Raw genomic sequence first — 144,179 nt, 5'->3', positions numbered from 1 at the left:
CTGACCGAAGGGTCCTGAGAAGAACTGTAGATTAAAGCGACATTGTCTCGGGAGCAAACCTGCGGATGGTTGTGGGTTTCCAAGGCACTCTGTCCGGTTTCACACGTGTTTAGGTTCTATGTTGTTTTGTACTACATATGTTTAGGTTCTATGTTGCCATGTGCCACACCACAACAGTCTAGTGGTTGGATGAATTGTCTTGCCTTCACCAGAAGCTTTATTTCTCACCAATCTTCCTGTGTGCTGTGAAAATTCTCTCACTTTACAAGAAATCCGAGATTTGGAGTTAATCAGGCTGCAGTAGATAACACGTGAAACAGACAGGACTTACATCAAGTGAGATTTGTCGTTTATGTAATTATGGACAATGTAAGTGGCCATACGTTACTGTATCGGCTTGGCTTTTCTCAGCTGATGGATTATTTCCTGTACCATAACTGAACGGTGGAATTCTGTTGATGGTTACCCTGACATCAGTGAGCGTTATGGCGTGACATCGTGATGAGAGGATTTCATGTCACGCACCAATTTTTCCAGAAACGTCCTGGTAACACTATTCTTTTTGCAAAGAAATCTAATGTGTACTTTAGATCAACTGCAATTTGGATGTTGGTTAAGTTTTTGTAACTACTAATTAGAAAATGATTATGACAAAGGAACATTGTCCCTGTGGTTTCTGCAATGGTTAAGATACAGCACTTCTTTTCCAATATATACTCCTTCTAACCTTTAATGTTGCAGTTCTTTGTAGACACTCACCAAACGCCATTTCCTTTGTGCTGTGATATTCCCTTACTTTACAAGAAACCAATCCTGCAGTAGATAGTGCAAACTGACAGGGCTTACATCGTGTGAGATTTATGGGATATCTAGAAATGACCAATGTAAATGACCGTACGTTTTTTCCGAAGATGAACTGTTTCCTGTTTTCTTAATGGACGCCGGAAATCTGTTTGATACTTACGCCGACGTCAATGAGCATTATAGCTTGACCTCGCGATGAGGTGATTTCATGTCACGCATCAATTTTCACAGACATGTCTCTTTAACGTCAGACACTTTAACAACAATGCTAATCCGTTGTAATTCAGGTTCTGGAGTTTTTGGACGTATTCTGTTAAGCATCCCGTCCGGTTTGCTGACTTGTGGTTCTGTCTTTGTCTTCATACATATTGATTGTATTGCTTACCCCTCCATGTTAAATACAAACACTAACGGACTTACTAATGGATTTGGTATAGTAAGATTAAGCGTCTACAATCGGACAAGACAATTTTGTTGATGACTGCACTTTGTGCTTGTACAACTAAAAATCTTTTTGTATTTTTTTTTATTGTTTAACACTGTTATTATGTGTAAGTATGTGCATGTAGACACTTGTAGTTCACCCCAGGTTGCTTGGAAACCTTCCAACGTACGACCAAAGAGGAAACCAGTATGAGTTGATTTAACTCTTTATGGACCGCATTGGAGACACTCCTGAGTTACTGTGCTTCACTGGCACGCTACTCATTGGCCACGGATACCCCCTAAACAAAATTGTTAAAACTCAACACGCACCTATTGTTATCAACCAAAAGCCCAATTTGTCAGCGAGTGCTGTTTACCTGCTCACCCCTAAATAATACCTCCCGAGAATTCCATAGACTACCTGCCCCAGACTAAGGTTAATCCCTAAGATATTAACCTGCACAGAACTGACTTTGCCCGAGCAAACATGAGATACACAATGTAAGAACGCCTTCATTGTCTATTCTCCTACTGTTATTAACCTCAATGTTCTGCTACAGAGAACACTTCAGGGACGTCACACGTTTAAATCTTTCTCCATCACATGCGTTGTCATCAGGGGACGATGCTTTACACTGGCACGGTGTTTATTCCTGTTTACGCACTTTTCGTCGTTATGTGGCATTAGTGTACATCAAAAATAATAAGTCTACCATCTCCTCCAACATTTCGTGTGCAAAGAGAAAACAATAAATTGAAATTTAGCAATATTATTTTTTCATATAGTTTTGTGGCGTTACACTCAAGTTGATCACTGGTTACAAGATTGGATAAATGCTCAATGACGCCATGTCATTTTTGGGGTAAAATGAAGCAGAACTGCTTATTGATAAGATAAAACTTTGAATTATTTTTATTATATAGTATATTGCAATGAAGCTGTTCTGTATCGTTTTCATCTTTGGACATGATCGTTTCGGAGAGTTTTTGGAAACCTAAAGACGGACAATAGTGGCAGGATGTAGAGATTTGAGAAAAAATGATTGGATGAACTGGAAACAAATTGATGTCACTGGTATCCCTTTTGTGAGGGCAATGTGATTTGGTTCATATGATGTGAGGACACCGCGATTTTGTTCATCCGATATTACGGCAATGTGATTTGGTTCAACTGATATGAAGACAAAGGTGTCTTGTTCGCCTGATGTGAGGACAAAGTGATTTGGTTTATGTGATGTAAGGAAAAAGTCACAGATAGATCTGCTATCCAGATAAAGCGAAAAAATGACATGTACTGTGTTAACGGGTACACAGTTCATTAATGAGTGCTGTTTTCTGAAGACATTCCTGCTATCAACGTTCTTAATGAGTCGCCAGGCATTCTCTTTTGGTAGTTAACGTTACATCTTCCAAACACACAAAATAACGATAATAAAGTAATCTGTAACACTAAGAACCATCAAGTGTACATTTAATAGGTGATTATTGCCAGGCAATACCAGGTAATGTGTACTGGCTGTTTGAATTTTACAGGAGAAATCTCCTTGCTAAAACAATTTTGGAGACGTTTTCAGCAGTTTGATCACACCGCCTTTCATATGCATGGTATTATTACAGAATAAATGGGCAGATTTATGTGTGTTCATCGATCACATCTGACGGTCCCATTTGAAACCCTTTTGAGAGCCTTACCACAGACAGATGTAGAATAGTGCATTTGTGACAGATATTTTTGTAAGAACAGCAAAAACAACAAGTCTCATCACGGCATCTATTGTAGTATTTAGTATTTCAATACACAAATAGTATTTTCGACCCACTTTCTATTCCTGGACATCGACGACATCAAGTGGACCAGTCTCACCCTTACGCTCTACTGCTGACAAACTTCTTGAAAAGCGAATGTAAACAGATTTTCTGTTTCATGATGGTAAGTTGGCTGGTTGGCTGTCTAGATGACGTGCTAACTGTCTGGTTTGCTTGGTGGGTGGCGGATGGTAAGCTGACTGGTTGTCTACATTGCTTGGTGGATGATGTATGGCAGGCTGATTGGTTGGCTGTCTGTCTAGCTGTCGGGCTGACTGTCTGCTTGTTTGGTGAGTGGTGAATGGTAGGTTGTTTCGTTTTACTGTCTAGCTGTCAGGCTGACTGGCTGGTTGGTTGGTGGGTGATGGATGGTACGCTCATTGGCTGTCTAGCTGTCGGGCTGACTGTCTGCTTGCTTAGTGGGTGAAGGATGGTAGGTTGTTTCGTTTTGCTGTCTAGTTGTCAGGCTGACTGGTTCCTTGTTTGGCGGATGGTGGATGGTAGGTTGTTTCGTGCTGTCAGGCTGACTGGCTGCTTGCTTGGTGGGTGGTGGATGGTAGGGTGTTTCGTTTTGCTGTCTAGCTGTCAGGCTGACTGGGTGCTTGCTTGGTGGGTGATCGATGGTAGGTTGTTTCGTTTTACTGTCTAACTGTTAGGTTGACTGTCTGGTTGTTTAGTGGGTGGTGGACGGTAGGTTGTTTCGTTTTGCTGTCTAGCTGTCAGGCTGACTGTCTGCTTGCTTGGTGGGTGGTGAATGGTACGTTGTTTCGTTTTGCTGTCTAGCTGTCAGGCTGACTGGCTACTTGCTTGGTGGGTGGTGAATGGTAGGTTGTTTCGTTTTGCTGCCTAGCTGTCAGGCTGACTGTCTGCTTGCTTGGTGGGTGATGGATGGTAGGTTGTTACGTTTTGCTGTCTAGCTGTCTGGCTGACTGGCTGCTTGCTTGGTGGGTGGTGGATGGTAGGTTGTTTCGTTTTGCTGTCTAGTTCTCAGGCTGACTGGTTCCTTGTTTGGTGGATGGTGGATGGTAGGTTGTTTCGTGCTGTCAGGCTGACTGGCTGCTTGCTTGGTGGGTGGTGGATGGTAGGGTGTTTCGTTTTGCTGTCTAGCTGTCAGGCTGACTGGGTGCTTGCTTAGTGGGTGGTCGATGGTAGGTTGTTTCGTTTTACTGTCTAACTGTTAGGCTGACTGTCTGGTTGTTTAGTGGGTGGTGGAGGGTAGGTTGTTTCGTTTTGCTGTCTAGCTATCAGGCTGACTGTCTGCTTGCTTGGTGGGTGGTGGATGGTACGTTGTTTCGTTTTGCTGTCTAGCTGTCAGGCTGACTGGCTGCTTGCTTGGTGGGTGGTGAATGGTAGGTTGTTACGTTTTGCTGTCTAGCTGTCAGGCTGACTGGCTGCTTGCTTGGTGGGTGGTGGATGGTAGGTTGTTTCGTTTTGCTGTCTAGCTGTCAGGCTGACTGGCTTGGTGCTTGGTGCTTGGTGGATGATTTGTGAACGATTGGCAGATTAATCACATTATTAAAAATATTACACAAAACATTCATTAAGGCCCATTTATTCTACAATTTGCATGTTCCATGTGACTATATATCAAATTTGCTCTTTACAAAACATTCATTAAGGCCCACTTACTTTACAATTTACATGTTCCATGTAACTATATATCAAATTTGCTCTTTACAAAACATTCATTAAGGCCCGTTTACTCTACAATTTACATGTTCCATGTAACTATATATCAAGTTTGCTCTTTTGTCACGTGATTCAAGCGACCAACATTTTAATTTCGACATTCTATGCGTTCCGAGTCGATAACAGGAAGACTCAAGAAACAAATATAGCACCAAAGATAACCTTTCACCAAGTCCGTAAATACAAGGAACTTCCAAGTCAGATCAGAAGCTTCAGTTACACTTCACTCTACCCTCTTTCCAAAAAAGTGACATTTTCTGTTCCGTCTCGGGAGTATTCAACGCAGGTCGGAAACTGTCATAATCTAAGTGGTAATTAGAACTGAGCCTTCAGGGGTATTACTAATACTCTATTTTCATTTATTTCCTCGTTTCGTGTTTTTATTAATTTTTTCCATGAGAGATAAAATATGTGATAAGGCATGGGCTGTTAGAATATGAACACGTGAATGTGATTTGCAGCCGTCATCATGTCCTGCCCTAACAAAATGGCTGTGTTGTATTTTTTACATCTCACCACCATTAGCCACTTCTGAGCTGTCAATATTTGTCTTTTAGCATACAAATATCGGGGGAATTGCACACTTGTATCTAGCCGCCTACTCAATCGGATACTCAACAGTGAATGGGCTGGATCATTTTCCACTGATTCTTAACATTCAATCGAAGATACCAGTGATGCGTTGAAAGCCACTACCCTTCTATGTCATATTTTCTGAAGGGACGTGTAAAAACTTGTGCCATATTCCGACATCTTAGTTATGGTCTGAGTTAATATATAATAGGTTTTTAGCAAAGAGTAAAGGTTCTGTGAAATAAGCAACAAACTCAGAACTAACGTCGTTTTAATTTTCTCAAGCGAAAATCATATGTTTAATCATCTGAATTGTGCGGTGAAGATAAATATGGCTTAAACAAAATCGCTTTTCACTTGGTAGCGTAAGGGGTCTGTTATTTGGTCAGTAGCACAGACTAAATCAGCGGTGTTTATGAAAGCTGAGACTGGAAACTGGTCAACTGCCCATCCTAGCTTTCATTACTTCACAGTCGATATCGAGTATTGTGGTGAAATATCAGACAATTCACAAGAATTCCAACTCCCTTGAGCCCCACCGATAAAACTTTCGGGTTTATACGATTTCAGTTTGTCCTTGGGCTCTTGTCTGCCATTCCCACACGAGACATACCTGGCTTATCAGCCTGGGGTTGCACCTCCGTCAATGCCGGTATCGATGATGTAGGATCGCTGTGTGGAATGCTACTTCGCGTGTTAGACAAGACGTACAGACTCCTAGACAAAGCTTTCCATTGTCTCTGCAATATCACACCTGACCTGACCACAACGAAAAGGGACTGCCTTAGTAAGCAGTAAGCACTAACTAAGATTACAATACCAGAGGTTGCAGATGTTACTTTCAATTGCCGGAAGGTTTGTATGCCAGCGTTGTGATCACGTGACCCTAGGATAAAATTTTACAGTTTCTATGCTAAGAAAAATATGGGCAGCTGAAGATTTTCAAATTTTCAGCCATAATGGTATTTTTTTTTCCGAAAATGAAATGAAATATAAAGATAATTGTAGTTGCGTAGCCTTTAAAACGTACAGAATTATGTCATTGGTCGATATGAAGTTGACGAGGTGGTTAGCGTGCCAGCAGGGTGTATGAGTTGTGAATGGTAGATAGGTTGGTTAGATGTCTAGCTGTCTTCCTGACTGGCTGGTTGTTTGTGGATGGTATTATTATGTAGAAAATTTGAAAATATCAAGGGCCTGATTCACCTATCGGTCCTTCAACAATGATTTACAACTGTATCTATTTCACTGATTTAACACTGTACTAAAAAATATACGATGACAATCTGTTTTGTGGCTAGAGGACAGAGTGCCCGGACGTACAAGCCATTGGTAGTATGTACAACGTATTCGTGTGCTGTAGCCCAAGTTAGTCAAGTTATGTCGTTTACTTGATATTATATTCATCATCAACCAAGACCTACCCACATTCGAATAATAATTTATGTGGTCAAATTCTCTGTTCAAAAACATGAGGCTGCTCTTATCATACAAAAACCAAGCACTATTAATAATCCCAAATTCTGATACTCTATTGCGTACACAACACCTTTATGATCAGTTCTAATCAAGATAACACAGAAAAACAATAGCGATTACAACAATACCGTACAATACAGCCAAATACACATTTGTGAGTCAGGATGATTAAAACTGTCGTCTTTAATGACTTTCCAGGCCTTGTCAGGCCTTTATTTGGCCTTCCAAGCGTGCTAAAAGGCGCAACCTGTACGGCGCTTCTATATCGAGGAAACACATAGCATACATGATCTACGTGCCTAATCCGTCTAGCTGGCTCGAAATTTTGATTACCTTGTGCCTGCAATATAAATAACTCGTGTCTAAAAATCCCAAAAGTATATTTGTGTATTTGTATAGAAAAGAAAAGTTTGGATCTGTCAGTGAGGCTATATCATTTTCTAGCAAGGTCAAATCGTTGTTTTTGTACGCGTGTTTTTGATAAACGATAATAGAGTTAGTAAGCCCTAGCGTTAATAAACGATTATCGATTTTGAATATTACTTAAGGTTTAAGAATGATACAGCGTACACTATGTATGGATATATCGCTTGTGTGTTTAATTTGCACACAGACGAGGCGTTGTGTTTCTGAAAAACTTTTAACCTTTGGTTTTACTTAACAGGGAGTCGATTCCAAGCTGCTCGGAACGATAATAGTGTCGTTAGAGCTGTGGTAAACTTGGAGAGAAAAAAACCTGTTTCATTCTTGCTGTTTGGCGTTGTAAAGATGTTATACAGTGGTGGGCGATCAGTCATGTCAGAGACCAACACTAAAAGTGTCGTTTCCACGTAACGTAAGACATTCCGGCGTCAATTCCAGTATATCCCGAATTCTGGAGTATTATATAGTCTGGACCTTCCATACTCATCGAACAGACCTTAACTCTCGCGTTTATTGACAGATCTCAAAATCTATCGCTCAGAGCTAAAAGCTTTTTGAAATACTGCGACGATTTTTTTCCGCAAATGTCTTTTTTACGTCCACCTTAGGATTAAATATCGCCATTAAAGGAGCTATATTCACAGTATTGTGACAGGATTATATGCCACATTTCACTATCTTAAAGCCAATGCTAAGCCATGGGTTTATTTCCGCTATGCTAAATTCTCTATTTCAAATTTCTGCATAATGCTTGTTATTCTGTTGTGGAGGAATCTGTTCATACAATTCCGACCACATTGAACACATTCAAGCCTTGAAAGGGAAAACATGCCTTAATGTATAACAGTTCCATCGCGCCTACTATAAGATTCTGAATGTTCCAAGCTTCTGAACTGAGTTGGCTGAACAGATACTTATTACCATTGTCCGCACCATGGCCGGTTTAATACTCAAGCATTATTACCGGTCTTCCTAATGAATTCGTAAGGGATGCACAAAAAATGTACTATGGAACGGAGAGTATTGTTTCAAGGAAAATGAATGAAGATATGGCCCAATGAAAATGAGAATTTTCACTTTTTATTTTTGGGACATATTTTATGTTTCTCAATAACCCGCTCTAGTTTACGCATAATTTCCGCTAGTGGTCGGGAATATTACGAATTGACGTCATCGATGAACATGCTGATCAGCTTAGCGCATCCATACGCTCCCCCCCCCCACCCTCCCGGCAACCACAAAGCCGTTTTGACAGCTATCATTGTTGACATCAGAACAGCAGAGTAGTACATTTCCATACTGACGGAAGGGTCCTGAGAAGAACTGTAGATTAAAGCGACATTGTCTCGGGAGCAAACCTGCGGATGGTTGTGGGTTTCCAAGGGACTCTGTCCGGTTTCACACGTGTTTAGGTTCTATGTTGTCTTGTACTACATATGTTTAGGTTCTATGTTGCCACGTGCCACACCGCAACAGTCTAGTGGTTGGATGAATTGTCTTGCCTCCACCAGAAGCTTTATTTCTCACCAATCTTCCTGTGTGCTGTGAAAATTCTCTCACTTTACAAGAAATCTGAGATTTGGAGTTAACCATGCTGCAGTAGATAACACGTCAAACAGACAGGACTTACATTAGGCGAGATTTGTGGCTTATGTAGTTATGGACAATGTACAAGGCCATACTGTATCGGCTTGGCCTTTCTCAGCTGGTGGGTTATTTCCTGTTGCAGTTGTTTGTAGACACTCACCAAACGCCATTTCTTTTATGCTGTGATATTTACTATCACAGCATAACCTTACTTTAAAAGAAACCAATGCTGCAGTAGATAGTGCAAACTGACAGGGCTTACATCGTGTGAGATTTATAGGATATGTAAATGACCGTACGTTTTTTTCCGATGAAGAACTCTTTCCTGTTTTCCTAATGGACGCCGGAAATCTGTTTGATACTTACGCCGATCTCCAATGAGCATTATAGCGTGACCTCGTGATGAGTTGATTTCATGTCACGCATCAATTTTCACAGAAATGTCTCTTTAACGTAAGACACTTTAACAACAATGCTAATCCGTTGTAATCCAAGCTTTGGAGTTTTTGGACATATTCTGTTAAGCCTCCCGTCCGGTTTGCTGACTTCTGGTTCTGTTTTTGTCTTCATACATATTGATTGTATCGCTTACCCCTCCATGTTAAACACAAACACTTACGGACTTACTAATGGATTTAGTATAGTAGGATTAAGGGTCTACAATCGGACAAGACAATTTTGTTGATGACTGCACTTTGTGCTTGTACCAACAAAAATCTTTTTGTATTTTTTTTTATTGTTTAACGCTGTTATTATGTGTAAGTATGTGCATGTAGACACTTGTAGTTCAACCCAGGATGCTTGTAAACCTTCCAATTTACGACAAAAGAAGAAACCAGAATCAATTGATTTCACTCTATCTGGACCGCATTGGAGACACTCCTGAGTTACTGTGCTTCACTGGCACGCTACTCATTGGCCACCGATACCCCCTAAACAAAATTGTTAAAACTCAACACGCACCTATTGTTATCAACCAAAAGCCCAATTTTTCAGCGAGTGCTGTTTACCTGCTCACCCCTAAATAATACCTCCCGAGAATTCCCCAGACTACCTGCCCCAGACTAAGGTTAATCCCTAAGATATTAACCTGCACAGAAATGACTTTGCCCGAGCAAACATGAGATACACAATGTAAGAACGCCTTCATTGTCTATTCTCTTACTGTTATTAACCTCAATGTTCTGCTACAGAGAATACTTCAGGGACGTCACACGTTTAAATCTTTCTCCATCACATGCGTTGTCATCAGGGGACGATGCTTTACATTGGCACGGTGTTTGTTCCTGTTTACTCACTTCTCGTCGTTATGTGGCATTAGTGTACATCAATAATAATAAGTCTACCATCTCCTCCAACATTTCGTGTGCAAAGAGAAAACAATAAATTGAAATTTAGCAATATTATTTTTTCATGTTTTCTTGTGGCGTTACATTCAAGTTGATCACTGGTTACAAGATTGGATAAATGCTCAATGACGCCATGTCAGTTTTGGGGTAAATTGAAGCAGAACTGCTTACTGATAAGATAAAACTTTGAATTATTTTTATTATATAGTATATTGCAATGAAGCTGTTCTGTATCGTTTTCTTCTTTGGACATGATCGTTTCGGAAGGCTTTTGGAAACCTAAAAACGGACAATAGTGGCAGGATGTAGAGGTCTAAGAAAAAAATGATTGGATGAACTGGAAACAAATTGATGTCACTGGTGTCCCTTTTGTGAGGGCAATGTGATTTGGTTCATATGATGTGAGGACACCGCGATTTTGTTCATCCGATATTACGGCAATGTGATTTGGTTCAACTGATATGAAGACAAAGGTGTCTTGTTGGCCTGATGTGAGGACAAAGTGATTTGGTTTATGTGATGTAAGGAAAAAGTCACAGATAGATCTGCTATCTAGATAAGGCGAAAAAATGACATGTACTGTGTCAACGGGTACACAGTTCATTAATAAGTGCTGTTTTCTGAAGACATTCCTGCTATCAACGTTCTTAATAAGTCGCCAGGCATTCTCTTTTGGTAGTTAACGTTACATCTTCCAAACACACAAAATAACGATAATAAAGTAATCTGTAACACTAAGAACCATCAAGTGTACATTTAATAGGTGATTATTGCCAGGCAATACCAGGTAATGTGTCCTGGCTGTTTGAATTTTACAGGAGAAAACTCCTTGCTAAAACAATTTTGGAGACGTTATCAGCAGTTTGATCACACCGCCTTTCATATGCATGGTATTATTACAGAATAAATGGGCAGATTTATGTGTGTTCATCGATCACATCTGACGGGCCCATTTGAAACCCTTTTGAGAGCCTTACCACAGACAGATGTAGAATAGTGCATTTGTGACAGATATTTTTGTAAGAACAGCAAAAACAACAAGTCTCATCACGGCATCTATAGCAGTATTTAGTATTTCAATACTCAAATGGTATTTCAGACCCACTTTCTATTGCTGGACATCGACGACATCAAGTGGACCGGTGTTACCCTTACGCTCTACTGCTGACAAACTTCTTGAAAAGCGAATGTAAACAGATTTTCTGTTTCATGATGGTAGGTTGGCTGGTTGGCTACCTAGATGACGTGCTAACTGTCTGGTTTGCTTGTTGGGTGGCGGATGGTAAGCTGACTGGTTGTCTACATTGCTTGGTGGATGATGTATGGCAGGCTGATTGGTTGACTGTCTAGCTGTCGGGCTGACTGTCTGCTTGTTTGGTGAGTGATGGATGGTAAGTTGTTTCCTTTTGCTGTCTAGATGTCAGGCTGACTGGCTGCTTGCTTGGTGGCTGGAGGATGGTAGGTTGTTTCGTTTTGCTGTCTAGCTGTCAGGCTGACTGGCTCTTTGTTTGGTGGGTGATCGATGGTAGGTTGTTTCGTTTTCCTGTCTAGCTGTCAGGCTGACTGGCTGCTTGCTTGGTGGGTGGAGGATGGTAGGTTGTTTCGTTTTGCTGTCTAGCTGTCAGGCTGACTGGCTGCTTGTTTGGTGGGTGGTGGATGGTAGGTTGTTTCGTTTTGCTGTCTAGCTGTCCGGCTGACTGGCTGCTTGCTTGGTGGGTGGTGAGTGGTACGTTGTTTCGTTTTGCTGTCTAGCTGTCAGGCTGACTGTCTGCTTGCTTGGTGGGTGATGGATTGTAGATTGTTACGTTTTGCTGTCTAGCTGTCAGGCTGACTGGCTGCTTGCTTAGTGGGTGGTGGATGGTAGATTGTTACGTTTTGCTGTCTAGCTGTCAACCTGACTGGCTGCTTGCTTGGTGGGTGATCGATGGTAGGTTGTTTCGTTTTGCTGTCTAGCTCTCTTGCTGACTGTCTGGTTGTTTGGTGGGTGGTGGATGGTAGGTTGTTTCGTTTTGCTTTCTAACTGTCATGCTAACTCCCTGCTTGCTCAGTGGGTGGCGGATGGTAGGTTGTTTCGTTTTGCTGTCTAGCTGTCAGGCTGACTGCCTTCTTGCTTGGTGCTTGGTCGATGATTTGTGAACGACTGGCAGATTAATTACATTATTAAAAATATTACACAAAACATTCATTAATGCCCATTTACTCTACAATTTACATGTTCCATGTAACTATATATTAAATTTGCTCTTTACAAAACATTCATTAAGGCCCATTTACTCTACTATTTACATGTTCCATGTAACTATATATCAAGTTTGCTCTTTACAAAACATTCATTAAGGCCCGTTTACTCTACAATTTACATGTTCCATGTAACTATATATCAAGTTTGCTCTTTTGTCACGTGATTCCAGCGACCAACATTTTAATTTCGACATTCTATGCGTTCCGAGTCGATAACAGGAAGACTCAAGAAACAAATATAGCACCAAAGAGAACCTTTCGCCAAGTCCGTAAATACAAGGAACTTCCAGGTCAGATCAGAAGCTTCAGTTACACATCACTCTACCCTCTTTCCAAAAAAGTGACATTTTCTGTTCCGTCTCGGGAGTATTCAACGCAGGTCGGAAACTGTCATAATCTAAGTGGTAATTAGAACTGAGCCTTCAGGGGTATTACTAATACTCTATTTTCATTTATTTCCTCGTTTCGTGTTTTTATTAATTTTTTTTCGTGAGAGAGGAAATATGTGATAAGGCATGAGCTATTAGGATATGAAGAATGTGATTTGCAGCCGTCACCATGTCCTGCCCTATCAAAATCGCTGTGTTATATTTTTTTAAATCTCACCACCATTAGCCACTTCTGAGCTGTCAATATTTGTGTGTTAGCATACAAATATCGGGGGACTTAGCACACTTGTATCTAGCCGCCTACTCCATCGGATACTCAACAGTTAATGGGCTGGGTCATTTTCCACTGATTCTTAACATTCAATCGAAGATACCAGTGATGCGTTGAAAGCCACTTCGCTTCTATGTCATATTTCCTGAAGGGACGTGTAAAAACTTGTGCCATATTTCGACATTTTAGTTATGGTCTGAGTTAATACATAATAGGTTTTCAGCACAGAGTAAGGGTTCTGTGAAATAAGCAACAAACTCAGAACTAACGTCGTTTTAATTTTCTCAAGCGAAAATCATATGTTTAATCATTTCAATTGTGCTGTGAAGATAAATATGGCTTAAACAAAATCGCTTTTCACCTGGTAGCGTAAGGCGCCTGATATTTGGTCAGTAGCACAGACCATATCACCGGTGTTTATGAAGGCTGAGACTGTAAACTGGCCGTTTTAGCTTCCATTACTTCACAGTCGATATCGAGTATCATGGTGAAATATCAGACAATTCACAAGAATTCCAACTCCCTTGAGCCCCACTCTAAAAGCCAATCCGAGTTTATACGATTCCAGTTTGTCCTTGGACTCTGGTCTGCCATTCCCACACGAGACAAACCTGGCTTATCAGCCTGGGTTGCACCTCCGTCAATGCCGGTATCGATGATGTAGGATCGCTGTGTGGAATGCTACTTCGCGTGTTAGACAAGACGTACAGACTCCTAGACAAAGCTTTCCATGGTCTCTGCAATATCACACCTGACCTGACCACAACGAGAAGTGACTGCCTAATAAAGCACTAAGCACTAACTATGATTACAATACCAGATCTCTGACCCACAAGTAGGCAATTCAAGAGGCTTCGAGAGTTTCTTTCAATTGCCGGAAGGTTTGTATGCCAGCGTTGTGATCAAGTGACCCCAGTAGAGCCAACCAATCTCAACCGTCGGTGCTAAACTGTGTTAACATTTTGCAGTTTCTATGCTAACCTATATGGGCAGCTGAACATTTCTAAATTTTTAACCATTTTGGTAATTTTTTCGAAAATGAAATGAAATATAAAGAGAATTGGAGTCGCCTAAACTTTAAAAGGTATAAAATTATCTCTTTTGTCGATATGAAGTGGAAAATGTTGTCATTTCATTAAGCATTATTTACATATATTACTAGACCTCAGAAAGAGACCAAGATTTCTTTATAATGTTAATCGAGTTACTAATTAGATTGCTAATTCATGATTAATTTGTAATGAAATTTCCTGAATCAGTAAGAAATGATGCAACATATAATCGGGTATACAAGCTTCTCGCGGTGTCATTATTTAAACTGACCAAACATAAATAGTTGCTGGTTTTATAGAATTATATTAAAGTCACATTTATCACATGTACAATAAAATACATAGACATGTTTTATTTGCATTAATTACAGTCACAAAAGCTACTTCATTCAACACAGAATGCTAAAATGTCTGTAAAACCTGGGGAGCTGGCATGTACGCTGTACGAAGTACGGCTGCATGAAAAAGAAAGGAATGAAACCATTTGGACTGAATTCTTGATTTCAGCCATGAAAAAATACACTTTATATAATGTGCCAAGACCTTGTCCACATCTAAGTTGACAGATCAAACAGATCATTGGGGGGCCTTCGTGGTGGTTAGCGTGCCAGCAGGGTGTGCATTGACCCAGAAGACTCTCAATAATGGGGTCGCTGTGCGCTCAAGTCCAGATCATGCTGGCCTTCCCTCCGTCCGCACGTGGGAGGGTCTCTCAGCAACTTGTGGGTGGTCGTATATTTTCCTCGGGCTGTGCCCGGTTTCCTCCCACCGTTTTCCTGGTCGCTGTCGTACAAGTGAAGTATTCTTGAGTACGACGTAAAACACCTATCAAATAAGTATTTAAAAAAAATTAGAGACGACACAATTCCGTATTGTCGAGAAGTCTATTGAAACAGTCATTGTGAAGCATTATTATGTAGAAAATGTGAAATTATTAAGGGCCTGATTCACCTATCGGTCCTTCACCAATGATTTATCTATTTGACTGAATTAACACTGTACTAAAAAATACGATGACGATCTGCTTTGTGGGTAGAGGACAGAGTGCCCGGACGTACGAGCCATCGGTAGTATGTACAACGTGTTTGTGTGCTATAGCCCAAGTTACTCAACCCGATTGCCGTGTTGTACTTCCTTAATGAGTTGTGTCGTTTACTTGATATCATATTGATCATCAACCAAGACCTACCCACATTCGAATAATAATTTATCTGGTCAAATTCTCTGGTCAAGAACATGAGGCTGCTCTTATCATACAAAAAGCAAGCACCATTAATAATCCCATATTCTGATACTCCATTGTGTACACAACACCTTTATGATCAGTTCTAATCAAAATAACACAGAAAAACAATAGCAATTACAACCATACCGTACAATACAGCTAAATACAAATTTGTGAGTCAGGATGCTTAACACTGTCGTCTTCAATGACTTTTCAGGCCTTTATTTGGCCTTCCAAGCATGCAAAAAAGGCGCTACTTGTACGGCGCTTCTATATCGAGGAAACACATAGCATACGTGATCTACGTGCCTAATCCAAGACTAGCTGGCTCGAAATTTTGATTACCTTGTGTCTAAAAATCACAAAAGTATATTTGAGTATTTGTGTAAAAAAAAGGGAACCTTAGATCTGTCAGTGAGGCTATATCATTTTCTAGCAAGGTCTTGTCGTTTAGCGGGTGTTTTTGATAAACGGTAATAGAGTTAGTAAGCCCTAGCGTTAATAAACGATTATCGATTTTGAATATTACTTAGCGTTTAAGAATTATACAGCGTACGCTATGTATGGATGTATCGCTTGTATGTTTAATTTGCACACAGACAAGGCGTTGTGTTTCTGAAAAACTTTTAACCTTTGGTTTTACTTAACAGGGAGTCGATTCCAAGCTGCTCGGAACGATAATAGTGTCGTTAGAGTTGTGGTAAACTTGGAGAGAAAAAAACCTGTTTCATTCTTGCTGTTTGGCGTTATAAAGATGTTATAAAGCGGTGGGCGATCAGTCATGTCAGAGACTAATAGTAAAAGTATCGTTTCCACGTAACGTAAGACATTCCGGCGTCACACCAGAATTCCTGTGTGCTGTGAAAATTCTCTCACTTTACAAGAAATCTGAGATTTGGAGTTAATCATGCTGCAGTAGATAGCACGGCAAACAGACAGGACTTAGAATAGGCGAGATTTATGGCTTATGTAGTTATGGACAATGTAAGTGGCCATACGTTACTGTATCGGCTTGGCCTTTCTCAACTGATGGATTATTTCATGTGCCATAACTGCACGGTGAAATTCTGTTGATGGTTACCCCAACATCAATTGGCATAATCAACTGGCAAATGATCACGACAAAGAAACGTTGCCTCTGGGCTTTCTGCAATGGTTAAGATATAGCACTTCTTTTTCAAGTTCCCAGTATACACTCCTTCTGGATTTAACGTTGCAGTTGTGTGTAGATATTAGTAAATGTTTTAAAATGGACATACGTAAAACATCATGTGGTTAGTAGACAATTTGCTCGCATGACAGTACATAAACTTTTTTTGATCGGGTTTTAAAACTGTTGGTCCTTAATTTGGGACAGGATGGTAACGATAGCAAACGAAACTAAATACATGTACAAACAATTGATGGCGATTCAAGAGAGTTTTATGGCTAGACGAGAGATTTATGGACCCTACCCACCGAGAATTTGACACTCACCAAACGTCATTTCCTTTATACTGTGATATTCCCTTACTTTACAAGAAACCAATGCTGCAGTAGATAGTGCAAACTGACAGGGCTTGCATCGTGTGAGATTTATGGGATATGTACAAATGACCAATGTAATTGACCGTACGTTTTTTCCGATGATGAAGTGTTTCCTGTTTTCTTAATGGACGCCGGAAATCTGTTTGATACTTACGCTGACGTCAATGAGAATTATAGCGTGACCTCGCGATGAGGTGATTTCATGTCACGCATTAATTTTCACAGAGATGTCTCTTTAACGTAAGACACTTTAACAACAATGCTAATCCGTTGTAATTCAGGTTCTGGAGTTTTTGGACATATTCTGTTAAGCATCCCGTCCGGTTTGCTGACTTCTGGTTCTGTCTTTGTCTTTATACATATTGATTGTATTGCTTACCCCTCCATGTTAAATACAAACACTTACGGACTTACTAATGGATTTGGTATAGTAAGATTAAGCGTCTACAATCGGCCAAGACAATTTTGTTGATGACTGCACTTTGTGCTTGTACCAACAAAAATCTTTTTGTGTTTTTTTTTATTGTTTGACAGTGTTATTATGTGTAAGCATGTGTATGTAGACACTTGTAGTTCACCCCAGGTTGCTTCCAGACCTTCCAACGTACGACCAAAGAGGAAACCAAATTGAGTTGGATCTAACTCTTTCTGGACCGCACTGAAGACGCTTCTGAGTCGCTGTGCTTCACTGGCACGCTACTCATTGGCCACGGATACCCCCTAAATAAAATTATTAAAACTCAATACGCACGTATTGTAATCAACCAAAAGCCCAATTTGTCAGAGAGAGCTATTACCCGCTCACCCCTAAATAATACCTCCCGAGAATTCCCCAGTCCACCTGCCCCAGACTAAGGTTAATCCCTAAGATATAAAACTGCACAGAACTGACGTTACCAGAGCAAACATGAGATACACAAGGTAGGAACGCCTTCATTGTCTATTCTCTTACTGTTATTAATCTCAATGTTCTGCTACAGAGAACACATCAGGGACGTCACACGTTTAAATTTTTCTCCGTCACATGCGTTGTCATCAGGGGACGATTCTTTACACTGGCACGGTGTTTGTTCCTGTTTACTCACTTCTCGTCGTTATGTGGCATTAGTGTACATCAATAATAATAAGTCTACCATCTCCTCCAACATTTCGTGTGCAAAGAGAAAACAATAAATTGAAATTTAGCAATATTATTTTTTCATATTGTTTTGTGACGTTACATTCAAGTTGATCACTGGTTACAAGATTGGATAAATGCTCAATGACGCCATGTCAGTCTCGGGTAAATTGAAGCAGAACTGCTTATTGATAAGACAAAACTTTGAATTATTTTTATTATATAGTATATTGCAATGAAGCTGTTCTGTATCGTTTTCTTCTTTGGACATGATCGTTTCGGAGAGTTTTTGAAAACCTAAAGACGGACAATAGTGGCAGGGTGTAGAGATCTAAGAAAAAAATGATTGGATGAACTGGAAACAAATTGATATCACTGGTGTCCCTTTTGTGAGGGCAATGTGATTTGGTTCATATGATGTGAGGACACCGCGATTTTGTTCATCCGATATTACGGCAATGTGATTTGGTTCACCTGACATAAAGACAAAGGTGTCTTGTTCGCCTGATGTGAGGACAAAGTGATTTGGTTTATGTGATGTTATAAAAAAAAGTTGCAGATAGATCTGCTATCTAGATAAGGCGAAAAAATGACATGTACTGTGTCAACGGGTACACAGTTCATTAATGAGTGCTGTTTTCCGAAGACATTCCTGCAATTAAAGTCGTTAGTCGCCAGGCATTCTCTTCTGGTGGTTAACGTTACATCTTCCAAACACACAAAATAACAAAAATAAAAAAATCTGTAACACTAAGAGCCATCAAGTGTACATTTAATAGGTGATTATTGCCAGGCAATACCAGGTAATGTGTCCTGGCTGTTTGAATTTTACAGGAGAAATCTTCGTGCTAAAACAATTTTGGAGACGTTTTCAGCAGTTTGATCATACCGCCTTTCATATGCATGGTATTATTACAGAATAAATGGGCAGATTTATGTGTGTTCATCGATCACATCTGACGGTCCCATTTGAAACCCTTTTGAGAGCCTTACCACAGCCAGATGTAGAATAGTGCATTTGTGACAGATATTTTTGTAAGAACAGCAAAAACAACAAGTCTCATCACGGCATCTATTGTAGTATTTAGTATTTCAATACACAAATAGTATTTTCGACCCACTTTCTATTCCTGGACATCGACGACATCAAGTGGACCAGTCTCACCCTTACGCTCTACTGCTGACAAACTTCTTGAAAAGCGAATGTAAACAGATTTTCTGTTTCATGATGGTAAGTTGGCTGGTTGGCTGTCTAGATGACGTGCTAACTGTCTGGTTTGCTTGGTGGGTGGCGGATGGTAAGCTGACTGGTTGTCTACATTGCTTGGTGGATGATGTATGGCAGGCTGATTGGTTGGCTGTCTGTCTAGCTGTCGGGCTGACTGTCTGCTTGTTTGGTGAGTGGTGAATGGTAGGTTGTTTCGTTTTACTGTCTAGCTCTTTTGCTGACTGGCTGATTGGTTGGTGGGTGATGGATGGTACGCTCATTGGTTGGCTGTCTAGCTGTCAGGCTGACTGTCTGCTTGCTTAGTGGGTGACGGATGGTAGGTTGTTTCGTTTTGCTGTCTAGCTGTCAGGCTGACTGGCTGACTGGCTGCTTGCTTGGTGGGTGGTGGATGGTAGGTTGTTTCGTTTTGCTGTCTAGCTGTCAGGCTGACTGGCTGCTTGCTTTTTGGGTGGTGAATGGTACGTTGTTTCGTTTTGCTGCCTAGCTGTCAGTCTGACTGCTTGCTTGGTGGGTGATGGATGGTAGATTGTTACGTTTTGCTGTCTAGCTGTCAGGCTGACTGGCTGCTTGCTTGGTAGGTGGTGGATGGTAGATTGTTTCGTTTTCCTGTCTAGCTGTCAGGCTGACTGGCTGCTTGCTTGGTGGGCGATCGATGGTAGGTTGTTACGTTTTGCTGTCTAACTCTCTTCCTGACTGTCTGGTCGTTTGGTGGGTGGTGGATGGTAGGTTGTTTCGTTTTGCTTTCTAACTGTCATGCTGACTGCCTGCTTGCTTGGTGGGTGGTGGATGGTAGGTTGTTTCGTTTTGCTGTCTAGCTGTCAGGCTGACTGTCTGCTTGCTTGGTGCTTGGTGGATGATTTGTCAACGACTGGCAGATTAATTACATTATTAAAAATATTACACAAAACATTCATTAAGGCCCATTTACTCTACAATTTACATGTTCCATGTAACTATATATTAAATTTGCTCTTTACAAAACATTCATTAAGGCCCATTTACTTTACAATTTACATGTTCCATGTAACTATATATCAAGTTTGCTCTTTTGTCACGTGATTCCAGCGACCAACATTTTAATTTCGACATTCTATGCGTTCCGAGTCAATAACAGGAAGACTCAAGAAACAAATATAGCACCAAAGATAACCTTTCACCAAGTCCGTAAATATAAGGAACTTCCAGGTCAGATCAGAAGCTTCAGTTACACTTCACTCTACCCTCTTTCCAAAAAAGTGACATTTTCTGTTCCGTCTCGGGAGTATTCAACGCAGGTCGGAAACTGTCATAATCTAAATGGTAATTAGAACTGAGCCTTCAGGGGTATTACTAATACTCTATTTTCATTTATTTCCTCTTTTCGTGTTTTTATTAATTTTTTCCATGAGAGAGAAAATATGTGATAAGGCATGAGCTATTAGAATATGAACACGTGAATGTGATTTGCAGCCATCACCATGTCCTGCCCTAACAAAATGGCTGTGATGTATTTTTTACATCTCACCACCATTAGCCACTTCTGAGCTGTCAATATTTGTCTGTTAGCATACAAATATCGGGGGACTTAGCACACTTGTATCTAGCCGCCTGCTCCATCGGATACTCAACAGTTAATGGGCTGGGTCATTTTCCACTGATTTTTGACATTCAATCGAAGATACCAGTGATGCGTTGAAAGCCACTACGCTTCTATGTCATATTTCCTGAAGGGACGTGTAAAAACTTGTGCCATAATCCGACATCTTAGTTATGGTCTGAATTAATACGTAATAGGTTTTCAGCAAAGAGTAAGGGTTCTGTAAAATAAGCAACAAACTCAGAACTAACGTCGTTTTAATATTCTCAAGCGAAAATCATATGTTTAATCATCTGAATTGTGCGGTGAAGATAAATATGGCTTAAACAAAATCGCTTTTCACTTGGTAGCGTAAGGCGTCTGATATTTGCTCAATAGCACAGACCAAATCACCGGTGTTTACGAAAATGAAGTGAAATATAATGAGAATTACAGTCGCGTAGCCTTTAAAAGGTATAAAATTATGTCTTTTGTCGATATAAAGTGGATTTTAATTAAGCATTATTTACATAAAAAAGCAGACCTCAGAAAGGGACCAAGAGTTCTTAATAATGCTGATCAAGTTACTAATTAGAACGCCGATTCATGATTAATTTATAATGAAATTTCCTGAATCAGTAAGAAATGATGCAACATATAAACGGGTATACAAGCTTCTCGCGGTGTCATTATTTAAACTGACCAAACATAAATAGTTGCTGGTTTTATAGAATGATATTAAAGTCACATTTATCAAATGTACAATAAAATACATAGACATGTTTTATTTGCATTAATTACAGTCACAAAAGCTACACAGTATGCTAAAATGTCTGTAAAACCTGGGGAGCTGACATGTACGTTGTACGAAGTACGGCTGCATGAAAAAGGAAAGAATGAAACCATTTAGACTGGATTCTTGATTTCAGCCATGAACAAATACACTTTATATAATGTGCCAAGACCTTGTCCACATCTAAGTTTACGTTTATGGCCATTAAAAATAATTTCATTATTTCCTTTAAAACCAATCAAATACATTTGTTCCCTGACAGAAACAATGTTTGTACATGGCCGTTTTGAGGGTTATGCAAGGATACGGGCATAAAGGATTTCCGAAAAAGGAACACTTCAAACCAAAGGCAAAACATCTATCTCATAGATCAGAAAGGCTATAACGAGGCCACCTCAGACAGACCATTGGGCCGAGGTGGTTAGCGTGCCAGCAGGGTGTGCATTGACCCAGAAGATTCTCAACAATGGGGTCGCTCTGCGCTCAAGTCCAGACCATGCTGGCTTTCCCTCCGTCCGCACGTGGGAGGGTCTCTCAGCAACTTGTGGGTGGTCGTATATTTTCCTCGGGCTGTGCCCGGTTTCCTCCCACCGTTTTCCTGGTCGCTGTCGTACAAGTGAAGTATTCTTGAGTACGACGTAAAACACCTATCAAATAAGTATTTTAAAAAATTGAGAGACGATACAATTCCGTACTGTCGAGAAGTCTGTTGAAAACGACTGTGCTGTAGCCCGAGTTACTCAACCCGATTGTCATGTTGTACTTCCGTAATAATCACATATTCTGATACTCCATTGTGTACACAACACCTTTATGATCACTTCTCATCAAGATAATACAGAAAAACCATAACGATTACAACCATACCGTACAATACAGCCAAATATAAATTTCCTAGTCAAGATGCGTAAAACTGTCGTCTTCAATGACTTTTCAGGCCTTATCAGGCCTTTATTTGGCCTTCCAAGCGTGCTAAAAGGCGTTCCCTGTACGGATATTGAGGAAACACATATCATCTACGTGCCTAATCCGTCTAGGTGGCTAGAAATTTTGATTACCTTGTGCCTGCAATATAAATAGCTCATGTCTAAAAATCACAAAAGTATATTTGTGTAAAAAAAAGGGAACTTTTGATCTGTCAGTGGGTTTAGCGGGTGTTTTTGATAAACGATAATAGAGTTAGAGGGGTCGATTTTGAATATTACTTAGCACTGACGAGTTATACAGTGTACACTATGTATGGATGTATCGCTTGTGTGTTTAATTTGCACACAGACGAGACGTTGTGTTTCTGAAAACTTTTAACCTGCGTTTTTACTAAACAGGGAGTCCATTCCAAGCTGCTCGGAACGATAATAGTGTCGTTAGAGCTGTGGTAAACTTGGAGAGAAAAAAACCTGTTTCATTCTTGCTGTTTGGCGTTATAAAGATGTTATACAGCGGTGGGCGATCAGTCATGTCAGAGCCTAATACTAAAAGTATCGTTTCCACTTTATGTAAGACATTCCAGCGTCAATTCCAGTATTTCCAGGAGTCTGGGCCTTCCATAATAACCGAACAGGCCTTAACTCTCGCGTTCATTGACAGATCTCAAAATCTATCGCTCAGAGCTAAAAGCGTTTTGAAATATTGCGACGATTTTTTTCCGCAAATGTCTTTTTTACGTCCACCTTGGGATTAAATATCGCTATTAAAGGAGATCTACTCACAGGATTGTGACTGGATTATGTACTACACTTCACTGCCTTAAAGCCAATGCTAAGCGATAGGTTTATTTCCGCTATGCTATTTTCTCTATTTCGATTTTCTATGTATTTCTTGTTATTCTGTTGTGAGGGAATCTGTTCATACAATTCCGACCACATTGAACACATTCAAGCCTTGAAAGGGAAAACATGCCTTAACTTATAACGGTCCCATCGCGCCTACTATAAGATTCTGAATTTTCCAAGCTTCTGAGCTGAGTTGGCTGAACAGATATTTATTACCGTTGTGCGCACCATGGCCGGTTTAATACGCAAGCATTATTCTGTCTTTCTATTAAACGCTGCATTCGTAAAGGATGCATGAAAATGTACTATGGAACGGAGAGTATTGTTGTAAGGGGAATGAAGGAAGATATAGTCCAATAATCATGAGAATTTGTACTTTTTTTGGGGGGGGGGGCATATTTTATACTTTCTCAATAACCCATTCTACTTTACGCATATTTTCCGCTAGTGGTCGGGATTATTAGGAAATGACGTCATTGATGAACCTGCCGATCAGTTTAGCGCATCCACTTCAGGCAACCTCCTCCCACCCCCACCCACCACAAAGCTGTTTTGACAGCTATCATGGTCGACATCAGTACAACGGAGAAGTTAATTTCCAGACTGACCGATGGGTCCTAAGGAGAACAGTAGATTAAAGCGACATTGTCTGGGCAGCAAACCTGCGGATGGTTATGGGTTTCCCCGGCACTCTGTCCGGTTTCTTCCTTCGTATAAATGAAATATTTTGGGGTAAGACGTAAAGCATCATTTAAATAAACAAATAAATAAATAAAGCCAGCTTTACGCCCCAAAAAGAAAAAAGCTTTTTAGTGCTTATACATGTTAGGCCACATCCCAAACTCCACATGTGTTTAGAACACACGTGTTCAGGCTTTATATTGTCACGTGCCACATGTGTTTAGGTTCTATGTTGTCATGTGTCACACATGTTTAGGTTCTATAGTGCCATGTGGTACACCGCAACAGTCTAATGATTGGATGGTTTGTCTTGCCTTCAGAATTAAAACCAAAGTACAGTTTGGCATTATGGTGAGAGTGGCCGTCATGGGGAAAGGTTGAGTACTGGTAGTCTACATGTAGGTGTGGCCCTCACGCTTATTGTTTTCAACATGCCGTGTGAGTGAGATAAGTTCAGTACTTTAATGCCACCTGTCAAACACACACTGCCATACCTACTGAGCTTGACAGTTTACCATATAAACAGTTAGCGATTTACTAAATGCTACACTTGAAACCTGCAACATTAAACAGATTGCACTGGTCCGTTACAACTTCCATACGCAACGCTAGACAGTTAAAACACCAATATACTGCGTAGTTACAACTAATAATAATGCTTTGCACTGATTAATTACAACATTAATGTGCTACGTTGGTTAGTTGTAACATAGTTACAACATTAACGGTTTGTATTAACTGGTTTCAATCATCTAAGTCTGTAATATGAATTATCCATGCAAGCTATAATAGTCTGGAATCTCAACTACTTTTCTGAAACCATCATAACGATTTGACACTTAAAGTTCGATTAATTTGAAAACTTAAACACGTGCTTTAACTTATTTATTTGACTGTTGTTTTTACGACGTATTCAAGAATATTTCATTTATTCGACGTCGGCCAGCATTATGGTGGGAGGAAACAAGGCATACGACGGGAGAGGAAGCCAGCATGAGCTGGACTTGAACTCACAGCGATCGCATTGGTGAGAGGCTCCTAAATCATTCTGCGGCATTAGTACGGTAATCACCAGGCCACGGAGACCCACATTTGTTTTGAGTCAACAAATCAGTTAAAAATAATGAAACGATAGCCCCGAGCACAATGCTTAAACCACACGATAAGCCAAACCATCAAGTCACAAGAAACATCGTCCTTTCGATGTACATAACTATCTGGCGAGGCAAACAATGTGTCTAGGTCGGCGGCTGTGTTGTGTTAGATGCGATGTAGTGATGTATGTATCTGACTGTGATTGACAGGTAATTGTGTTTGGATCAGTGTTTGGGATAACCTCGTCAAGCTAGCCTTTAGTCAGGCGTGAGCAGCAGATAACAACGAGGTGAACAGCTCCTCTGCGGCCTCTGTCGTAGTAACGTCCCAAAATGCCTCACTACAGATCTAAGTGATCCCTTTTGCTGCGAGTAGAGGCTCTGGTGTAAATATCGTCCATTTTTTTTCCATCACGAACGTGTATATATGCTGGAATCGGGAGCAATACCCTATTTGATGAGTCTGTTAATGAAAATATTTTATAAAGCTCAGCATTTTTATCAAAAAATGGATGGTAAACCCGATCTAAATTTTTGCTCCATATTCGTAATCAATGATCAATGGACTTACTGTTCCCGGATCTTTCTTTTTCTTCCGCGTAAATGGGAATATGTAATGCTATACAGCACAGGGGCTACAGAAAAGTTTTTACATGATCAACTGGTGCTACTGATAATTAACCTGTATTGCAGAAGATTGTTGTGCCCAAAGAGCATTTATCTGTTGCTGATGTCAAACCCCTATCTACTTTTCATCTTCACTGGGGTAAAACAAATTGGGGTCAAAGTATAACGGAAATGTATTTTTTTATTTCGGAATGTTAATGGTAGATTAAATGATAATTTTTCCTCTATTCAAGATGTCTACCATTTACACCAGAGACGTGTGGACGTTTCTTGATGCGGCATCTGGGTGAAGGATACCATTTAGCCTTGCTGTATGTAGAGAAACAGCAATTGCGCTGGTCACATCTATAAAGACATCAAAGCAGAAGGTCTGGTCCAGGGTCAGCCACCACATGAATAACTTGATAGGAGGCCATCGCTATAAATCTAGGACATTATTCAGAGGTTTATTCTACCTAGTCATTCGCCAACCATTCGACGCACCCACTAATGTCTATTTAAGTCGGTTTCCGATCAGATAATTACGCTTGACTCCACGCCAGCACTTCACCAACACATAATGGTTTTGTAAACACCGTCGGCAAATATTTCACCAACCCATCTTTGAAAAAGATATGTGGCCATGACAGTGTGTTTAATGTTTGAAGATTTGGTTATGAACTATGCACACATGCTATTGTCTTCAAGAATAGTCTGCTATGACTGTATTTTGTCGAAAATGTAACAGACTCATCAGTTCTTATGGACGAATATATTTATTTGACAAGTAAAGTGCTTTAATTTTGTTATGTGTTAAATGTGATGACAACACATCATTTTGAGTAAATCTAGTGACGTCCAGTGAATTGCAATTTTACATGACTGCTTTTTTTTCACCAGATTCGGCTTGTTCCATGATACTTTGTGGGTTGTAATGTGAATTTACTTAAAAATTTACATGGAAAGTTAGAATAAACCTCTAACTGAGTTAAATTGATAGCAGACTGTATTTCACAAATTAACTGCGACCATTTGCCAACTATCACACAGTCGTCGCTGCTCTTATTTTGCCCGCTATACTGTACGACTTTTGTAATACTCCAAAACAGTCCTACAAAGATATATGTGGGAGTAGAATTGTATGATGGGGTGTTCACGGTATGCTTCAGTGGCGTTGTGAGTTGAAGTGTGTGCGGCTATATAATGGGGAAGGGTTTTATATGGTGGGGTTAGGTTGTAAGGTTAAGCCGTTGGCTTATTTGACGGTGTTGGGGTTATGTACAGAACTATGATGGGGTGACAGTTGCAGTTAAGATTTTCAAATGTCAGTCTGAATGACTGAATTTTGAATGACTTTCTCTCCTTGTCATAGCCTTGTGAAAAACTTCCAACGCCTTTTTGTGTCTTCAAATATTATAGTTCTCAGATCATTACGCGAGCGGACTTTATATCTATGGCCGCTATACGTAGGTTACATGCATAGACAGTGTTTCTTCCGGTAGTTTCTACCTAATGAAATGGCCTGCAGGTATCTTTTTTCTTGTTGTGCTTTATATAATAAGCGAAACTGCTTTCATAGGAAATCCGCTAAAGATATCGTCAGCGAAAAAAAGCCATTTACGTTGTACATCCAAATGGAGGATTACCGGACGAACTGTGAGGCTCAACATTTTTGCACGATGAATATAAACGAGGTTTGGATTGCAAGAAAATCCAGGAATTTAATGCATAGCATTATCACTGAGGCCGGTAGAAATCGAGTTAAGGCAGACAAATCTAATCTCAGTCCGTGTGTCGACAAGAGGCTGCTATAGTGCAAGCAAGCAGTCAACAACTACATCTCCATAGCGGAAGTCAATAGGTCAAGGTCGTTACTTTTTTTACAATCCTTAACAAATCTAGTATAAATGGTTTCATTAACGAGCATCACTTTGTGAAATAAAAAACGAAAACGACCTTAAGCTTATCACTGGGTTTGTGCAAAGATTGGGTCCCATGATATGTTTGTACATGCACTTTGATTATAGCAATTTATCATTTTTCCAATTTGGCTCCACTAACATATTGTCTTTTCCGACGAGCGGCCATCGCGTTTTTCACGTGGTGATTGATCGCACAAAACGATTCCGACAAAACTAAACCCCCAAATATTCGCTAAGTGCTTTTCCGATCTGATAGATTGAATGGATGTGCTCCCCTGTCTCACTGTAATCTAGCTGTTTGAATTTTGCCTATGAATAAGCCCGTCAGTATTAAAAGCTATGTATGTTTTACGCGGTGTCATTAGTTCATACTTCCCGGTAAAACCAAACTTATCTTTTCTTTAGATAAAAAATGTTATGCTATATATCTAATAATTGTTTCTAGATGTAATTTTGGTTAAAAAATGAGAAATAATTTTATCTGGACGTGGTTTATCCGCGGAATCTGGACACATTCAAAGTTCCATACATCTGTGATTAAGCATATTAGAACCCCAATACTTTTAATACTTATCTTACATTTTCCTCATGTAGTAATCATTTTAACACTTTCAAAAATTTCAAAAGTTTTGAAAACTTTGATGTTCTTTTATGAACATCTTTAAAAGTAGAAAAAATGTCCAAAATTTGTGAGCCTAAGCCTTTTTAGCCTATTAAGCTAAGTGAACATCTTTAAAAGTAGAAAAAATGTCCAAAATTTGTGGGAACGTTTCAGCCTAAGTATTTGGCTATAAATGTGATCAATTCCAAAGCTTTTTGTTAAAATGTAAACGATAAGTAAAAGTATTCCCATCACGACTTTCTCAAAAACAGAATGGGAGAAAATGGCCATAATGTCTTCAGGAACCTTAGGTGTGACACAAAAACATGCTACTATTTATGAATTTACATGAACAATTAGAAACCCTGACTAAGGTACACTGACAAGAGGACGTATTTCAACGGTTACGTGTGACCATTTGCCAACTATCATACTGTCGTCGCTGCTCTGGTTGTACCCTCATTCTGTACGTCTTTATATTATATGCAAGGATTTGGAGAAGTCAATATGCGTAGTGTTTACATCCTTTCTCAACTAGACTGCCAACATCCATGAGTAAGTTCTCAGATCATGCAGTTTATACTTAAGAGTTTAACACCGCCGTAGCGGTGTTTGTTGTGTAACCCGATGCCTCTGAACTTTGTTTCGTGCCTCGTTAAATCCCTCAAATGTTGCGAGGTACGAAACAAGGTTCAGCAGTATCGGGTTACACAACAAACACCAAGGCGAAGGTGTTAAAAACCTACCCCAAAAATGAAGAAAATGAGGCAAAAACTACATTTTTCATGCAGCCATTCTGCTTTACCCCCTCCACAGAGGTCCTGCATTTTAGACCAATCAACAGCAAGATTAGGCCATTGCAGTTGACCTATATACTCCAAAGATGCGTATGTATGACGTCGTATCTTATTGCTGCGTGACATAGAAATGTAAAAGTTTACTGTACATGTATTATTACGTCATACCGCTGATACTAGAAAACCGCTGATACTGGAAAAGACTGGGACAGATTCAGATTGGAACGTCTTGAAACAAATTCAACGTCATGGTGTCTGGGTGTAAAATATTTTTAAAAAATGTAAAAACAAAAGCGAAATCAATAAGCTGTGCGAAATGGCACTTTAATCACTGAAGGAAATTCCAACAGTTCACCCTTACATAAATCACGAAGCAAATCTAACAAGTAAACAAATTCAAATTCTTTTATTTGTAGACATGAGCAGCATGGAATGATATTACTCGGGGAGGTAAACGTACCAGCCGGTGTGTTGCGCGACACACTCGATGTTGTTTGAAAGGTAATCTCTACTTAACATGTATATTTGCCCACGGCCCGCAATTAACAGCCTGGTAGAGTAGTAGGCATTACAAAGCGGGCGGTATTCGATTGGTTTCCCTTTCATCGTTACGATAAATGAGGTTCAATGACAGCTTTAGTCAGGGAATTGGTGCATTCCCTAGCTCTCATCGTTCGTAAGGCCGTTTGCGTAGTCGTTCATTACCATCTGTCTTCCAGCTATGTCGTGAGCATATGTCAGTCACACCTGGAAAAGTTTGTCAGTACAAACTTGCCAAAGCTGATCGTCATCATCGTGTACGATATAACAGCCAGATAATCAGAGGTTATTGTAATGGGGAGTACGATTACAAATCAGTACTACCATCAACCACAACCGTCTCTGTTCAGGCCTTGTCATTTTTCATAACAAGCAAATCTTTTTTAAGCAGGCTAAAGGGTTCGCTGCTTTTTGAAGTCTCAAGGAATCGTTTTCACTTATTATGTGGCCTCCTTTTCTTGTTTTAGGGATAACACCCATCAAGTTTTCTCTGGTGATCATATCACCAATATTACTCCCCTTTCACTTTCAGAAACGATGTGTGTTTTGAAAACTGTCTTTGTCAACTTATGGCAGAATGACTGGGATGGAGACAGTAAAGGCCGTTTCTTTTATTCTTTTCCCCTCTAGTGACGTCTCAGGTGGCACGGTTACAATCTAGACGTGCTGAGGTTTTAGTACATCGTTTGTTAACAGGTCATATTCCCGTTAACTCATACTTGTATGGATTTAATCTTCATCCCACTGGTCTATGTGATTATTGTTTAGTGGATGATGATATTAAGCATCTGTTATTTAACTGCAGACTGCACACGCGCGCTAGGGCACTATTATTTGCTGACCTCATTAAAGCTGGTGTCCTTAATCCCTCCATGGAGACAATCTTTAGGCCACAGAATGCTAAGGTCCTTCAGGCTATTACCTCCTTCCTGATGCGCTGTAATAGGCTTTGACACCTCTGTAAGCATTTTATGTTAACCTTTGTTCATCCATGACAGGTGTGTATGGTGTGACTCCGTGTCCTCTGTGAATATCCCTCCTCAAGAGGTATGTTGTTTAGTAATTCATATTTGACTGTTTGGGGGTGTGTATTTACTGAGACAAACCCAGAAAACCCAGACATGGAAAAATTGTGTGTAGTATACATATGTGTGTGTATGCATATGCTTATTATAGTGCATATATATATATATATATATATATATATATATATATGATCATCAGAAAATGCATCTGGTGATCATAAGCAAATGCATCAAACGTAAAATGCTCTTTGTTAAGAGTCTGTTGAACCAGTTCGCATTAAAACTCCTTACACGATTTCCCAAAGGCCGACTGCTTATTCAAAATATTCATCTACTGCCTCCCCAATGTGCTGAACTGGTCTGGTACTTATTCAGCAGGTGAGGGGTTCAGTTCCAGACGTTATCAATATTTTCCCCCTGTTTTTGCCTGCTTCATAATTCGATGAAATAATTAACTCGATAAAGTTAGCTGAACAGTTTTTTTATTTCGACAAGGGAAACTTGAATGTTTGAAAGACATTCATTCATTCATTTATTCATTCATTCACTTATTCATTCATTGATTAACTCACTTATCGATTGACTGACTGACCAGTCTTTGCTTTATCAGTTAAGATCGTTCTAAGGTACACAGCGATCTTTATCCCAGCCAGTCACTTGATGGTTGTTTAAACCCGCTTTCTGATCGCACCTCAGACGGACGACTTCCTGTCGTTATGGGAACATTTGCTGGTCGGGTTCATCCTTGACCTATTGGTTGACTGTATTCCTAACCCATAATGTTATATCCCTGACATGTTAGCCGTTACACTGTCAAGAGAAGCGATAGTCTATCAAACGGGATCGTTAATCACATATTGTCCCGTCGCTAAATTGTCTGTCTGGTCAGAAATACATTCCAGGTGGATGTAAAATCAATGTTATAAACGTAAAATGACGATTTAACTGTCCTTTCTGGTCTTCCGTCGCGCCTTGTAACGTAGAGGGTCATACCACCACGAAAATCACTTCATAGTTTCCACTTCGAAAAGTTGTCAGCAAGTTCAAACACAAAGTAAATGTAGATGCTTTTAGTTTTATATTTAACGGTGAGCCAAGTAATAGTCAGACAATTCCACAGTGAGTAACTCAAGTGAGATGTCAAGTCATTTATTTTCATCTGATTATGACCATGTGGTCTCTCGACGTGCCCATCTGGGAGGATGAGGATGAAGTTGGATTCTCCCACCTCAGAGGGTCTCACATCATTGACACTTACCCTGCTCATTTCCAGGAATCGACCACTTCTCCATCTGTCAAACGGTTTAGCACAGAATTATATACAGTTAAAATAGCCACCATTGTAATTGTTCATGCGTCACAGACTTAGATCTCTTTTAAGGCAATATTCAAATGTGCAAAAACGAGACTCTAGTTATTTGAAGACGATTATATTAACAACCAATGGGACAACGACTCAAGAGATAAAGGTGGTGAAGAGGACTTTAGTGCAAGTAAAATCGAATTTTAAACTGAAAATGAGACGCGGTGAAATCCGAATAACCGTCCTCCGGCAAAGAATATCCAAGGGTAGTAAAACAAATTACTCAGAGCGTAAATTCACCGGCTATAGCAGTCAGAGGCAAAGAGGTGATCAATAATGGTGCTCAGATGCAACTTCAACATTTAATCAAAGTCACTCCCAGCAGCTAACTTTTAACATAAGTTGACATTAAAATTCTTCCAAATCGTTTTCAAATCCAAATTAGATGCTTATCCATTAACTGTCGGCGGAGAAAATTGTGGCAAATTGAGACAATTTTTTAACATTTATTCTTTAATTTCCATAAAATCCATAATTTTATACCAACTGATCAATGATGGTGTACCAATACATTGATCAAGAGATACCTGAAGATGGTTGGAGTGGGCACTGATTGGTTCGTGGTCTTTAGATGTATGTTTAGTATTATTACCAAAAATGTTGTCATGTGACAGGTATCATGATTGACTAGAAAATAAGCCTTCTTCTTGTTTAAAGAGATGAAAATCGATAGGATCCAAACATATGCCAAAAAATAAGTAAAATCTGTAACTATGTTGGCCGTCTTGTCAACCAGTAATGAGATCTATGGTCCGTTAACCAATAAAAAGGTGGATTTCTGACAATCCTTAAAGCCACTGATCTGGCTGTGCACACGTTGTCATAACAACATGGCTAATGTGTGTGTTTATATGTATATATATATATATTTGATATATTTGTATTTATACTGGGTTTAGGTAAACGATATTCTCTCTTCCAGAAAATCGGATAAAAACACGCATGCGATAAACCATTTAAAAATTCCAGTTCGTTTGAGAGCTAACATCGCTTAAGGGTTTTCTTTTAACACTCATTAATTAGAACTAGTTGAGACAGATATATATATATATATATATATATATATATATATATATATATATATATATATATATATATATATATATATAACTAGTTGAGACAGAGAATTACCTGGATGAAACGTGAAACGTATATATATATATATATATATATATATATATATATATCAAACTTCTTTATTCACATTATCATTCTACAATGCTAGTAAATAAGACCTATATATGATTTTGTGCTTTAAGCAGATTTAATTCAAATTTATCAATATGTCAATAAATAAGTTGTAAGTGAAGACACAGCTAGGTACGTGTAATGTGCACATATTTGTCTTTCGTCCGACTACCAGCAGAATTTGGGCATACACAGGGTTGTTCATCTAACATTGATTATACCACTATATAGACGTCAAGAGTGTCTTTTGTTCCCATTCATCACCCAGTAAACAGCGTTTTATTGAAAACACTCCCATTTCCATCTCATCCATTACAAAGAATCTCTGTACTGAAGAAAACGTTTAAAATACGTCCATAGCCACATGTATTAAAACATTTAATATTTAAGGCACGGCATGCTATATGCAGGTTTCGATCCTAAAGGTCAAAAATACTAGACAGTTTAAACAGAAAATATAATTATCTTAATCACACTTTAATTTGTCGCAAATCCGTAATAAACGGTGCGAAAAGCGTCCTTGAACAGGTGATGGATCGGAAGCTCTCATTGGTCCATCAGTATCTATCACCTTAACTGAGAGTAACAATGGGTGTAAACACAAGACACCTAAGGGTATTATGTGTACTTCATTTTCAGGTATTACTTCATGCATCCTGATTAGTTATGATGCCTGCACCGGGAGGGTTATCTTTAGCTGCGCCTGTTAAACGATTTTCAGGAGAATTTCGCAGAATTATTTTAGCATCATTTGTAGCCCTGTAACATCCACTCAACAAGACACAAATTGGACAATTTTGTCAACTACAGGATTGCCATCGTCCTTATCCCACTCCTTAAACCTACTTCGTGGTAGGTATATCCTAAACCAGCAATTCTGTGACTTATAGCAGCAAATCTGGTGTATTCGCACCACAGAATAAGTTATTCCATCGTTTTGTATACAACCGTCTAATTCAAGGAATAACATTATATCACAGTTTTGCTTTCAAAAGCTTTAGGCATACCAGCTGTGGTGTAAGAGAAAAGTTGTACTACACTGCAGTACGTTATACCGCCCGCCACCTTTCTTAATATACGTTAACCAGAGCTGACGGAATATTTTACCAATCACTAAGACAACAGAAGCTTTCATAATTTTACTTGGGTATAACTTTGCTTCATTACCTTAAAGGGTTACTTTAGTCAGTTTCCGTAAAATTTTCCTGCTGTGACGTGATAATGTTCATTACGTGACAATGAGTCACATCAGTATGATTCCATCAGTATGATTTCTAGACTTCTGGACAAGAGCTCCCCTCTGTCTTGTTTGAGTGTGCTTTGTTCGCTGATCTAGGCCAACAAGGTGTCTCCATTCTACCCTATACACACTTCCGTTGGCGGGGGGGGGGGGATGGGGGGGGGCTGACATGCCAAGATGTCTCGGCATATAAGATGGTTTCGTTGAAATGTGAAATACAAATTCTGATCTGTCAAAACCTTTGTGGGTATCTTAAAATAACGAAAAGTTACGCTGTTGCGGAGAACAACAACAGTCAGAAAGTATTTGTGCTGACGAGCGATAAGACACTTAAATTTCCCGCAGGGTATAAACTACTTCATTTGCGGACATCACTGTGTTGAGAAACACTATACATAAAAGACAAATCGTTGTCTGAAGATGCTGAGCTGTATTCTGATTTGATTTATTTCATTGGTGTTTAACGCCGTACTCAAGAATAATTCATTTATACGACGACGGTCGGCATTAGTGTGCGAGGAAACCGGGGACAGCCCAGGGGAAACCCAAGACCATCCAAAGAGTGTCGCCAAACCTTCTCACGTACGACCGGAGAGGAAGCCAGCATGAGCTGGACTTGAACTCACCGAGACTGCATTGATGAGAGGTCTCTTGGTCATTACGCTGCATTAGCGCGCTAACCAACTAAGCGACTCCTACTGAGACTTATAGTAATCATTACTATTAGTAAGACTTAATTTTTTACATATTGATAAATTCCATTTCATAATTAATAGGTGAACAAACAGGTTTTAAAAATATATCTGTGTTGATTAGAACTGAGACAGCGGATTGTATAAAAAAGTCCTTGAAGGCGTAAAGAGTATAAGACAATGATATAACTGATCTAATAGAGTTTCTCTTCCTTTAACCGGCAGGAAGACGGCTTTTTCGCCAATCAGTTATAATTCCAGTAAGCTGACTTCAATTTTGTTCTGAAAAGCTGTCCATAAAGTTATACCACTGCTCCACCTTGAAGACTAGAACGCAATCAGGGGGCACTCCATCCACCTTCAGATTTCTCTTGATCAGTTTGTTGATGCATCATCAGCGATCACTTGGTCTGATATAAAATTCGGATTTTACGCAAACAAATCAAAAATAACTGGCTCAATTTGCTACCACCTTCTCCTCAAACAGTTAATGACTAAGCACCCTATTTGGATTTGAAGGCAATTTTAGAATTTTGACATCAGTTTCATAACGCCGTACCTTGGAATTTGGCTCCCGAAAGGGACATTGATTAAATAGCGGATTTGCGTCTGGGCGGCATTATCGATCATCTCTTTGCCTCTGACTGCTGTAGTCTACGCTGTGAGTAAACATATTTTATTGCCCTAGGATGTTTTTTTGCTGAAGGACGGTTATTCGGATTTCACCGTCTGTCTTTTGCAGCCTGGAATTTGACGTCCAGACACTCGACCCCGATTCTGATCTATGGTTAAGCCCCCTTCACCACCATTGTTGCTCAAGTCCTAATAGCTATTAATAAATCCCTCTTTAAATTATGAGCGTCTCGTTTTTGCACACATCTGCTATTAATGACGTCTAACATCTGACCTTAAATCAAAATGAATCTGTAGTAAATAACTAAAAGCCCTTTAATCAGACAGAAGGGAAGTACAGTCTTCTGGCATAGGCATTGTAATGCTTCTGAAAGGAGGATAAACAAGCGATTTCGCTTCCCTTGCAGTTCACACAAGTCCAATTAAGGAAATCGAATGAAAAAAGCTTCGGTCAGTGAAAAGCGACAACAGAGCAATGGAGATTAACGTTACTGGATACCACATTCTAGACCAGGTGAAGTAATAAGAAATCATGTGATCGAGGCATTTTACGCCGCCTACGAGTGATAGATTCTTCAACAAAGGAATATCTGTAATATAACAGCGGTATATACCGGCAAATTGCTTCGTTCCCGACATCGCCTGCTATCGTAATATGCACGTTGCACAAGATTACGTTGATTCCACTCGATTACATGATGTTACACTATCTCTTGTATGTACGTTCACTTATTCGCAACTGTAATGGACACCTTACAAATATGTCCATTTTCACAGTATATAATTCTGTGCTAAACGGTTCCATTACAGATGGATGAAGAAGTCGCATAGCGAACCTACAGGAAGGTCTATTTCTGGAAATGAGAATGGTAAGTGACGATTATGTGAAGCCCGCTGAGAAGATGAGAAAATCGCTCTCATAGAAATAGATGTTGTCTATACTCAACATTCTTCCCCATCATAGTTGGCCGCGTCGTGAGACAACATCGTCATGAACAGATTAAGATAACTAAACTGATACCAAATCTACTCTCAGTGGAACCGTTCAAATGTATTATATGGCAGAACGTTAAATAAAACAACCCCATCCGTTACCAAGTAAGTTGTGTCTACTTTGTTCACGGCTAGCCCTTTCAGTTGTTGGGGTGTAGAAACTTGTAGAAACTGTGATGTCATTTTCGAGGTTGGTATTCATCAACATTTTAGAACCGACAGCAAACATTAGAGAACTGTTAAATGGTCATTGTAAGTTTATAACATGGATTTTACATCCACCTGGAATGTATTTCTGCCACACAGTCAATTTTAGGGAGCACCCAATAATCTTGACAATGGAATGGCGGACACTTTAGGGAAATAACGATATGGGTGAGCAACACAGTTAACCATTAGGTTAGAGGTGGAGCCGATAAACAAATGTTCCTACAACGACCGGAAGGCGTTTGTCTGATATGCGATCAAAAACAAATAATATAATTTAAATTTAATAATTTTTTTAATTTAATATAATTTTATTATTTAATAATTTAAATAGCTGTCATGTGAATAACTGGGCTATAGACTGAGAGCTTCTAAAGTTAAACTGACACAGAAATATTAGTGACTTCCTCAAACAGTCAAACAATCAACCAATTAAAGGGTCATTCAAATAATGAATGAATGAATCAATCAATCAATCAATCAATCAATCAATCAATTTATCATTTAATTCATTCATTTTTGCGTATGTCCAAATGAAGTACCATTTAGCTAAAAAAATTTGGGGGGGGGCGCTTTCATTGTTTCATTTGGGAGGAAAAGTCAGCAGCAACTAATTGATAATGACTGGAGATGAAACCAGGCGATGTCAGGTCAAAATCAGACCAGCTCACCACGACAGAGAGCAGAAGATGAATATTCATATTAAGGATACGACTTTTAGGGAATCGCGTAAAAAGTTTTACAGCGAGATTATTCAACAAACTTAACGAAGGGCATTTTATGTTTTATGTATTTTCTTATGATCAGCGAACCTAAGACTTGCTAATGTGTTATGTGTAAAGCAAGAAAAGAGTTCACGTGACAAGAGAAAACGAAGATATCTGCTAAAATCCTTAATACGTAAAAACGCTGAAAACGCAATTTTGACGGCTGGCTATAAATAATAGTTTGACATGAACAGATATTCCTCATGGTTGGTTGTAGTAGTACCTTTTGGAGGAAGATTCTAACTTCTCAGGCATAATCGTACTCTCCACTCCAATGACTAATGATCATTTGATTGTTGTTAGAAGCCATACTGAAGACTTTTCCACTTTTGCAACTTTCTGATACAGTTGTCCCCAGTATTTTTGGAACACACATGGTCTTCAACGAACGTTAGATTGCACAAATAGCCACTCAACCCTCGTCAAGTGCAAATCATTTGACCACCGCCCGCTTTGCAATGTCTGCTTGTATACATTGTTTGGTCCGAGAACTTACAGGAGCGGGAGGTGACAGTCTAATTGACGGTCTTGTTGGGGACGGATCCAAAGCCTTACAAGCCCTGTTTATGCCTTAGAAAGCCATACCACTGCTGTTTTCTCAACAAACAACGAATTCTGTCGGTCTGATCGTTTAGAATCAATGACCATGCCTTTGTCTGGTGAACAATCCTACCCCAGTGCCCAGAACCATGAGCTGTGTGAATCACAGACGGTTATCAGCTTATGACCAAGAACTGTACACGTCTGATATGAGGAACTCGGGCATACCATTATGCACAATCAATGTGCAAATCAGGCAGAGCTTTTTCAAATATTATGCACAGAGTCACAACACAACAAACGGATTTTAACCTTCTTGAGAAGTGGTGCGAAAATCGTAGAATTTTTTCCCCCGTTATCTCGGCATGTTTTATGAGATCAAATTATGCTGGAATGTACACACGTATCACAACTGGTTGATCTAGGATAGCTCCTCACACTTTGATCTGTTGCTATAGACACGGAAATCTGAAATTATTGTTAAAGTAATCGCTGTGCTAAATTAATAAGATCTTTTTATATATGAGACTGTAATGTGCCTAAACCACACAGTTCAATAGTGTCCACATTAAACAACTCTTTACTATTGGAGAAGGCCATATGTTCTTTGATAATTTTTGTCCTAAAAATGTATGAGGAATATGAAATAAACTTTTACCCTAGAAACAAAAGATACTCAACAAATGCCGACGCATAAGTTAAGTATAAACTAAAATTGCCCTGCTTATAACGTGGATACGGTTTAATATTTACAGGCATACTGAAATCATTCATAAGCAAAATTCCAGCGTAACAAGAGTTAAGGTGATACATCCTTCAGCCTGTCAACACATAATTTTTAATGTTTGATTGTTTATTTTTGTCGGAATCGCCATGTCCAATCAGTCATGAAGTAAAAAACACCTTAGCTGCTTAGCGAATAAAGACAATATGTTACTGGAGGGAAAGATAAAAATGGCAATAATCAAAGTAAAGGCGTAAACATGTCACGAGAAAAGCCATGTTTGTAAAAAAAATCAAAACAAAACCGATGTGATGCTTGAGGTATTTTTGTGTTTTTATTTCCTTAAAATGATGCCCGTTAATGACTCTTGTCGTTTAAACTATTTGTATTGAATTTCTTTAGGGATCTTAATTTATTGACTTCCGCTATGGAGATGCAGCTGGTGACACTTTGATTGCACTATATTTGGCACTGATCTACACACGGACTGTCTGCCTTAATTCGATTTCTACCGGCCAACGATAATTCTATGCAATAAAATTTCGCGGTTTTTTTGTTATCTCGTTTATATCCATCGTCCCAAAATGTGTCCAGCCTCAGAAAATGTCCATGTTATTCTCGCTCTGATTTGTAACTGAGAATGCTTAATTTTCTCGCAGAATAAGTGAGGTTCGAACGTCAAACCATTGTGTGTATTATAATCCACTATTGACCTTTCTCGATAGGCTTGAAGAATGTGTTATTGTCTATTGTTAATGTTCGGTCGCTATTTCATCACTTCTTACATGAAGGATTCACGGTAAGTGAAAGGTAAATCGTAGTTCGAAGATCAAATCGATAATTGGAACATTTTAATTGACATAAAACTATATCTTCATCGATGAATTCGAAATGGCGGACATGTAATGACCTTGACACGTTCACTGACCGCTGCATTGAACGTTGTGATGCGTTAACAAGACAACAATAGGGCCGTTTTCCGGAAAAAAATCTGGGTAGTTACCTGAAAATCTCTTCCTGGAATATACTCGAATTAGGTTTGAAGTTCCTATTCAAATGCGGATTTAAAAGCGATTTAATAGTTTGCTGTTACTGACGTCACCCAAGGATATAAAATGCTGAGATTATTCCCATTTTACAATGCAACACAGACAGCCGCCTATAGGTCATGTTACTGTTAACAGGACATATGGTGAAAACAAAATAAAATACTGAACAAATATTTAAATAAATCTGACGATTTTACATCTTGTCCGCATCTTTTTTCTTTAATCAAACACCATGTGAACAACCTTACTGCCAACCGTATAAAAACTCTAAGCCAGCGGAGTCAAATAGCAAGAACGATTAATTATAGTATAAACATGTTAACAGGTCACGAATTCTACAAAGCCAGTGTCATTTTGAGAGGTTTTTGTTAAATGAAAAAGAAATGCTGTTCATCAATGATTAACCAAATATTCCATAATTATTTCGAGGTTTTAAAATGTGAATAATTCAGGGCTTTTGATTTTTAATATTGCAATGACTCTTACATCTCTCACTGGAACAACCTCGTTTATGTGAACATGATTTATTTAATTTATTTGATTGGTATTTTACGCCGTACTCAAGAATATTTCACTTATACGACGGCTGCCAGCATTATGGTGGGTGGAAACCGGGCAGATCCCGGGGGAAACCCACGACCATCCGCAGGTTGGGGGATGGAGTACGAATGCCTGTTTCGATGAATATATTACAAGACTTTTTGTTTCATAAGTAATGCATATGACTCTTTACCATGTATTGATACTCTGGAACGGACTCTTTACCATGTATTGACACTCTGGAACGGGATATATGCTCGAGGCTGCCGTATAATGGACTTCCGTCATTACCTGGCCATCCGAAATCGTTTTTCTGAAATGTTTGCCTTCGTCATTTTCCCAGAAGGGAGCGAGTTAACACGGTTTTTTCTGGACCCTTGGGACACTAAGCGGTCGATGGAGATTTCTCAAGTGTGTTGCTTTAGTCCACTGGTGTCCACTGGAGGCCACTTCCTTTCCACCAATATAACGTGCATGTATGTCATATCCAGATTCTAACGATCCTAGTCTATATCATCTCCCAACTGCCAGAACTCTAGAGAGACGAGTGTTTGACACATTGAACAATCCAACACTCCGACACCTTGAATTGAAACAGGCATTGCCATCTGTCGATATGTTTTCATCTACATGTATAACGCGATCGTTACAAATCCATTTCTGACGTCACATATGTATCTCATTAATTTTCAATGTTTCTTCTAGCAGTGATAAGCGGAGATGTTCGCTTAATGTTGGTGGTATAGTGCTGGGCTTTACGTTTAGAGATGTAAGTTCAAACAACAGTTAGAGCCATACAGTTTATCTTTCTTCGAACAAAATTAAAACAAGTTTTCGCACGACAAAACCATACTAAAGCCGTGGGATGCTCATGAAACACTGGGTTTTCTGTCACCAATACATTGTTCTACCGGAAATATGTCAAGGTCTTTGCTATCTAGATTCATTTAATAATCTTGGGTTACGAAGCTTCGTAAGGACAAGGAGGCTGGTGTGCAAATATCACCAGTCATTATTAAGCTGTTAGTTCATCTCGGCCTTGATACTTGTCTCGGAAACTATCTGTCTGTTCGGAAGGCCATCGCTTGTGAGTGTCAACATTTCCGGCTAGAGTCCTTATACCTTTAACATTTAACAAGAGGGTAGAAGCAGTCACTGTTAACGATGACGACATTATGGTGGTAGCCAACAGACGGTATTGCTTCTTCTTCAGCCATACGTGGGAAAGTCTGCTGGCAACCTGCGGATGATCGTGGGTTTCTTCTGGGTTCTGCCCAGTTTTCTCCCACCATATTGCTGGCCTCCGTCGTTTAAGTGAAATATTCTTGAGTACAGCGTTAAACACCAATCAAATAAATAAATAAATAAACAAACAGAAGGTAACTCTCTGGGCTTTCGTCAGTCAACCGGAAATAGTGTTTGTCAGGAGATTCCCACAGAGATGTGTGTAATTAGCACTTTCCTTTCAACTGTGTGTCCTTCCATTTGGGCGAAAGTTTCATTGCAAGCAGCAGTATTGTTTTTAATGGTTTATTCGAAAAACCGTATCCAACCTAACTGATCAATGCGGGGTAACTGAATGGTGTTCACTATAGTAGAAACAAACATATGCAAATAATATGTAAATCAAGGTTCGGGAAAGATCGGCTGGAAAATTATCCTTGCCTCTTATATGCCACTGTCATCCGAACAAGAGCGTTCTAAATAAAAATAAACAACTTGACACATTTGCATCTCAACCATTGAAAAGAATCCCGATAAAAGTGAAAACGTATAAAATATGTCTATAGCTACATGTAAAAGAACTTCGAGCATTAGTTTCAGTTATGTCAGGAAGACCTTTCGATATTCAAGGCGCGGAATCCTATAATCAGATTTCTAGGTCGAAAATACTGGACAGCTTAAACACAAAACAGATGAATCTTGGTCGCACTTTGACTGCAACTCATCGCATTGATGGGAAAAACAACAACCCCTTGGGTATTTTCGATGTTCACCTGTATGTGCGAAATGAAATAACTATGGTATTGAGTGCAAAACATCAGAAACCTAGCACAAAGGCGTTTGATGGAGTGCCCATGGCAAGTAGGATTTGACAGCAGAAATTAAGCGTGTTATGTGCCCCTCAGTTGCAGAATCTTGTTATTTTGATGTTAACAAATAGCTATACTAAAATCCCTGTTATCGCTTTAGTGTCAATAGAGGTTTTAGTCGCACCTGTACAAATAAAGATCTCAGGCCGATCTGTCTTCTCTACTGTCCATGGTTACTTTAAAGTGAAATGGTTGCTCAAATATTAAGTATTTTTGCGTCATTACAGAATGACATGAGTATCGGATATTTTTCTCAAGAAGTAAAAGTTACGAGGTTTTCGTTAATCTCACCCCCAGCATTGTACGTGAAGTGAATGAGGCGTTGTCTGGAAATGGAGCATGACCACAGCGCTCGGTAAACTTCATATGTAAACAAACATGGCTGATTACAAGCGTAAAAGAATGACTTACGGCTCGATAGTGGCAGGATCGGCCCCAAAGAGGCGTAAAAAGAGCTCGACAGGATGACAACCAAGTTTAGAGTTGTAACTGGTGGTCAGTTTTGAACGGCAGAGTACACTGCAGAAAGAAAGGGGTCTCACGAAGAGCGAAGATGTCGCAAAACAGCTGCTTGATAGGTGGGTGCAAATGTTGTTGTTGTAGGCAGGGTATGTTAAACTTCAAAGTGACACGCGTTTCTTACCCTTATTTTAATGGGAAGATTAACCTTTTCTCATTGCTGGTCAAGCAGCGTACTCTGCATCTATCTATGTGTATCAATATTCGAAGTTATCCGAGTTGGTCGACAGATGAAAGTCGGTATCATAGGGAACTTTCCACAAAGTGGATTTCTCAGTCAGCTCAATCAGATAACTGTACCCCATCATACGTTCTCAGATTAATTCTCTATATGCTACAACGATCGATGGCCAGTAAGCCTACCTCGTTCGGACTCTAAGAAAACAATCATGAAAGCCTGGGCCTTCCTGAGCTACCTGTTGTGAAGGGTATCTAGTGTCATGTCATCGGACATCACACTGACATCGTTTTGTACTGACATACCATTTCATAACCTATCTGTAAAAAGAAGTTATTCACGTTGGAAAGCATGACATGAAATGTACTACATCGGTATATACGTTATGTATGTAATATATTCAATACGTTTTCCCATGTAAGGAGCACAGGGGTTAACGGTTCTAAAGACGAACACCACGGGGAACGCTCGTTATCCCGTAAATCCTGTGAAATACACGATTTCATCATGGATTGTTTCTAATACACACAACAAAGTGAAAGTATCACGAGTTTGTTACACTTAACAAAAAAAGGAGTGTGGATGGCAAGAGATAACGCTAACACACTTTACAGCTATACATGCAGTAAATGTACTTGGCTTTAGAGTTACACATGCAGAAGCTCTCAGAAGTTCACATCAAGGAAAGATATTTCTTGGTTTCTTATGTAACTAAACAATGCACATCGAAAGATTATAGGGTTTGAAGTACATCGTGAACTATGAACTATAGATGAAACAAGACAAAGTTAAGAGTTTGTCAGTACTTAGGCGGTATTCTCTACTACAACAACATATCAAAGTTATGATGCTTACCCCCAGTAATGGCACAAACTGCCCACCGTAATCTCGGAAGGGAACCACCACCACTCAGAGCTTTGAAACGGCTTGTGTAGCACCTAACAGAAGTAAAGTGAACCTTCTGTACTAAGAGAAATGAATTATTGTTAAGTTCCAATGCTTAATGCATAGATAATTTGCAGATGTACCAAAGTGATTTTTTTACACTTTTCAGCTTATACAATCAACCAGAGTCTCAGAGCATGATGGGTATCACAGTTTTACAACCAGTTCAGCTTAACAACACAACACAGGAACAGCGCACAACATCAGTTAGCTATTGCGTATAAAAAGTAAATAATAGCTAGAGACTGTACTCAGAAAAATCTACAGATTTCGAAAAAGTAGAAACTCAAGGTACCAGGTGTAACCATGGGAACCACTCGGAGCATTTGTAACTTGCTTCATCCTACGATAGCCTGTATCTGACATAATCACACCATATGCCCATTACACTCATAAAAATTTATGGTTTACCACGATTTTTTTCTCACGCATAGTTTGGTGTCATAGTTGATTGTATCAAACAATTTTAGTTCATCTATCTAAAATACATTGCATTAGCCAAGATGATGTTAATATTTTCATTTCATGCTCTTCAGATGTGTCTAAAGATTTTAAGGTACAATATGGTCACAAATTGACACAGGTCACCAGGTATAACGCAGTCATATTTTATTTAATTTTAAACAGAAGTATAACAAAAAATCAAATTCTTGTCCAATATAGATGAGTCACAGAGCACCGTGTATAACTGATGCAGAAAGACCCGTTAGGGACTTGGTATCGAGTCTCGCATAACGGTCATTTCACACATCGCCGTCAGTCAACAATTTAATCTGATAGTTCATGCCAGTGCTTCTTTTAAGACACATCAACGCTTCACGTGACCGGATCTTGCAGAACATTATAAGCAAAGGGTAGGTCTGTCCGAGAGAAGAGGTAGAATGGAAATACCATTGACGTTTGTTCTCGACCATTCCCCTTTTAAAGGTATGATTACATGTACAGAATGACTGTTTCAAGGTCATACCACTTAACAGTGGGCTCTAATTTAGATTGGAATGATTCCATCAGTACTAGATTAATAGATTCCCCGGATAAGAACTTCCCTGTATCTTGTTTGAGTGTGCTATATTCACTGGTCGGCACTATATAGTCTTCCAGGCCAACAAGTTGTCTCACTGCGTTGAAAAGTATTAGACACAAAAGAAAAATCTTTGTCTGAAAATATTGATAGCACGACGTAATTTTTTACATACTGATCAATTTCATTTCATAATTAATAGGTGAACAAACAAGTTTTTAAAATATATCCAAGTTGATCAGAACTGAGACAGCGGATTACCTAAAAAAAACCTTGAAGGCATAAAGAGTATAAGACAATGGTATAACTGATTTAATAGTGTTTCTTTCCTTTTGACATAAGGGAAAAGGGCTTCTTCACCAATCAGTTATAATTCCAAAAACTGTCCATAAAGTTATAGCACTGCTGCACCTTGAAGACCAGAACGCAGTCAGGGGGCACTCCAACCACCTTCAGATTTTTTTGGATCAGTTTGTTGATGCATCATCAGCAATCACTTGGTCTGATATAAAATTCGGATTTTACGCTAACAAGTCAAAACTAAACCGGTTCAATTTTCTACCACTTTCTCCTCAAACAGTTAATGACTAAGCACCCTATTTGGAGTTAGAGGCAACTCTGAAGAATTTTGACATCAATTTCATAACGCCGTACCTTGGAATTTGGCTCCCGAAAGGGACATTGATTAAATAGCGGATTTGCGTCTGGGCGGCATTATCGATCATCTCTTTGCCTCTGACTTCTATAGCCTACACTGTGAGTAAACATATTTTATTGCCCTAGGATGTTTTTTGCTGAAGGATGGTTATTCGGATTTCACCGTCTGTCTTTTGCAGCCTGGAATTTGACGTCCAGACACTCGACCCCGATTCTGATCTATGGTTAAGCCCCTTTCACCACCATTGTTGCTCAAGTCGTGTTCTTAATATCTATTAATAAATCCCTTTTTAAATTATGAGGGTCTCGTTTTCACACACATATGCTATTCATAGTATCTGAAATCTGGCCTTAAAACAAAATGAATCTGTCGTGAAAAAAAGCACTTTTAATCAGACAGAAGGAAAGTGCAGTTTTCTGGCATGGGCATTGTAATGGCTCTGAAAGGAGAATGCACGAGCGATTTCGCTTTCCTTGCAGTTCACACAATTCCAGTGAAGGAAACTGAATGAAAAAAGCTTCGGTCAAGAAAAGCGACAACAGGGCAACGGAGATTAACGGTACTGGACACCACATTCTAGATCAGGTGAAGTAATAAGAAGTCAGGTAATGGAGGTATTTTACGCCGTCTACAATTGATACATTCTTGAACAAAGGGATACAACTCTGTAATATAAGAGCGGTATATCTCGGCAAATTGCTACGTTTCCAACATTGTCTGCTGTTGTAGTATGCAGGTTGCACAAGATTACGTTGATTCGACTGGATCACTATCTCTTACATTTATCTTCATTTATTCGCAGTGCAAGATGTAGTCCAACTGTATGGGACACCTTACAATGGTGGCTATTTAGGCAATATATAATTCTATGCTAAACGGTTCCATTACAGACGACGGATGAAGAAGTCGTACAGCGAGCCTAAAGGAAGGTCAATTCCGGGAAATAAGGACGGACGGTGACAATGGTGTGAAACCCGCTGAGAAGATCAGAGAATCGCTGTGATAGAAATCGATCCCGTCGACAATTACCATTCTTCACCATCCCAGTTAGCCGTATTTAGAGACCACATCGTCATAAACAGACTAAGTGAACTAAATTGACACCAGACCTACCCTGAGTGGAGTCGTTTAACTGTACTTTTTGGCAGAACGTTAAATAAAAACACTTCACCATCTGTTATCAAGTAAGTTGTGTCTACTTTGTTCACAGCCAGCCCTTTCATTGTTGAAATATTGTCGACGTAGAAACTGTGATGTCATTTTCGAGGCTGGTTAGTATCAACATTTTAGGGACCGAGAGCAATCATTAGAAGACTGTTAAATGGTCATTTATAACGTTGATTTTACATTCACCTGGAATGTATTCTGCCCAGACAGACAATTTATGGAGCAGACAATATGGGATTTACGATCTTGTTTGACAGATTGACGCCTCTCTTGACAGTGGAATGGGTGGCATATTAGAGATATAACGATATGGGTGAGCAACACAGTTAACCATTAGGTCAGAGATGGAGTCGATAAACAAATGTTCCTACAACGACCGGAAGACGGATTTAAATACAAGTAGCTGTCCCGTGAATAACCGGGCTATTCACTGAGAACATCAAAAGTTAGAAGGAACTGAATTGTTAATGAACATATTGGTCAATCAGTTAATCAATCTATCAATCAATTAATGATCTCCTTGGGGACGGAAGTAAATACACGACGCATCTCAGTCAGGGTTTTGTTCTTGCTGTAAATGCATAAACAGTAGCAATTTACACGCACCATGGCTTAAGCATAATTACGTGAAAAAAATGAAGTGATGTTAATTGCAGTTGCAATTTATGAGCCGTCACTGGTCATAGAAATCCTGTTTTTTAAAAAAAAACAACGAATTGTGTCGGTCTGATCGTTCAGCATCGATGATGCTTCCTTTGTCTGGTGTACATGTCCTAGTCCAATGTCCAGAACCATGATCTTTGTAAATCATAGAATGTTATCGCCATATCATCAAGAACTCTAGGCGTGTTACACTGGTATAGCATTGTGCACAATTTAGATATCTCCACATGTTTTACAAGATTAAGTGATGCCTTGAAGGTACACATGCATCACAACTGGTTGATCTACTATAGCTCCTCAAACTCCCCGTTGGTATGTACACCGAAATCTAACATTATAGCTAAAGTAGTCGCTGTGCTAAATTAATATCATCTTTTTTCACAAATATATGGAATTTGTAATGTGCCACATCCCACAGTTAAAAATGTCTAGATTAAATTACTACGTTTTACTTTTGGATAAGGCTATATGTCCCTCCAATTTTCCCCCTGAAATAATGTATTAGGAATATGAATAAAAAGTTTCGTATAAAGAACAGTTATTCAACAAAAAGCAGAAGTTTGGTTTTCTGAGGAGTATAAACTAAAGTTATTGGGCTTATAGCATGCATATGGTTCAATATTTACGGGAATACTGAAATCATTCACAAACAAAATTCCAACATAACCAGAGTGAAGGAGATACACCCATTCAGCCTGTCAACACAGCCTAAAAGCATTTAGCCAATTTTTATTGTTTGATTGTTTATTTTTGTCAGAATCGTTATGTCCTATCAATCACCAAGTAAAAACATCATGGCTGCTGTATGAATAAAGACAATATGTTAGTGGATTGAAATTTGAAAGATGATAAATGGGGATAATCAAAGTCCAGGCGTAAACATGCCATGACAAAAGCCAGTTTTTGTACAAAAAAAATCGATGAGAAGCTTTAGGTTTTTTTGCGTTTTTATTTGCGTAAAATTATGCGCATTAATGACTGCCCTCGTTTGAACTATTTGTGCCAGATTTCTTTAGAGACCTTGGTCTATTGACTTCCGGTATGGAGATGCTGGCGATGCTCTACACACGGACTGTCTACCTTAGTTCGATTTCTACCGGCCAACAATTATTTTTATGCGTTAAAATGTCGCGGTTTTTCTGTTATCCAAACCTGGATTATATTCATCGTCCCCAAATTGTGTCCAGCCCCAGAACATGTCCCGTTATCCTCGCCCTGATTTGTAAATGTTAGTGCTTTTTCTCTTGATGACACATTTTCTATGAAACCAAATCCACTGATTATATAATACACGTCAAGAGCAAAATATAAGTGTCGGAATAGCAATGCTCGGATTTTAGTGGATATATCGGGTAGTTCCTGGTATCGGCCGCTTATTTCAGGGCAGAAATCCCTCATGAAGAATAAGTGAGGTTCGAACGTCAAAGCCTACTCTGTATTCTAAACCACACGGCGTAAAACACCAATCAAAAAAAAATATTCTAAACCACAATTGACCTTTCTCGATAGGTTTGAAGATGTTTGTTATCATCTATTGTTAACGTACGGTCACGACTTCATGACTTCGTACATGAAGGCTTCACGTTAAGTGAATAGAAAATCGTAGTTCGAAGATCAACCCGATAATTGGAACATTTTAATTGACATAAAAGTATATCTTCATCGATGAATTCGAAACGGCAGTTTTAGTAAGGTTCGAGTAAACAATTTTTTCAACATTTTCAGCAACAACAGTTAGTTAATTTCACATTTATTACAGTCCCAGTCCCAAACAGAGTAATTCTGAGTTATCTGGTCCCACAAGGGAAGAAAGCACTATTTGTGCGCACAACATGTGAAGAAATCAGATTCAATTATTTGAACCAGCTTTTTTACAAGTATTCAAGAACATTCAATGACCTTGACATGTTCACTTACCTCAGGATTGAACGACGATACGCTAATAAGATAATAGTAAAGCCGTTTTCCGGGGAAAAAATCAGGGTAGTTACCTGAAAATCTCACCCTGGATTATAATAGAATTACGTTTGAAACCCCTGTTCAAATGTGGAATTAAGCGATTTAATAGTTTGCTGTTACTGACCTCACCCAAGGATAAAAAATGCTGAGATTATTCCCATTTTACAATGCAACAAAGAGACGCCTATAGGTCATGCTACTGTTAACACAACCAATGGTGAAATAAAAATAAAGTACTGAACAAACATTTTATAGCTCTCAATTTTTTCTTTGTTTTTTCTTTCTTTAATCAGCCACCATGTGCAAAACTTTACTGGTAACCATATAAAAACTCTAAGTCAACGGAGTCGGACGATAAATTATAGTATAGACATGTCAACGACTGATACAAAGCCAGCCTTATTTGGAGGAGTTTTTGTTCAGTTAATAAAGATGTTGTTCATTAATCATTCATAAAATGTTCCGCATTTATTTCGGGATTTAAAAAGTTACATCTCTCACTGGAACAGCCTCGTTTATATGTACATGAGTTAAGATTACCAGTGGCAGCCAGCAACTTATCACAGGCACTTTGATGATTATGTCTCCGGTAACGGTAGGCATTAAATCTTCAAATTGCCTTCCACTTCAAAGGACACTGTCTATACAACGTTCCTTGAGTTTTTTTCCAAAATCATTGAAAACTGTCAACTGCTTACCCTTGCATGGTTCCATCCTAAATTTGTACTTTATATACTTTCCTAGTTATTTGCTGGTTTTTGTTAAACGTCGTCTGTGGAACTGGCACTGCTTTTTTGACCAGGAACGTCCATTTTGGTAGACGGCTGGAATACGAATGTCTGCTTCGAGCGAAATATTATACTTTTTTTATTTGGTATGTAACGGATATGACCCATTACCATACATTGATATCCTGGAACGGTATATATGTTACAGACTGCGGAATAATGGATTTCAGTCATTATTGGTGATCCGAAATCGTCTTTCTGAAATGTTAGCAAGTTAAAGCGCTTTTCTGCGAGTCCTTCGGGGCGCTAATTCTTCGTTGGAACCCTCTCGTGTTGCCGTACATGGTGTCCGCTGGAGGCCACTAGCCTTCCACCAGAATAACGTATGTCTTATTCAAATTCTATCCACCCTTGTCTGTCTAATCTCCCACATGCCAACACTCGAGAGAGACGAGTGTTTGATACGTTAAACAATCCAACACTCCGACACCTTCAATTCGAACAGGCATTGGCACCAGTCGATACGTATTCATTTATAATGACCCCGTTGAAGATCCATTTCTAATGTCATACATTTATCTCATTTAATTTCTGTTTTCTGTTAATTTCTGAACTCTGTTCTGGTCAATTCCTCTCACGAGAGTATGATGCATGCACCGATAGACTGTGTAAAGATAATAGAATTGTCTCTAATTTAGATTGGAAAGATTCCATCAGTATGATTACTAGATCTGAACTTCTCTGTATTTTGTTTGAGTAGGCTTTGTTCGTTGATGGGCACTACATAGTCTTCCAGGCCAACAAGATGTCTCTCTTCTAGCAAGACATATTTCCGCCTGACAGACAAAGCCGTTTCGACATACAAATTGTTTTCTAAGATAAGTGCCAGGCAAATTCAGATATGTTAAAAAAAATTCCGGATATTTTAAATTCGTTCCAACATTTGAATCCTATGCAACGCACTCTATCGATACGTGGAAATGTATTTCAGACATTTGTAAAAATATGTTATAAAAGTATTCGTCAACGATGACAACCTATCGACAATTGCGAAGTTACTGTGTTATAACATGACTGGAAATCAACTAGAACAGCAGTCAAAATAACACTGGGCTAATGAGCCCTAAAACCATAGGATTTCAATTTGATATTGTAAATTACCCTTAATTGGACAGCAAAATGCCGAAGGGTCCTGCATATGGCGTGTACATATCTCGCCTTGTAGCAGTTGTTAGATCCTGTGTCTTATGTGACGATTTTAAACAGCGTCGCAAATGAGTACTGCAAAAACTTGTGTACCAAGGTTATTCCATCAAACACTTTCACTCCAAATTCCTTAAGTTTTGAAATGAGTATTATTCCTCAAGTTGGATATATTCGTCAAGTTGGATATATTCGTCAAGTTGGATATACTCGTCAAGTTGGATATATTCGTCAAGTTGGATATATAAACAGGTGCAATCAAAGTGAGACTGAGATACATAGTTTGATTATTGACAACTTATATACCAGCATGGTAGACGATTTGAATTCTGATTTCACTCACTCACCCAGAACATACTGGAACAGCCTCGTTCATATGCACATGAGTTAAGATCACCAAGGACAGTTACCAAGGTATCACAGCCGCTTTGAGGTAACGAAAGTCAAGTTGCCTTACAATTCAAACTACACTGTGCCTGCGTCTTTCCAACATCATTGAATTCTGTTGAATGCTTATCTTTGCATGATTTTATCCCATTTCGTATTTATATACTTTTTTAGTTCTTGGGTGGTTTTTGTAAACGTTGATCATTGACCCCAAAAATCCGTCTTGGTTGGGGCCTGGAATACGAATGTCTGTTTCAACGCATAGATTCCTTAACAATCAACATGGTTTCGTGTAGGTACCTTTGGTTTTCCAATCACTTGGTTGACGATGACCTTGCGAACATAAGAGAGGCGTATAATAGTCAAGAAAAAGTTACGAGTTCATCTATTCCAAACCCTTTACTTATATATTTTTTGAATTTGCATCATCTGTTTTTCTGCTATAGTCAAGTTTATTTATTTACCCCACACCAATCAGTCAGTTTACCGTTGGTTTCTCGTACAGTTTAATTTAATGACCAGATAATGGTACAAATAGCCCTAAAACCTAATTACGTCATCGATTGTTCATCGCAAGGCATTGTGGGTGAAAGCCATGTTCACATCTCGTTGCTATGGTGTCAGACATCACCTCTATAAGTGTGTGTTAGAGGCAGATATTATACTCACACACTCGTGACCTTTTTAGAGACAACAATACCCATGGCGACACCACAGTAAACATGTGGCATGTTTCCAGCCATACTTATGCCGCACTCGAAAACCGCACGTGATACAAATCAGAGCGGAAACAAAAATGTGATCGCCCCGAGCTCTGCCCGGTTTCCTTTCACCATAATGTTGACCACAGTTGTATCAGTGAAATAGTCATGAGTTCGGGGTAAAACGTCAAAATGGCACCTCCTTGTACGAGGTTATTGCCGTGGAGACTTTGCTCCAAGGGGAGGCACGGAGTCGAAAGATAAGCGCTAATAACACCTCTGGATTGACATTTCCTGTGTATCGCTTCAGACATATGTCATTGCTGGTTGGCGAAGAAAGGAGAGATAATACCGTCTGTTAGCTGCCGCGACCACAACGTCATCGTAGATCACTGTAATTCTATGGTACAGAGAATCCAGCCGGAAATGTTGACACTCACAAGCGTTGACCTTCCGCACAAAAAAATAGACAAGTATCGACCGACATCTTAATAATGGCAGGTGATGTTTACACACGCCAGCCTACTTGCCCTTACCTAAGCTTCAAAATGAGTTGATACTACAGACGGAATGGCTTTGACACATTTCCAGAGGAACAATGCAAGACAAGACAAGACAAGCCAGGCAGTCTCAACGCTTATCTAGTTACGTCTGAAGAAAAGTCCACTTCGAAGCATTTGTGTTTAAAACACGGTATTTTATTCGGTTTTCGACCAGCATTTCTAAACTCAAAGTAAAGCACTATGCTATCGATGGTACACGAATGTACACCAGCTTATTACTGTTGATATAAGTAGTGGGAAGTTGCACTGGTTCCACGATTATAGACGTTTTAGATGACCTGGTCCCTTTGCACTGTTTTAATGTGATGACAACCAAGCATTTTGAGTTATTCTGGACCAGTGACTTCTAATGCGTTGCAATAAACATCACTGCATATTTCTTTACCTAATTCTGCTTAAGCCATGGTGCATGGGGGCATGTAAGTTGCTACTCTGTATGCATTTACATGAGCAGTTAGAATAAAACCCTGACTGAGGTAAATTGACAAGAGGTCGTATTTCACCGGTTACGTGAGACCATTTGGCTGTTATCACACTGTCGTCGCTGCTCTGCTCTAAAATCCAGTAGATACACTTGTATCTACAGTTTCACAAAACACACAAGTAATGTAACACAGTATTTGCTGACCAGTCTTATCACTGGTACGACGCCCTTTGAATTTGTAGATGCAGGCCAATCTTGAATTATGACTTAATTAACTAGAACCCCCATTCCCCCTAACCCCTCATGTTCATATTTCATTTTTATACTCATTCTGCTCTGAAACCTTGCCTATATCATGTAACCCTTTTTTCTTTGTTGTTTACTAAATTAAGATTAAATCCTATGGTTTTGTTTTGTTTTTACATGTTTTACTGTTAAATAATTGTGTATTTAAACATGTTAAACCAACATTTTCCAGTCCTATGTATATGTTGCTTTCGACATATATATAAGATTTCGTTTGTCAGGGTTACACTTTTTTTGTATTACGAGTATATTTAATGGGGAGCTCGTAATCATTATCAAAAACATATATTTTCACATTCAGCTCACCTCGGTCAGATTCATTCATAAATAGATTTGTTACGGGAGAGGTACAGCTGGAGTTGTATCGGCTGGTATCGTTGGTAGTCAGAGTGTTGAAGGGTTGGATGCTCATCATGTGGATCAGTCTCACAGAGCACTTGTCTAGGGTATCTACTCTATTACTAGGCTAGATAGACTAGAATATGCAATATTTTGGGATGTTGGAACTGAAAACGACCTAGGGTATCGCATCAGTGACCTAATGTGTTATTTGTCAAGAGCAATACCTCTGAGATCTGGCATCCGTTCGGCTAACGAAGAAGGGCTTTTACTTTTGATCAGTTCTGTTTTTCTGTATTCGACTCTTAGCGTGCTTTGTGTATTAAACAGTTCACACAGTTGTACGCTTGTATCTGAAGCGAAATGATCCCTTTTCCTCCAACTGTATGGAAAAATACCGCAGACAACACGGACAAGGGGACCCCAAGATCGCCCCAGAGAATTGTGTTGTCTGTCAAATCTTGCGAAAGCGGGATTACATAAGCTAGAAGTCTGCATGAAGGTGATAAAGTTGGCTCTAATTTAGATGGGAAGCGTTGATCAGTTCTCGAAAGACACGGTTGCCTTAGTGCCATTACCGTTTAATCCATTCACTCGTTCCGCCACGAATTTATTTGACGGATACATTGTCAAATTTCCTTTCTATAAAAGGCGTGCGAAAAATGAAACCTTGTTCCTAATTGGTAAATTATTTTACAAAGGCAGATAATATTTGGATGTATGCGCTTTCTTACATCTTTTGGAAGTAACAGTTACATATTTTATCAGAGTATAACATTAGGATGAATGCTTTCCTAACCAAGATTTGCAAACAATATGTAAAAATTTATTCAGATTTATACAGACTAAACGTCGTGTAAAACACATGAAATCTAAGGGGAGGCTAAACAGAATTATAGTAAATTTTTGTATCAGGTATATGCATAAGTTGATGAGCTTGACAAAACTGTATGCATGTGCTTACATATGCAGTTCACACTGTAAACTGTTCACACTGGAACTGTTAGATGTTAGAACTGTTGAGCATGGTCCCTCGCTACAAATCCTATATACATGTATATCAATACTGGTCCCAGTCAAAAATAGCGTCTTACCAAACTAATACTAATGTGCTATGTTTATTTTTATTTTTGTGAGTAGAAACCGAAGTGGCCGCAGAAATCCACCGTCCTTTTGTTGTTTTTTGTTTGTTTTTTTTTGTGCGTTTGTTTTGTTTTTTGTTTGTTTTTTTGTTTGTTTGTTTTTTTGTTTGTTTGTTTGTTTTGTTTTGTTTTTTTGTGTTTTTTTAATGAAATTGTCCTGATATTTCATAGGCAACATAACTTTGAGATTTAATCCATTGCATTATCAAAGTAGCTAGCCTTAAACTGCCTTTGACAGGTCGGTAGCTGTGATTGCTAATCGTAGCTGACGTGCACGTAAATAAGACTGTTAGACTGTTCCGCGGAGGCCAAGAGCCATCGCTATATTGAAAATCAAGGGCAGAGATATTAACCGTTTTACTACTCAAAATGCACATGGGATATTTTGTGTCAATGAGCTGAATCGTTCTTTTTTCACGAAACAAAAACTTCTCAGCTATTACTCTGGCGTTATATCTCGTGACCTGGTGCCATGTTTGGACGGCTTTCACTACTACAATTCATCGTCACTGTCAGTTGATTTGGTCGACATATTTTCTTTTTATATGGTTGACAGCTAAATTTTGCTGATTGTATTAAGAAAAACTGCCGCAAACATAAATCCTTAAATTTAATGGCTATTTGTTCATCATCTGTCGTGTCAACAATAGCATCACCTGTACAGGCAAGTATCTTATGTTAAGTATAAAATGGGACAAATCTCGGTATTTTACATAGTCTGGTCAGGTGAATAACAAGCTGTTAAAATACAGAAATGATGCTGAAAATGAAGTCGAGAACAGTTGTTGTCCAGAAAATTGTCCATTTGCACAGGCCACCTCTATGTATGAGGCAAGGGACTGCTTGCTGGGAAATTGCCCCCCTGTCGCTCAGGTCGATTGCCAACCTGCTCACAGTGACAGATCTTCTGTGAAATGACACAAAGGCTTCCCCATTATGCGGTTGAGGACGTAACAGCTACAGCCGATGAATTAGGCCAAGCTAAAATGTTCGTCTCTAAACATCGGCCCACTGTATGCCATTAAATGCATAGGATAATGTCCCTTTCCGTCTAATGTTGGTATTTGAAACAAGCTTTGTCTTATGCCGTGAATATATGAGAGTATCTTTAATAGACATTTATTACGAAGCTAAACTGATAAACAGGTGCCCTCTTTCTCAGTGTAATTGTACGATATGCTGTTAGCTGAAGTAAATAGCGTTGAGCTTTCATTGGAAGGATACTGTATATAATCAGTACAGAATTACACTGATATTTAAATTTATCTAACATATAAATTGACAATTAATGAAGAAATATAAAAAAGAATTTCTTGTGTGGTTTAAATTAACCCCTCTTCATTGCCTTACTTTGATAAGCACTAAAACAATTATAGGAATCGAACTCGTTATCCGTTTCAACCCAACGGTTTCAGGGCAAGCATGTTATCACCGGGCCAATGCAGACAATTCGTTCAGTGCCATAAAACTTTATGGTGAATGTAGAGTTCCTCTGAACTTTCAAATTATTTCTCTTTTTTTTTTCATTTATAAAAATATGATAGCGTGAATCAACATGATACTTGGTCACAATTCACTACTCCCTAACTGGACACCAAATATGTGGAAATGATTTTGGTTCACGTAATGTTATATGCACAACTGCCTTCAGCTTCTAAATTTAGCTTGCCACTGTTTACATATGCTGAGTTCAGGGCCTGCTGTCTGCCTCTACCTTAGAATGTTCCAGAATACGCTCAGTTCGGGGCCTGTTTGTTTACAACAAGTGTTCAGGAATTTTCTTATTCTAGAAAATTCCGCCAGTCTATATAAGACCTATTAAAGCAGGTCAAAGGAGGAGAAAGGAGAATTATTGAGAGTTTGTATGCTTTCGCTGTGTGTTAAATTAGTAGGCCTTTTGTGCTGAACTTTGGTGTCTTAGTAGCCTCTGGCTTTGTTATATCCTATCTCCGCCGAGCACTTGTTCAGTCTGAACTTGTATATCTAATTTGTGCTCTTGTGTACACAGTCCTTATTTGTACACGGACCCTATCTGTGGAATTTTGTGTATATTTCGTCATACACTCAGTTATACTGTGGATTTTCCCTCTTATTTGTGCATTTATGCCTGTATGGTTTTCAGCATTGTGGAATATATGCGTCCGTTTGGACTTGACGCCGTTGTACATGTAAGTACTTTAGTATTTGTATAGATACTGCTATCCTTTCTTGTTAAACTTAAGTCCTTTAGTATTTGTAAAAGTCTTGTTATCTGTTCTTGTTAAACCTAATAAATTGTTGTAAAATAAAATCTGCTGGTTTTGGTTGCTTTTTGTGCGGCTAAACTGTCGTGTATTTCGAACAAGCCATCTCTTCATAATACAGACAGTTTGGGTCGTAACAGTAATCATACTTTTATTATGAAGGGAATTCCGCATGAAAACGCTTTAAAATAGCAAAATCTGCTTTTGACTTTACATTTGTCTTTTTGATAAAACAAAAAGTTTAAACCACAATTTTTCACCCACATGTTCTTCAGTAATTGTACTTCATATTCAAGTAAGTTTTAATTGTTTTTCTGCACGATAAAATTACGTCTCATTGCTGCACTGGAGTTCGACGATTTCCTGTCTAGTTGCAAGGATTTTTTTGGCTTACGATCGCAATTGTAACTTCACAGTCGCCTTACAATTCTTTTGTGTAAACGGCGTAAATAATTGTTACAATCGATAGAAGGTTCTGCAGTCGATTGCAGCTACAATCTCTTTGTGCAAGCAGGCCTTGGCAGAGAGGTTGATTTTAAGAGGTCTATATATATTCGTATAGGAAAAACATAATATAACACCATCTCAGCTTTCTACATTCTGTTATATTCCAACTGCAGTTTCAAACTTCATGTTATTTTCATGTTATTTTCAAGGAATATGAATATGAATGTCCACCGAGGTCTTTATATAGGATATGTGATACCAGTAACTAAGGAACATGTTATGAACATGTCAAAACAGGCAGTGGTTTACTTACATGGCATAATACATGGATTAATTGTTGCTGGGAACAAAGTCGTACATGTATAAAGCTGTTAAGCAGCGAACAATAGATTAATCAGTACCTGAGAGTGTCTATCAACCCAGATAGTGAAATACTTACTCAACTTCGGAAATTGATACGTAAACATGAACGAGACCTTACCAAATACGAACGCGAGTATCTAACCAAATTTGAATCTAAAACCTGCAGTTTCTATGGTCTTCCTAAAGTACATAAATCAAAACAGATTACCTATGGCTATTGAAGATGGCTATTGAAGATCAGAAATCAGAGTTCATTACACTGCACTGTCCTTCCGATTTGAAATTTAGACCAATTATAGCTGGTCCTTGCTCTCCTACACAAAGGCTTAGCCATATAGTTGACATTTTACTTGGGCCATTTATTGCTCATGTAAAAAGTAACGTCAGAGATGATATAAGTTACCGCAGGATGTAGATCATGATGTCGAAATGGCCACGTTTGATGTGGACAGTTTATATAGCAACATTCTGCACGAGCTAGGAATAGAAGCAATAAAATATTGGTCAAATCAACATCCCGAATCACTGGACAAACGCTTCAAAAACGAATTTTTAACAGATTGTATAAAATTTGTCTTGAACAATAACTCCTTCTGATTTAACAATTGTCATTATGTACAAATTCTTGGGACAGCAATGGGAACAAAGATTGCCGTTTTTCCTTATACCTGTCTTAGTATAATAGCCTCAAGCAACATCTGTTGATGTTAAAAAAATGATTTATATACACAACAGAAAAATGTACGTTAGATACGTTACCTACGCTAGACATTAATATCGATTTGGTAGAGCAAACAAACAGAAACAAAAATACCCAATAGCAGTTTCGTTTTCCCAAGAGATTTCAGCTTTTTGAGTAACGCCATCGATAGCATTAATAAATGTTAAATATTTATATCGGCTTGTATTCTGAATATTTAAGCACATATTAACGTGATGCATTTATTTTATGCGAATTGTCCACCAAATGAATAATAAACCAATTGCCATTCTGTCATATTTTTATTACATTGTGTTCATAAATTTTACCGACAGTATTTAATGCAAGAAATGAAATTTACTCATTTATTTGATTGTTCTTTAACGCCGTGTCCAAGAATTTTTAACTTATCCGATGGCGGTCAGTAATATGGGTGGAGGGAACGGATATCTTCACTGTCTTCACACTAAAACCGGAGTGCAGGCTGTGTGCACTGTCTAAACACGGAAACCAAAGTGTGTACATAGTCTAAAGAAATGAAACCGGAATGTATACACTGTCTAAACACTGAAGAAGACTATATACATTGTCTGAACACATTAAATCAGAGTGTATACACAGACTAAACACTTTTAACTATCTGCTGTGTAGGTCTTCAGAATTAATTTGCCTTCGAATTACGAACATCGTTTTTAGCTGTAACTTGGCGTTTATTTTTACTGGTGTATCTTACACAACTTTGCCTACAACATTCTGCTCAGGAGCTACGCATTTGACTGTAATTTACAGTTCCATCTTCACAAAAGTGCACCCGATCCTAAAGTACCAGGAAATTGCCAAATATACCGTTTGTTACTCCAAAGAGCCGTCTAACACAAAGTTAACGTCAGTTTTCAAGGCACTGCCGTTCCACTGCTCTTTATAAACTACCAGGAGATGGCTGTCAAGAGGTGTGCCGTTGCGTCACATGAAGCGCGATTTCCACATTTTCGCTGAACTGCTTGTGGATTAAGTCACCAAAAATCCCATATTCTGTACCCATGTTTCACAATATAAGTACTAATGCCAGTCTGTGTACGCTCTATCATCATGATCTAACGTTAAAGGCTACCAGCCGCATAACGAAAAACGGTCTGTATTGAGTATATGAAATGAAACAGCTAAGTTAGCACAAAGTAGCACAATGTTTCCACCTAGTGGTGCAATGTATTTCCATTCAGTAAAAATATACAAATGCATCTTTTACATTCCGCGGCATGTATTCCACTAAACAACACATATTCCATAGGATACATTTAATGCATAGCATATAGAAGGACAACTCCCTAACTGAAGCACTGCCACCATAATGCTAGCCGCCGTCGTATAAGTGAAATATTCTTGAATACAGCGTAAAGCACCAATCAAATAAATAAATAAATAAATAAATAATTGAAGCATGTGCAGAGTGTTCATAATTTATGGCCATTCAAATCATGTATATGTTTGCATCAATGTAAAACTGCAAACACTTGCAGATGATAGCTGCAGGTGTCGATTGTCCAATGGATGACCCGTGAGTTAACATATAGATATCAAATGATAACGGTGCTTTCTACCCATTACAAAAAATTGTTCTCCAATACATACATTTCCATCAGCGTAATTTTGTCATCTTCTCACGGCGATTCCACACCATTATCACTTACAGCTTACAGATTTTTAGTTTCATCATATGGGGCAATGGTTGCCTATTATCGTATCTTCAAGCCGGCTTGGGTAATTTCCATCGCATCGATTTCTATTAGGCCGACTCTCATCTTCTCAACAGGTTTCACATCATTATTGTCACTTACCATCCTCATTTCCAAGCATCGACCTTCCTTTTTACAGTTTACTGTTTACCGAATTGCCACTCTTGTAAGGTGTCTATTACAGGATGTCTCCATCTAACTTTCACAACAGATGGCGGTATTTGATTTATTTACTTGATTGGTGTTTTACGCCGTACTCAAGAATATTTCACTTATACGATGGCGGGCAGCATTATGCTGGGAGGAAACCGGACAGAGCCCGGTGGAACCCATGACCATCCGCAGCTTGCTGGCAGACCTTCCCACGTACTGCCAGAAAGGAATTTGGCATGAACTGGACTTGAACTCACAGCGACCGCATTGATGAAAGGCTCCTGGGTCATTACACTGCGGTAGGGCGCTAACCAACTGAGCTAACCCACGGAGGCCTTCCAAATGGCGGTAAATGAAGTAGATGTGTGGTCTCTTCGAATACACATCACCTCGATAATTCTGATCCAGCAGGACCTGACCACAGTGACAATACACCCTGTCGTAAACGTTAGCCATTTATGGAGAGGACAACCGACTTGTTATTGTTCTAAATTGCCAAAGATGACCTTCACATTTGTTTGCAGACATTACACAGAAAGTACACAAAAGATGCAACAACTACTAGAACTATTCAGTTCAGCTAAAATTTAAGAATTCGCTTAATATTCAGAATGTGTGATTACATTTTACCTCGCAATAGTTCCACTGAAATGTCGCTTGACAACATCTCGTCATATAAATAGTAATTTTAATCTACCCAAATATATAACTAGTAGTACGACGTGTGACTAATACTAGTTACCTCTGGATCTCAGCTTAAGAAGACAATCCAAGCACTAGTCGGCCTGGTCTCAGTACAATGTCACTGGTGCACTTGAAGAGACTTCAGGTTTGGTGCCTTCGGCTTTTCAGTGAGGCAGCATTAAAGATATGTGAACTGGAATAGTCTTATTGCAAAGAGACGATATAGGTAACGTTACATTGAAATAGAGGGGTTTCGAGCAAAGGTTATTTAGAGTAGACAAACGATGGCGAAAACTGATAAGCTGAACGTTTGTGAACTTGAAAAGTTTCTAAGATAAAAGTGCTTTGTACCTCTTGAATACAGTGGCACAAGTGATCGGTAAATTAATGTCTACAATGGTTGCCTAACATTTTTCACAAGTGACATGGCACAGGACTGTTTTTACCTTCAACGATAAAAGAGTTATTTTCCTATTCTTTTGGTGGGAATATGAATACATCAGCTCGAAGGTTATAGAGTGGACTGTCATTTAACTTGGGAAGAGCCGATCGGCTGTAAGGTGACAGGTATTCAACGATTACTGGATTCCTCCAATGTGCCCTTGCGGGTTTATTTGCCTAAAGTTGTTCGAGTCAGCGTTGCTTCTTGGTCGACTTCAAACAAACCTCTAGCAAATACGACTGGGTTTGTCAGCACTATGGCAAAAACACCACGTAGCTTAAGATCTATGTAACAACCTTTCAGGTTTTTGGCCAAGCCTTTAACCCTCCAGTATTATGTAAGTAGTACAAACACATACTGAAAAATGCTGAAATCCCATACAATTATTTTCTTTCATTTACTCCATGTTTGGGTTTCGTTTTTCATAAGATCTTCCCAGCTTTAGCTACAAACATACATGGTAACAAACAAAGCATGGCTCTGCTAAAATAACTGAATCATCCTCACGCCAAATGCACGCCGATATTTCACACAAACCAAAAAGCAAAGACACAGAGAAAACGACAAACAAAACGAACGAGAGTTCAGGTGAACACAACATACGTCCCATCAAATGCATTTGTTTGAAATGTATAAAAGAATACCAGCAGCACTGTGGTGAGTATAACCTCTGAGGGGAATCTTCATAAAAATTCATGATAGGTATGTAGTTGTATATTTTTAAATATATATTTGTATTTTGTTTATTCACCAAATAACAACATTACATAAAAATTAATATAGTAATTACTATGAATCAAACAAGAATATAGTTTTAATGATCAGAAGAAATTTGGCGGGGGTAAAGCCCAAGGGACTTGCTCTATCCCAAATATCCCTCTGTTACCATGACAACCGCGCAAATGGACAAATGTGTCCACCAAAATTGAAAACTGTATGCGGAAAACAGTTAGAGCAATAGCCAATACACGAAATCATATCTATTTATATAGTATATATAAGGGAAATGGCTTGACTTTCTAAATATATACTCTCGATCAGCCCATTGGGACGTCATGACATCTGTTCATACTTCGCGTAAGAGGCGATGAGAGCTTTGACCCATCTCTGTAACAGTTGTTGGAGCTGTTGGTCCACAATTAATTTTCCGTTAACTCACATGTTAATGTTTGGCTTCACGGCACTGTCACAAACTTTCTGAGCCCCAAACGTTCCAGGTCCCGTAATCCTCGTCCCCTAATAGAACTCACCTAAATTTTTTGACAGGAAAAGTGTCAACGCACCCAGTCAGAGGCATGTGAAACGGGACTTTTCACTACTTTCGCCTAGTATGAATTTTCTGAAAAACACACAAATTTGTACTCAGAATGTAGCCTCTGCTACAAAATGATACCACATAACAAGCAGAAAAAACAACCCAAATGAGGGAAAGACAATATATTTAATTACTGGACGATATTACATTCGCGATATCATTGATTGTGGTGTGTAGCCAGATGTCCAGTCTATGTAGCACTTCCTGTCTGCAATATCTTTAATTGATTCATCACTCTTCGCTTCTGGCTCAACGAAAGTATTGCCCCTTTTATACTCAATCAAAATAATTAAAATAATTGCTATGCCTATAAATAATTTAGTGAAAACATACTAAAAAAAGCTTAAAACCTTTCAGTTAAAAGTTTTATACTTGGATGTTGAAACAAACGCTGTTAATTCCAGCAGCAGTTTTTGGTCCATTTGGTGTGACCTAACTTCAAATGTCTGCCTGCCACCAGCCTAACTAAAAGGAAATATTTTTGCGTTAACATCGAAATGACGTGTTTTGTTGGATTCACTGGGCATTCCTGTTTCAATATATTTTTTAATTGGTCTACTGATATTTATTAGGCTGAAAACTGGTCATGCCAAAACCTGTTTTCTACACATATCTGATAAATCTCAAAGCAGAAACAACAACAACTGTATTCGAACTCTCGACCTCATGGGTCAAAGGAAAGATAGTCATCTTCAGGAATAACCCAAATGACGACCCTTGCCTTGATACGAACAAATCTGAGTGTTAAGTAAAATGAAGACAGAACAAATTTTTCTCCTCGTTTGTGGGTTGATTTTGCTAAGGTTAAACAACTGTTTAGGAGACTTTTTGTGGGAAAATTTTTATCCTTGAAGCTAACGGGCACCCGTAGAGAACAATACACAAATGTACTTATTTCAGTTATAATCACAAACATGGAGGTTAAAGGAGAAGAAAATTCAAATATCAATCAAATACCATTGAAAAGACTATGCATTTCCTCGCAGGTGCATGCCATAAAAAATTCTAATATGTACCTCAAGATGATAAATTATAAATAAAGTTAGCGCCTAAATCCGCTGTGGGCAACTCCATTTTGCCTAAGAAATAGTCCTGAAGTCTTCTGTGTTAGGAGGAGAATTGCTGTCGGAAACTGCCGAATTGCAGTTCGTACATTTTTGGTGGAACTCTTCTTCCCAAAAGGAAGCGAACAATACAGTTTGTTTTCCGCATGACGATCGGGAAGCCGGAATGTTGGACGTAGGTTTCGAGTTTACACGAACAAGCCGGCAGTTTTAACGACTCTCAATGGCTGAGAGGCAACACACCCCCAGCAGAAATTACAGGGTGTTACAGATGGAGGACGCGATGGACTCGGCGATTTATGCCAGCTTTACGTGTATGGCGAGGAAAAATCGCAAAATGATGCAGCAGGCACCACCAGATAGAGAACAATGTGCTCTTTTCAGCCTGTAGTGTCAAGTTTTTAAGTTTTCTTCTCCTTTAAGCCTCAACCGTGGTGTACTAGCACACCAGAACAATTAACCGTATTGGTCAAGGTCACTCATTTAATGTCTTTCGATCAGTTTTATGCCACAGCCCATTTCCTGTTATTCTCAAGCCCCCAAAATAGCGACGTTTTATCTATTGTCTATTGAACAACTGCTTCATTTGTCGGCTAGTGGCCGGATCTTTGTTCAGTCACTATTGTACCCTGGTGTCTGTGTCAAGAGACGCCTCACTCAGTACACAGGCATAAATCCCACACCTCACCATCCCTAAACTGTTTGTCTGAATAGAGGAATAGTCCGAGAATGAGGCATTGGTGGTAGGAAGGAAGCATGGAGTCCAGTTAATGTACCCCGTAGTCTACTGCCAGGATAGCACATCAGCAGTTAAGCTAAAAACCTGACTGAGGTAAACTGACAAGGGGCTGTTTTCAGTCGGCAATGTGCGTCCACGTTCCAGTTACCGCTTTGTCGTCACTCTTTGCTTCACATCACAAAGACTCTTTAACCCAGAAAGATTGCTCCAGTTGAAAAATTCTAATATCTTCGCCATGTGAACCCCTAAGGTCAGATTCATTGACACTGAGTCACTTGTTCCTCCAAATTGCTAAACATCCCATTAAATGCAACTTCAGTTTGCATTAAAAAGTACAAGTGTTTCACACATTTATCCTTACACTCAGCGTTTGAGATGTTTTCACTTGTTATCTTATGTTGTTTAAATAAACCTAACAATAGTGGAAGCGGAGCATGGTTTCTGACATTCCCACACAAAAGACTACTGCACAGATTAAATCCAGAGCAACGGTGACAGTGTGGCCTTTTGCCAAATTCCTAAGATAGGATTTTATTCTAACTGTTCATATAAATACTTTGATAGTTGCAAATTACACCCCTCCCCCCTCCCTCTCCGCCTCTGTAACAGCATGGTTTGAACAAAATAATAGGTGACAAAAATTTGCAGTGATGTTCAATGCAATACGTTAGATGTCACTTGTCTAGAATTACTCAGAATGCTGTATTGTCTTTTTTTATTTTTTTTTTTTTTGATTGGTGTTTTACGCCGTATGCTGTATTGTCATCTCATTTAATACACAATCGCATTAGTCCCAGACTGGGATTGAATTCACGCATCATATGCTCGAAAGACTGAGTCAAGCATCTAAACCCGCACAGCCAAGACCCACCATAGACAGAATTGCGTTCATACAATATGGCTTCTCCTACCCATGTCAAGAATTCAGCAAAATCATAGCAGAAGAACTGGCAATTACTTTTAGTCGAAAGGTACAAATCGTACGAGATAGATCTTGTCCTGTTTCTATTTTTGACTATTGTCAGCGCAGTTGGGTTAGCGTGCTAGCGCAGCGTAATGGCCCAGGGGCTACTCACCAATGCTGTCGCTATGAGTTCAAGTCCAGCTCATGTCTTCCTCTCCGTCCGTAAGTGGGAAGGTCTTTCAGCAACCTGCGGATGGTCGTGGGTTTCCCTCGGTCTCTGCATCGTATAAGTGAAATATTCTTGAGCAAGGCGTAAGACACCAATCAAAAAAATAAAATGAAGTCGCGCCATGTGAACACAGCTTAACGAGTAATGTTTGAATTATTCATTTATTGTGTAAATGTGTTAGAATCCAAGTAACTGTTATTATACAAACATTTTATTTCTTCTGGTCTGTTTTTTTTTTTCAAGCCGATATCTCTGCTAACCATTATTTCCAAAATCTTCGCTGGCAACTTTATTTATCATTCGAAGCTAGGCGGTCGTACATTTGATAAATTTTCAGTTTTATCATATGACAACAATGGTTGTTCAGTATCGTGTCTTCAAGCCGGCTTGGGTAATTTGCATGGCATCGATTTCTATCAGAGCGATTTTCTCATCTTCTCAGCGGGTTTCACATCATTAATGTCACTTACCATCCTCATTTCCAGGAATCGACCTTCCTTTAGGCTCGCTATACGACTTCTTCATCCGTCTCTAATCGAACCGCTTAGCACAGTTATTTATAGACGGAATTGCCACTTTTGTAAGGTGTCCATTACAGGATGTCTCCATCTAACATTGACAACAATTGGCGGTAAATGAAGCAGATGTGTGATGTCTTCGAATACACATCGCCTCGGTCATTCTGGTCCCGATGGCTTGGCTACTGCGAGAATAGACCCTGCCGTAAATGTTCACCATTTACCATATTATTCACCGTATTTTTGAAGAAGCAGAATATTAACGGTAAGTCGTTGACACAGAAAACAGTTGTTTCCCTATAGGTGAAATTGAGGCCTCCCCAATACTTCAATAAACTTGATATAACTTATCTATTTTTCAGATTTACTCATTTTTTTTAAATGACAGAAATGCATGCAAAAATCTGCAAAGTTAAGAAATTGTTGAAATATAATGAATTTTTGCGTCGAAACAGACATTCGTATTCCCGCATTGTAACTAACTTCGAACTAGAATTGTACTTTGAAGTTACAAGTTTCACCCTCTAACTTCTAACTAAAGGTCTCCGATGTTTGTCTTTGATCTGAATAAAAATCAGTTCAGCGGAAGACAAGCGCGAGGCCTGGACTAGGTGCCATCTGGAAATTATTGCTAGCATCAAGCATTTTTCAATACATTTGATCTGTGCTTCACGTTGTAACACAGTTTATTTCATTTATACGATCAGGTGGAAACTGGATGTCATTTCACTTTCTGGACGCAGTTCATGATTACGAATTTGTAACCGTTTAACGATGTGCTGGAGGTATTTTACTTTGGTGGAGGACAGTCCTCTGTCAACAACCTCACATCAACAGCTTTGTAAAACGACAGCAATTTATCACAAATTGGCAGTTAATATTTTCTAGCACACAGAACATCGCAGTCAATTTACATACGGCGAAGGAGATGATAACGATCTTGGGAAAAGTACAAATCCGTCATAAAAATAAATCACATTGTATCACATGGATTGTAGGAAACAAAAGAAAAAAACTGGTGTGGGTTGACACCCTTATTTATCTTTAACCCCCCCGTGGGGATATTCTAGACTGTGATGGACAATGGCACGGAAGATATCACATTTGTTATTTAGCCGTGTCTAATTCCTACTGCATCTAATGATGGAAAACCCGACGATAACATCTGTCACACCTTCTAAATTTTCAAAAGATAGCAATGCTAGCGCTGAACTGGATTGTTATCAAATTGATATACAACTGGCCATTCAATGGATTTTTACACCAACCGAGAGAGGCCCTCTCACAAGTCATGGTAATCTGTCATTCAACGCTATGGCTCTAGGATGTCCGATAAAAACAACGGAAATGACCCATAAACTTTGCATCAAACTCAACTGCATTTATCCGGCGGAAAGATATCGATAGTTTCTTCGTTGACCTCATCAATCCGACAATTTAAAGAGAATCTAGTGCGACATTTGTTCGATAAATGTATGACACCCCGGGGAAAAGAGGTAACTACACAGTAATCCTCAAGTCTGTTCTGGTATAGGACAGATTACATACGCTGGGGATACAAGCTTCAGGGTGTATATGTCCACGATACGGTAACTTCAGATAAGAGGTTAACATTGCCCCATGTCATGTCATCAATACAAATACTAGTACTCGGGACATAAGCCCCCGAATTTCATGCGGATTTCACTGTCGCATAGAACGTACCTAGCGTCTTCCCAACATCGATTGAAACTAGCTGAGTGCTTCTCTTTGCAGGATTCCGTTCTATTTTTCTACTTTACATGCTTTTTTAGTGGGCAGCTTGTGTTAAAGGTCGTTTTCGGAACTGGCTTTGCGACTGTTGACCTGAAACATCCATCTGAGGTATACGAATTTCTGTTTCGACCCAGAGATTACCTGGTGTGAACTAATCACTCAAGGATAAGGGTGGAGATGGAAAAGAAGGCTTTCCCGTTCACCTGACAATGCGCATGATATTAACACAGCCACAAGGAGATCGGGACGACTCCACAAAGCGAGTTTTGGCTTATCCTAATAGAATAGAGTAGAATTTATTAACTCAAAAACGCCACATGGTGGAACGTGAACAATTCCAAATACATATAAAATAAGAATGGCAAGAACAATTTAGGTCTTAACATAAAACTTGTCTCATATTCTTAACATTGACACAAAAGGATCTAAAAAATAAGCGTTCAAATTGAAATTCCAATTTTTAATTAAGTTCACATTCTTTAACACTTGACTTCATCGGTCCTGGCCTATTGATCTTCAGTAAGGTACCAGCAAACTGACTGATCCAGAGGTGCTGATCTTAATGAATGTACACGAAACGATATATGACTTATCAGACATATACACTTTGGCTACAAAGATGTAACAGACCGCTCCACTGCAATAAACAAAACAAGACAAAACCTTTTTAATTATGGGCGGGAAATGACTGCCAATCTTTATTACTTCGATATTAATTTTAACACATACAGAATCAATATGTACAGTACACCATACGAGATCGTCTCACGAAGTAACCTGGAGAACTAAAACAAACATTATGACACGTAAAATCAATAATTAAAATATCACAAATATGAATAAAATCAGCTATATATACATGTATCTATTCACCCTACTTGCATGTTTCTTGTGTCTAATATTGCACGATTCATGGCTTCATGGTGCAGCAACACTGTAGCAACATGATTGATACAACCATGTTTCCAGGCAGCTGTAGCAGGAGGGAAGCACCAGCATTATTGAGTGAAGCAACAATATCAGAGTGGAATGAGAGCACACAGTGAAGCAGCGGCAACCAAAAGGGCAGATAATAGTACCACAAAGTGACGCACCAACCAAAACTGATGCCAGTGCAAGCGTTAAATGAGCCAGCCGCAAACGGCATGAGAGGCATTTAACCAACTCATATTACAAAATGATACAATGGGCATGCATTTATTTGAGCGGCTTAAGCTACTCTCGGCTTTCTCAATTATACAACAGCGGCCAAATGTGAGAAAACTGGAGTACCAAAACTAAACCACCCAACTTGGTTTAATGCCACATGCAGGCATGCCACATTACTTAAGATGGCAGTTGCCATTGCTTGATAGATTTAAACTATACGTTTTCAGGAATAAAAGAATGATAAATACTTGAGGAGGTTAGGGATACAATAATATCAAAACACGCCGTTAGGACAATCAGAATACAACTGGATACCCTTCCTGGATGTTTTAAGAGAAAGATTGTACAAAACATTGTACATATGACAGAGGACACGAAAGTACATATGGAAACGCTTAAGTACTCATGACAAAAGAATTAGAAGTAAATTGTACAATTAATCTTCCTAATATAGACGGATTTAGAAAGTGGAATAAGAGTTTTGCAACTGATGTCTAAAATCTACATACGACTACGTACAATGTATTTCGGTCAACCCTTCATTGATTATGCTTGAATTTACCCTGGATAATCTTCAAAATGAAACAAACCCTAACATACAACCACCGATGGGGAAGGAGGTGAGTAGGGCTTATCAACTGCTACAAGGATGAATATATTCACCAATGGTCTATCTATGACAAGATTTATTTTACATTTCTATATTTACATACATACATACATACATGTACATACACATGTGATATAATATGACATAATGTATAAATATCATTAACTAATGCCTGTATCCACACTTTCAGCTTTCATGAAACAGTATTCTATAACATAAACAATCACAAACATAGTTGGTAATTATATACAAAATGAAAATAATGAAGTTCACAAGTAAGTTGTGCATTTATGACAGTGGTAAACACAAGGTGTTGACTGCCTGACTAGTTTACAGCTGCATCAAGGTGACACTGCTATACACATATATCTACCTTTGATGTGTACATGTGTAACAATTGTAACAATCTTACCAGAGTAGAGATTGTTTTTTGTCAAAATTCAATTAATGTTGATTTCAAATTGAAATTTGCTTTCGGGGAATATCAGAAACCAGTCTTCTGTGGAATTAACATCATGGACAATGTCAAAGCTTTATGCATTAACTGGTCAATCTATCAGAAGTAATGCTTTAGGTAGAATGATAACTGGAACCAACAGAAATTTACATCTTTAACCTACATTTTTTCAAAGGCAACACTTATGCAGAGAGAGGTACGCCTATGTGGCACACGGACCACTGTAACAGGTTACCTGGTTGGTTGTGTTAAAAATTCCCATATCTGTGCTAAGCTAAAGGTCACTAGAAGCAGCCATCTTGAATATATTTAGTTGGTGTGAATACTTATGTGTATACATAAACAAACCAACAACTTCAGCTACAGCACAGTCACATAACAGCTTTATTTTAATGCTTATCTACATGCACAACTGCAATTTATAGACAAAGCTCAACTAAATATCACAACCAAAAACATCGCACAGTGTGAATACCACCTGTTGTGCGAACAAAACAACAAGGTTTCATATCACAGGTAATGACTTGTATCAACAGAGTAACAGTCAACCAAATTACCAAGGACTTTTTTTTTATCAAGTTGAGTTCAAGAACTGCTCAGCAAACCCTGACCTGAAATGCCCTATGCACTTATTTTTCCTTTTTCCTAAATGTGCTTGTATTTAACAGGCACTGAAATTAAATCCTTCATAAATGTATGTCATGGATCAGTGACATTTATTTTGGTATATTTAAAACGTATATTTATATCAATAAATGATAACGTACCAAACTTTTCATAGAATGTACATTCAATTATGCCTGGATCAATTATTCACACCCGATGATAGTGTTTTATTAATCTTGATTTCCACATTACAATCGTTCTTCAGTCATTTATCCAACGGCTTTCTTAGCAGCATCCTACACCTCACCCTATTCACCTTCAGGTAACATGATGCGTCATGAGCAGGTGATAGTATCAGATTTTCCTGACAAATACCTTTTTAACATGCCGGTTGCCAAGACCAAGCAATAACATCTTATTGAATGGTCAAAGAATCTTTGTGAACTATAGCGCAAGTCAGTACTTTGTCATACTGCGTCCTTTACTCTGCCATAAACTGTACAATAAATATCAAGACAAACATAAAAATCAAAACCAACAGTGCAGTATCCTCACAACAACAACAACAACTGGCAGCATCTCCAGCCCACAAAGATAGCAGGATGCATCTAACATCCACTCCTAATATATTAATTTCAAATAATTTAGATGATGCACTTGTTTCAGCTCTATTGGGAGATAAATTGTTAAGTACATGTAACTAGAATTTACTGGCATAATTCTTTGATGAAATTTATTCACTGTTTGTACCACATCACTCTATTGCCCATTTTAGTGTACATCTTCTTTTCACACTCTTTGCACATTGTACAGGATGCAAAACTTTCATCTGGGTTTGCCTTTGAACTACTAATTAAAATAAGGTCTGGGTTAGTTAATCACATGGCATCGTTAATAGACAGCAGTTATGACCTTTGGATCTATTCAAGGTCAAAAACTTACAACTCTGGTGACCTTGACCCACTTGTGAAAGGACTTTGACATGTGTTATTCTCATGCACCCCACTGGTGAACAACAATGTCCTTTTCAGGTATCTGTCGGAATTTCATGGAGCCATCCACCCCACAAGAGAAGAGATGGTGATTGGGACCCACAGCTATCTGGGTCACCCCAGCTGCTGATCCCATATTCCTAAAAAATGTGTTCTTACTGTGTTCTCCAACAAAAGAGTGAATCAGTTGATGGATATCCAGTCCCCAGACCTATAAGACAGTAAGAGAAGTAAACTCAGAAACACTCACTTATTCTGTAATACTTGATTTCATAAATGACTTTACTTCAGGTAAGGCAACACCAATTTTATTTTATGTTTTAGCCGACATAAAAGAATTCAAAAATGGAATAAAAATAAAAGGAAAATTCTCTTTTTTATAGTGTCCGATTTTACACTTTTCATGATTTTCCCTGTTTTCAAGGTTCTCTAGTCATGTATTTACGTTTTCAACACAAAAAATTGCTAGGCTAGTCCACATTTTCCACAAATTAGACGATTTTCAAGTTTTATTTTTAAGAATCCTCCACGGACATTGAAAAAAAGATTTATTCTGCCAGCAATGCAACAATTTAAAATGGTGTAGCCTATGCTGGATCTGAAGACACATTTATTCCATAATACTCCATCCCACATTTATCACAGGACATGACTTCAAGTAAAAGATGCCCACAGGATGAAACCAATGTATCTGCATGAACCTTCAAAAGTTCATGCTATACAGCCACAGGGTAAGCGGTCAGGGCTTGTATATCATTTTTAATATTTACTCTTCTTTTTTTTGTCTTTTCTTTTCTTTTTAATTACTTATTCCTGGTTGGGCTAAAATCCTCATATTTTAATTTTTTTTTTTCAAACAATGTAAAAGTATGCCGAAAGAAACACTTGAATTGAATGTATGTCCACCCTAAATGACGTCTATGCCCACTGAAAATCTTGCAAAAAGCAATGAAGCACACAGCCAGTAATTTGTTTACAGAAAAAAGTGTCGATAAGGACTCACCTTAATATCTCCCTCTGCAGATCCAGTGATAAAGTACTCTTCCTCTGGGTCTAAAGCCAGGCATTTTATTGGTCCCTCATGAGCCTGGAATGTGTGTCGCATCTGTCGCTGTCTGATGTCAAAAATACCTAAATCCCGTTAAGGAAGCTAGACCAATGAGGCCGTGAGGGATCCCAAAGACAATCTCATTTTGAGACTTTAATCTGCTACAAACAAAGGGACATGTACCAAACTGAAAATGGCGGAGTCCTCCACTAAGATGTCAACTTGCAATGACCTGAGATTAACATACGTGTGGGCGGATCTTAATCTCAGCTTTGTTTAGGGTATGTTCACAAGTTAATTTTTGGTATGTACTGTGTATTTTACCACACTCTAAATCATACTGTTCAAAAACAAACATATGTATCTAATAAATAGAAACAAAGAGGCATCAGAGTTTGTGTGTGATAACTTTTTCTTTTTTGCTCATGTGAAAACACCACGAAAAAAAATAATAAATTTGCATATCTCTACCTGTGTATGTGAAAGGTTTAGAAAAGAAAATGCCATGAAAGACTGTATTTCACACTCAACCTAGAATAGAGTGATGTTTGTTTTGGATAATGATACATGCAGAGGTGGTGAAATGAGAAGTCTTCAACACTTCAGGTAGTTTCCCTTCAAATAGCAAACATGATAATGTACAGTTAATGTGTTTTAATGCTGGACTGTCACAAAAGGATACAGATTTCTCCCTTCCTCCCTCCACTGATGACCACCTGGTGCTGAGGAGCATACAACAAAGCCGGACTGCCATGCTCATGACATGTGAACGCTGAAAACACAAAACATACACAAAAACCTCAAAAGCATTACAAAAAGATTTTTAAACACATGTTGTGCAGTCTTTTAAAGTGAACAAGTCAGCCACTAAAGCTAAATAAATAATAAAGTAGTATTCCAGAAATGTTCTAAACATATTCTTAAAATTCTAAACAGATTATCCACAAAATAAATAGCAAACAATCTTCCCTATGTATCCACTCATTTTGCCATGTTAAGTTATCTAGAGTGATGTCACAAAACCTAAAAGCTCTCCTGTGCCATCGGTATTAAACAATGTGACAATAAGAAAATAAGAAATAATAAGAAAAACACCATCTACCCAACCAGAGAGTATCAGCTCTGTTCCGTGTTCAAAGGCCTGAAATTCCTATTAGTTTGGCGCTCGGTCAGGGCAATGCTCGTGGACACAAGCGTCCTGTTTTGGCAGTCATGCTCGTCCTCGTCGTGTATAGCATAAGCATTTGGCCTAGCTGGCTGTACCAGCTTCAGAGCATTTACCGAACATAGCAGGCCATTCTGATTGATGACAGACTCTTTCATTCAGATTTTGGGAAGATATTTTCATAATAAATCTGACTTTGCCAGGGAAAAATAATGCAACGCCACAATATTTTCTTCAAGCAATGACTCTCCCGAGGGGGTTTTCTTGCCAGCTTAACCTGACAAGTTTCTGCAATATCCTGTCCAACATGTACACATTGTGACACGGGCAGCCGTTCTCGGTTCCCTGCTCATAAATGTGTGGTCTAAAATGCAACAGCTTAATACTTAAACTGACAGCAAAATCCAATTTTTTGCATCGATATCTGTCTATCCACTATAACAAACCACACTGACAATCGAGAGCTAATAAGGGCTTCTACAACATGGCTATATGCCCCCAATGCGGAGCTTCGTCTTCTCGGCTTTCAAAACTTCATAGAATTTTTCACATATTTTTCTGCGATAACTGATTCCTATGTCATTCTTTCTATGTATATGTAGCGGCAGACTTCATGTACACTTTAACCAAAAGGTCCAGGAAAAGCTACATACTACTATAAAACTGATGTATCACTTATAAATGCACATGCAGGTGTGAAATATGCATATGCATACCAACCGTCAACCAAAAAGTACATTTCAGGTCAATATTTGCCAATTCCAAAACAACTTTCAATACAAACCACCAAGAAACCAAGGAAGTATATAAAGTACGAAATTAAGACAGATCCATGCCAAGAGAAGCTGTCAACAATTTTCAATGATGTTGGGAAGGAGCGAAATGTAGGTGAATGAATGATATCAATATATATCCAAAAGAGTCATCACCAGCCATTATTAATCTCATTATTACTGTGATAGTAAGAATATTATTGATTAATATCACTGACTGGATACATGTGAATATGGTCGCACAGCGATGAACATGTACTAACCATGAACCAAACAGCTCCTGGGCGGGAGTAGAGTGTCCCACAGACAGACGTTCTTACTCTCTGAGGAATGACCTGCCGTCACCAACATGCTGGAGGAACCAACGAAGGCAAAGTCACTCGTCGTCTTGTTGTGACATGGCAAACTCTGAAACCACACAAAGTTAACTTCATCCAATAAACTATCAGTTTTACATTGTAAAGAAGGTGAAAAACATAATGTAAAGTACAATTTTGTATGTTTTTTCACTCGTTGTAATCTGATGTCCAAACTGCATTTTCATTTTCCATGTTGTCAAACAACATGTGTATTAATATACCTACAGATATATAAGTAAATGAAGAACAAACTGCCCCTATCGGACTTGAGCAAGGTAACTCCTGAGAATATCTGGTACATGCAGATGAACAGAATAAAAATGTGTAAATAAGTATGGCAAGCTTTCTTAAATGAGCTACAAGAGAGTATTTAACTATTTATTTTCTTATTTTATTTTTGTTTAATGCATCATGACTTCTTCACTTGTATGATGACAGTCAATATCATAGGTGGAGGAAATCCCAACGCTTGTGGTAAACCACCAACTTTTGGCAATTTACTGACAATCTTTTCCATGTGACATGCAGATACATGTATGCACACCATAATGGTGGAAAACAAGTGGTCATCAACAGATGTCGTTAACAAAGTCCTAGTCTTTGACTGAATGGCAAATACCTCTAAAGCACAGTATTGTAAGTCCCTTTTATGGAAAGGTCAAAACGAATTCAATCTGTTTGGTTTATGTCAACAATCATTGGAACACATTTATCAACATCAGTGACTGAAATTCGTGTAGGCCTACATGTATTTACAATGGCTTAAAAGCAAGACATACGAAACAAAACTAAATCAAATGTTTCTAATATATTCTGTGTAGTACTACATGAACAAATTAACGTTGGCGCTTGTTTCCATTTCACCTGTCAACTGAACACAGAATATATGTGACACGGGGGAGTCAGATATCCCAGCAATCAATACTGACACAGTCCTACAGGGCACCATTTTGCCTACTTCTTACAGACTGCAATTCTCTGCAGAGCAAGTCTGACGTAATCGAATTGTTACGCTGAATGCTTTCCAGCAATTACACATTACTTGTAACCTCCTCCATACCCTAATAGAGAAGGCTTCAATGAGCTTTTATTAATATTAGGAATGACAACTTAATGTCTCCAGAAATCATTTAATGTAAATGTTCGATATATTCAATTTTAAGCCTTATGTATTCGTCCCGAGCGCACTATAAGACAAATGACCAATTACTGAACTGACGAGTAAAGTAGAGGGGGATTTCTTGAGGGAGGGATATTACCATAATTGGTTTGTTGAAGTTGCTGCCTGGTCCAACCTGCCAGAGACACACAGAACCTTCTGCGTCACTCACACAACACTGAAACAGAGCAGAGTATTTACAAAAAATAAAAAAAACAGAAAAACAAAAAGAAACACTTTACCATCTCATGCTGTTCAGGAATCATAAATTGAATAATGGTAATGGACATATGCATTTACTGACAGCCAAACTGAGCTCAAATGTGATGCACATCCCCAACTTCAATTCTATGATAAACATATAGTAACGAATTTCACCTAAAAGTTTTGCATTTTCCAGGTGACACATTTTGTTTGACTCTGACTGATTCATTCACTTTTAAGGATACTTAAGGAGTTTGACTCATTTTCTTATCAGAAGAAATTAAGTACTGGCATCAAAAGCATCATTTTACAGCTTTTTGTGCTTCTAAAAATTGCATTTTTACATACCAAGCTTTAGGTGAAGCACAGTACTAAGACATTCATTCAGCAACACACACATTACCACAATATCAGGAAAACAAGCTGGTTGACTAGAATGTAACAGCTTTGGGTATACATGTATACTACATTCATTATTGGCTCCCTCAAAAATGTGCTTTAACTAATAATGACAGCTGACTCGTTTTATCAATCACCAAAGAGCTAAACAAATTAACAGGATGAGACTATCGGATGACCAACAATGAACAGAATTCAACAGTCTCTGTCTTGTTTTGTATTCTACCAATTAGGTTCTTTAACCTAGACTCGTGGCCAATCATCAGATCCATTTCCCAGAAACAAATGTGTCAAGGACACTTTGGCAATGGTGATACCTAAAGACACATGCGGGTAAATGGAGGTACTGGTCCTACCTTGTTGCCCTGGGTGTTGTAGAGGACTTTGGTCACCTTGGGGAAGGATCCAGGCTGCCTGAGGGTGGTCAGTGACTGACCATGTCCCCACTCCCACATCCTTACGCTGCCATCAGCACTGCCTGTCAGGTCTGAGCACAAACAAATTACCATATGTACTAAACTATTGTATAATTTTAATATTTATTTATTTATTAATCTGACTGGTGTTTTACGGCATACCTGAAGATTTCACTTATTCAGCCAGCATTACGGTAGGAAGAAACCACAATGAGCCAATGGGGAGACCCACAAGGCAGAGCTTCTCAAGTACGGCCAGAGAGGAAGGCAAGTGTGAGATCACAACAGAAACCTCTGAGTGAGATGCTGCACGCACTTGTACACTAACCATTAGGGTACAGAGGCCCCTAAACAGCTGCATTATCACTGTTCTAAATCAGAGAAAATCAAATGAAATTTGACATTTTGCCATTATTTCTGTTTTGTTAGACTGGACTTTTCTGCATCCCGAAAAAGATTTTTTCCTGAAGAACCCATCACTTGGAAATTTGATTTTCGAATATCAAACGTGGACTTCACACACACTTCTGGAAGATACTTGGCACTTTAATTCATTTCTAAATAGCCAAAGTAAGTCTCTTGTTGTCCATGTTCAAACAATATAAAAGTCTAATCCACAACGTCCATTAACTCCGTCAATGATGGCTTTAAGTTTTTTTATTAAGATATTATTAATTATTAAGAATATTTCATTTTATATGATAACAGTTTTTATCACAGCAAAAGTTAATAATACTGCCTTCACCAGGTCCATGTACAGGTGCCTGACAATGCCTGACTTAAAGTTGCAGTTCAGCCAGTCAGAGTATTGTTCTGTAGAATACTCACAATCCGATCATTTGTGCCAAGAGCAATGCTTTAATAGCCAAATGACCCAACAAAGGGGCATGATGGCTTACTTGTAATTGTCAGGTCTCATATTTATAGCAACTCTGTATTTCTTCCATTAAATGTGAACTATGAGAGTGAAGCACTTTCTCCACTGTGTACAATTACAGATATGAGGCCATATAGGCTTATAGCCGAGAAAATATGTCTGTACTTTTAACAAACTTACAATGTGGTAAATGAGGATGCGAGGCGATTCGACGAACACCTATCACGGGACGTCTGATTATCTGTAACATTAAATATCATAGGGTCACATACAAGGACATCGCCAGAAAGAGAAAAAAACAGAAAAAAATAGTTCCCAACAGCTGATTGTAATAAACTTTTTAGCTGAGTTAGAAGATCTTTTAACTTGGTACATATAGGTCCTTTCCATTCATGTTTTACAGTATACTGTGAAAGTGTAGGGCATGTGATGGCAGTGAAAAGCAGGCTGGTTAATGCCAGGTAGTGGGGGAAATACAGCATAGCGGACCACTCAAGACAGATCATGATGGAACCTGAACAAAGCAAAGCAAAGCTTCATATACACTAAATGGCCTCCTTTTCTGTAAGTATAAACGTAATCTATGTTTGAGATGAATCTTTGATATACAGGTAAATCCCCTAGCTTATAATGACAGTGTCAAGATCTGAATTTAGAAACAGAAAAGTTCAATTTAAGATTAAGACAAGACCTAATCAGGAGAAACTGAGGCCAGCACAAGTACACCAGAAGATTTTATATCTAACGCACAAAGAAATCAAGAAGATTTCAGCTCTATATATATTTAAAGCAGAATGATTACAGCAGAACAAATAAATTGGAAATTGTATGTGATCAGATAGCCCAGCATGTACATGTACTTAACGTCAGAGAAAGAGAGTCTCAAAAAAACCTTAGCAATTAAACAAAAGCAGTTAGTTACTGACTGAAAGCAAAGAAAACAACATAATACACGAGCTGGTAAAAACATGTTAACAAACATTACGTGATAATTGAGAACATCAGAAATGCCAGATGGAGAGGATGAGAGAAGAATGATCAGACCTAGGTATGAATGTCTCTCTGAATGCTAAGATTGATAAACAATAAAATAACTATACAGATACTAAATCCACGTATGTAACTGTATATGTGCCAAAATCTTACGTGAAAACACCAGGCCATCAAGTCACACAAAAAACACACTACCTCACACAAAACCCAACAATGCTTCACACAAATTTTACAAAGAACAAACAGCAAATTGTAATTCTTCAACCTTTGTCCATGTTTGTGTTTATTTAAGCTTATTTTGAGGGCATGATTCTGTGTAGACTGATAAAATTGTACTTTTTGTCAAGCCCTGAAATTGGTGAACACAACCAATGTGGATTTTTCTCCACAATAAATTGCGCTGAAAGTTGCTCCTTCATAAGCGAAAAGGTTGAGGAATTAGGGTAACAGACAGTTCTGCCAACACCACAAATTTCACACACACATATGGACATGTACCAGACACCGTACAGCCATGAACCGGCATTGCAGCTGGACAAATCCACCAAGCTCACTTACACGGTTATTATTATTTAAGATGATCAGTGTTTCACATGTAATCAAATTACAAGATCATGATCACTAATATATATGTGTAAAACCTTGTTATGATGTTACCTTCTGAAATAGGCCTGTCATCATACTGTTAGTCAATAACAATCATTACAGTATCTTTTTATGAAATTCTTAAGCTATAAAAGTTTTTTGTATCCTCATTAAATTCATCCTATCAAATTTGTTAAAGTAATAAATAGCTTGTTGGACACATATCATTTGTTTTGAAACTTCCAGCAAAAAATGATTAAGAGCACCAGGAAAGTACCAAAAGTTTTTGCTGTTTTTTTTCTTTTAACTTTGCTAGACAAGGTCGTCTTTTGAATAGCACACTGCCCAAATACCAAAGGGTTTTATGTTAACTTTCCAGCCACACAGTCCCCATAACCAAAACACACTTTATTAATAATGTCATAAAAACATTACAGCTTTGAAGAAAAAGGCGATCTTGAGCTGAAAATAAAGGAACAGTGACCATGATATATAGGAGATAAGATAAACCCAAAATTCAATGTACCTAATTTCCTACATCACATAGTGTACACATAAACAATATTTTAATGAAGAGTGATTATAATGTCCAGGCTTTAATACAAGACAGGGCATAAAAGAATTAATTATTGTCCAATTATCCAAACTTATAATCATCCTTCTAACATTTTATTGATACTAGTTTTTAAATATATGGTTTTTACTATTAATATTTTGTGTGAATTTACATCATCTATTAGAGTGACAAAGGGGGACAACACATATGATACAAATCTGCAATTCCACATGATTCAATTATCTCTTTCACCAATTCCTGTGAAATAATTATGTTACTCTCATAAAAAAATATGCTACAGCTCCTGTCAAAAAATCACAGCCTGAAAATACCAAGATGACCAAAACTTCCCATCAAATCAAAAATTATGAAAAAATCTTCACAAAGTAAGTCTTTACATTCATTATTTGCCCCGTGGCATACACGTAACTCAACGGAAGAACATTTCAATAACAAGGTGACATTTAGATTTATGAGCTGTGGAAAGTGGAATATCTTTAACAGAATGGAAAAGTGAGTAAAACATGATGACATTAATGTTAGATATATTAACTAAGATCTTCAGCTACAAACAATGGCTGATCAAAGCCTATTTAACTATAGGCTACAGTATGTTCAAGTAAAGGATAACAGAACTACATGTATATGTAACTAATAAAAGAATACAAAAAATAAACTACATATACACATGTACACTAATGCCTACTAGTACATGCACACTTGATGACACATATGTAACAGTACATGCGGCCGCACTCAAAGAAATAGAAAGTAACAAAAAATAAATAAGATCAAAAACAAGGAAACAGGAACACCAAATTTGAACTAAAAACTTGCCCTGGGACGACACAATACAAAGCGAGCAGCCCCCGTGGCAGATCGGGCACGCACTGACTTACCAGTCGGATCAGGCGTGAGCTCCTATCTAGGATGTAGCTAGTTAATGGAGGGTTTGACACACCTGGTCTACTGATGCCCTTCACCTGACAGAGATCCGCAGCATAGGGGGAGAAAAACAGAATAGTCAAGCAAATGCACCCAAAAGTCACCACTCACCAAGCTAGACTGGCACCCACATAGATTACTTCCCATATACACCACACATGCAGCTTTGTATATCCATGTAGACCCTGGTTTTGTACTCCAGGTGAGCAAAGTTTATACCAAAGATAAGTAACACTTAGAACCTAAAATTAGCACAGGCTTTGTACCCAAGAAGACCAAAGATTTGTACCCAGGAAGTGCACAGCTTTGTACCCAAGATGAGCAAAGTTTTAGTGCCCAAGATGAGTAAAGCTTGGTACCCAAGATGAGAAAAGTTTTAGTACCCAAGCTGAGGAATATTTTGTACCCAAGATGAGGAGAGCTTTAGTGCCCAAGATGAGTAAAGATTGGTGCCCAAGATGAGGAATGTTTTGGTACCCAAGATGAGCAAAGTTTTAGTACCCAAGGTGAGGAATGCTTTGTACCCAAGATGAGCAACGTTTTAGTACCAAAGAAGAGCACGACTTAAAATAATGTACCCAAGATGATTAAAGTTTTCGTACTCCAGATGAGAAAAGCTTCGTACCCAAGATGATCGAAGTTTCAGTAGTCGAGATGAGGAAAGTTTTGTACCCAACATGAGCAAAATTTGTCCCAAAGATGAGCAAAGTTTTAGTACCCAAGACAAGCACAGCATTATACCCAAGTTTAAAACCTGAGATGAGGTAGGCTTTCTACCCCAGGTGAGCAAAGACTTTCACCCAAGGTGAGTTAAGCTTTGCACCCAGCATGATCAAAGCTTTGTACTAGAGTACAATATAAAAACAGGACACATAAATACGTTTAGATCATAGAGATATTACAACAGCCAAAAAGAGACCTCTTTCAGAGCACATCACCAAATTGCCATATCCCCCAAAAGTGACATACATTTTAATATCACTAAAGGTCATATCACTATTAAAGCCAACATACATTTGTATCACCATGTATTAAACCACTGAAGTGGCATATCATTAGGTCCTAAACCATCTAAGAAGTATATTTCCTTGGTATTTCACAGTAGCTTAATCAATCCAGGGCATTTGCTAAACCCTTGTAAAATGTTTGGAAGACACTTTGGGATCCAAATAACAAACTTGTCATCATTTTGTGATATTTGCAGGTACACAAACTATTCAATTCATTCAAACCCTAATATCATGGCTGCATATTCCCTTGACAAATGCCATATTTTTTTTACCATGAAGGTAAGACAGCTTGATTAATATAATCACATTACCGTACCCATGATGGTGTATACAGTCAAATGGAGGAAAAATACAGACCCAAACGTACAAACAGCCAGTTTTAAACTCTTCTCTTCCACAAATATACATGCATTAAGGAAAAGTACAGTAATACTCGCTAAAGCACAAATAACTGTAATCTGGCCACTATTCTGGGCATTTGTCCACACAGGCAAACTCAAAAAGACAATGAACTAATTCCTTGCCCAACCGTTATCGGTTATTAGGCCGGAGATGAAGCCAGCATGTGCTGGACTTGAACTTACAGCGACCGCAGTGGTGAGAGGCTCCTGGGTCATTATGCCGCGCCAATCTGCTAACCAACTAAGCCATGGAGGACTTATGAATCAACCATTATTAGAAAAAAAAACTAGAGAATTGCCAGTCAGAGTCTGGTGTTAGAAAAACACAAAAATAAAAGCCAAGAAGATAAATAGCCTAAAGTGTATACCACCATTTTTTACTGATGCATGTTCTCAGTTACCTAGTACAACAAAAAAACAGCACCTCCTTTACCATAAGAATGCTTTACACTCAACCTTTTCTACAAAAAAATCAACCAATGTTTTTTTCTTCCGTTGAGGACAACTTGAAGTTCCTCCTAAGGCAAAAGACAGAGAAATTTATGAAAGCAAAGATAGCGTACTCCTCATAACCTTATCCAAACAGTCAGAATATTTGTATTTCATTCTTTTAACCATCAGTATACATGTAGGTTTAAAGAAAGGATGTTCAGCTGAAATGTTGACTCTTCATTTGGTACAATGCAAAATTACTTTTTCATTTCCATATCAACCAGTGATTATATCTTTCTATTGGAGATAGGGCACTTCAGTACCATATGTTGAATCAGGCTGAATGTATGGCAGATTGACCAAATCTACAGCATAACAATTACATGTCTTAACAATGCTCACACCAACAATAAAAAGTCCTTGACACTTCTGAAGGATAAAGATAGCGCCATAAAATAGAGCTGGTATCAAACCTTAAACCATGAGGGACCTCAAGTGAGCTGGACAATGGTCAATTATGCAGGTGAAATATTCTCTGGGCAATGGTGGGATTGGACACCAGGATGTAGATTGGTCTCAAAATCCCATAATCCATGTCAACTAGTCCATTAATACCAACAAGATAAAGCTCTTATCAAGGTCCAGTAAGCTTGACAAAGTACAGAATCAGGTAGCGGAACCTTAAATAACTTGGCCTAACACAAACTACTTGTAGCTTTAATCACTGACTCAAATGAACTTGGTCTATAAACACCAACTACTTGTAACTTTAATCACTGACTCAAATGAGCTTGGTCTATAAACACCAACTACTTGTAACTTTAATCATTGACTCAAATGAGCTTGGTCTATAAACACCAACTACTTGTAACTTTAATCACTGACTCAAATGAGCTTGGTCTATAAACACCAACTACTTGTAACTTTAATCACTGACTCAAATGAGCTTGGTCTATAAACACAAACTACTCATAACTTTAATCACTGACTCAAATGAGCTTGGTCTATAAACACCAACTACTTGTAACTTTAATCATTGACTCAAATGAGCTTGGTCTATAAACACCAAATACTTGTAACTTTAATCATTCACTCAAATGAGCTTGGTCTATAAACACGCACTACTTGTAACTTTAATCATTGACTCAAATGAGCTTGGTCTATAAACACAAACTACTTGTAACTTTGGAGGCCAGTTTAATGATTATCTTTATATCTATGCATGCGCCTGACAAAGTCTTCCCTGCAAAAAAAATATTTGATTCACAAACACAACTACATTCATTAGTACTGATGTACTGCAAGACAAACAATATAGTCAATCCTGCTTGGACTCGATTGATTGCTTGATTGGTGTTTTACGTCGTACTCAAGAAAAAATGCCCTAATGCATATGCATGTACAACTAGTATCACACTTTACCAACATCCTTTCAGGCTTCATTCATCCGATAAACATTAAATCCTTACAGTATTTTCAATGATTTACTTCATTGGCATTATGACATTGGCACATTAACTGCTTGTAGAATTAAAGGGCAACAATTGCCTTGAAGTTTACTGTATTTAACTGTACACTATTACCATGCCACTTCAACAATTTGATTAATTGTGTGCAAGTAAATTGGATGATATGGGAAATTTCCAGGGTTCAAAGAGAACAGTTTTCCAGAGAAGATGGGATCCTAGCTTACAAGCTGAAGCATGCCGAAACACACACATGCAATGTAGAGACACTAACGAACAAGCAGAGAGCTTGTATTTATTTATTTATTTCATTGTTGCTTTATGCCACACTCAAAAACATTTCACTTTATACACGACTACACGACATCTGGCAAAACCCCAACCATCTGCTGGTTGCTGACAGACCTTCCCACAACCACGCTTAAATTCATAGAGACCACAAATCAAATCAAACTGCTTCTCAGTTTTGTTCCACACCATAAATAATCTACAGGTAAAAAACATTATATTAAGGCATTATAAATTATTTATAACAGTACACACAGTCGTAAGTAACCAACAGTACTCTGTGGATACGGCAGAAAATGACAAACACACTAATACTAGTAATTCAATCCTGACCAGAAATTGTTTTCAAAATGAGTAACAATACTGTGAAGTACTTAATTTTTCACGTGGAAGTAATTTTCGTGGATTCTGCAGTCATTAATTTACCATGAAAAATAATTCCAGCGAAAAAAATGTCCAATACTGAATCATATACTACAGGTAGTAGTAATAATGAAGTGAAATCTTTGCCAGGGTAACAGATTTTAAGATTTGTTTTTCAGTATTCTCTTAAATACACGAATATTAATTCCCGCGAACCTATTTTTGGAGAAAATCTGTGACAAGATTCCAGTGAATAACAAGAGCTTTACAGTAACTTTTGATGTAAATATTTGAATGATGATTATTAACACTTAGTAGGTCCCATTCATGACCTGCATATTGGGAACAATAACTGTAAGTTTGTTAAACTGGTACTTAATTACTTCAATTGTAAATCAAGGTATTACTCTATCTGCAACATGAGGTGTGCAGGCTAGGATTACAACCGAACACTGAGGTGGGAGATGGTACATGATAAGCAGGGATATGGTTCATAAAGCAGAAATAGCCATCAACAACAAGACTTCAATGTACATGTGCATGGATATATGCATCTGCTATGAACTTATCAGATGTATAGACAGTGCCTGTCTTTGCCTCAGCTTATAGCCTTTCTGACACTTCACCAATTCAAAGTAACAATATTATTTTTTTTTCTAATGACTTTTTCTAATTTCTTGCTTCTATATTTCATATTCCTGTCAAACTGTGAATTGAATTGCACCCTCTTAGATGTCAAGCACTGGGAAGTTGGATCAAAGAAAAACCAATTTACGCTTCTTGATTTTTAAGAAGATATCATAAAAGAGTTAAGGAACACAAAGATAGAAAAGAACATAGCAACTGTGGAAAATGAACAGTATTCAGCAATTAAGGAATATTTGTAAAAAGCAGAGGGCTTTGACTTCAGTAGAGCTTACAAATGCTGTGACCTGCAGGTTTCACCTCCAACAATAACGCTTTAAAGATACTTCTCCTATTACTTGTGCTTATGCCTGTAGATAGCGTTTCTAAACAATCAATAATACGCAGACATTATAAAATACAGACAATGCAGGAAAAAAAAGAGGCATTTCTAATACCAGATAATGAAAGCACTTCAGTGTCAATGAAATGAGTATCCAATGGTACAGCTAATAGGTCTGAGGTATTGATAAAAAAACTATGAAACTTGCCTTCCAATTAGATTTACTATCTTTTTTATTTTCAGCCTGCAAAATGTGATAAGCAAAGATGTTTGATGAAGACAGCATATTATTCACAGAGGATTAGGCCTAACTAACAAAACTGATATTACGCAAATTATGTAAATTATGTATGTTAGTACAACGTGTAATTACAGATTCAGCAAAGAGAGGAGAGTTATTAAAATGTGTATAATGTGTTCAACTCAGCTATTAACTTTAGGCCAGGCCAGACCACAATTTGGACAGGGTTCCACCTCCTTAGGAAAGTGTTTTCAGGGGATTTTAAGTAACCTTAAATATCTTGCATCCTTTCAAACATTGTATATTTAACATGGAAAAATCAAATGCATTCAAATTAAACTCGTCTTCCAGACTTCCAGAAAGGTACTGAAAAAAAATTTCAACAAAATTCAAGTACTTTCATGTATTTAAAAGACCATTGGAAACCCAGTATTTAAGAGCAGCCAAGTACTAGGGCTTCACACATTTGAACAAATAATCCCAGATGTATATGTACAAGAAAAACCTATTATCTATGTGATTTGTAAGTACGCTGGACGTGTACCCATGATTCACCAACTGTGCGGATGCCTTTACCCTTTGCTCTTTACATGTATGTATTCTACCTCTTCTTGAGGGAATAAGTTGGCTACCTAAACCTTCACCAAATTCGACCATCACCATGCATGTTTTGGTATATTAGAGGAATCTTATTTGATCTGGACAGTTTATATTTTCCCAAACTAAACAATACAATTGAATAGTGTTCAAAATTTTATGAATTATGTTTTCAAATTGCATCCAAAGTAATGCCTTATTGGTCGAATTTGCTGACAATTAGGGTAATTCAGATAAATGCTTGGCCTTGCTCCACAAAAATCCCATGAATACTGTTAAATGTAGATTTATGAAAAAAGTTTGAAAGTTAAAGCATTAAAAAAATAAAGAGATAAAAAAACACTACAAAGGGCAAATTCAAAAACACAGAGAAAGTTGAAAGGGAGATACATGTAACAACACAGCCAAAAGGTCAGACAGGCATACATTCACATTTGGCATTTTAGGCAAATATTACAATGAGTGCATCTCACTTTCAAAGCCACACATCAAAAGAAGGCACAGACAAGATTTTGCAATGCAATCGCAATTTTGGACTTTTAAGTCTGTGACAAGATCACATTTAGTGCAGCTAACTTAGCTACATGGTGTTTCAATGCTTAAGCTCTCTGGTAAGACACCAACAAAATCCAGCCTACAGCATTAATAGATTTTTACTTGCTAACAGTTTGACAAAATGTCATGTTAAAGCAAAACATCCATTCTGTTACGATGCATCATGAAATGATAGATGGCGAAATGGTGACTGACTTAACATTGATCTGATTGGTGAAAACAAAGAACACAATAGACTGGGCAAGAGTACCCCAAACATCACCATCTTCTTGTCACTGAAGTATCTTGTGAGACAAAACGCCGCCCAAAGTCAACACGCGAATTATGCAAATGACCAACCTGGCATAAAAAGTCATGAAATAGTCATGACTTATGTTACAACAGTTTCATAAGTCAAATAATTTATACATTTAATCAATGTTGTGAACGTTGTAGTTCTGTGTTATCATAATTTTTTATTATTGCAAATTTGTTATTTGTGAGTGCGAACTTGTTATTATAAATAAACTTGTTATTTGTGAATGCCTGTTTGTTACTTCTGAGTGCATGTCAGTTTATATTTGTGAGTGCATGTTACATGTTAACTGCTCAGGTACATACCACACTAGCTCCCCGGCCAGATTGGGAGTACTGCAGGCCGCTCTGGGGCACACTGGAGATGGACATCTGGGAGCCAAACTGGGATTGGGGGGTGAGGGACTGTTTACGATCCTGGGGTACCTGGATCACCAGGAAGTCGCTCGTCTCATCCCCGATACTCTGCCTACAACATTCAGAAGAAGGATTATTACATGGAAAACAATTACTCATCCTCACCATAATGTGGCTAAAATATTGTCACTCTAGCCCATTAAGCCTTCATCAGACATTCATTCATACAGCCTGTTGTAAGCTAAGTACATGTACATGTAATAAATCATGACTGGTCAACAAATATGTAGGTTCTCTATGGGTAACAACAGAGAGAGGGTAGATAAGGATTTCTGAGAAATTATTATTAATAATCTACCTACACTCTAGCAGCCTGTGCTACTGAGTATAACATAATTTTACTGCCTAAATTACAGGTGTGACATGTTTGTCATAATGCTGAGACTTACTTTCTCATGAGTTCATTGTCATACTCTGTATCATCATCTACTGGATATGACATAATTTTACTGCCTAAATTACAGGTGTGACATGTTTGTCATAATGCTGAGACTTACTTTCTCATGAGCTCATTGTCACACTCTGTATCATCATCTACTGGATATGACATAATTATACTGCCTAAATACAGGTGTGATGCGTTTGTCATAATGCTGAGACTTACTTTCTCATGAGTTCGATGTCATACTCTGTATCATCATCCAGCCATGCAGGAGGATCCAGTATTGAGGAGATGTCCAACTCTACCAGCTCTTTTTGAGTGGACAGGGATATACAGTTTGGATTAGCCTGTAAACAACAAGAAAATCAGTCAAAAAAATAGGCCAGGAAACCACTTGCAATGAACTGTATACAAGTACAAAGCCTTTCAATATATATACATATATATATTGTACTTGAAATGGACATAAATGTTACAAGGGCTGAACTTATAAAACTACATGTGTAGTTTTTTTTCTACAATTTAGAAAATAGCGTTCAGGTTTGATTATAAACACTTCAAAAAAGTATCCATCATCTTCAATGACTCTCTTTACAGCCTAATGTTTCTACTCATCTATTTGATGCTGTTTGATGTCATACACTTATACAAAGGTGATCATTTGATCATTTGATAAGACAAGTTAATAACAAACTTCCCCATATGTAATGTACACATTTGCTTGTGATATTGATAAAAGATAAACAAATCTATAATGACTGAGGAAAAGATCCCACAAAGACTGTTGAATGCTGATTGTCACAAAGGCACTGCAAACAATGAGAGCAGAAGAAGCTACCTATGATTTACTTATTTATTTGATTGGTTTTATATGCCATACTCAAGAATATTTCACTTATACTACGTCCACCAGCCTTATGGTGAGAGGAAACCGGCTAAGCCCAGAGACAAACCTCTTCCACCCACACACAATAGTGTACAACAGTGCATGTGTACAAAGTTGGTCTATAAAAGGTTGGTAGTTTATCTCTAGCACATTTAAATTACTAAAAATTAAACAAATACCTAAATCAGGATAGCTTACATGTACTGACTACATCCGTTGGTGTGTCTGCTGTCCTGTAACTTGCTTTACATGAGAAAGAAGTACATCAGCTTTTCTCAAAACTGTCCTACCGTAATTTTTGAACTGCAAGATGTTTGTTTAAGTATTTTCTGAAGTCACTACTCTGTGTAGACTGATCCAACTAATGTAGTTTTGTCTCCAAAATCAACAAAAAAATTTGCATAAATTACACTGAAAGTTCCTCTTCAATATGCGAAAAGGTTGAGGAATTCCGTCGACACATTTCATAAGCAAATTTGCTGTCTTCCCAAAAAAGTCACAAAACTAAACCTGGTTTAATAACAGGAAAACATCCACTTCAATAGCCTTGATGTCTGACTTTCAATATGGTGTACTTTAGCTATATAAGAAAACGTCAGCAGGCGCCAGGTACAAAAAGACAACTATCTCGACATCAATGTCAGAACCCTATCATCATTGTATCAGCTTAGTCACTGGCTAAATCAACCATACTGAAAATGTTAGGTTTTTTGAGATGTTACACGATCCACTCTTAAACTTTTTTGTTTTCACATTTATGAAAACATAACACTTGAAAAGTTCTTGAAGCATACAATTGTACAACAGTATACCAACTTTTTTACAAAAGGGTTTAACTTTATTGTACCCTAATTATCCTAATTTTGGGACAGATATTAGTAGTGTTCAAAGTGGAACATTACATTTCTTTACCAGATATGAGTATGTTGTTCATTAGGTGGTCTAATCATGTGAGAAAAAAGAAACTCGATATTGCTGCTACAATTACATACATACTGGCTAAAATGAGCCCAAGAATTAAAAGAAATAGGGTAATAATGCTAGGTGTCAATTTCTCACCTGGTTTATTGTAAAGGCACTAATGATGTCTTGTTCTTTGTGGATGATTTTGACAGGGTCTTGCTCTTTGGGAGGTTCAGATGTGTCCGAGTCTCCATCCCTCACAGCATCCTGATGTCATACAACAGGTTCAAGGGAAAGTTAACGACTTTGTCCTATTGATGTTTTCATGTCATAAGCCAAAAAAACACAGCCAAGGGCTACTTGTTTACCACGCTTATTTTAAGAACTCAATATAAACCTTAAACCACACATTTCTACACTCAACAAAAATGAAAATGCACGGAGCAATTTTATCTTCAGTTAACATGTTATTTAACGCAGAGACAAAACAATATAAGATTAATTTGTGCATTCGTGAGTATACATCTACTTGGTGATTCCCGTGAATCTTCACGATGTTAACCAAGCGTCACCAAAAAACACAAATGATGTGAGTAAATCTTGTAATTCATGTTCAACTGGCAATACACCTTTGGAAAGGCTGGATCTATCAATTCTATACAATGAAAAACAGATAAGTTCAATTTTAATATTTCCAAAAGTACATTATAGTGAAACGGTTAGGAACGGGTCCAAAAAATTTACAAGTAATAAACTGCTTAAAAGAAATTGAATTATGTAATCATACATGTATTATCAATCTGGATTAAATTTGTTTTTTTTTTCCAACAACAGATCAAATCTTGTTTGTGCCAATTTTGCTTTCATCTGAATTTCACACCCGTCATGAGAATAGACATGTATTTTACCAGTGAATCTTCCGGCGCTCTCTTTTTCTTGAAGATGTATCTGATAAAGATGTCCTGTAAACTCTCCTGTCGTATCAGCTGATGCCAGAGGCGCCGCACGGGTAAAGATGCATGCTGGTTTCTGAGGCCAACAAAACAGAATGTTCATGTGCATGTCCGGCCTGGAAGGGCATTTTAACCATTAAACTGCTGTTTCTAACATCGGGCCATACATGTATATGAATTGTTACCTTTCTAATGGGAGACTTGAGAACAAACTACACAGACTGTCCAAATAACAGTAGAATCATTTTTCTTCTGTGACGTTGCAATGCGTGTTTACTTCATGTATGTTTTATGAGCATACATACATCGATAATTGTGACCTAATAAAGGAAAGAACAAATAAGTTCACAGCTTTGGACCGTCTTGATAACGACGGGAAGGAGTTTTACGAGGTCGATATAAATCACGCTGTCCATTTATACTGCTACAAGCCTCCTGGTTCTTTAACACCAGCAGTTAGCTCCTCCTGAAAATGTGGAATTCTTCTGACATATGAGGTAAATATAGTGATTTATGTTACGGTCAGCATGTACCAGTACATTTTACATGTTTCATATTGCCTGACACAGGATAGACCTCCTCACAAAATCTTACAGGTGATCCAGTGAGAAATGGATTCAAACTAAGCTAGCACTCATCACTTCTAAACTGCTTTGTCTACCAATGACTGATTCCTAACTTACACAAAGGGTGTGTTATGTGGCTCCAGAAGGGCTCTGTATTTAGCAAATGGCTGATTGCCATAACCTTCCAGGTACATATCAGGTATATAATTATCAGGGGGACCATTAAACATGTCCAGTTTACTCTTCAGCATTTCCTGCCATTGTTCTAGAGTCTTCAACACTGCATGGAGCAAGGGAGAGCACACTGGTAAATCTGAAACAAACGAAAATTTCACAGTTATTTCCCTTAGTACACAGTCACCCAGAGGGAAATATTCATCTGGACATACTTTTTACAAGACGCACCAAAGACTCAAAAGATAAAAAAAATAATGCGTAAAACAAATAATACAACTGTTAATCTCAATTTTTAAAGGTTAGATGAAACTGCATTTAAAATGACTCCAGAAATAGATAAACACCAAAAAATCAAACTTAAACAAAAGTTAGAATAAAAAAGTATAACAAAAAATGTTGAGCCAATCTAAAAATTACATGAAAAGCATGCTCAGCCTGGTATTTTATATATTTAAAATGACCTTCCATATACATGTATAATTTAAAATGTTTATATAAGAATCAAGGCGGTGCTACTGCTACAAAATTTCCTAGAAATTAAATAAAACTAAAAATATACATGCAACCATCCCAAACCATACCCAATAGTCAGTCACTGCTGTTTGCATCAAAATAAAAGAGAAACTGACATTACAGATGCCAGTCAACCGTAATAAGCTTTAACTACAACACCAGTTTTCTATAATTAGATTTTACTAGTTATCCTAAACTTATATTAAGTTACTTCCAATATAATATACAGATTGCTGTTATTAAGTCTTTGCTACCTTCACCTGGTTTGGAGAGTTACCCTAAAATACTGCTAGATGTAGCATATTTGTTCATTTAAGGCAATACAACCAATTTTTAACCTCGCCTAAAAAATCTGCTTCAAGGTCTCTGTATTTCAAGATTATTCCATGTACATTTTAGTAGATAGGTTCACGGGACAACAAAGTGTGCGCCATGCTAATAACACTATAAAACTTACTATTAATTTTAAAAGCTACAACCAATGCAGAGGCTAGATTGCACACCCACCCACCTGTATGAGAAGCTAAAAGTATCCGTAGTTGTTTTAGTACAGTTTTTTAGAACATGACCAACAAGGACCATGGTACTGTTTATGGGTTTAGTGATGAAACTTTGAGATTGAAGTGTAATGTACAAGAGTGTATATAATATAAAATTATATAAACTAAAGCACATGTGCATACCATCAATCATTTGTTATCACTGCTAACTTGCATCCTGTTATATCACATTTAAACTGTGTATCCATTCAACGTGTATAAACCATTTGTTCATTCATAAGGTTCCAAACATGTGTAAATGTACACATATTTATTATAGTAAGTGGGTAGGTGATATTTGACATAAACATATATAAAAGCGCTTGCATGGATGGAATGTATATGTTTACTGATAAAACACCATTAGAACAATGTTCACATGTATTCAGAGAAAATACATGCACAACAAAAATAGCAAGTGTGAGTACAGGCATTTGATTCAATATTTAGAGGAACATATTTTTCCTTTTAGCAGTTCATCAACGAAAGATAAGAGGCTTGTACAGTGGGTGCTACAAAAGTCAAAACTGGAAATATACAAGAGATCTTAAAATCAAATATATAAGCAGTGCGTCCCTTAATCCTGTGCTTCAACACCCCTCATCATTCTGAGAAAGACACACACTCTGCCACCCCGAGCAGTGCGTCCCTCAATCCTGTGCTTCAACACCCCTCATCATTCTGAGAAAGACACACACTCTGCCACCCGAGCAGTGCGTCCCTCAATCCTGTGCTTCAACATCCCTCATCATTCTGAGAAAGACACACACTCTGCCACCCCGAGCAGTGCGTCCCTCAATCCTGTGCTTCAACACCCCTCATCATTCTGAGAAAGACACACACTCTGCCACCCAGAGACTGAAGATAGATGCCGAACAGAGGCATGGAATGTCACACCCTGTCATGCCTGCCCTATATCTTTATTACTGACATTATAAAACAATGATTCATGTACACAAATGATCCTCCATGTACACAAATGATCCACCATGTACACAAATGATTCAACATCTACACAAATGATCTGTGTACATCAATGATCCACCATGTACACAAATGATCCATGTACACAAATGATCCCCCATGTACACAAATGAGCCACAATGTATACAAATGAGCCACCATGTACACCAATCATCTACTGTGTTCATTAATGATCCACCATGTACATAAATGACTCAAATGATCCACTGTGTACACAAATGATCCTACATGTACACAAATGATCTGTGTACATCAATGATCCACCATGTACACAAATGATCCCCCATGTATACAAATGATCCTCCATGTATACCCATGATCTGTGTACATCCATGACCCACCATGTACACCAACAATATACTGTGTACATCAATGATCCACCATGTACACAAATGATTCACCTTGTATACAAATTATCCACCATGTACACAAATGACCCACCACATATACAAATGATCCACCATGTACATCAATGATCCACCATGTACAAAATGACCCACCATGTATACAAATGATCCACCATGTACACAAATGATCCACCATGTATACAAATGATCCACCATGTACACAAATGATCCACCATGTATACGAATGATCCACTATGTATACCCATGATTTGTGTACATCAATGACCCACCATGTAAACCAACAATCTACTGTGTGCATCAATGATCCACCATGTACACAATGATTCAACATGTACACAACTGATCCACCATTTACACAAACAATTCACCATGTACACAAATGATCCCCCATGTACACAAATGATCCTCCATGTACACAAATGATTCAAACATGTACACAAATGATCCACCATTTACACAAACAATTCACCATGTACACAAATGATCCCTATGTATACAAATAATCCTCATGTACACAAATGATTTTCCATGTATACAAATGATCCACCATGTACATCAATGACCCACCATGTACACAATGATCCACCATGTACACAAATGATCCACCATGTACACAAATGATCCACCACATATATCAATGACCAACGATGTACACAATGATCCACCATGTATACAAATGATCCACCATGTACACAAATGATCCATCATGTACACAAATGATCCACCATGCACAGGAATGACCCACCATGTATACAAATGATCCACCATGTACATCAATGATCCACCATGTAGATCAATGACCCACCATGTACACAAATGATCCACCATGTATACAAATGGTCCACCATGTACACAAATGATCCACCATGTACACAAGTTCTCTGTCTAATCAATATCCATGCATGAACACAATTCATTCATCTAAAACAATCGAAATTCATTTCTGCAATGGTCTATCATGATTGATTTTACACTTTTTACCAAATTTCCAAAATGAACGAAAATGAATCAAAATCTTAGTTCTGTATTACTTTTCAACATTTTTACTATACATGCATATAATTACATCACTTATGACAACTCCTAAATGTTTCATAAACAAAGGAAAGTTCAGGTATACACAGAGAACCAGCAATCACCCTTTTGTTACATTAGAACACATGTTTTAAGAATCAAGACATAAATGCATGTGAAAATGATCAAAATATCACAGACCTATAATGATACTCATACATATATACGTTTTGAATAATAAATGCACCCTTGTTGAGATTTTGAACCAGCAAACTTGAGAAAATGGTTTACAGTTATTGACAGATGTTAGAGTGTGTTTGCCTCTTCCAGTTACCACGGACATTTGAAAACACAACTACTCACCCCATCTAGATCGCCCTGTGGGCAATAAGCATAACCACCATAATGAGAGGTTTGTGGGTAGAATGGTGTGGAGAGATGTGTGTGTGGTGAAGGAGTATGGGGTTGAAGAAAACACAATGGGATGGGATTGCATTAAAGCTGGTAAATGTATTAAAGTTCAAAAATTTTATATATTTCTGGGGAGAGATGCAAAAAACAGAAAAGTAATGTTAGAACCTGATATCGAAGCTTTTCCATGTTACCTGTACATACACACATTCATATCAGTCACTATCCTAACAAAAGAAATTGTGAATTATTTGAGTTAATATTGGGGTGGGGAACCTGACTGCCCAGAATAGACACAGCTATGGGAATATAGAGTGTTTCTTTTGTTGACACTTTAAACAAATTATACCTTTATAAAAGAGAAAACTCAGAATCAAAATTGGTCATAAAAAATCACCAATAGAAGAAGAAAAATAAAACCTGATTTCAACATGAAAACAGGTTTTGTTCTTACCACGTCCTAGGCAGTTCAATTAGAACAGATGCAGGTTAGATCTTTGTCACATTTTTTTTTTTTATATCAAGCAAAAGCACATTTTGCAGAAATGTCCCATTGATAAAACAAAACAGGAATTAAAATCCATTTTATCTTTAATTCGAGATAGAATAAGGCCAATTTCTGAATTCTACATCTGTCATAAAAGTTGTATGATGAATGATGAAAAAACATATATGATGTAAAATACCTATGGTGAACAAATCTTTGGCAAATCTGATTTCATCAAACATTAAATCTGTATGATAATGATGAAATCTTGCTAAGTCTCTCACACCCACTCAGATCTCACATGTGATGGGAATCATATAAAATGATAGAAGGCAATATATCTGTGCTAACAAACACATACACTATATATGTATTTTCACATTTATATAAGCCAAATGCAGGCAAGTTTAGCATAAAATGGCAGAAATGCATTTAGTATAGGCCTATATAATAGCTTAAAAAATCAATGGCATAAATAAATAAACATCTGCATGCGATTATTACCCAGCTCATGCAGAAAATAGCCATTTTGTGAATTACAAACAATTTAGAATGAAGGTTTAATATAACCTGCTAATATAACCTATAAAGATCCAACATTGCCAAACATCTAATAAACACAACTCACATAACAGACCCTAATTCTTCAACCTTTTCACATTTGATACAGCAGCTTTCAGTAGAGTTCATCTAACTTTTTCATCTGAATTTCGCGGACAAAAGTACATTGAGTGGGTTGGCCAATTCCAGGGCTTCACAAAACTGTAGTTTTATCAGTCAACACAGAATAATGCCCTCAGAATATCTTCCAAACTCGCAAAAAGAATTACTGTATTTCTTCAGCCTTTTTGCATGTATACTAGGTGTTTATACTCAAGGCATTATTCTCTGCAGATTACACTTTTTATGAAGCCCTGAAGCAGGCCAACCCAACCAAAGGTGTCTATATGGCACTGAAAGTTGCTCTTTCACAAGTGAATAGGTTAAGGAGTTAGGGTACAGTAGTGTGATCAGTCTCAGAGGTTTGTTGATGATATCAGCAGGTATACACAAGACTGAAGCATCAAGATTAGCACTTTTCCATAATACAAAGTAATCAAGCTTAATCCAAAGCCTACAAAGCCTACCCACCTTGTAGTTCAATCCCCACCAGAGGCAGGAAGGTGTTGAGGTTGTGCAGAACTAGCTGAATAATGGCAAAGCGTATCAGACACCAGCTGTAAGAGCTAGGGTCTATGTGCTCCTGTACGGCTTCCACAGACCTGCCAACCACAACAACAACAGTCAGTTTCCCACTTGTTTTAAGGTGTAGTAGCTAATACTGGTATTCAGTCATACAATACAGATTTTAGCCAAATTCAGCAACCAATACAGCTGTCCTAAGTCTAACAGCTGCAGATTCAGTTCATATTTAACACACGGTTATGCAATTATTTTCGGATTAGGTACAAAATTAAAAGCTTAAAATTAAATCTTGTATTTCGTCTTACAACGGTTTTGAATAACCGGGCCCAGGTGGTTCATTAATTCTGTACAGTGGAAGAATTATACCCATGTTTACCAGATGTTAATGTATGTGTTTATTTTCATACCAACATGATCATCATTTTGTCATTATCATCATCATCATCATCATCATCACTAGCCTGAGGCAAAAATAAATACATAGCTTGTTGCATGACTCTACACCAAAAATATCTATCATTTATTTTACATTTTAGTAAACTATATCAACATTTATTTCAAAGGAACAAAAATTTTATTTAACAAACATATCTCACGGAACATTAGTTTTTGTCATGTGACTTACATTGTGCGAGGTCTGTAGCGATCATCAGCATCACCCAAATCACTATCATTGTCCTCTGAGGATAATGTCTCCTCTGAGTCATACTCTACACCCATATCTGTGGAGGACTGGAAAGGCTGCAACAACAACAACAACAAATAAGCTGGAACACCTGATAGCAACTTCCTCCTGGTCACTAATGATTATTTGTACATGTATTCAGTATTTTTACTACTCAGGACAAATCCCAAACCTTATACAAGCAGAGCAACTGCGCTCTGATATATCACCCAGCATTGTCAGGTTATTAGGGAATCACATGACTTCAGGTAAAGTGAAACAGGTAGATGTATATTTGTTCATGTATCAGATCTGCATGTGCACTAAACTATTGTGATATAACTGAAAATAATTCCTCTGTTTATACACTTCAAACAAAACACTTGACTCAATAGCTTATGACAAATTCAGGCATAAAAAAATCAGCACATTCCAAAGTGGTTAAAAATTTTAAAAAGCCTCATAAAAATATAACATGAAACTAGAAAGAAACTAGCTACTCGTGTATGCTTCTCTCACGAAAACAAAACCCACCTTGGTCATGAAGTAGGTGACCATGCTGAGTTCTGGAGGGACAAATTTCTCCTTGAAAGTCCTCTTACTCTCGTGTTTCTGTGTGCTGACTGGTACATTGCCCATTATCTTCATGTTCAGTTTCATTCTCTGTTTGGCAAGATCATCAGAAGGTTCTACAAAGTCAAAGAAATGAACAATGTTAACCATTTTTATACATCATTTTATCTTTTAGTGCTGCTTTCAATCGCTATGCACATGCTGAGAGCTACATGTATTTAGCTCATTTAAAAGGGTGGTACACTCTGGCTCTATCCTGCTTGGTACAACATTAAAACTAGTATTGTAAGCCATGGGACACTTTATGCTTGAGGTAGTAACCTTGAAAATTTATATCAAAATAAGGGTTAATGGATATACAGTAACTCTCAGATTTTCGAAATGCCGTACCAAAGTAACCTACTTGTCTTGCCAGACCTTCAGAACTTTCTTTCATTAATGGGTAACATTCAAGAACAAACCTACATCAGTTAAAATGGTCACAACACTATCACAAAGATAAACTGCAGAGACTCTTCACAAAGTGGTAACGCTTTTCGCCTCACCACCCACCGACAATCCTTTTCACGCTGCATGCTTTTAAATAACACCTCCTTCACACCTCAACAGGTCATGAGTTAAGCTTACATAAGCACCATATTCCACACTCAGAAATCTATATTCCGAGGCCCTGGTTCTCTCATTCACCTAGAAAAGCCTTGCCGATGGTCACAGCACAGCCTACGAACAATTAGGTAACCAGTTTCAACAACCCATAAGCTTGTACATGCAGCGGTATCAGAGAAAAATTCTCTTATACATCAAAGACATTAACAACTACATAAATGTAGATCTTACTTTGATGTGAAGGCGTATTGGCCACCTTGAGAAGAGTCTTTACTCCCCCTCCAAACAGGGCAGCCCACATCTGTACTGTGAACTTGTGTGAGATAAGGCGGTACAACATGTGGGCATCATACGCTGCCATGGCGTTAATCAGGAGACTGATGTAAACCCCTACCAGGGCCTCGGATAACAGCACTGTCAGTTTGGGGGCATCATCGTCTTTCTCCCTGGCAAGTAAAACTCTCAACGAGCCAACACCTGGTGAGATAAAAATATAATCATTTGTTTACAGGTAAGAAATAAATCAATAATAACAAGGTACCCTTCCATGTGCACTGGTGATTTGGGTTCAAGATAGACTGATAACTGTTCTCTTGTAACACACGAGTAGAGCGTTTGCCAAGAATGCCCACTGACGCCCACAAATCATCATCACAAAGGTGGGAATGAACAGCAATCATAGCTTTTGCCCCAATTCCTTTATTAAAGAAAGATTCCTCATTTAAAGGAAATCCCAAATCATCTAGGGAAACTATGCTTAAATAGATTCTATACATAAACAGAAAAAGAATTCATTCAATGATGACAAGAACTAGACACACTATCTGTTTAACATCATCACAGTCATCCTGGTGACATGACATACAGGAGAATTTACCTGGCCATTTGCCCGGGGGAGTATTAATGATCTCCTCGGTAGAACTGGTCCTTCTCTTGTGTCGTACTCCAGCCATTAAGTGTCCCCCCTGATAAATCACACTGTGACTACAACACAGCATACATCCAATGAGCAATTCACAGATCTCATTTTGACAGTTGGAAGATCATGATAAAGTGCATTTTCTCAAAATTTCATCAATAAACAAAACGTTAACATAATGATAATAACACGTCTCCACTGTATATACAAATCCCTTTAGTTGCCAAAACATAAATCATAGCCCAATTTGGTTGAGAATTCAAACCTAGATCAGATGAATTCTGTGCATCCTAAAAGTTTATCAGATATATAACATGTGGGTTCTCTTTCTTCTCAGGCTAGTTTTCTCTGACCACAAACTTGACTCCAGAAGTATATTTACTTCATTTACTGAACTTGTACTTACAGTAAAAAATATAGTTATTTACTTGATTGGTGTTTCACGTCATACACAAGAATATTTCACTTATACGACACCGGCCAGCATTATGGTGGGAGGAAACCGGACAAAACCCACGACAATCTGCAGGTTGCTGGCAGACCTTCCCACGTACGACAGGAGTGTACATGAGGAACACACTCCAATATGAGTACAGGAAACCTGAAAACCACAACACATTACCAGGTAGCTGACAAACCTCCTGATTTAAAATCGCAGCTGAGCCAGTGGAAGATGAATTCATACCTGTATTAACTTCATTAGTCACGGGTTAGAGAACCTCTCATAGGAGCCATAAGTTTACCCACCATAGTGCAAGTAAATAAGTGGAATTGTAAAAGAAATCTGCAACCAGAGCAGCAGACTGACCTTGTGAATCCTTCCATGGCCACATCAAGGTCAGCCATAGAGACCACAAAACTGTCACTGTCACAGAGACACTGGTAGATACATGAGGAGAGCGCTACACTGAGGTTACGCAACAACAACACCGCCTCCGACATGTAGTGGTGGCACGGAGGCACAGTGAACTCCACGATGGTGTGCAACAGGTCCTGAATCATACCCTGCAGGTGCTTGATGGGGTCAGCGATGACTGTCTTGGAGCTAGCGATACTGGCCGAGAGCAGAGGCAGGGTGGTGGGGAAGGGTAGCGGGGACAGTAGCTGTTGTTGAGGCTTCACCTGCTGTAATTCCTGGAGAAGCAGAATCAGCTCCATGCGTATGGACGCCAAACCCCCACCCCCAGACCCCTGCAGGATGCAGTAGCTGATCAACGTGCGTAGCAGCTGCTGGTTGTTATGAAGCCACTGCCGACGTCGCGACATACGTTCTAACTTAGCCTCGAAGTTCATGGTTTCTGCCATGATGACCTCATGCAGTGTGGGCTTGTGGGTCGTCTCACGGATACTGAGAGATCGCTGCATGTGACCAGATACATGCATGTCCAAACTGTCATCAAGTGCCTTGTCGGCAACTGAAACAGCAAATGTTTACATCAAACTCAACACATTTACTTATTTGATTGCTAATTAAAACCGTACTCAAGATCTTTTCACTAATACAATGGTGCTTAGCTCTAATGGTGGAGAAAACCAGAGCTCCCAGGGAACTCAAATCAAAACTTTTACCATCCCCTTCTGCTTACAGTTAATACTGATTTCAAAACTAGCAATTCATTCATAAGTAAGAGTGGGATCTATCTGAAATAAAACATTCCCGTACTGAGGTGAGACCAACAGGAACGTTAAAATCAAATTAGATATACTGAAGATTAAATTTTCTTCATGCCCTTCTTATACATCTACTTTTTACATGTAATTTACATTGTATGTGTATATATATATATAAGCTCTTTATCATAGCTCAGTAGCTGTCAGTGGGGACGGAATGGGAGGGGATGGGGAGAATTGTCAAAAATACAAATCACTTAGCATAATATGAAATATGTAGCACTATGTATAGCTATTAAGTAGAACTACTTTCACATACCACAGCATACATATACATGGACTTCTGTGCCTAACTTTATAATTATGTCAGTCAAACTGCGCTTACCCTCTGCTTTTGTCTCCTCCTCATCCGTCAGCTCTTGTCTGTAGTTACACAACAGTTTGAGTGCCTCCACCTCTCTCTCTAGCCAGATGTACAGCTGGTAGCGTAACTGACCTCCATCCACTTCAAAGCCAGTAGCCAGAGTGGTTAGTTCCTCCATTAGGATCTTCAGACAAGCAATAAACTTATACTGCTGAGCCATGATATCAAAGTCACCTGCACGAGCCTCGTCTTCTGTCAAATCCTCCGCACCCACTGAACCCGAGGCCATGCTGTCTTCTCTCTGTGGACACACACTACGTGACGGATGTACAATCACGGAAGTATCACGCGTTATGTCACTGGAGTTGTCCTCCTCGCTGGCATCTTTGTCAGACCCAAGGTCGAGGTCGAGGTCAAGGTCAAGTTTACCATCAAAGCGTGAAGTAAGAGGCTGGCTCCAGTCAATGGCAGAAGCGGAGTCCATATTGGTGGCGGATACTGGTTGGCTCCAATCCAATGCTGACGATGACTGGCTCCAATCAAAATCATTGGCTTTGTGGAAACCGTTCACTATAGGTTTGTCATCATATTCATTAATGGTGCCAGTCTCAATGCAGCGCTCTCCTTTTGTCTCCACAAAAGACTTATCATCTACCTCCCCATCCTCATCTTCCTCAGACACAACGACAGAGGGTAGTTTAGAGAGCACCTCCAGGGCCAGTGCAGGGCACCCAGCCTTGAAGTGCATGTGGGCAGTCTGGAAGAAGAGGCGTCTCTCCAGGGGTGTGATCTTATCAATGTGGTTAACTCCCTTGTCGGCCTGTTGATTGGCGTCAGCGTGCGAGAAGCCAGAGAGGATCACCAGGACCTTCTTTCTTTCCTGAGCCATCGTGGCTAGCCTCTGTCTCACCAAAAGAGGATGGGTCCTCAGGTAATTATAAAAGTTGAACACATTTGGGCTTGTCGACACTGTGTCAATGTCCTCATCCTCCACAAGGTGGCTCTGTCCGATCCCTGTTTGTAGGAGTGTGTTCAGAGCACTGGTGTAGTCCTTCAGAAGCCACAGTCCCATGCTGCGGAGGAATGGGTCAGGATGGGCTCGACATGGGTTGTAGTTTTGGCCATTGCTGTCACAACCCAACACCTTCTCGTACAGAATCGTCTTCACACTATTTGGTAAAGGGTCATCGTTGTCATGGAGACGACAGATCACCAAAGCCAGCTGGACATCCTTCAGTTTCTCTGTACAAACCTGCAAATCAGAGGGCAGTACATGATAGGCATGGGAGACATGACGACCTTGTATGACCTTTGACCATCAATTTCAATCACATACAACACAAGCACAGTAACTTACTGTTGGAACAAAATCACATGAAATTTCATATTATTAATAGTAAATCACATTAAACTTGAAATGATTATTCACCAACTCTAATATCTTAACAGTAACTCCTGTACTACAGTTCATACAGCAGAGCAATTAGTCGGTCGAACATTCCATACAACAGGCGATTTCCTGATATACATGTAACTAATGATTCACACATTTTATTTACCTCACACTTTTTCTCGACATTCTCCACTGATATTTCACATGTTATAAGCGTCACTGTAGGTGACTTGATTCCATGACACAAAGATTTTCATGATACATGTATTTACCTGTACTAAGAGTTGTAACAAAGTTTCCAGTGACTATGGGATAGTAATGGTAATGGTACTTCAATCACGACTAAGACGATAATATCAGGTTTTAAATGTTCATACACTTCTGAACAGTTTGCCAAATTTATATGTCATTCAATATACATGTATGTTCACAACAAAATGAGCAAACTCACATGAAACCAATAATATATTTGATCAACTACTAAATTTGTGAAAGCTTTAATTATCCTTCAATTTATCACAAATTGCCTATAAATAAGTCTGATATTTTGGACAGACTGTTTTAACACTAGACTACACATGCATACCTCCACAGCGTCATGCAGCGCTCCAGCCAGCAGGAAGAATGCCGCCGCATGCATGAACCGCTGGCGTCCCAGAAGAGCAAAGGCATTCTTCAACGCAGCTTTTCTCCACCGATCCTCTTGGAAATTGTTCCGGAAAAAGTCTGACATACGTTTGTCACTGACAGATCTAATAACAGATCAATTTGTCAAATTTAAATTTTACGTCAGAAAACGAAGAACTGACCAAAAACAGGCTCTGGGTCGTGTGTTAACTTCAGATACATGCATGGTTATAAAGATAAACATGTAAGTATTAAAGAAGAAGGTGGCTTTTAAAGGAAAATGTTCATATACATCAGTAATATTGTCTGTATCAGTTATTTATTTATTTGATTCGTGTTTTAAAGAGTACTCAAGAATATTTCACTTATACGATGACAGACAGCATTATGGTGGGATGAAACCAGACAGAACCTGTGGGGAAACCCACAACCATCCCACGTTGTTAGACTTTCTCAGGTACAACCAGTGAGGAAGTCAGCATGAGCTGGACTTGAAATCACAGCGATTCATCAGCTCCTCAGTCACTGTGCTGTACTAACACACTAACAGAGAGCTCAACTGTCTGTATCAAACCCAATCTATGTAAACATAAAACCTTTCAAAATCACTTACTGGAATTTCATCTTATAAACGAAACACATCAAAGTTCTTATAAACAGTAAACATTTTTTTTCATCAATTTCCAATTACAGCTATATGTAAAGTAATAAGTAACACGAAAAAAAATCGCCATCATCTACCTAAAAAGTCCCCATAACACATTCTTTTTCTTCAGGGCTAGGTAAAAGACTGCTGCATCGAGGGGGTCACTGTTAGCTTGAAATGCTGCCTTGGCCACCTGAAGAAGGAATAGTTACATCATTTAATTACACGACAGTCTCTCAATTGACAAACTCAGGTAATATAATGTTATTCTTCAACCTTTTCCCATGTTTGCAAGGTGTTTATTTAGGCATATTCTGAGGGAATTATCCTATGAAGACTGAAAAAAATGTACTTTTTGTGAAGCTCTGAAATTGACCAACCCAAAACTTAAATGAAAATGTATAAATTGCACTGAAAGTTGCCCTTTCATATGCAAAAAAGTTGAGGAATTAGTGTAAGTACATGTACTGGTGTTAGCCGTGTTACATACAAGTGTTAAGTGTTAATGATGAGTGCAACATCAGTGAAAACATGTCATCAATGTATGTAAGTATCCAAACTGAATCACACAAACAAGGTAAGTATATTCAGCTTTGAGCCTGCTGTTTACCTGTGCATGTACACTGTCTTGTACTGTTCTACATTTACTAACCTTTTCTATGGTGGTTTTGAGAATGTTGATGTTGTACACCCACCAACCCGCTCCAAACTGTCTAAGCTCCTCCCATGTTGGTGCCCCTTTCTGCATGCTCGGAATAAGGGCTAGTAATTCCTGTTTGAATAAAAAAGAAATGAATCTAAAAATTTCTTTACACACTTAGATAACTACATATAAGGGCATGGAGATTTTTTCTGAAATGTCAAGCTTTGTAAATCTTCTGAAAAGCACACGGACTACCTGTTGCCTCATGGCAAATTGTTTTGTTCAGCTTTCACAACAAAACTGAGATGAACTGTAAAGCTTTCAGCTGATGTATTTCAAAGAATTTTTATAAATCTTTTACATATTTTAATGTCTCTTAAAATAGCTATGCTTTGAATAGCAGGACATTCTTCAGCCTCTCCATGTTTGCCAACTTGGATGAAATCTTGGTAATTTACAGCACAATACTGCAAAGTGCCCCGAAACACCCCATGAAATCTCGAGAAGTACATACCTCTGTGGCCTCGGAGTGGAAAGCCCAGACAATGTTGAACATCTTGAGGCCCTGCTGTCTTAGCATCACCCTCTGTCTGGGGGGTAAGGTCCTCACTAGGTAGATGTGATGTCTCATGGCCAACATGAAGCGTAAGCCACAGTCATCCATGGATTCTGTCGTCATGAGACCAGAAATAAAAATTACAACATTATCATCAAAGTGTATAATAGTTATCATTCCATGCTTTATACAAAGCTTTATTTATGTGACACAGTCATAGCTTGCGATGTTACATTAGTCAGAATTGCAATGAGGAAAGACATCTATTCATAAATACTATAAAACATTAGGGCAAGAGGACAAATGTGTACCTGCTGTTTGGGTTGACTGTTCGGTTAGCACATGGGCTGAAACAAAAGAAAAGTATTACAGAAAATATACTATAAAACACTGGTGTCTTTCTAATAAAAGTATTTATTCTGGTATGCTATTCTTTCTTTTTTCTTCTTCACTTTCTTCTAGGGACTGGACAGGTCTTTCATAAAAAAATATTTGTCACTGAGAGTATGACAACAGTGACGTCTAATACAAAAACATACACATAACATTTCTTCATAACCTAAACTAAACAGTGACTAACCTTTGGCAGTTTCCATGGCAAATCTGTCATTAAAATCTGTTTTTGTGTTGGCCACTGTGTCACCCAGGGCTAATAAGTACATCTGGTCAAGGCTGGACAGTCCTGGCAAGTGAGTGTAAGTCAGATGTTTGGCCAGTAATCTCCCCTGAGCAGGCCCAAAATAGTTCATGTCCCAGCCACCACTACCTGATAACTGCCTGCCCCTGACAGGAGTGCTGGGGTCATACACAGAGCTGTCGTCTGAGAACGGGTCATCCATGTCATCATCCTGAAAGTTTGTGGCAAACAAGTCGCTGTAGTCCTGCTGGGTGGATTTCTGCCTGCCCGACGGACTTAACTCTGCCTTGTAGGCCGTGTCACTGTCTGCCGCGAGAAGAGCGTGAATAGGCAGTGGAGGAATGGAGGAAATCTCCACGTAATCCAGCGCAGGTTCAAAGTCACCCGCTAACTCTGGAGCGGTGGTTCCTGACACTGACATGGTGCGCTGCCGGTGAAGCGCACGGCTGCGCGATTCCTGCGAATCAAGTTCGTCATGATAAGTTGTCTGATAGGCGTCATTCCCTGCAATACACCGCACAAGGTGGGCTAGAATAGCTTTTACTCTCTTGACCTTGCCAAAGTTCAGTAACTCCATGAGCTGTTTGGGATGGTACTGTGGTAGGACAGGATTAGCCCTGTGAGCTGCCTCAAACAGTCCCGACTCACTGATCAATGACAGACTTGTCGTGCTCTCACTTTTTGCCAGTGTCCCTTTCCGGGAAGACAGGTCTTTTTTCTTTCCTCCTACAGACATCATGGCAGCATACTTTAGACCTGGCATGGACTGCGATGTCTTGAAGGTTGTGGGCTGCTTGAAAGAGTTCAGAGGTGCTGAGGGAACTGGCCCATTCACCAGAGAAGACAGGCTGTGATCAGTCAGGTTTCTTCTGTCCTGCAGCCCCGTGCTACTCTCTGAGCTCATGGCCTCTAGCAAGACGTCAGGGCTTTTCCACTGGGAATAGACGTGCATCTCATTATCCATGCCCACCACCAGGATGCCTGACCTGACCCAAGACATGTGCATGGGCAGAGAGGGAAGGCCATCTGCTGTCCCCAGGTCAATCGTCCTCAACTTCATCCAACGGATCTCCTCAGGTGTGTCTTCCACCACCATGGTCTTGGACTTTTGCAGCATTGGGCGGCCGCGAGCCTGCGGGGGTCGGCTGGCCCCGCCTCCATCAACTGCTGTGCTCCGCCCCTCTCTGTGACACACTTGAGCAATTTCGTTGGACACCTGAGAATACATGATAATCTTGGAGCCGACGCCCACTGTGAGGACATGGGAGCCGTCCTCCGTGGACACCCAGTCTAACTGTACCAGGTGTTTTTGAACTAATGCCCCTGTTTTGTTGCCCTGCTCATTGATGGAGCGCCGTACACTCTGGATCGTGCTCAGACTGGGAATGGACTTTGTTCGGGAGACTTTTGGCGTGAAGCTCAGCCGGTTGTCAGTTGGGGGTGGTCGTTCCGGCTCCGTTGGGGTGATCATGCTGAGGTCAATTTCTGCCCCTGGGTCAGGGATACTGATGTTCTTTAGCTCTATGGTATCTTCTAATGTCCACTCTGAGCCACCTGTAATTATAACGATTAGAAAATACAAATCTACGAGAAAATATAAATTTCAGAAAAAAAAACATGACTGATTACTAAAATGTTCATCTTGTAAATTCAACTGTGTAAAAATCTTAAAAAAGATGCAGTTTTCAGAACTCTTGCTTCACTAGATTCCAATCACACCTCTCAGCTAACACAACCATCATAGCCGGCAACACAGGGATTTATAAACCCTGCTACGTGAACTACTGTTTCCCCGTGATTATATTCCTGCCACATCTTGCAGCTAACTCATATCCTGATTTGTACTTGTAGCTGGCCACACACAGTTCAATAAACTGTAATTCTATCTATCTTCTGACGACACCTTTCCGAAAACTCACCTGTAGACTCACACTCATAGATAGCCACACACAGATTCACAAACTTATTGTCAGGGTTGTCAGCCATGGCCCGAATGTTCCCGTAGCGGTAAGCCACCGCCACACGCCCGCTGTATGCACAACTTACACAGATGGGCCGTCCTGTCAACCAACCAAAACACAGATTTATTTATTTATTTATTTATTTATTTGATTGGTGTTTTACGCCATACTCAAGAATATTTCACTTATACGACGGCGGCCAGCATTATGGTGGGTGGAAATCGGGCACAGCCCGGGGGAAACCCACGACCATCCGCAGGTTGCTGTCAGACCTTCCCACTTACGGCCGGAGAGGAAGCCAGCATGAGCTGGACTTGAACTCACGGCGACCGCATTGGTGAGAGGCTCCTGGGTCATTACGCTGCGCTAGCGCGCTAACCGACTGAGCCACGGAGGCCCCACCAAAACACAGATCAGTACAAAAGCAAATACATGTCAGCACATTGAACATATAAATCAAAGGTTATACATACTTGTATTTCACTTAATAACACCGTGTAATGTTCACATTTTGTGGGCATTTTATTTCATTTACCTCATTTCAGAAACATAAATAATGTTTTATACACCTGTTTGGTGAGCATATAACATATCAGTATAGAAGCTGACCACTGTTGAGTCTTCAATTGCTTGGTCCCAGGAGGTTCAATTTTATTTTTGTAAAAGGAATTTTCTGGAATATTACTGGTGGCCACCATTATCGTAGGAACAGATGAGACAGGGCACAGGGAAAATGCACAGCCATCCACAGGTTGCTGACCGGCCTTCCCACGTATGACTGAGGAGGAAGCCAACATGAGCTGGACTTGAACTCACAACAACCACATGGGCATGAGCATGATGAAACTGGTCACCATAGTGTGAAAAATCCAACATTTAACAACAAGGAAATATAAATAAACAATATCTACACACAGATTCGTGTGATGTGAGCATAATGAAATTCTCTACCCATACCCTGTCTTACCTTGCACACGTATAGTGCTGGATTCCTCTCTGGGAATGACCATGTCCCACTCCTTCCACTCATATGTCTTGTCCAGCACCAGAGACTGGGTGAAGTGGGTCAAACTTGGCCTCTCTCCACTCACATCAGATATCGTCATCTCATAGTTATACGACGACGACATGACTGACAGGTCATCTGGCCCCACCTCCATGTTCACCTGAGACACTTCGCGTCCAAGCACATCACAGCGCCAGAAGCGCACCTTGCCATCAGAGCAGGCTGTGGATAGCAGGTATGGGGCGTAGCACGCAGGGTAGATTGAGGAGGAGCTAAGGTGACCAGCGGCAACTGTAGCGTAGACGACACTGACACCTGGATATAATGGCAGCTTCTGGGAGCTCACCTGTAACAAAGGTAAGGATCAAATTTTGGTTTCATACTTAAGGTTTCCTCAATGCTATTTCGAAACAAAACTATCCTTTGAGTATAATAAAGACACTGTTACCCTCAGGCAATTGCCTTCTCCACAGGTTAATGACAGCCTTGTTGTACACGGACATGGCTGATAAATATCAGTCGGTATCACTATCAAGTCATAATTTCCAAGTGTAACAGAGGTAAGGAAAATCACCTCAACATGATATCTGGAGACAGCCATGTTTTACATCATTTTAACCTACTTACAGTTGGAAACCTGGGGGGGGGGGAGGGGGGGAGGAAATTTCCTGTACCTACATGTATGTATGTGGATGTATGTACTAACATTGTTTACTTACATTGTTATAAGGCTTATGGCCGAATAATTGTGTACAAAAGAATAAAACATAAAGAAATGACCAACACTGCCTGTATTTCTCCTACCTTGGTGGTGGTGAGGCAGAGCTTGACACAGCTGACTTGGCGGGTGTGGCCCAGCTCTGGCTGGGGGAGGTCTGGGGTGTTGCTGCGGGAAGATGGGCTAGAGTCGTAATCCTCCTGGATGAGCGTGGCATCTGGTACATAGCCAGCCATCGGGTCCTTCGCTGTCAACAAAAATGCATACAGTTTGACACAGATGTAAAGCCATGTCACAGGATGTGATTTGTCCAATCTTCCCTGTGAATACAACTCCATGTATTCACACAGGGACAAACTCATTTTCATATTACTTGTACATTTTACAAACTGACCTTCATCATGTCTGTACAACAAGTAACACTTGTGATTGTAGGGGGATTAAGCAATATATGTTCACTGCATTAGAACCTAAAGAAAAGATGTTTATGTTTGTGTACATATTCAACGAGTGTTGAATTAAATATCTTTGAGCAGAAACTTTGTCTTTTGATTGAAACCTTTGGTTTAAAAGTAAATCTTTATAGCTGGTACTGTACAACAATAGTGAGAATAGATATCAACCGAAGTTAAAACAAAAATACCGGATCTCAGTGGCATGCTCAGTTGAACGTAACGTCTTCAGTCCGTTGACATCAAACTTTGAAATTTAAATCACAGCGACTTTTACCTTGCATTTATAACCTTGTGATTTGCGATAAAAAATTTCTAACTGACTGGTTTTGGTGTTTAACATTTCGTTGTTTTTTCAATTTGTTTGTTTTTTTCAGTGTTCCCATACTACCACAGCAGTCAGTTTTGTGAGTGAAGAAATTGGAGTGGCCAGATAACTCCTATGTGATTAGGTCCCTCACCGTCAGTGTGCGTAGGCTGGGAAGAGATGATGATCTTCCACATGTGTAACATAGATCCTCCCTCTGTCAAGCCCTCCAGCACCACCAGGTAGAACTGCTCATCAAACGATGCCATGTTGTGAAGATCAACCATTGGCTCCAGGGAGGGAGGTTGGGTGTGGTTTGTTTTGTTGCTATGGCGACCCACTATCAGCTGTTCTTGAAACACATGAAGCAACTGTGTCTGTTGCCAGTCCTGATTTCAAAGACAAGGGGAAAATCTTAGAGGGTACTTATATTTCTTTGAATGGGAAATATGCCTTACACTTATATGATGACAGTCAGGTTTATGGATGGAGGAATCCCAAAACAGCATTTATGGGGAACAACCAGCCTTGGCCAGGTAAATCACAAACTTCCTGACTTTATTCTCACAGTCGAATCCACCACGTTCTGCATTTGCAAACACAATTTCAATGACTTACGAAATTATCTATTTACATTATATATATTTAACTCGTGTCTACAATTTGTCTCCTTCATTTCTTACAGGCTTCTACAATGTTAAAATGCTAAAATGATCAGTCTCCGTGTCAGCAGATGAGGAATCACATTTTGACATTTCAACTGACAGCTGTTTCATCTATTCCATAATACAATGAGAAGGACAGACAGGGTAATTCTAGCATACTTTGTTGAAGCGGGGGGGATAATAATAACACTGTTAATATCTTAACTCACCTGACACGCCTCGGAGAGGGCATCTAGTTCCATGATACAGCCTGGCCGTGACGTGGACTGAAGGCTGATGATGCGGAAGATATCAGAGGGGGCTACCGGGGTGGGTGGAGTGTCAGAGTAACCAGAGCTACTGTAACTGCTGGACATGCTCAACATCTGCAAACACAAAAGTAACACTTAAAACTTGTCCATCTGATGGGGAAAAATATGTGGTTTGTTAGATACATGTAACTGGTGACAAAGGGCTTGAATGGTAGATGCAAACAGCAAGAGCTGTTTCATGATCAAGGCTGGGATTGAACTCGCGCTGTCTTAATCACTTGGCCAGAACACATTTACATCTACAAAATCAGTGGATTTATTCCACTGAAGCCACATATTTCGCAATTCACAGTGAAAAAATGGTAATTTGGTAAATACACAGAGATATTCGCAGATGAAAATTCACATCTCCCATTCTCTTTTCTGAATCATATTTACATGTGGCAAATCCTTGTTGTGAGGCCCAATCTCCATCAGTAGTGTCCTAGCATCAATGACTGCCTGGTACATCCGTAAGCTGACACCATCAGACGCCACAAATAATGCACTCGGGGAATTGCTATATGAGCCTAGTGTGGTGCTGGGAAAAACACACATACAAAAGTACAATTAAAAGCAAAAATCTGGTTTATTTGAAACCACACACAGGGCACTCAGGATACGATATCAGGTACAAAGAAAAATACACAGAACCACCAATAACTCCAGACTTTCCGGACTACAAAACTGAACAAACCAGATAATACACATCAAATTAAGATGACATTTTATTCATGATCATGTCTGGGCACTTTTCCCTAGTAAGAGTTTTAAATGAGCTAAATCCCAACACTTGATGAAGGAAAAAAAACTGATAATAAAATTCTTAACCATAGATTTCAACCAATCCATGAAAAAGTAATGTCTAATTACTAACTAATATAACATGTTAACAAGTTATCTGTGTAGCATTTGTGCACCACATCTTTTGGAGATCTGTGAAAAATCTCTTAACACAAAACCTTCATAATGAAAAAGGTATGGGGTTTTCTCCAATATACGTTCAATACTTGATTAAACTGGGAAAGCTTTCAGCTACAGTAAGAGCTTACCTGGGTAGTAATGTTGGTATCCAGGCTACGTTAGAAAATGCTGAGATGTTGGGAGAGTTGATGCGGGCCAGTTCCACAATGCCCCCAGACTTGGAGAGCGGGCCTACAGGGTCCACTCGCCACAGAATCAATTCACTACAGAAGTTAAAACCACCTATAAGGTCACTCTCCCGACCCTTGGCTTTTTCCACTGGAGTCTCAGTTCCATCGTCGTATTCGGGAATGTTATGATGGGAGGTGGTAAGCAGTAGAGGTAACACAGGATGACACGCTGCCGTGTTCGTGCGGAAACGGTGACCACAAGCACGCGCCACGTGCGCTACACTTAGTACTGTTGCAAATTTCGAGTTCTCCGCAAAGCTAATTTGCCACTGGTTCAATGTCCCATTCACATGTTTTGACACTATAGATACGTGTGGTATTAACATGTTGGTATTATGTAGCGAATACTTTGACATGGTCGGAATGGCGTTAAGTTTGTTGTAGTCTAAAATACTGCGACTTTCACTCATTTTCATGGCTGACTTGATGTCCATTTTGCTGTAGTTACAATACATCATCAGGTTGGCTGCCATGCTACGTGAGTCAGGAACAGGAAATGCATGCGGAATGCGCGAGGAAAAGCTCACCTGAGCTTGACGGAAACAGAATGGTGTGAACTCATCCAGCCAATCAACAAGCCTGTAATGCAGTAAATCATATGCTATTTATGTATTTGAAACCCTACATCAATAGTTATTCTACTTCTCAGTGGAATCATGTCAAATATCTTTCCTTCAAAGTTTGCATCACAGAAGTCAAATATGAGTATAAATACATGTAAATACTATAATCTTTCACCATGTCTTTTTCTCCCTCTGGAGAAGACAAGCATGGTAATAATACTCTGGCATGCAGTTTTCTTTTGGATGAGCTGATCAGTAAAATTTCTTGTGACCAATCAAAATTTCTGTTTTGTAACATAACATATTATTATGTTAGTATGGAATTCTACACGTAGATTTCTGTAATATAAATAAAACCGACAATTTATGGGAAAATCGTGTAGACATCAAGCCAGCAGTTTACCACACGAGAAAGCTTCCGTCCACTGGGTGTATACTGTAGAGCATGTCAGGACACTGGTGCCAGTCCCGTAACAACCCCTCAATCTTCCTGTCCAATTCATCCACTCCAACACCCTGTGAGTGTAAAACACAGCTAGAACACAAATCTCAAGTTACCAAACAGCCTTCTTGGCAATTACACAAAAATACGAATTGAAACACCGCACAAGTGGCATTAAAACCCCAATCATTCATTTCCAGGCAATAATTTTTGTTTATTTGGAGTTTATATATTTTATTTGGGTATACAGATGCACATACTGTATTCCTATGGAGTTTTTCTCCACACTTAACCATATTTCATTTTAACACAATGATAGCCAGGACCATGATTAGAGGAAACCAGAGATTGGGGCAGGTGGGGATTGAGCATTGTAAGTTTCAAACCCGATGTAAAGCCACAGCCCACCCAAAAAAGCATGTTTATGCCTATCGAATGTTATCACTGCTTGACTTACTGAGGTTACATGCCACACACTATAATTATACAATAACATACTCCTTACACTACATGTGTCATTCTCTATGTTCGCTTTACATCACTGCCACCACTAGCAAAAATTTGTACACAAGTCTTGAACAACATCGAGGTCAATGGGGTCATGGTGATGAGGCAGGAAGTGATGTCAAAAAACACAAAAACTTTGTCTCAGCCTCGGTTTCCAATTATACTTTATACACAGATATTCCATTTATCTCAAGAGTGGATGAATCTAACCAACAACTGGAACAATTTTATTGACGAATGCCGAATAAACAGTTCCTCCTCATGACACCAGTGATGAGGTTAAGTGTAAACAAGCCTATGTGTGTCTCACAGGCTCCAAATGTCAAGCTTGTGATGTAAAGCTAGCTTAGCAGGTGGCACATGCACTGCAAGGAGTATGGCACAACAATGGCACACTAAATACAAAAGTTATCTCCCTTTACCTCAGCAGCCGCTGTGGCTCCTATGTCTGGGTCCTGCTCATCTGTTGAAAACTCCGGGTTGGAAAGCGACCGGTTCATTTCTGATGCTCGACTGTCTGAACTCCTTGAACTCTGTGACCTTGATGATCTTTTAAACAGCTTTGGTCTTTTTCTTTTAGTTACTGGTTCTAAACAAGAATAAGCAATGTGTAAACATCCAAAAATATATCAGAGAATAATTCAACAAAACAAGATCACTGTTGAACAAAAAGAGTAAATAATCAAAAAAAACAACAGATCCACAACAATAAAACATTTTCACTTTAAATTTGAAAAAGAATATATAATGTCTCTCTATATCAATATTGTCCTTAAAAGTCAGGTAAGCTGTGGTTAAATTTGTTAATACTTCCACAACCAATATTTCAATGCCTTTCCCATCATAAGTGCCCAAAAATTTATTCAGGTATTACTGGGAAGTGTAGATTAAAGTTATCTTTATTAGTTATTACAAACATTTCATCAAGGTTTAAGTCTGGCTTAATTTTTAACAAACTTGCACAAAAAAAAAATTAATTACATTAGTTGTGTGTAGTATTGTCTGACCTGGTTCTGACTCTGTGTGTTCATCTTGCTCACTCTTCCCATCTGCTCCGTCCCCAAAGTTCACGAGGTCATCAGAGTGGGTATCATCCATGGGGCTCTCGACCTCCTCCCCAGCCTGACCCTCAACCTCTGGACCCTCCTCCAGGATTGATTTCCTGTGTAATTCCTGCAGAATTGTCTCAGCCTCCATGGAAAACTGAAGCTCTTTGTTGTTCAGCCAGTGAAGACGGAAATCTGTCTCCACTATGTGCCCTCGACCCCCAACAGTAGGCAGCAGAGGAATGTCTGAGAAAATAAACATCTCACATACTACAAATTATGAAATTTTAATTGCAGAACATTAACAATGTCTATACTAGAACTCTGGATTCAAAGAAATATTCTAAATTATGTAAGTTATACATGTAAGTGCATGAAAAGTTTGTATTGAATTAATACAAGCCATTGTTCCATGTTAAAGCAAATGAAAAATAGTGATAACACTGATTTATACCTAACATGCCAAGTGGGGTAGGGGTGGGTGTGGAGGTGGGGGCCAGTAAAAGACACTACATGTCTTCTTTGCCAAAGTTTAAGCATGTGCATATGTGTGAATTCTAGATTCTACTTGGGCAGTGGCAGGAACATTATATTTATAGCAGAATGACCTTACTGTAATGGATTTAATCAGCACAAATTCTTTGACAGACAAAATCCCATTGAAAATGCCACAATAATACATACATGAGGAAGTTGAATTTGCCACCTATTAAGACTGGATTCAATTCAATTTGGCTGGTGTGATTTATTAGCACAAAAACGATCTTTCTTCACAATGCTGGATAGATTCCCACCACTTTCCACAGGAGATACTTCCTTAGATTACTCAACCTGCACTGCACGACCAACCAAGAGTTTTCAACCCTGGAAACTTGGATCATGCAATAAAGATTTGGTGATAAATAATGGAAATGAATACTTGAAGCTGCAGATACAGACCTGTCTCTGGGTTGATGCTAGCAGCGAGATGGAAGTGAAAGGAAGGTGCCAGGCCACTCTGGTGAAAGCCAAACTTGTGGAAGTCGTGGATAGAGGCAGAGCTTGTAATGCTGGGCAGGCTCATCACATTGGGAGGGCCCACTCGTGTTTGTTTCTTTCGCTTGTGAATTGAATGTCTTTAAAGAAAAATTTCATAAATGATAGTGTAACCAGATTTATTGTTCCTAAACTGTTGGAAAAACATGTCAACAAATATCAAGCCCTCAAGTTGCAACACCTATCCAGCTTTATGTTGCTTCATGCAGATCTAAAACTTTATCATGTAACTATTTCATACTATAATAATAATACTGATACTAAATAAATAGATAAATAAATAAATAAACAAAAAAATATTATCAGTGAAAATATCTGAATTTAGTAAAAAGCCAAAGTATTTATCTATGCCCTATATTATATAAACTATGTGCAACAGTCTTAAGATATTTAACTTAACTAACAGTGATAAATGTCAGCAACTCAACTGTCAAATCAGCACATCTGTCTGACTCATTCACTAACTATGCACAATTAATGTCTAGTAATGACAATGAAAGAGACAAGCAACTGTACTGTTCTAGGAGTTGAAGAGTTGATTCCCTTTATACTTATCGCTCACTCATCCATTCACTGGCACTTCACCTTTCAAAGTGACCTCATAAAACTTACCTGATGTGACGTAAGCGATGCATGAAGCGTTTTTTGTGACGATGAGTGTGAAATTTGGGGTCATGGACAAAGCTGGGGTCAAGCTGTTCTAAATTCACCAGCCCGTCATCAGGAAGGATCGTTTCGCTCCAAATACGACAAATGTTATCCTTACAGGATGTCACCAACATGTTGGCAAGAGCACCTCTGGAAACAAACACAAATTGGCTCATGAATAAATGCAAATTAAATGTTGTGGTAGGATAGAAAGGTTTGGGTTTTATGCCACATTATCAGTAGATGTACAATTTCACTTCCCCAAAAACTATTACCTTTTAGATCATTCCCACCTCAAGAAGTAGAGGGTATGGCCTGTCAGGCATGAACCTAAAACTGAAACTCACTCTAGTGGAACACTTTTACTTGTCTCCAAAAACTTTACACTTTTACCTGTAAGCACATGAATATCATGTAGCTACATTGTTTTATATATAAAAAGTAACTGTATCCATTTTGACTGAGAATACGGTATACATACAGTGTATGATCCCACAGAATAAAATTAATAAAACTAATAAACATTCAAATGCAGCAATTATGTACTTCAAGTTTACAGCTAAAGCGCAGTATTCCCTCCACATTCACCACTATGATGCACTGGTGAAATCTGGAAGCTAACCAACCTGGGCATGTATTTGCTGGTCTGCCTCTAGTCAAAGTGTGTCACAGCCCTGGGGTGGGAGACGGTCACAAACTTACCTGGGTAGTATCTGCTGGTCTGCCTCCAGTCAAAGTGTGTCACAGCCCTGGGGTGGGAGACGGTCACGAACTTACCTGGGTAGTATTTGCTGGTCTGCCTCCAGTCAAAGAGTGTCACAGCTGTGGGGTGGGAGACAGTCACAAACTTACCTGGGCATGTATCTGCTGGTCTGCCTCCAGTCACAGTGTGTCACAACCCTGGGGTGGGAGACGGTCACAAACTTACCTCGGCATGTATTTGCTGGTCTGCCTCCGGTAAAAGCCTGTCAAAGCCCTGGGGTGGGAGACAGTCACAAACTTACCTGGGCAGAAATTGCTGGTCTGCCTCCAGTCAAAGCCTGTCAAAGCCCTGGGGTGGGAGACGGTCACAAACTTTCCTGGGTAGTATTTGCTGATCTGCCTCCAGTCAAAGTTTTTTTTTTGTTGAACAGCTCTGGGGTGGGAGACGGTCACAAACTTACCTGGGCATGTATTTGCTGGTCTGCCTCCAGTCAAAGCCTGTCACAGCCCTGGGGTGGGAGATGTACACAAACGAGAAGTTGTACTCATTGGTCCGGGGACTAAGAAAGCTCTCCTGTCTGATGACAGACTCGGTCAGCTGTACTGTAAACAACACACAGATAGAAATCAACCTCTTTTATCACTAAAGGATAAAAAGTATCACTGCATCACGTGACCTTTCATAAAATGAGGCAACTGTTATTGATCACATTTACTGTAGCATGGGTATAACTAAAGAAAGTTTCACAAAAAGTTATTTAGAGTAGACAAACATTGGAGGAAATTAAGAAGCTAAACATTTGGTAACTTAAGGATTTCCTATAGGTAAGAGGTGTCATTTGTGCCTGCGCAACACAGTGAAACAAGTGACAGGTAAATTAGTATCAACAAAGGTTGTCTAACATTATCGCCAAGTCATATGATACAGTAAGACTGTTTTTACCTTTCGCAACAAAAGAGTCTGAACTTGAAATCGCCAATTATATAAATAAATTTATCTATTTCTGCTCTTTAAGACATACACAAGAATTGCTGTACAAAAATTGTATATTCCCTAAATTACTTAGTTGTTTATCATTTTACAAAATAACAAGATCATTTGCTTGGACCACAAAACCTTTATTGACATAGATAACAGCCTCGAACACCATTCAGTAATGTCTACAGATGATGTAATTGGGCATTCTTCACGCCAAAGCACATCATTGCCTAATATCTACAAAAACATGTAAGTGCAACGTATCACTGAGAAGGAAAAAATGGGTAGAAAGCTGGTTTCAGCCATTTTCAAATGAAAACTGAAATCAATCTGCCATGCTGTCACAGGTATCTAATTGGGACTAAGTGTCACACGGGTTGTTTTGTAGGTTCTAAAGTGAATCCAAACATTGTTTTTCTTTTATGTTCTTTTTTTCTTACACAAAAAATAAAACAGAAAAATTATACATAGTAAAGTACTTACATTTTCTATTTTCATACCAGATTTTAACCAGTCTGTCAGCCTGAAATGAGAAACATTACCCATTAATGAACAAAATTACAATCTAATGAAATAATAGCCTTACTTCCTTTGACCTTATTTTCTATAAAAACAAAGAAGACAAGAAATATTGTTAGCGTTAAAATTATTAACTACGTACTATTAAAATGCAAAACTATACCATACCAACAAACCTTTGACTTCAGTGGTCAGTGGCTGATAGTCTGACCCAAGTGTAGCCCTCTTAAATTACCAACAGTTTGAAGCAGTAGACAAACAAACAGATGTTTATTTATTTATTTATTTTTTTTTACATGTCTATTTACCTGTCCTGCAGAGGCAAAGAGCAGGCCATCTGGGGAAAACTTAAGATGGAACACAGGTGTTGCTGGTCTGAAACAGATAATGATCACGTCATGCAAGACAAAACATATGTACATGTACATCCATCTGGCATTTACATGCTCACAGCACAAAATGAATGGGATGCCGACAGAAGTCCGAAATGGGGCATATTTTGTCATTTCAATGACGCTAGACTTACCACCACAGCATCAACAGCGCGACGTCACAGTGGGTAGACCAAATACGTCACGGATGAAACGGCAACACGCAACACATTTCAAGTCGCCCAACCAAAGTCCTCTGTCACACTAGCGCCACCTTTTGTGAGAGGAAAATTTGCCAATACCCCATAATGTACCCCCATAATGTGCTCACCTAAAATTTTGTCCATGAGTAAGTTACTCGTTCCAGAGTTTGTGAGGAAGGTAATGTAAGTGAGTGAGTGAGTGAGTGAGTGAGTGAGTGAGTGAGTGCTTGGGGTTTAACATCTGGAAGGCAATGTGATATCACTCTGCAGAAATGTAGCTTTCAACTTAATGTCATATTTTATGACCTTTGTTTATTAGCATATTTCAGGCTAATTTTCAGTGTAAATGCAGCACTTTTTTTCAACTACACGTATGTATGCTTCATATACAATAGTAAGTAAGTAACCAGTAACTACACAGGGTGAGACAGCTTCTAAATAGCAATTTAAGATTTGTTCTTACCAGAACCAATATACATGTCCCTTCTCTTGCTCAAAATTTTACACAGCTACCACTGTTTGCAGACTGTGAAAATGCTAAAGTTTGATACACTTTTATACAACTGACCGGCATGACCAGGCCACTCCCCAGCCCCCCATGACATTGCCCTTGTCCTCATCAGAGGGTGGGGGTGACACGGGGGCACTGTGGGACTCCAACACCTCATCCTCAGGCACTGTCTCCCCCACGTGGAAGCGTATGGGACCCTGAGCCTCTGGCTGTACAGTGGTGAGTGAGTGCTCCCATAGCTGGATCTGGTCCCCTCCTGTCAGCAGTTTAGAACCTGGAACCCGAACATGACCAATGTGAGACATACATGGATTTCACAAACTGTGAAAATAACTGGACATATTTCAGGATTTTAATTTTCCTGACAATTAACGTTCAGATCATCCCAGGGCTCTAAATGACCGCGAGCACAAAGTCACATGTATAACCTAGCACCTTATTTTGTTCCGAAATAAAACAAAGATAAACTAACAACTAGATGCTTGGCTCTATGTTTACACATCGTATTACATTCCCCTCCCCATCTTGTAGTAATAGTGAATACTGAGAGCACCCCAAGTCTGCTCAAACACTCAAGCCGAAGGAAAATTGACTGACATAATGGGAAGAACCTATCAGAAAACCGGAGAAGGGCCATTGGGGATATTATGACGAACTTATGAGAAAACCAGAAAGGGCCTATGGGGATATTGTGAGGAACACAGGAGGAAACTGGAAAGGGTCTATGAGGATACTAGGAAGAACCTATGAAGAAACCTGACAGGGTACATGAGGATACAGTGAAGAACGTATGAGGAAACAGGACAAGACACTTGGGGATGTTGTGAAGAACTTACGATGGAACAGGACAGGGCCTATGGGCACACTGTGAAGAGAATATGTAGAAGCCAGACAGGGCCTATGGGCACACTGTGAAGAACCTATGCAAGAACCAGACCTTTTGCCCATGTGGAGACTGTAAAGAATCTATGTGGAAACCGGACATGATTTACAAGAATACTATGAATAACCTATGCAGGAACCAGGCAGGACCTATGCACATATTTTGAAGAACCTAGGAAAGACACGGTAAAGGGCCTACAAGGAAACTGAGTAAAGCCTAGGGAAATCTAGCAGAAACAATGAAATGACCATGGCACTTAATTTGCACAGTCAACATGAAACCACACTGATCAAATTCTAGTACATTCGGGCCAGACACTTTCTATAGGCCTTCCATATGGTTCAAGAAGTGTATAATAGTTTACTTAGATTATGAACACCACCAACACCTGTGATGGCTTCAGCAAGAACAGCAACACCCAAGTACACATTTCAATACACATGCATGTATCAGACACCATTCAGCTTACCATCAAGGTTCCAACTCAAGCAGTTGACAAAGCTGTCAGTCGTAATCACTGCAGTCCTGAACCACTTATAGTCAAGTTTCTGAGAGAGCAAAACATACAAGGTACAGAATACAATGTCAATAAGATGCATGTTTAAGGAAGAGCTTGGCATCCACAAAACATGTGGCTGAACATCAGGCCAGTCATTTCTCTTTTGTCTTTGTTCATTTGCAGGTTGTTACAATAATTCATGACAAATTAGTGTACATGTATACACAGCCTGCTTGAAAGACTTTCGTCTGTCTGGAATTGGAAATAACATACCCAGAAGTCAAACATAAAAATTAAAAAATTACACTAAGTAATGATCAAATCATTGTAATATATGCTTACATGTGAACTGTCATGATGAATCAGTGGAGTAGGCTCAAATATGTACACCTTAGTGTGATAGGAGGCTGCAACCTGAAAAATTTCAGCAGATTTTCATTTACATGTAGTCTCATGCTGTACACGTACGTCATACACTCTGGTGCCTGCATTAAACCACCGACCATCGGCAAATAGCATACAAACTTTTCTATATTTGACACACACGCACACATACATTTTTGCTACAAAGCAAACTCAATATATATACATATAATCTCTAATTTTATGCAAGACAACCTTTAAACAGCCACACCTTAAAGGCTATTAACTGCTTATTGCCACCAACTTTTAATAAACAGTGGTGGCAAGAAATCCTAGGTATTATACACATGTGCGGGTACATTTTGTAGCTGTGCAGTTATCATAAGATTTGAGGTAGACAAAATCTTAAAACAACTATCGTATACATGAAATATTCTTGAATATTGCGCAAAACACCAATCAAGTAAATAAATAAAATAAAGCAAATAACATTTATGTACATGTACATGTATACATATAAGTACAGATCAACAGCATGTTGAAAATGTACATTTCTACTGCACCTGGTATTAAACAATTAATTACGTCCATTGCATCTTTATTCCAAATAATCTTTCAGAAGAGTAAAAGGGCCACCATCTTGTCATCTTAATTAAACACCATTTACAGTTACACATTCCCCTTGCACAATGAAGTTATACAGCTTCCATAATGTTGTAATGGTCCCTGGACTGAGAGTACATATAATGATACAGCTGATTTGAAACACATGCAGCCACCTGATTCTTCCATCCTGTATGTCATTCAAGTATATTATGATTTTGAATAACTTTAATATATTATCATGTACAAGTCTTTCTTATGTGATTACACTGTATATATTCATACAATCAATGACAATACACATGTCTAAGACATGGGAGATGACAAATAGAACTTCATATTAATGCTGGAAAGTCAACATGGCAAATCCATAGTACACAATGCACATGTATGTTTATTTATTTATTTATTTGATTGGTGTTTTACACCGTACTCAGGAATATTTCACTTATACAACGGCGGCCAGCATTATAGTGGGTGGAAACTGGGCAGAGCCCGGGGGAAACCCACGACCATCCGCAGGTTGCTGTCAGACCTTCCCACGTACGGCTGGAGAGGAAGCCAGCATGAGCTGGACTTGAACTCACAGCGACCACATTGGTGAGAGACTCCTGGGTCATTACGCTGCGCTAGCGCGCTAACCAACTGAGCCACGGAGGCCCCTCCACGTGTATGTGAAGTGTCTAAAATTTAAATTATACGACAAAGTATGTACACGTATTGTATTAATAATCTTGGACTACATAATGCCACAGTTAATTAAAGTATAGTTTCTGATCACCTTCTGGAATGAATTTAATTAAAATACATGTGGGATTGTATCATCTTTTACAATATTTTTTCTTGGAAATAACAAACCTCAAGTTTGCAAATAAATAATTATTAATTAATAATTAGGTCACACAAATTTTACATTTGTTGTTTTACTGGCAGAATAAAAAAAAAATACAACAAAAACTTGAAAATCGGCTAATTCTTGAAAACTGTAGACTGACTAAGCAATTTTTCCTGTTGATGACATGTTTATATGATAGGAAAGCCCTGAAAAACAGCAAAATTATTAAAATATCAAGACTGGACAAAATAAAAGGAGGGATTTCCAGTTTTATTTCACTTCATTTTTTTCTTGCATATTTGCATATTTTAGTGCATGAATGAAATGAATGAACACAGAATGAAATTGAACTTTAAAAACAACTGATTTCCTCAATGAGGTTATGAATAAACAAACAATTAACTAGCACAGGCCTTTATACATGGTTTTATTCCACACAAAAGCTTTGTTTTCATCCCAGTAAAGAGCCTTGATCTGTAGCGCTTACCTTCCCTGTATCGGTCGAACAGTCGATACAGCTGACCTTGATATTGCCGTGGGTCACGCCTGGAATAATCTGTACCCGCTGAAAGTCATTGGCCAATATCACTATATCACAGCCCGTTGCATAAGCCTAAAATGTACCAAAACACACAAGACTGAGATGAGTTGCAGTTGATGGCAGATGGATTATGAGATGTCGCTGAATTTAATGCATACATGTGCATGTAATTATGTGCTGACATATACAGCTGTATATCTATATATATATATATATATGTACATATGTCCTGTATAGACTCCATATATGTACATGTGCACGTCTGATGTCAACCACATACACACAAGTACACTGGTGCTAAACATATTTTTGATTTCCGTGTAATTTGTGATGACTAACAATATCATGATTTTCTGATTAAGAAACTGAAACTGATTCGAAAGACACTATACTGCTACATGTAAGCTACTGATACAAGTAAATGAATGTCACACCACAGACTGAAGAGTATAGACAACAATATGATCTGTAAAATATCCACTTTTACAGCAAATAACTGTATACATGTACATGTATATTCAGCTTAACGTACTTTCAGATGAATGACAGACTGATTGATAGATTAGGGATCAGCTTGAACAGCCTGGGTTCATCATGTGTCTAGGGTACAATGTACCAGATGCCCAACTTATTCATCACTTATTCAAGATTCGTGCACGATTTCATCTGAGGCTGTTTTGAGGTTAAGTCATAAGGCCAATAGAGCAGATGCATACTGACAGTCAGGTTTGATATACTGGTATCCCAGTTCACTGATACTTCCTTCATGAACAGCTGGTATCTGCTTCTTCCATCTTCACCCCACAGCCAATGTTCTCAATAGAACATGTGTGCATTGTGAAAGACTTTAATGGGCTATTAAACTGTTTCAAATAAAAGAAATTATTTGGCTTCATCATTTAAAAAAAATCTGGGTTGCAATGTTTGTTGACTTATAAAAGGAAAACAGTTTCAGAGAAACCAGTGTAATTTTTTATTGGATCATATCTTTTAATTACATATCACAATAAATAACTGTAAGAGTCTTTTCATTCAAATATTAAATAAGTTAACACTGTAAGATGTAAAAAGGCACATGTACAATTGTTTTTAACATAATTCCTGTATTCCTGGGAGAAAAATGAAAGTGAAAATACAATATACCCATCATGAGTGAGCAATAAGAACTGAGGATATAAATAATGCAAGTGCCATTGTGCGGTAGAAGCAGTCACATGACTACTTCACGTCTTCAAACATGCATGCGTGCAGAATAGTTAATTGTCTGGTTAACAGAATGTTAGCCCTGTGACTGTAACTAAGAACACACATTAACAAACAGCTGTCAATCCATAAAATATACAGCACTGCATGTAAATGTTCTTTTACAAAAAATAAATTACACCTCAGTGTTGCATCTACATGTAAATGTTATATTTACATGTTAATGTTGTATTCACATACAAATGTAGTATTCACATACAAATGTAGTAATCACATACAAATGTTGCATTCACATATAAATGTTGTATTCACATACAAAACTGCTGATCATTTATATACACATGTAGGTGTACATGAAGAGCTTCATGTACTGTGTTTATGAAGTCTTCCTGAACATGGGATGATTGCACAAAGCCATTTCTGACTTCAGTCAAAAATTGCAATATGATCATAAAGTTCATCATATTTTTCGGCTTTAGAAATTAGAATTTTTCCCACCTCATCAGCTTTAGCTACAGACAAAAGTGTACTAATTTCTACTTCCAGAACCAAACACTAAGAAATGTAAAGAGGTTTTAAACTTTGATTTAAGTCAGAAATGGCTTTTTGGTCAATTGGCCCTATAGGCCTGTCACCAACTACTTATAGTAGACACACATGTACATTTACCTCCTTTACTCTCAAGCATTCTACAACTTACACCCTACCAAATTCACATGGGCATCATTATATTGCTTTTACAAAATGCTGATCTCAGATCAAATGCTAGTAACAGCACAGTCATGTTGCTGATGTGAATATATGTACATATTTGTAACTTGTAATGTACATGCATCCTGACATCTGCCATGTTTACCTATGTGTGACAGGAATTCACATTTAACCTTCGTCTTCAGACACACTTATCAGACGTCAGTCAATGTTAACACCTGTGGCCTTGCTCGTCAAGCTTGCCACCTTGTTATCTCTGCAAACTTTAATCTGATTAATCACACCTGAGCTTGATTTACATGATTTCAGACACAGATACATGTACATCAGTGTGATTTGTATACGAATACATACTTAAACATTGTGGATTTTTAAATGTAACAAATATAACAGGTAACATATAGTGTGTGTACTTAAATTCAATATATATATATATATAATTTATTTATTTGACTGATGTCTAAAATATGTCATGTACTTTTTCAACTTACTCAGTCTATGGAGAAAACCAGGGCCTACATTCACAAAACCTTGTAAATTAAGTTTTCGTAATAGATGTCTGCAAGGTTATAGCACCAGAAGAGAAAAGATACAAAAAATTGATTCACAAAAAGGAGGAAACCACGGACCATTGGCAAGTTAAACATGAACTTTTCAACCTGTGACACAGAGACTAATAATGTGTACACCATATTGGTGGCAGACAAGCACATGTAACCCTAGCCTTCACCAAATGTAAGGCAAGACTGAAAACTAATCAAGCTATACACACAGTAGCACAATGTTATCTGGAAAATAAATGCCCTTGCAAAACATGATTAAGTAGTACATGGAATTAATTCTGGCTATGTACATATACAGGTCAAATTCTAAAATCACAGAAACTAATCGTCTGATGTGAAATTATAATGTCTCACATCAATTAAGTCACATATATTCTTTACCCAGTATTCACTGATTCAAATGAGACTACATACTGTAGATACATACATGTTAAAGTTGAGGTAATTGTAATTCAGATGTTAGTACTATACTAATACATCTAATTTTGGGTAGCTGTTAAGATCTGCAAGCTTAATGGCAACGTTTTAGTTAATTACACATCCTTAGCAATATGCAGAGGTTGGCAATGCATGGTGTCAGCAAGCCAAGAGTGCAGAACTGTTAAGCACTACCACTTTTCTGAAACAACTCGCTAAAATTATCCAATTTAACATGGCAGCCATAGGAGATGCTAGGATGTCTAGGATGAACAACTTTAGTGCCAATTTCTGGTTAACACACTGCTGCACTGTAGGCCCTCGCCACAATGTCCATCCATATACCCGTACTGTGTGATGTGACTGCATATAAATTAAATACACTAAATGATTGAAGTCTTGAACTGATCTACAATGGGGAAAACAGTACAAAGGGGAACTATCATGAAAACTAATCTGTCAAACTTTTAACAGATATATATTTTTTATGGATAATTATATCATTTATCAAGCATACCACAAGAGATTCATTGTGTTACGTTAGCGTGATAATATTCCCTGTATCAAATTTAAAGTTACATTGCCAGAATACATCAATTTCCACAGAATCAGCTCTGTGGAGTCCGTTGTAGTAGACTGTGCTCAGTTAAGTATGGTATGGCATGGTATATATATATATATATATATATATATATATATTTGATTTGTGTCTTATGCCATACTCCAGAATATTTCACTTATACAACAGTGGCCAACATTATGGTGGTTGGAAACCCACGACAATCCGCAGGTTGCTGACAGACCTTCCCACATACAACTTAAGAGGAAATAGGCATGAGGGTACTGAATATACATGTATATACAAGTTAATACTGTGCAAGTACCATAAACGCAGGTATCCAGTCTTCAGACAGCTCTTGAAGTACAACACCCCAATCAAATCTCAGACACAGGCTAACAACAGAGCAAGCCAGACAACCATGGAATTCCAAGTTCAGCCAACAAATGAAGACCCACTGCTGGCGTTAACACGGTCACTTGATCGTTACTTGTCATTTCCAGGCAAGATCAACTTTCTCAGCTTCCCCAGTCCAAACTTCAGTCACCATTCCTGGTATTAATCAATGTGTACACTCCACACCTCCCAGAACACCGGATAAGTGAACCAGCTGAGAAAACCATCACACCTGAAGACGTTCAGGTACCTGACAAATCCCAACCACAGACAAGCCACGAGAAGAGATCTAACTAGAATGGAGATTGTAGCCTTGGTAATTGATTTACAAAGTTTTCTGAAAGTACATGTAGGCCCTAAAGTTTCATTTTACATACACGCAATGTAAATACACATGTATATAGGAAACATAAAGTATGTGTAACTTTAAGCTGATAATGACATACATGTACATGTTCATGTGGGTGGATAATGGACAGCTTGGAAACCCAAACTATTAAAACCCTAGGAGTAATGCAAGCAAACAGGCTCAAAGGTTTTTAAGCCACCTCCAATTTTTCTTCTTTTTCCATTTTAGAAAGACATACCATGTGAACATCACCGAAAGGCTTGATTTCAACTAACAACCATTTCCAACTGTTAAGCGACACTGATGATATGCAACAGGCCAGACTCATCAGACTAGAAACTGACCCAAACTTTCATAATTTCTGTAAATATATCGTCCACATTAAGGCAATAAAAATTAAGTGCATGTACAGATACATATAACTGTCCCAAAGGACACTGGTTCAAATCCTGACAAGAGCTGTCCTGTTCCTCTTGCAGTCAATCACCAATCCAGTGTCATGATTGCCATTTTCCAATTGATAAAAAGGTTTGTTAAGTGAAAATGGAGGTCAAAATCTGTTGGCTGGAAACTCCAGAAAAAAAAAAATCTTAGAAGGTTTGAAAGTTTCTATGATGCTCGAGTATTTTGCTTTCCCTATTGTTTAAAGACATTTTCAAATGGCAGACGTTTAAGGTGTCTTTGAAGAAAGTTGAGACCATTACAGCTGTATTGCTCAGAGTAAAAAGATCGGAATTATAAGTACTATCTATCAATGGCTTGAGTACTTTACCTTGGACCTGATGCATACAGCAGGAATTGAAATGATACATCTTACTTTTTTATTTATTTATTTTATTGGTGTTTTACGTCGTACTCAAGAATATTTCACTTATATGATGGTGGCAAGCACTATGGTGGGAGGAACACATTCTGAGCCCTGAGGGCCTGCTGGTCACTTGGTAGAGCCCTGGGGAAACCCTTGACCATTCGCAAGTTGCTGGCATGCCTTCCCACATACAAGTCAGAGAGGAGGCCAGCATGGGCAAATGATACAAGAGAATCTCAAAAGCTTTAAGACAAATCTGTGGATGCGTGACATGGTTATATTAGAGTCTGTATCCATTACACTGTCACAGTAAGGTTGAGTGGTCTGGTTCAAGCATATCACTGAATACAACTTGGGTAATTGGCATTCCACTAATTATGTGTATTTAGGTGTTTTATGGAACCGGGATGCAGACATTGCCATGTCACTCTGCCCCTATGAAGCACAGGATATTGTAAATCAAGTCCCAGTGAAATCACATCACACCGCTAATGCCTTCACTGCATCCAAGTCTTATTTTTGTACAGTACCTGTGGAAATTCTGCTCTTGGGCATTATAACGAACACCAGGCCAACAAGGAATGTTGGGCACACATGCTGATTTGGCAGCATTAAAAATGAAGAAAGCAGCAAACATTCTAGAGCTCAGCAACACATGTAGGCAGGTTCTGGCTCAGAATTTTAACCCACTGATCAGCCATGGTTTTTACCAAGGTAAAATTGATCAATACTCCGTGGTGTGGGTGCTTTCGCCCACGGATCACTCTTTAGCAAACTAGAAAGCCACCATTGTGAACTGGCCACTATACCCACAAGAAAGTTTCAAATACCAGATAGAGTGACAAGCTGGCATTTATCCCGGGAGAATAAAATCATACCCAAAAGTTCAACTGGTGAAAGAGTGTACATCCAACTCCCCTGGAAACAACATGCATGTAACAGATAACATGAAATATTTCACCTGAAAAGGTCACAAGAGGTCAACAAAAATTAACAAAGTGCCTGTAAAACTGGGAGGTGGAAAATTAACAGAATGGGTGGAAAATTAACAAAGCAGATAAGTGCTGATATGGCAAGGATGAGACAGACCAAGGGATGAAAAAGAGGAAACTATACACCATACTCATAATTTCGAGATTTTTAGCATTTCTGAAGTAAATTCTGAACATTTTTCTGATGCATTTTTGGACTAAATAATGAGGAATGTCTTTCTTTCTCTACACAGTAATGCACATAAAGCAAAGATCAGTAATCCAGCGCAACAGCAAAGACTGAGGTTTTTTCACACAGCTTGGAGCTCAGTTCTGTGCATTTAGACTGGACATACGATCTAGACTGGTTATACGATCACATGCATTGCCCCTAGCAACAAACCTGTGCAGTCAATAAGATTTTGACAGCGAAAATCAAACTACTGCTTGCAATAAAAATGTGTCCAAAAATCAGCTGAACATAAAACAGTTCATGTAATCAGCATATGACTCTTCGGACAAAACTGAAACCATGTCTTGGTCTACGATGACCATAAACTGCATGCACAAAAACAGTTCATGTAATCAGCATATGACTCTTCGGACAAAACTGAAACAGTTTCTTGGTTTACGATGACCATAAACTGCTTTTTGAACACAAAAACAGTTCATGTAATCAGCATATGACTCTTCGGACAAAACTGAAACCGTGTCTTGGTCTACGATGACCATAAACTGCTTTTTGAACACAAAAACAGTTCATGTAATCAGCATATGACTCTTCGGACAAAACTGAAACCGTGTCTTGGTCTACGATGACCATAAACTGCATGCACAAAAACAGTTCATGTAATCAGCATATGACTCTTCGGACAAAACTGAAACCGTGTCTTGGTTTACGATGACCATAAACTGCATGCACAAAAACAGTTCATGTAATCAGCATATGACTCTTCGGACAAAACTGAAAACGTGTCTTGGTCTACGATGACCATAAACTGCATGCACAAAAACAGTTCATGTAATCAGCATATGTTTCTGTCTCTTCGGACAAAACTGAAAACGTGTCTTGGTCTACGATGACCATAAACTGCATGCACAAAAACAGTTCATGTAATCAGCATATGTTTCTGTCTCTTCGGACAAAACTGAAAACGTGTCTTGGTCTACAATGACCATAAACTGCATGCACAAAAACAGTTCATGTAATCAGCAAATGTTTCTGTCTCTTCGGACAAAACTGAAAACGTGTCTTGGTTTACAATGACCATAAACTGCTTTTTGAACACAAAAACAGTTCATGTAATCAGCATATGACTCTTCGGACAAAACTGAAAACGTGTCTTGGTTTACGATGACCATAAACTGCATGCACAAAAACAGTTCATGTAATCAGCATATGACTCTTCGGACAAAACTGAAAACGTTTCTTGGTCTACGATGACCATAAACTGCTTTTTGAACACAAAAACAGTTCATGTAATCAGCATATGACTCTTCGGACAAAACTGAAAACGTGTCTTGGTTTACGATGACCATAAACTGCATGCACAAAAACAGTTCATGTAATCAGCATATGACTCTTCGGACAAAACTGAAAACGTTTCTTGGTCTACGATGACCATAAACTGCTTTTTGAACACAAAAACAGTTCATGTAATCAGCATATGACTCTTCGGACAAAACTGAAACCGTGTCTTGGTCTACGATGACCATAAACTGCATGCACAAGTATTTGTGAAAGAGTTCACGTTATGCTTTTATTAAACGTTCGACTTACACATGGAAGACTCGTCAAACATGCAACTCGGAGGGAAAAAAACAAGCACTTCATTCTGGTTTCCATATTTCCACTGAATGACTTTGCACAAAAGACTTGTGTCATACATCATAAGATACAGGTATGTACAATGTAACTGCTCTAAGATTTATATATTTGTTATTTATTTCACTGATGTTTTACACAGTACTCAAGAACATTTCACTTATACGACAACAGCCAGCATTACTGTGAGATGAAACTGGGCAGAGGCCTCAGGTTAAACTGCTCTAAAAAACAACAAGCACTCCATAGTAGTTTACATATTTCGGTTTCACCTTTTCCCTGACGGTGTTTTAATAAACCTTAAAAATGTCTGCCGTTCATGGAGGTGTGCTGATGCTTTCTGAAGATGTCTGACACTCTTCCTCAACAGACCCTTATACACATTAGTATACATGGTTCTGACAAGGAACATTTCTGTCAATAGAAAGTGCACATGGCTGAATTTTTCCATTATTTGATTGTTTAATATCATGATGAAATAATAAAACATTTTGGACTTATGCATGTACAGAATGAAAGGCAGTCAGTTTTATGGGTAAAGAAAACCAAAGTGCCTGGATAAACCACCAAGTTTTGACAAATTACTCACAAATTTTCCCACAAATCTTGCATACCAAATGACACAAGACAAGTGGAATTCCACAGGGCTGCACTAATGGCCCCATGACCCACGAGATGGGCGCCATGATCAACGAGGTGGACGCCATGACCAACGAGGTGGGCGCCATGACCAACAAGGTGGGCGCCATGACCAACAAGGTGGGCGCCATGACCAACGAGGTGGGCGGCATGACCAACGAGGTGGGTGGCATGATCAACAAGGTGGGCGCCATGACCAACGAGGTGGGCGGCATGACTGACGAGGTGGGCGGCATGACTAACGAGGTGGGCGCCATGATCAACGAGGTGGGCGCCATGACCAACGAGGTGGGCGCCATGACCAACGAGGTGGGCGCCATGACCAACGAGGTGGGCGCCATGACTAACGAGATGGGCGGCATGACCAAAGAGGTGGGCGCCATGATCAACGAGGTGGGCGCCATGATCAACGAGGTGGGTGCCATGACCAACTAGGTGGGCTATCTACAAATTCCCCGTCCGAGGCCAGGACTCAACTCACAAATCTTGTGCCCTTGGTTGACAGAGGTGTAATTTACATCTTCATATCTATTTATTTAATTATTCAACTGATGTTAAAAAAACAAACTCAAGAACAGAAATAATGTTTATGGGCTGGTAGAAGAAAAAAAGCACTAATCTGTGCCAGATACATGTACCTGACAAACTCCCTCACTATAAAGCCACAGCCAAATCAGAGACAACATGATCTGAACACACAATTTGACCTCAAACATGTACATGTACCTGACAAACTCCCTCACTATAAAGTCACAGCCAAACCACAGACAACATGATCTGAACACACAATTTGACCTCAAACATGTACATGTACCTGACAAACTCCCTCACTATAAAGCCACAGCCAAATCAGAGACAACATGATCTGAACATGCAATTTGACCTCATATATGTACATGTACCTGACAAACTCCCTCACTATAAAGCCACAGCCAAATCAGAGACAACATGATCTGAACACACAATTTGACCTCATACATGTACATGTACCTGACAAACTCCCTCACTATAAAGCCACAGACAAATCAGAGACAACATGATCTGAACACACAATTTGACCTCATATATGTACATGTACCTGACAAACTCCCTCACTATAAAGCCACAGACAAATCAGAGACAACATGATCTGAACACGCAATTTGACCTCATACATGTACATGTACCTGACAAACTCCCTCACTATAAAGCCACAGCCAAATCAGAGACAACATGATCTGAACATGCAATCTGACCTCATATATGTACATGTACCTGACAAACTCCCTCACTATAAAGCCACAGACAAATCAGAGACAACATGATCTGAACACACAATTTGACCTCATACATGTACATGTACCTGACAAACTCCCTCACTATAAAGCCACAGACAAATCAGAGACAACATGATCTGAACACACAATTTGACCTCATATATGTACATGTACCTGACAAACTCCCTCACTATAAAGCCAGACAAATCAGAGACAACATGATCTGAACACACAATTTGACCTCATATATGTACATGTACCTGACAAACTCCCTCACTATAAAGCCACAGCCAAATCAGAGACAACATGATCTGAACACACAATCTGACCTCATATATGTACATGTACCTGACAAACTCCCTCACTATAAAGCCACAGCCAAATCAGAGACAACATGATCTGAACACACAATTTGACCTCATATATGTACATGTACCTGACAAACTCCCTCACTATAAAGCCACAGACAAATCAGAGACAACAGGATCTGAACACACAATTTGACCTCATATATGTACATGTACCTGACAAACTCCCTCACTATAAAGCCACAGACAAATCAGAGACAACAGGATCTGAACACACAATTTGACCTCATACATGTACATGTACCTGACAAACTCCCTCACTATAAAGCCACAGCCAAATCAGAGACAACAGGATCTGAACACACAATTTGACCTCATACATGACCTCATATACATATCCTGGCCTGAGACATTTCTAGAGCCAGCACTTTAACTGCCAGAGCCTAAAAAAGAGTCAGCCTCCAATCTCCAGATGGGTGTCATATTTTTTTTTTCTATTCTAATTATTTATTTTATTTTATTCTATTATCTTTTTTTTTGATACTTAACACTGTCCTTGAGAAATTTCCTTATTAAAAAATTCTTCTTAATTAGCTGCATGTATATAGTAAAGTGTCACTGGATAGCCACCTAAGACTTAACTATCATTTGTCCTGTGATAATGATCTGGATGCATAGCCATGGAGTAGACTGTAGTGCCTACTAATCACTGTCCAGCAAATCACTGCTAGACTGAGGTTTAATACTGAGGTCTGATTTCAGTAATATGTCCCTATAATTATGAAAAAAAAACAAACACAGCTCATTTAGGTAATTAACATAATGTACCCAAAGGCCAATGTGAAATGTGATTATTCATGTTTTCCACTGAAAACACAACACTCATTAGCTACATGTAAATAGTGTGAAAGTTGAAACTTGTTCCCAATTAGTGAACAGTAACAATAAGGCTGTTATAGATTCAATGTCAACTTGCGAGTGTTACATGCATGTCCTCAGTGAACGGCAAACCTCTGTTGACATATGCTCCACAAAATTAACTTTGCCAAGTCAACACCTAACAATAAACATGATACATCATGTTTTAACAATAAACATGATACACCTGTATTTATACACAGTAATGCAAACTTGTCCGATAACAACATAACTGACTGCCATACACAATGAACCCGCATGTACTAATTTACTACCACACGTACTATCTACTCTGAATCTGCTCTTGTGACTCTATACTTGTATCTATGTATGTAATAAATTGCACTAATACTGTCATACTGCTGCATACTAAAATAGAGAACATTTGATGTTCAGCTGTAATTAAAATGTAAAATCGTAGTAGCAACACTCAAGAGACAACTATGTCACTATAGTTTAAAATGGTCTTAAAAACACTATTTTTAAAAGCTGGGGACCGCTGTGGATCAGTTGGTAAGCGCTAGCGCAGCGTAATGACCCAGGAGCCTCTCACCAATGCGGTTGCTGTGAGTTCAAGTCCAGCTCATGCTGGCTTCCTCTCCGGCCGTACGTGGGAAGGTCTTACAGCAACCTGCGGATGGTTGTGGGTTCATAATGCTGGCCCCCGTCGTATAAGTGAAATATTCTTGAGTATGGCGTAAAACACCAATCAAATAAATAAATAAATAAGGGTGAGTGATGCATTTTGCCATCTTTGAAGTATTTTCACTGAGTATAAGCCTAGACGTCATGGGAAGAATCAGTAATGGGAGTCACTGAAATTTTGACTAGCTGTCTGCCAGTGACCTGCGTCGTTTATTGTGAAAAGTAACTTCTTACATGAACTGACATCACTCTACCACATGGCAGCACAAATACACTACAATTCCCAAATTTTGCTATGAAGCTTTTGACCTATTTGGACTAATTTGTTCACTGCTAGTTATGTACAATACATGCAGAATTATCATACAGGCCCAGAAATCAATGAATATTAGTAGCTAACCTGTTATTTTCAGCAAATCGAGTTACTTTTTTAAAGGTTCCATATGTCTAATGCAATATAACCAAATAAACCTACTCACAAACCAAGTGTACAGAAGATCACCATCTTGTAATGAGCTAGTATTACATCAAATTGTAAAGTCCTTAGCCTTATGTACATGTATACAAGTAGGCCTAATCCAGAGAGTTCTTCAAATCACCCCATCCATGCACATGATGATTTCGCATGTTAAGCAATCTTAAGCAAAGGCAATTTGTAAACCGAATCAATATTCGATTTGGCAATCTAGAATTCGCTGTAAAAACTGACGGATATTTAAATGTCTCTCGAGGCTGTCAAGAAGGGAAGGAACACAAATTGCTGATGCATGGAATTGAACAGTGTTGCTGGTTTGACAGATGACATTAAACAACATTACAACCGGTTGTAAACACGGTACTTACGGTAAAATGGACACCTTCGACGCTACCAACAGCAAAACACTGATCCCCATAGTTACATGCCCCTGTGAGGACTTGATGCCGATTCATTCTGACGCTGAGAATCCGAAGGGACAATAAAATAACGCCACTCTGGTCATGTTACGCTGTAAGAGGTAGGCGCCATTTTGATTTGTCTCGAGAGAAATGACATTGAAGAACGACATGCCACAGCACGGTGCGGGTTTTAGCAGCATACCAACCAAAAAAGACACTCGTTAAGCACAGTTTTGGTAACACAAACTAATATCAGACATTTTTTTCATTCTACACCTTTTTTCTTTCCTGTTATTCTGTGAAGAGCAGTATAAATTATTTTTCATAAAGCCAGGGGCAGGTAACTCCCACGTGTAATTTGTTCCCTTTGAATTACCCCCCTTGTATTGACAGGTGGGCGGGACTGGCGTGTTGACCAGCTGACGAGATCACGTGCTGTGAGTATCTATAGTTCACAAATGTACATCGATCCCTCAATGCATTCCTTATTCGGTATGGAATAAATTTTAAAGAAAGATCTACGTTTCTATCTCTTGAACAATTTTAAAATATAATAATTTTAAAAAAAACATAAAGGTCGTTAACAGTAAATGTACATATCGCTAGATTTAGCCCCCCAAAATGACGGTGTTTTTTAGTTCTGGTTGACTCTAGTGTCAACTCAGGACTAAAAAACAGTCATACTATCGCTACCGGTACTTCTCTGTATGTAATTGTTCTAGTAAAAATTAGGGACGTGTACTAGTTATCCCACTTTGTATATATTGCCTTGATATAATCTTCCACAACAAAGTGAACGTGGGAGTGAATATAAAATTACAGAAATTATTTTTTAAATTTACATTTGTGACGGATTTCACAACTTAGGTCATTTTTATACTGCTTTTAATTCTACGTTATTAAGAAATTTGCTTGTTCAAGCGTCCACATGCAGTGACTGATTAGTTCTTGAAAACCAGACGTCACATCACTCATCTATAAACCGTCCTTCCAGTTATCAGCTATCATCTCATGACCAACAGATTATTTTTTCGCTTTTAATTAACTGTTATATTAGTTCCAGGTTGAATGAAGTGGTCGATTGATGTGAGATCAGGAAAAGTGTATGATTTTAACTGATACGCACAAGTCATGCAAGTGATGCATTCCGGGCAAAAGTCAGTATGTATCAATATGTTCTAAATACATGAATTAATTGTACTAGCCCATCGAACCTTGCTACAGCCTATTAACTTAGTCGTATTAAATTGCCCTGTAAGCCTATACCACTGGGATAGCATTTTGTATGAATGAATCGTCATTCTCTAACCTCGAAGACTGACTTTTCTTTCTCCTAGTTGCCTAGCTACAAGTATAATAATTCCTTAAAGACAGACCAGAATGTTCCCATAATTACTTCATTTTCACATGGGGAAAAAAACGTTATGCCTTGGCCCAGATATTGACCTCCCATGTAGGTTGTTGCTTCAATCTCTGAGCTGAGAATGACCTCTTGCCGCTGACCTTTGCGTGATGTCATCATCTGTTCACGTGACGGTCACTCCCTTTACCGGAACATCAATGCACACAACTTGGACTTTGGACTTTGGATCGGACTTTGACTTTCGTCATCTGGGCCTATATATATTCGTAAGGTTCTGTTGAGAACAGATTTATGCACTTTGTCTTGGACACACTGCTGAGGTAAGTCACTAAGTGTACCAATGCTCAGATGTTCAGTTCTATCGGCAGATGTTCTCAAGACTGACAGTGAGCGACAAGCAAGATGTTTTCTTTAAGCTAAGTGGTGATTTTTTATGGGGAAAAATGATAGGTGAAAGTTGACTGATGAATGAGAGATAACGAAAATCATGTAGACTGTGCCTTGCTGTTAAAATTAAATTCAATACAAGTGGAATGTGTTCACATGAATGGTGTTAAACCATGTAAATCTGCTTTATGTACAATACCCGCTGTAGGGGCATACTTCCGTCAGTAATGCTATCTGAACAGAGTACGATAGGCCACCGTAACTGGCGTAAGACCGTTGCAAAGGTGCTTGAGTGCAAACAAGTGTATGCTTACACGCCGACGGTGTACAATGGGATAAATACATAGAGACCGCCTGTATACGGCATGTATTTATTTTATTCATTTATTATGGATGTGACGCCATACTAAAAACTATTTGTCCTTTGTGGCGGATGGCAGTGACGCTTTAAACTTACCCTTATTGTAAGGGTAGAATTCAGTGGGTAGGAGCAGGAGAAACTGCTGCCCTTTGCCGTGCATAGATGTGACAAACCTCCGCACGTAAAGCTGCAATGAATCAAGTCACTTGGCCCAAACCTTTATATTCTGAGCAAAATATTATTTGGAATAGCATAAACAAGCCTATAGCAATTTAGGTAATATCTGGTGAATAAAATTGTGATAAATCTGCTATTATCTGCATGCTGTTTGTTATTTATTAAGCATTTTTATTCAAACAGTTCAGTCGATGTTGGTGTACAGAAAAAAGCGTTTCAGTTGAGGGCTTAGCACCCCCATTTTAATTTCAGTCCTTCCAACCCCCCAGTGTGGACGTCTATGTATATGGTATCATAAGTATTCAGCCTGATAACTAAACATTTTCTCATGACTTTCTAATTGTAAACACTACTCATTTACATGTTGAATTTACGGAATACTGCAGAACTTATGAAAATGTTAGCCAGGTTTATATTTTCTATCTACATGAAGAGAAGTGACATGTATGTATTTATAATGTTGGAGAGCTGCTGTAATTGCTTTGGTCTTTGTAAAATAGGTAAATACAGAGTAATGAATTCATTTAATATTGGATTATATAAAAATCATAAAATTTTAACCACTGAATCGGTCAGTAATGGGCAGAAATTTATGTAGATTTAACTTAGGAGAGCAAGGTTGATGTGCTAATAGCCTTGACATGGATGAGGTACATGGTGACATGAAGTGATGCATTGGCCCTGGGTTAAACCTTGGCTCTTCACCCCTAAGAACAATAAGAAGTATGACCTATGCCACGTGTTGTTTATCCAAACCAAATCATAACTGGCCTTGAATAGAAATGTATTTCATGGCCATGACCAGTGTGGTATCATCCCTGGCCATACATGGATATGCTGCCCGTAACCTGGTAATAACTGCCTGTATGTGTTTGTTCAGTGGTGGACTTTAGACCAAGCATGCATGTCTGTGAGAAGCAGATTTATAAGTGACATGCTTAGGGTAATAGGCTTGTTTGTGTTTGTCGCATGATTAGTAAGGTCGAAGTTTAAAAGTTCATGGGTAATGTTCCAGACCGTTCCAAATTTTATTAAGAGGCCCAAGTTGCTAAATAAATAACTGATGGTTTAAATCATTCATATTACCCGTTAGATTCAGGATAAAACTGTAATATTTTTTTATTTTAATTACGCACATTCTATGTTTTGCAATCTTCTGATTTCCAGAGAGAATTCTATGTATCGACAACAACAAGCTAGAAACAACATGGCAGCTGAGGAAACGCAGTTTTTGACGTGTGTGAGTAGTCTACCAGTGGTGAACTCGGCCTGGACTCAGGTCTCTGACATGTACACAAAAACCAAGGAATATAACTCCCTGTTCAACTTTACGTTGGGAATTGCCGAGTCCAGCGTGATCAAGGTGGTGTCAACTGCTCAGCCGTTGGCGGAAAAGTATGAAGGACAAAGTGAGTTTTATAGTGTAATCCCGCTCTATAGCAGTGGCATTATTTTATGAATTTTATCATCGTTTGTTCATCCTCTGCTATCATTGTTTGTGGGGCGTTGGGACAATTAGCGGTCGATGACATTGGCATGGTTGTTTAAGGAGGCTAATATTGGTTGATGACCACTTGATTTTCACCAGTGTGGTGTACATGTAGGTACGTAACATGTGGGAAAGTTTGTCACTAACTTACCAGTTGGTCGTTCACCCCGGGCTCTCTGGTTTACTCTACCACTTGTAACTGACTGCACTTGTCTGTGAAAAATTCTTTAGTATGGTATTAAATACTTAATGTTTTATTCATTTGATTTTATCGAAAATAGTTGACTTATAAATTATATGTGTGCCTTGCCGCTATGCTAAAAGTTCAGTTTTCTCAGTTTATTCGTCTTGGACATATATCTCTGATTACTGTATATCTTCAACCTTTCAATCACTAAAGCACTTTTTACAGTTGAATTTATGCATATATTTACTATGAATTATTTGTTCGTGTCATTAAAGATGCAAGCTTTATCATAAAACTACACAAATTATTTCTCTACACCCAGTAGTTCTCTCAGAATGTTTCAAAATATTGATTGTGGTTGAAAAGGTTGAGGAATGAGGGTATCTGTAAACTCTTGTCTCACCTGAGCTCTATGGTTTACTGTTTTAGTTAAGTATGTGAATGCTGTTGCCTGTAACCAGCTGAACCATCTGAAGGAAAACTACCCAGTGATCGCCAAACCAACAGATCAGGTATGTGCTGCTATATATTGATCCCAAGAAACCTGCTCCACACCTGGTGGAATTTATACGCTTAAAAGTTTGACAACCAAAAAGGAAGTTTTACTATTAAAAATGCTCGGCCCCAAGGTCATGAAGCTGTCTTAGGCTTAAGTCAGAAAGAGATTTACCTAAGGAATTCTTATTTTAATACTAAGTGTTGACTTAAACTTGATGACAAAATTTAAAAGTAGCATTTGAGTTAAATTCTACATTCAGGATTACGAGCACAATTTAAGACTAAGATCTTCATGACCGTGGACCCAGGACTTGGATTTCATCGTGAGGGTTAAAGTATATGGAAGCAGTAACTGGGTCGTAGTGACCTAGATATACTCACAGGCTATCAGCTGTGGAGTATCGGCTGATGATGACCTAGTATCTTCATGTCACTCTGACATATTGCAATGCATTGTGCATGTATGTAGAGTAGTGTAATGTCACTGTGTTTCCACCAGAAGTAAGACCGACTGACCGTGTCTGTGATTTAATATCCTTAAGCTTCTACGTATAGGCCAATTACTACTGGTCATATATGCTCGGATAATGTGATGGCAATATCACAGCCACCACTTTTCAGAGCTTCACTCGTTTCTCATCATGACACACGAAATTCAAAACTTGGAAATCTGTTTGGATTCTCATTAAAAAAGTCACAAAAATGATCTTCAAATTGACCAAATCTTATCAAATTTCCAGTTTATAAAAAGAAACCTGTAGACATGAGTTTCAAATCATCATTGCATGAATGAGTATGGAATCTCCAGAATCTGCCAGTGAAAACAACTGCTTTGGACTAGATTCGGGTGGATTCCTGCCATAAGGTGAATGAGTGACAGTCCGTTTAGGATCTGGTAGAAATAATTTTAACAGTTGTAATTCATTGGAGATGAACGGGGCCTACATTAAACCTGTGGCATGACAGAAAGACTAATGCACCTGTGTTTGTGTTTGATAATTACAGATGATTAAGGATGGAAAAGAGAAGTGTACGGCTCTCATCCAGCCTGCCGTGGACAGAATCACAGCAGTTAAGGACTTTGGGGTGAATGCCTACACCAAAGGCACAGAAACGGTAAAGATCATGTCCTACGTAACTGACACCTTGTGTGATAATGTCTCTCTCTCTTCGTCTCAGACTTGAGTTAAAGAGCTACTTTGGTGTCAAAACATCTGTGTCTTAAAAGCAAGGTGGATTGATAAAGACTGGGATAGTCTAAATTGCTATCCTAAATTGTGAAAGTATTGCAGTGAATTAAAACCAATATTTTACGTTTTGTCAAAGTATACGGAAACAGAATATTTCTGTCCCTTCCACTTTGCCTGGTGTAACGTCACCCATGAACACATGACGTCATCAATCGCTGACATATATCCACCAATGATGCTGCCCTTTCTTGATGTCATCCCAGCATAAATGCCTTACTCAACGTCACATCTGCCTGATTGAACGTCATACAGAGAATATTATCACGTCACATCAGGAAAATTTTACGGACACAGCCGAAGATTTTATTTTTCAAGGAATCTTCAGTTATATGGGTTAAATAGTGTTATTCATCAAAATTCTATCGAAACATAGTGTTAGGCTTACTCCGCAGGATTTCTTTCGTATCATTGTAATATTTCTGGGCAATTTCTATGCTAACCAGAGTGCCACATTAAGGTAATCTGGGACTTCATCCCTAGGAGAATCTCAACTTAC

General features: G+C 38.7%; 2 protein-coding genes across 6 annotated transcripts in view; one reads left to right on the top strand and one right to left on the bottom strand.

Moving 5' to 3' along the window:
• Window positions 1–69,472: 69,472 nt before the first annotated feature.
• Window positions 69,473–138,070, bottom strand: LOC135472981 (dmX-like protein 2). Of its 3 annotated transcripts, XM_064752735.1 has the most exons (46): window positions 137,939–138,070; window positions 125,474–125,599; window positions 123,528–123,599; window positions 123,156–123,234; window positions 121,861–122,077; window positions 121,027–121,093; window positions 120,683–120,722; window positions 119,682–119,823; window positions 118,483–118,668; window positions 117,775–117,950; window positions 116,797–117,081; window positions 116,212–116,378; window positions 115,244–115,356; window positions 114,176–114,856; window positions 113,523–113,664; window positions 113,043–113,198; window positions 112,323–112,557; window positions 111,496–111,656; window positions 110,653–111,037; window positions 109,644–109,784; window positions 107,668–109,278; window positions 107,399–107,434; window positions 107,046–107,200; window positions 106,541–106,660; window positions 105,984–106,081; window positions 105,202–105,367; window positions 103,244–104,474; window positions 102,056–102,662; window positions 101,206–101,312; window positions 100,560–100,805; window positions 99,684–99,838; window positions 99,111–99,226; window positions 98,432–98,562; window positions 92,925–93,120; window positions 92,197–92,317; window positions 91,445–91,555; window positions 89,722–89,846; window positions 89,007–89,169; window positions 82,041–82,124; window positions 79,188–79,248; window positions 78,071–78,201; window positions 77,212–77,289; window positions 75,857–76,001; window positions 74,338–74,427; window positions 73,611–73,738; window positions 69,473–72,818 (listed from the first exon to the last, which is right to left on the bottom strand). In XM_064752735.1, exons 1-46 carry the CDS (start codon window positions 138,023–138,025, stop codon window positions 72,609–72,611), a joined length of 10,080 nt encoding a protein of 3,359 aa, XP_064608805.1. In that variant the 5' UTR covers window positions 138,026–138,070; the 3' UTR covers window positions 69,473–72,608. The 3 variants fall into 3 exon arrangements, with proteins under 3 accessions (XP_064608805.1, XP_064608806.1, XP_064608807.1); XM_064752736.1 differs by lacking the exon at window positions 82,041–82,124; XM_064752737.1 differs by lacking the exons at window positions 69,473–72,818; window positions 73,611–73,738; window positions 74,338–74,427; ... (3 more) ...; window positions 79,188–79,248; window positions 82,041–82,124 and adding an exon at window positions 79,258–81,047.
• A 1,451-nt stretch (window positions 138,071–139,521) lies between these two features.
• LOC135472840 (perilipin-3-like) overlaps window positions 139,522–144,179 on the top strand; it is a 17,322-nt gene continuing 12,664 nt past the window's right edge. For 2 of the 3 annotated variants that reach the window (XM_064752537.1, XM_064752539.1), the window contains exons 1-4: window positions 139,522–139,654; window positions 141,427–141,668; window positions 142,365–142,447; window positions 143,439–143,549. In XM_064752537.1, the coding sequence (XP_064608607.1) occupies window positions 139,626–139,654; window positions 141,427–141,668; window positions 142,365–142,447; window positions 143,439–143,549 (465 nt within the window). In that variant the 5' untranslated portion in view covers window positions 139,522–139,625. Of the gene's footprint in view, window positions 139,655–141,103; window positions 141,124–141,426; window positions 141,669–142,364; window positions 142,448–143,438; window positions 143,550–144,179 lie in introns of those variants that run through there. The other variant, XM_064752538.1, reaches the window with a different exon arrangement.

The sequence above is a fragment of the Liolophura sinensis genome, chromosome 8 (assembly GCF_032854445.1).
Source record: "Liolophura sinensis isolate JHLJ2023 chromosome 8, CUHK_Ljap_v2, whole genome shotgun sequence".
Taxonomy (NCBI): Eukaryota; Metazoa; Mollusca; class Polyplacophora; order Chitonida; family Chitonidae; genus Liolophura; species Liolophura sinensis.
Note: the sequence above shows the minus strand (reverse complement) of the source record. Positions and strands in the feature narration are given on the sequence as shown.

Coding starts and splice junctions, on each gene's coding strand:
- LOC135472981 (XM_064752735.1), bottom strand. CDS start 138,025: ATGAATCGGCATCAAGTCCTCACAGGGGCATGTAACTATGGGGATCAG. Junction 122,078..123,155: donor CTTGAGTTGGAACCTTGATG/GTAAGCTGAATG, acceptor TTCGGGTTCCAG/GTTCTAAACTGCTGACAGGA. Junction 91,556..92,196: donor GAGCGCCGGAAGATTCACTG/GTAAAATACATG, acceptor GTATGACATCAG/GATGCTGTGAGGGATGGAGA.